Source organism: Plasmodium knowlesi (assembly GCF_000006355.2).
Source record: "Plasmodium knowlesi strain H genome assembly, chromosome: 12".
Lineage (NCBI taxonomy): Eukaryota > Apicomplexa > Aconoidasida > Haemosporida > Plasmodiidae > Plasmodium > Plasmodium knowlesi.
Genome location: NC_011913.2, coordinates 2,616,017 through 2,737,912, shown reverse-complemented (window position 1 = coordinate 2,737,912; position 121,896 = coordinate 2,616,017). Strand labels below are relative to the sequence as shown.

At 37.9% G+C, this 121,896-nt stretch overlaps 29 protein-coding genes and 3 non-coding genes across 32 annotated transcripts in view; 16 read left to right on the top strand and 16 right to left on the bottom strand.

Moving 5' to 3' along the window:
• Positions 1 to 203: 203 nt before the first annotated feature.
• Positions 204 to 1,591, bottom strand: PKNH_1260700 (ras-related protein Rab-11B, putative; the record flags this gene model as incomplete). The annotated part of the gene is made up of 5 exons (XM_002259909.1): positions 204 to 485; positions 647 to 868; positions 1,024 to 1,082; positions 1,281 to 1,346; positions 1,531 to 1,591. 5 exons carry the CDS (start codon positions 1,589 to 1,591, stop codon positions 204 to 206), a joined length of 690 nt encoding a protein of 229 aa, XP_002259945.1.
• Positions 1,592 to 4,192: 2,601 nt separating this feature from the next.
• PKNH_1260600 (mitochondrial pyruvate carrier protein 1, putative) lies at positions 4,193 to 4,691 on the top strand (the record flags this gene model as incomplete). Its single annotated transcript, XM_002259908.1, has 2 exons — positions 4,193 to 4,289; positions 4,471 to 4,691. The coding sequence occupies 2 exons, from the start codon at positions 4,193 to 4,195 to the stop codon at positions 4,689 to 4,691; spliced, it is 318 nt and encodes a 105-aa protein (XP_002259944.1).
• Positions 4,692 to 9,193: 4,502 nt separating this feature from the next.
• PKNH_1260500 (sodium-dependent phosphate transporter, putative) lies at positions 9,194 to 11,282 on the top strand (the record flags this gene model as incomplete). Its single annotated transcript, XM_002259907.1, has 2 exons — positions 9,194 to 11,042; positions 11,200 to 11,282. The coding sequence occupies 2 exons, from the start codon at positions 9,194 to 9,196 to the stop codon at positions 11,280 to 11,282; spliced, it is 1,932 nt and encodes a 643-aa protein (XP_002259943.1).
• Positions 11,283 to 14,271: 2,989 nt separating this feature from the next.
• On the top strand, positions 14,272 to 14,345 carry PKNH_1260400. Its single transcript has one exon. It is a non-coding gene; the product is annotated as a tRNA-Arg (tRNA).
• A 1,064-nt stretch (positions 14,346 to 15,409) lies between these two features.
• Positions 15,410 to 15,517, bottom strand: PKNH_1260300. The gene has a single exon (XR_002461729.2). It is a non-coding gene; the product is annotated as a U6 spliceosomal RNA (small nuclear RNA).
• Positions 15,518 to 16,756: 1,239 nt separating this feature from the next.
• On the bottom strand, positions 16,757 to 17,614 carry PKNH_1260200 (60S ribosomal subunit protein L18, putative; the record flags this gene model as incomplete). Its single annotated transcript, XM_002259906.1, has 2 exons — positions 16,757 to 17,275; positions 17,579 to 17,614. 2 exons carry the CDS (start codon positions 17,612 to 17,614, stop codon positions 16,757 to 16,759), a joined length of 555 nt encoding a protein of 184 aa, XP_002259942.1.
• A 1,947-nt stretch (positions 17,615 to 19,561) lies between these two features.
• Positions 19,562 to 20,940, top strand: PKNH_1260000 (60S ribosomal subunit porotein L18, putative; the record flags this gene model as incomplete). The annotated part of the gene is made up of 3 exons (XM_002259905.1): positions 19,562 to 19,564; positions 19,921 to 20,176; positions 20,636 to 20,940. The coding sequence occupies 3 exons, from the start codon at positions 19,562 to 19,564 to the stop codon at positions 20,938 to 20,940; spliced, it is 564 nt and encodes a 187-aa protein (XP_002259941.1).
• On the top strand, positions 20,302 to 20,381 carry PKNH_1260100. The gene has a single exon (XR_005506388.1). It is a non-coding gene; the product is annotated as a small nucleolar RNA snoR20 (small nucleolar RNA).
• A 1,710-nt stretch (positions 20,941 to 22,650) lies between the features above and the next one.
• PKNH_1259900 (inner membrane complex suture component, putative) lies at positions 22,651 to 24,171 on the top strand (the record flags this gene model as incomplete). The annotated part of the gene is made up of 1 exon (XM_002259904.1): positions 22,651 to 24,171. One exon carries the CDS (start codon positions 22,651 to 22,653, stop codon positions 24,169 to 24,171), a length of 1,521 nt encoding a protein of 506 aa, XP_002259940.1.
• A 1,322-nt stretch (positions 24,172 to 25,493) lies between these two features.
• On the top strand, positions 25,494 to 27,710 carry PKNH_1259800 (GPI mannosyltransferase 3, putative; the record flags this gene model as incomplete). The annotated part of the gene is made up of 1 exon (XM_002259903.1): positions 25,494 to 27,710. One exon carries the CDS (start codon positions 25,494 to 25,496, stop codon positions 27,708 to 27,710), a length of 2,217 nt encoding a protein of 738 aa, XP_002259939.1.
• An 884-nt stretch (positions 27,711 to 28,594) lies between these two features.
• Positions 28,595 to 29,270, top strand: PKNH_1259700 (conserved Plasmodium protein, unknown function; the record flags this gene model as incomplete). The annotated part of the gene is made up of 3 exons (XM_002259902.1): positions 28,595 to 28,671; positions 28,887 to 29,002; positions 29,149 to 29,270. The coding sequence occupies 3 exons, from the start codon at positions 28,595 to 28,597 to the stop codon at positions 29,268 to 29,270; spliced, it is 315 nt and encodes a 104-aa protein (XP_002259938.1).
• An 887-nt stretch (positions 29,271 to 30,157) lies between these two features.
• PKNH_1259600 (inner membrane complex protein 1k, putative) lies at positions 30,158 to 31,504 on the bottom strand (the record flags this gene model as incomplete). Its single annotated transcript, XM_002259901.1, has 1 exon — positions 30,158 to 31,504. The coding sequence occupies one exon, from the start codon at positions 31,502 to 31,504 to the stop codon at positions 30,158 to 30,160; it is 1,347 nt and encodes a 448-aa protein (XP_002259937.1).
• A 1,948-nt stretch (positions 31,505 to 33,452) lies between these two features.
• PKNH_1259500 (V-type proton ATPase subunit D, putative) lies at positions 33,453 to 34,762 on the bottom strand (the record flags this gene model as incomplete). Its single annotated transcript, XM_002259900.1, has 4 exons — positions 33,453 to 33,740; positions 33,897 to 34,196; positions 34,327 to 34,444; positions 34,722 to 34,762. 4 exons carry the CDS (start codon positions 34,760 to 34,762, stop codon positions 33,453 to 33,455), a joined length of 747 nt encoding a protein of 248 aa, XP_002259936.1.
• A 2,935-nt stretch (positions 34,763 to 37,697) lies between these two features.
• On the bottom strand, positions 37,698 to 38,672 carry PKNH_1259400 (40S ribosomal protein S6, putative; the record flags this gene model as incomplete). Its single annotated transcript, XM_002259899.1, has 1 exon — positions 37,698 to 38,672. One exon carries the CDS (start codon positions 38,670 to 38,672, stop codon positions 37,698 to 37,700), a length of 975 nt encoding a protein of 324 aa, XP_002259935.1.
• Positions 38,673 to 42,773: 4,101 nt separating this feature from the next.
• On the top strand, positions 42,774 to 45,500 carry PKNH_1259300 (aconitate hydratase, putative; the record flags this gene model as incomplete). Its single annotated transcript, XM_002259898.1, has 1 exon — positions 42,774 to 45,500. The coding sequence occupies one exon, from the start codon at positions 42,774 to 42,776 to the stop codon at positions 45,498 to 45,500; it is 2,727 nt and encodes a 908-aa protein (XP_002259934.1).
• A 613-nt stretch (positions 45,501 to 46,113) lies between these two features.
• Positions 46,114 to 48,702, bottom strand: PKNH_1259200 (conserved Plasmodium protein, unknown function; the record flags this gene model as incomplete). The annotated part of the gene is made up of 1 exon (XM_002259897.1): positions 46,114 to 48,702. One exon carries the CDS (start codon positions 48,700 to 48,702, stop codon positions 46,114 to 46,116), a length of 2,589 nt encoding a protein of 862 aa, XP_002259933.1.
• An 816-nt stretch (positions 48,703 to 49,518) lies between these two features.
• PKNH_1259100 (tetratricopeptide repeat protein, putative) lies at positions 49,519 to 50,334 on the top strand (the record flags this gene model as incomplete). Its single annotated transcript, XM_002259896.1, has 1 exon — positions 49,519 to 50,334. One exon carries the CDS (start codon positions 49,519 to 49,521, stop codon positions 50,332 to 50,334), a length of 816 nt encoding a protein of 271 aa, XP_002259932.1.
• A 1,153-nt stretch (positions 50,335 to 51,487) lies between these two features.
• PKNH_1259000 (casein kinase II beta chain, putative) lies at positions 51,488 to 52,877 on the bottom strand (the record flags this gene model as incomplete). Its single annotated transcript, XM_039114198.1, has 2 exons — positions 51,488 to 52,177; positions 52,425 to 52,877. 2 exons carry the CDS (start codon positions 52,875 to 52,877, stop codon positions 51,488 to 51,490), a joined length of 1,143 nt encoding a protein of 380 aa, XP_038969845.1.
• Positions 52,878 to 55,657: 2,780 nt separating this feature from the next.
• PKNH_1258900 (sporozoite protein essential for cell traversal, putative) lies at positions 55,658 to 56,968 on the bottom strand (the record flags this gene model as incomplete). The annotated part of the gene is made up of 5 exons (XM_002259894.2): positions 55,658 to 56,028; positions 56,194 to 56,267; positions 56,451 to 56,581; positions 56,675 to 56,757; positions 56,902 to 56,968. The coding sequence occupies 5 exons, from the start codon at positions 56,966 to 56,968 to the stop codon at positions 55,658 to 55,660; spliced, it is 726 nt and encodes a 241-aa protein (XP_002259930.2).
• A 3,006-nt stretch (positions 56,969 to 59,974) lies between these two features.
• On the top strand, positions 59,975 to 62,803 carry PKNH_1258800 (myosin A, putative; the record flags this gene model as incomplete). The annotated part of the gene is made up of 3 exons (XM_002259893.1): positions 59,975 to 60,070; positions 60,183 to 60,320; positions 60,584 to 62,803. 3 exons carry the CDS (start codon positions 59,975 to 59,977, stop codon positions 62,801 to 62,803), a joined length of 2,454 nt encoding a protein of 817 aa, XP_002259929.1.
• An 802-nt stretch (positions 62,804 to 63,605) lies between these two features.
• Positions 63,606 to 64,112, bottom strand: PKNH_1258700 (DNA-directed RNA polymerases I, II, and III subunit RPABC4, putative; the record flags this gene model as incomplete). Its single annotated transcript, XM_002259892.1, has 3 exons — positions 63,606 to 63,628; positions 63,776 to 63,868; positions 64,052 to 64,112. 3 exons carry the CDS (start codon positions 64,110 to 64,112, stop codon positions 63,606 to 63,608), a joined length of 177 nt encoding a protein of 58 aa, XP_002259928.1.
• Positions 64,113 to 66,121: 2,009 nt separating this feature from the next.
• PKNH_1258600 (phosphoenolpyruvate carboxykinase, putative) lies at positions 66,122 to 67,921 on the top strand (the record flags this gene model as incomplete). Its single annotated transcript, XM_002259891.1, has 1 exon — positions 66,122 to 67,921. The coding sequence occupies one exon, from the start codon at positions 66,122 to 66,124 to the stop codon at positions 67,919 to 67,921; it is 1,800 nt and encodes a 599-aa protein (XP_002259927.1).
• A 1,031-nt stretch (positions 67,922 to 68,952) lies between these two features.
• Positions 68,953 to 80,409, bottom strand: PKNH_1258500 (AP2 domain transcription factor, putative; the record flags this gene model as incomplete). Its single annotated transcript, XM_002259890.1, has 1 exon — positions 68,953 to 80,409. One exon carries the CDS (start codon positions 80,407 to 80,409, stop codon positions 68,953 to 68,955), a length of 11,457 nt encoding a protein of 3,818 aa, XP_002259926.1.
• A 3,220-nt stretch (positions 80,410 to 83,629) lies between these two features.
• Positions 83,630 to 84,950, top strand: PKNH_1258400 (phosphoethanolamine N-methyltransferase; the record flags this gene model as incomplete). Its single annotated transcript, XM_002259889.1, has 4 exons — positions 83,630 to 83,687; positions 83,815 to 83,845; positions 84,095 to 84,177; positions 84,328 to 84,950. 4 exons carry the CDS (start codon positions 83,630 to 83,632, stop codon positions 84,948 to 84,950), a joined length of 795 nt encoding a protein of 264 aa, XP_002259925.1.
• Positions 84,951 to 87,579: 2,629 nt separating this feature from the next.
• Positions 87,580 to 88,548, bottom strand: PKNH_1258300 (conserved Plasmodium protein, unknown function; the record flags this gene model as incomplete). The annotated part of the gene is made up of 1 exon (XM_002259888.1): positions 87,580 to 88,548. One exon carries the CDS (start codon positions 88,546 to 88,548, stop codon positions 87,580 to 87,582), a length of 969 nt encoding a protein of 322 aa, XP_002259924.1.
• Positions 88,549 to 93,459: 4,911 nt separating this feature from the next.
• On the top strand, positions 93,460 to 94,923 carry PKNH_1258200 (uncharacterized protein; the record flags this gene model as incomplete). The annotated part of the gene is made up of 1 exon (XM_002259887.1): positions 93,460 to 94,923. One exon carries the CDS (start codon positions 93,460 to 93,462, stop codon positions 94,921 to 94,923), a length of 1,464 nt encoding a protein of 487 aa, XP_002259923.1.
• Positions 94,924 to 97,272: 2,349 nt separating this feature from the next.
• Positions 97,273 to 100,014, bottom strand: PKNH_1258100 (CDT1-like protein, putative; the record flags this gene model as incomplete). The annotated part of the gene is made up of 1 exon (XM_002259886.1): positions 97,273 to 100,014. The coding sequence occupies one exon, from the start codon at positions 100,012 to 100,014 to the stop codon at positions 97,273 to 97,275; it is 2,742 nt and encodes a 913-aa protein (XP_002259922.1).
• Positions 100,015 to 103,435: 3,421 nt separating this feature from the next.
• PKNH_1258000 (DNA repair protein RAD5, putative) lies at positions 103,436 to 108,222 on the top strand (the record flags this gene model as incomplete). The annotated part of the gene is made up of 3 exons (XM_002259885.1): positions 103,436 to 103,649; positions 103,881 to 104,876; positions 105,095 to 108,222. 3 exons carry the CDS (start codon positions 103,436 to 103,438, stop codon positions 108,220 to 108,222), a joined length of 4,338 nt encoding a protein of 1,445 aa, XP_002259921.1.
• Positions 108,223 to 109,302: 1,080 nt separating this feature from the next.
• PKNH_1257900 (conserved protein, unknown function) lies at positions 109,303 to 110,874 on the top strand (the record flags this gene model as incomplete). The annotated part of the gene is made up of 4 exons (XM_002259884.1): positions 109,303 to 110,007; positions 110,253 to 110,330; positions 110,589 to 110,618; positions 110,752 to 110,874. 4 exons carry the CDS (start codon positions 109,303 to 109,305, stop codon positions 110,872 to 110,874), a joined length of 936 nt encoding a protein of 311 aa, XP_002259920.1.
• A 187-nt stretch (positions 110,875 to 111,061) lies between these two features.
• PKNH_1257800 (UDP-N-acetylglucosamine pyrophosphorylase, putative) lies at positions 111,062 to 112,693 on the bottom strand (the record flags this gene model as incomplete). The annotated part of the gene is made up of 1 exon (XM_002259883.1): positions 111,062 to 112,693. The coding sequence occupies one exon, from the start codon at positions 112,691 to 112,693 to the stop codon at positions 111,062 to 111,064; it is 1,632 nt and encodes a 543-aa protein (XP_002259919.1).
• Positions 112,694 to 114,178: 1,485 nt separating this feature from the next.
• On the bottom strand, positions 114,179 to 116,317 carry PKNH_1257700 (kelch protein K13, putative; the record flags this gene model as incomplete). Its single annotated transcript, XM_002259882.1, has 1 exon — positions 114,179 to 116,317. One exon carries the CDS (start codon positions 116,315 to 116,317, stop codon positions 114,179 to 114,181), a length of 2,139 nt encoding a protein of 712 aa, XP_002259918.1.
• A 3,495-nt stretch (positions 116,318 to 119,812) lies between these two features.
• The window catches only part of PKNH_1257600 (conserved Plasmodium protein, unknown function), a gene marked incomplete at both ends in the record, with an annotated part of 21,444 nt that continues 19,360 nt past the window's right edge, over positions 119,813 to 121,896 (bottom strand). The window contains one exon of the mRNA XM_002259881.1: positions 119,813 to 121,896. This exon is cut by the window's right edge and continues 19,360 nt beyond it. Coding sequence (XP_002259917.1) covers positions 119,813 to 121,896 — 2,084 coding nt within the window.

Genomic DNA, 121,896 nt, shown 5'->3' with positions numbered 1-121,896 from the left:
AAAAAAAATCACCATCACTATAACTATCATGTTAAACGTGACTTAAACAAAAATACTATGAACACGTTCATTTTTTTTCCGCCCAAAAGAGGAGACCTCTTTTCTAAGCGGCCGGGGGGGGGGGGGGTAGTTATACAAATATGCTGATTCCTACGGAGGGATCATATCAAATGGTGGCCACACACCGAAGAGGTCTTCCCAATTTAACAGCAGGTGCTCCGAGCTCTATGCTCATCTTCAGTCTCATTTTCATTTAAATCACTTAACTTGATTGTACTTCTGGCTCTGGTTAACTGGATAGCACTTTCGCACGTGGCACTACTTCGCGTGCTCAAACTGCAACTGTTATTCTTCATTCGGTTATTATATATTTCTTGCAACAAATTTTCGAATACGTGTTTTACGTTCAATTTGGAGACAGCAGAAGCCTCTGCAAAGAATAGGTTATTTTCCCTAGCGAAGCTTGCTCCTTGTTCGTACGTCACCTATGTGGTATATGTGGAAGAAAGAATCGTGTCATCCTTTTTTTTTTTTTTTTTTTTTTTTTTTTTGCGCTCTCTATTTGTACTCGGGTGGGGGATATACACGTGTGAAGAAGATCCACACATGTAAAGAAGTTTCACATGAGTAAGAAGCACAGACTCACCTTCCTCTTCATCTCATCATGCTCCACCAGATCAACCTTATTCCCCACCAACATAATTACAATGTCCTTGTCGGCATTTTGTCGAATTTCTTCTAGCCACTTGGAAATACTAAGAAAGGTCTTCTTCTTCGTCACGTCATACACCAATATGGCTCCTGCGCTTCTTCTGTAGTGGGCACTTGTAATACTTCTGTACCGTTCTTGTCCGGCGGTATCCCATATCTGCGCGTTTTTGCGGTCAGGTGTAAGGGGCACACGTGTATATGTATGTGCATGTGTAGGGGCATTTGCCACAGAGCGCAGATTGATGGGTATGCACATATGCAAAAATGTATTGACATGCACCACTGTGTAACTTCCTCCTTGCGTTATATTACCTGTGCCTTAACCGTCCCGCCTATCGCCAACGGAATGGTCCTGGTGGCAAATTCGACGCCTGCGTAATGATATAAAAGGGAAAAATATATATATTATATTTATTCGATATATATATATATATATATATATATATATATATATATATATATATATATATATATATATATATATGTGGCATCCTTTATGAAGGTAAAAGCAACAATAGGTGAAGCAAACATGTTCCCAATTTTTATCTTTCCATTTTTTATCGGCTTACCAATTGTCGCCTTTGCAACGCTAGGCAAGGAGCCTCGTATGTACCTCGACAGGAGGTGGGTTTTGCCTGAACGGTCAGAAAATAATACCTAATTTGTTTGTGCACTAGAAGAGAGAAGAAAGTGGCTCTCATTAATGAGGGAGTGGCGTGACTGCCACGATAGTTAACGTCCTGCATACAATGCACATCGTTTGTGCTACGTAAAAGTCCAAAATTAGTGCGCCACCTTTTTCCCCTTTTTTTAAATTACCCACAGTTGCGTCTCCAACTAAAATTATCTTATAAAGGTGGTCATACTCTTCGCTAGACATTTTTCTGCACACCGGGTTATGTACGAAAAAAAAAAAAAAAAAAAGAAAAGAAAAACGAGAGAAAGAGAAAAATGAAATAAAATGTCTACATTTGTGTGCGTATTGTGTATGTTCCATGTAACAATCGCTCCAATGTGTGCATTTTTTTTTTTTTTTCCTATCTTTTGGGACACACAAAATAGACATTATATGAACAACTCTAGTGGTGATATCAGCTCTGCGAGGAATTGTCGGCAGATGCTCATTTGCTAATGCGAAGTACCTGACGTAGTCAAATGTGCTTCAAAAGATTTGCACGAATTTGAGCAGTCCTCTTTTTAAGAAGGAGGTACACGATGTTAAGATGTCACTGTGGACAAAATCAACAGTGGAATGAGAGAAAAGGCACATACGTATGCACGTGTGAATGTATATGCACCTAGGCATGTAGTTACGCGTTAGCACATCAAGCCCCTATGCGCAAAGTAACCATCGATGAGTTTCCCAATTTTACAATTGGCGTATTGTCGCGTTTTTCGCTGCGCAATCTTTATGGCATTTTTTAATTGTTCCGAATGGGGTTAATTACTGAATAGGGGGGAAAGAGGCGCACGTTTGTAAAAGGTCATGCATATGGGGGAAAAAAAAAAAATAAATAAAATACAAAAAGCGGAAGAATAGGTGAAATAAAGGGAAAATGAAAGCATAACAAAGCGAAGCATTTACATGTATATACTCAAATATGCATTTATTTGTACGCACTTGGCAATGTTTCATTTTAACGACTAAAGACTCTTTGAAGGTTATGTTAGCGCGTTAACACTTACTTGGACGCGGGTGAGGGGGGAAAAAAAAAAGAAAAAAAATATATATACCATAATCACATAGATGGAAAAGAACAAATTGCTATTCCAAAAATTGATGATGTGGAAAATTAAAAAAAGAAAATTATGGAAGAAGAGGCCAAAACGGGAGAGGCACACAAATGTGGGGAAATTAGGAACGTACAAAAATGTTGTAAAATTGGGAAAACGCAAATGGGAAGAAAAAAAAATCTACTATACCTCTGGGCTGAGCAAATGAGAAAATCATATGAACAGTTATAAACGCCAACACGGCTAAGAAGCTAAGGGAAAAAGAAAAAAAGAAAAAATTTGCAATTCTTGTTTTTCTCCATTCCCTTTTTTTATTTCATGTGGCATTTTGTACATTTTTGTGTGCCTGCCGTGTGGTTTTTTTTTTTTTTTTTTTTTTTACCTCGCCTGGGCGGTGAGATTGTTTCACATTTTTGTGTTATTTTGTCAAATCACATATGTGTTTAAAAAATAAATAAAGAGGCAAGCCAAGGGAGCACAATATGTTTACACGTGGGAAGGGAGGTCCCCATTTCGGATTACCTATGTGTTTGCTTGTACACATGTAATTTGTTTCTCATTTTTTCCGCATACATTTGGTTTGCTCCTTCATTACGACATAATTCGATGTCATATTATTCTTCTTTCTGTCGCATGGAGCTACCCCTGATGCGTCTTCCCCATTTGTGGCATTAGGAATATTTGGCCTATTTTTATATGTTAGTTTTTTTTTTCCTTTTTATTTTTTAAGGACGTACACGGTGGCACTAGGGATTAGCACAGTGCGGTGTGCATTTGGCTGTGCACTGTTTGGATTTTTTACGAAGTCAGCCACAAAGGCCAAAACGCAGGCACACATATACGTACTACTTCATACGTTACTGCGTTTTAGCCTTTCTTTTCCCTTTTTCCTGATGTGATGGACCAATTGGTATGCGGCACAAAAACGTTAATTCACGTGGAACACCTAATTGACGAAGCTCTACCTCGGGACCGTCCATCCATTTTGGGGTCACCACAATCACAATCCGTTTTCAATTATAGGTTTTCAAATTCGCCGCACGCTTAAATGGTCATAAAGTACAGCCAAATTGTTAAGGGGAAAAATATGTATGCACAAAAAAGCGCAAATAAAAAAAGGGGGAAACAGAGGGTCGCATTGGGATGTAATTTTCCCCCTGGCGAAGATTATGCAAAATAAAGGCACAATTCGCATTATTCCAAGCGAAAAAAAAAAAAAATATAAAAAAAAAAAAAAAAAACTCACCATCGAGTTACACCTTTGGGAAAAATTACCTGTCAAAAAAAGTGTATGCATATATATATTATATGTATTTTTTTTTTTTTTTTTTTTCATTTTAACGCTGCCTTCTGATTTTGGAAAGCCTGCCAGTTGTTCCTTCCAATGAGTAACTATTTTTTCATTCCCAGTGGAACATTCTATTTGGGGAATTACCGAACATTTGAATTTTTTTTTTTTTTTTTTTTTTTTTTTTTTTGTATGCATGCCAGCGGGTGTACACTTTTTGTTCATAACTGCTGATAGCAATCTGGTCTCTGCAACTCAGTAAACATCCTCCTTCGCTTCTGTTTGGAATGTCCACAACATTTGCGAACTGAGGAACACACCCAAGTGGGACGACGCAAAAAAGTAGAGCGGAAGACCACGTATCCTGAGATATACACACACCCCTGTGCTTGCACACGCGGATGTACACACATTTAGCCAAGCTAGCCATTTGCAACATTTGACAGACATCAGTTCATCATGTCAAAAGCTAAGTCATTTTTTCACAATGTTAAAAGCAATGCATTTAGCATCATGTTCTGGGCCCCTCTAGCAAACTGGGGTTTCGTCCTTGCGGGTAATTTTTTCTAAAGAACTGATGGCGCTGTTTTCTTTATGCACAGCTGTTCGTACGCTATTAAAATGTCTACAGTCGCCATCGCACGTGCTTGAGTGCAATTGCGCGTGATTTCGCGCGGTTTCGCGTGGTTTCGCGCTCATGCTAAAAGTCATTTTTCCTTTTCCTCCCCAAACCAAAGGTTGCAACGATTTGAAGAAATTGCCCATGTTCGTTTCGGAGAAAATGACAGCCGTTTTGGCTGTTTATAGTTTACTATTTATGAGATACTCCCTTGCAATAAAGCCAAAAAATTATTTGCTTTTTTCCTGTCATGCTACAAACACAATTGTGCAAAGCATTCTGCTTTTTCGAAAATTGAAATATGAGGCAGAGAATAAGAAGACCTTGCAACAAGTCTGACGAGGACTTACGGGAGCAGTTGCCCTTTTCCGTAACGTGCGCATCGATAGCCTCCCCTAAATACGTGTTTCGCATGGAAAGGAGAAACTCGAGGCCACTCCGATTGAGCATATAGCCACACTGCCAAACTGTCACACTGCCAAACTGTCACACTGCCAAACTGTCACACTGCGACACTGCGGCTGTTTTCCTTTCCCCTTTTGCATACGCGTATATGCATTTGAATTTGCTCCACAGTAACATTTCGCAACAGGAAAAAAAGAAAAAAAAAAAGCTGCATGCATGCCTTTGCGCTATACTGATAATTCGAGTCAGTTTTGCGTCTTCATTTTATAATGATTTATCGCAGAAAGCTACACGCAGACGACTTTATTGTGGAACGCCTAAACTCCAACTTGATGAATGCCCAGAAGGGCTGGACACGGGTATTTGCACATGTTATCATATGCCAAAACAGAGAAGTGTATGCCCATGCGTACAGTTATATATATACGCACTATGATCTCATAGAATGGTGCTTACCGGACGGGACATGCAAGCTGCCCCCTCGACCATGAAAACTTAAACATGTGGAGAACCAAAAAGTTCGTGGGGAGGGAAGAGAACGGTATGACATTTATGCACAAGATGGATGCGTATGTCCCAGCTGACACATACTTATTTGCGCGAAGGGGGTTGCATATTTAATAAACAGGGGAAAAAACTTATACGCTGATCACCTCTTTTTAGCAATCACAGGGTTGACATGGTTGTTAGTATACAGGGGGTTATCTTTAGGGATAGTGCCCCCTCCCTCCCCACACAGCCCTATAACAGTGGTATGAGGGATTAAATGTGAAAACGGGTGTATTCTTACGCAGTTAATGTATGCTGGACACGCCTTCTCAGCGAGGCACGATCAAGTTTAAGCATTTACTTAATATATTTATAAGACTTTGCAACCTAACGGTCATGTCTGCAGTGTGTAAAGGTAGAGAATGACATTCTGTTGCTTTCCCCACGGGAGTTATTATCTCTGATCGTAAAATGCTTTTAATACTGCTTAGCTTCCGTGGCAAAGTATAACTCCCATTTTGCAGAAAAGGCGTTCTCCATAAAGAGGACATAAAGAAGGTCCATATTACATACCTCTTCCTATACCCTAAGGGGGCATATATTGTGAGCATTTTTTTTTTTTTCCCCCTCGCGTTTCGCAACGTTAATTTAGAGGCTGTGTTGGATGTACACATGGTGAATGTATCAATTGGCTTCCATCAAGGGATCAGGAAAAAGTATATGTATACACGTATACTTGTACCACTCGCACATTTGTAGCACATTTGTTGCACATTTGTAGCACATTTGTAGCACATTTGTAGCACATTCGCAAAATCCTCATGTAAATATAATTTTACACATGGCACAGCATTAAAATGTGAGCTACGGGCATGCGATTCCCCCCCCCCCTTCAAAAACGTGCGTATATATACATATGTATACATAAAATCTCACATGTTGGATGGAAAAATATTTTTTTTCTTTTTACGCTGACATGGCCAGGTGAAAATAACATGTGCGCACATGAGATACATATGGCGCGTACATTATGTGTACTTTACATTTGCTCAGTGCGTGGGTGCCCCACCACTCGAAGGAGTCCCAATATATTTAGCGAGTGTCCCTTTAAAATGAACCTCAAGAAGATGCGGAGTGCGCGAAACTGCGTTGTAGGGCGCGCACAGCTCTGATGTGAAAAAGAGAATTTGCAAAAAAAAAGCAAAAAAAAAGCAAAAGAAAAGCAAAAAAAAAGCAAAAAAAAAGCAAAAAAAAAGCAAAAAAAAAGCAAAAAATAAGCAAAAAATAAGCAAAAAATAAGCAAAAAATAAGCAGAAAGAAAGCAGAAAGAAAGCAGAAAGAAAGCAGAAAGAAAGCAGAAAAAAAGGAAGAAAGGAAGAAAGGAAAAAAGGAAGAAAGGAAGAAAGGAAGAAAGGAAGAAAGGAAAAAAGGAAAAAAGGAAGAAAGAAAAAAAGGAAAAAAGGAAAAAAGGAAGAAAGGAAAAAAGGGAGAAAAAGAAAAGAAAGAAAGGAAGGAAAAAGAAAAAACACATGCTTTGGGTGAGAGCTGCTCGACGCTATGCGGTACACACGCTCTTCCCTACCCGCACATGACGTCGTCGCAGAGTGTATAAATATATATCTACAGTGAGCATGCACAAAACCTATATAAATATAACATATATATATCTATACCATGTTCTTATGTATACATATAAACAATTATGTACGTATAAATGGAAGTATACATTTACTGTTGGTTCATACACTTAAGTAACACATGCCCGGTGCACAGCCTTCCATTTTTTTTTTTTTTTTTTTTTTAACATTCTCTCCAAATGTATATATAGTGTAGTGCAGATTTTTTTTTTTTTTTTTTTTTTTTTTTTTTTCACTTATATATGCACATGTATAAATCCTCACATGTTGGCTTTTTATACCCCCTTCAAAAAAAAAAAAAAAAAAAAAAAAAAAAAAAAAATCATCAAATAGCAAAAATAACAAATTAACAAATTTAAACAACTTCGCCATATTCACCAAAAAAGGCGCTAAAAATATATTAAAAAAAATTGAACAAAAGGCAAGAGCATTTTTTTATTTATACCAATATTATATACATATATGTTAGTACAATACATAAAAAAGCGAAAAGAACACAAGCAAATTTCACCAACAGAAAAAAAAACTCCTTTATTATGTACGAAAAGTTTATATGTAAAAGTAACGATTTACACGTTTTAAAAGATTTTTAAGCAAGTTTGAACAATCCAAGCACTTTTAAGCAACTTTAAAAAAGTTATAAGCCAAAATGTACACCAATTAGTTATATACTCATATTTATACAATTTATACGGAAAAAAAAGTACACGCACTTTTTTATGTACATGTACGTATTACTTTTTTGCGATATATTTTTTACAAATATCTGCCATATCTTCAATCACGAAAAAAAAAAAAAAAAAAAACTCTCTGGCAAATTAAGTAAGTGAAAAAGGAAAAAGGAAAAAGGAAAAAAGAGGAAGCGGCAAAAAAGATTTGTGCCAATTACGTCATTTGTTTCATTTGCCAAACTCGCCCGCGCCATCTATATGTGTGGCACTTGCACATTGCAGGCTTGGCTCTACATCGCGTAGCTACTTGCTATCGGCAAATATATTTTCATTCGTGGAGTTGTGTACACATGTATAAGTCTAGAGAGTATTCCAAGGGAAAGCGTCAAATTACTTGCAGCGCCTATTAAGAACATATATATGTTCTTAATGACCATCCCGGCAATCCACTTTTTATCTCGTGAAAACGGGAGAAAATGCTTATTCAAAGTACCTATATTGCGATTTTTTTTTTTTTTTTTTCCTCTTTATTATGCAAAAAGTTGAGCGCAGTTTATCCATGTGCACCTTCTCCCCATCATTTCCGCGTTGCATTTTTTAATAATATATATATTTTTGCACTCTGCATGGTTACTCGTTCTGATCGTACGAATTGCATTATTGGTTTGTGGAATTCATGTGTTTCTCCCGAATCCTCCCTTTTTTTTCACGTATGTACATACAAGTGATATTATCACTTTTTGAATGCGTGATGTGTATGTATCATGTGTATAGACATATGCGCGCACATCATATGTGTAATGCCTTATTTCACAGATCGTTCCGTTGGCATGTGTATTTAATTTGATGTGTTCCATCTGTGTGTCTGCATGAAGCATCTACCCATTTGGTCCTCTCCCCTTTTAGTACACCTCCATATTTGTGGCCCCTTTATGTTTCTTTTTTTATTTGCAGACTCTGAACTTTGAACCCAAAAGATTAAACACAGCGAGGGAAAAAACAAACCGAATAAATTAAAATATAAAATAAAGTTAAAGCCAACTTTATAAAACTGATTTGCAATTAGAGACCTCTACACACACTTGCGCAAATATCTTCCTTTTAGTGAGGCCCAAAATTTTATCCACACAAGTTTGAGCACGATTAAATTTGGTTCAAACGAGGCAGCTGAGCATTTTGCAAAAGTTCATTCTAAGGACTGAGCAAATCCGAAATAATACAAATAGATAAATTTTAGACACCGCGGAGAAGCACAAAAATAATAAGGCAACGCAGGTGTACAGACGCGCACAACAGCTAAGCCATCACGTGGAGGTGCTCATTTGGAGATATACTCACGCGTAGAGCTTACTTGCACACAGCGCGTGGTAATTTTCCAATACCAACAATCTAATTTTGTTACTTTATGTAAGTGTGAAGAGTATAAAATATATATATATATATATATATATATATATATACATATCGGCGAAATTCGCAGTACCTTTGCCGCTGCTCTGAGAAAATAAGAAATCACATTAAAAAGGTTATTACAACACACGTGTGGCTTTATTTTCCGCACTCTACTTGCTACATTTTCGCTTTTATTTCCCCCCCCTTAGAGTAGGTAATAAAAAAGCCCCAAAGTTCACAAAATCAAATGGTAACAACTCCTGACATGTTATGGTTGGTCATCGCGAGTGGTGTAGCATGTTTTTTTATGGCATTTGTGACAGGAGCAAATGATATAGCGAATACGTTTAGCACATCTATTGGATCCAAAGCATTAACCATTAAGAGAGCTTTAATAATTGCTTTCTTTTTTGAGGCATTAGGAGCTTCCTTACTTGGTGGAACAGTCACAGACTCCATACGGTCAAAAATCATTAACTTTGAAGCTTTTTACGATGCGCCAGAATTTCTGATGTTGGGTATGTTTTGCGCCCTTATGGGTGCAACCATGTGGCTAGCTATAGCCACATGTCTAGGATTGCCTGTATCGACAACGCATAGTATTGTAGGAGCATTATTAGGCTTTGGACTTGCAGCAGGGCATAGTAAGTCCATAAAGTGGGAAAAAATACACAGTATAGTGATATCGTGGTTTGCAGCACCAATTTTAGCAGGAAGTTGTTCTGCCATAGCCTTTAGTATAATACGCCATTTAATATTGAGGAGGAGGAATTCTTTCGAAATAATTAAAAGATGGTACTGGTTCCTCATTTTTCTCATTACGCTACCGTTTAGTGTGTTTTTAGTGTTTCAGAACCCGATAGTGCTAAATGTACCATGTACGATGAAAAAAGGCACAAACTTAGTAATTGAATCTCCATGTTACATTCAAGATTGGACTGCAGCCCATCCTTTTTACTCCACAATAGCTTGTCTGGTACTTTCCAGCATCCTCACATGCATTGGATCCGCCATCATCTACGTAGTATATAACAAGAGGATGAACAACTTCAGTTTTAGGAAAAAACTATTCGGAGATGATATGATAAATGATTTGGAGAAAAACGGAAAAAATGCCAACAACGATACCATTTGCAACATGAATAATAGTAGTCTGAATTCTGTTGCTTCGAATGAGACCCGAGTTACACAACAAAAGGGAGTTGGTGGAACGACATCGCAACCAGGAGGGATTAGCGGAGCAATAACAACAGAAGCAGGAGCAGATTCTGTTGGACGGGGAAATTTTGATACTTCTGGATTACACTGTGAGAAGAGGAAAAACCAAGGTGAACAAAACTACCAAACGGTTATTAGCATGAAAAATATGGACGACAAAAATGAAATTTTGGAGACTAAAAAAAGTGGAAACTTACCTAGGGTTCGTAGCAGCATTGCCAGTGGCACCAACAGTGTTAATAGTAATATATCACAATCGGTGATTGAGAATTTTGACCAAGAGACGGAGATTGTTTTTTCGTCTCTTCAGATTATTAGTGCTATTTTAGGGGTAGTGGCCCAGAGTGCGAACGATACTGCTAATGCTATAGGTCCCTTTGCTGCAGTTTTTAACACTTATAATAACGGCATTAAGGGAAAGCTAAAAGTGCAGTGGTACATTCTCTTGTTTGGAGGTTTGTCCATGTCACTTGGTTTATCCGTTCTAGGTTATCGAGTTATCAGGACGGTTGGAATGAAGTTAATTAGAATTACTCCGTCCAGAGGTTTCACCATTGAACTTATTTCCGGGTTGGTTGTCCTACTTTTTAGTATTTGTGGTATACCGCTCAGTTCCACCCATTGTGCAGTGTCTAGTGTCATTGGTGTGGGTCTTGTAGAGGCAAAAATATCGGAAGAAAATGACGCCAACGTTGGAACGAACAATCAGGAAATGAATCTACTGGGCAAGGATATGTCCCAAGTGGATAAGAATGCAAATATTCCTGTAAAGAAGAAGAACTTTCTTCGCTTCTTGTCGTTTTTGAACACCTCCTGCGTGAACTTGAAGCTATTTAGGACCATTTTTTTTTCTTGGATCATCACGGTGTCTTTTTCGGGTAAGCCATCTAGAGGGATGATATTTGGAACGTTAACTGGAACGCCAATTGGAGCGATATTTGATGCGTTATTTTGACATTCCATTTTTAACCGTAACTTTTTATTTGTTCCTTTATTCATTTTTTTTTTTTTTTTTCTTTCCCCCCCCATCCTTAGCCACCGTAACCGCAGCAATATTCTCCTTTGCAGCGTACAGCCCGTCGTATATTGCAAAGGCACCGGTAGTAGTTCCCGCATAGCCAGATTTCCCTTTTTTTTTTTTTTTCTTTTTATTTTTTTCTTAAGAAGTTCACGCTTCTTGTATGAAAACATCGGACAACTGCATGTGTAGGGCTTTTCCGTGTTGCTTTTATCGTGCGAGTTTATCTTTTGATTTTACCCGTTCAGTTTACCTCCATATTTATATTCCTATGTACTACGTTCCCGATTTATCGCCTCCTTCTATCCCGCGATGATAATTTATACCATTGTATATGTAGCTGTATACCCATTGCGTGCACACACACAGGTGTCTCTTTTGCATACATGCGTATATTAATATATATATATATATATATATAAATGGAACCTTCCTTTTTTTTTTTTTTTGTTAAACCATTTTGAATTAAAAATATACCTTTCTCTTCTTTTTTTTTTTTTTTTTTTTTCATTTTTAATTTCTCCCACACACACTTATGTAGCTTTTATAAATCGACGCGCCATTTTAATTAACGTCAAATATATGTGCCCATCGTACGGGCATGGTGGCAACCATAGGTCTGCCGCCTGTACGTGTACCTATTGTGTGGTGTGTGTTTTTGTGCCGCTTATTTCATTAACGTGTTTTCGGTATAAATATAATGTATGTATATATGTGTATAAATATGTGTGAATTACTTTTAACGTTTTTTTTTACATTATTCATGAAAGTCGAGAGAGACACCTATCATGTATCCATCACATTCACTTTGTGCAGATGTCCTAAATTCCCCGTGCGATGGCCTGCCCAGGAATCTGCACACCTCCACCGTTGCCCGTTCGTCCATCCGTCCATCCTTGCATCCATCCATCCATCCATCCATCCATCCGTCCATCCATCCATCCATCCATCCATCCATCCATCCGTCCATCCATCCGTCCATCCATCCGTCCATCCATCCATCAGTCCATCCTTTTGCATATCCGCCTATTTGCACATGCGCCCATTTCATACTTTCATCTGCATCGTTCTATGTGTTCAGATGCATCATTGCCTCCACCATGCATGCTACACGCATCACAGTTACATGTCACCTTCACACGCATCTCATCATGGTAGCAATATTGTATCCCCACTTTTCTCTTTCTTTAACTTTTCTCATTAGGAACTTTCGAAAAAAATTGTTTATTTATTACACCTTTTAACCGTATTGTGTAACGTGCACATGGATTTGCATGCATGTGTATATACTTCTTTTTTTTTGCACGAGCGTCCCACGAACCAAAGGTGTTCTTACATTACATGGTTTAAATTTGTACCTCTAATTAAATATAATTGTTCATATGTAAGTGCGGGAGAGATATTTCTAAATTTGCGCATGTATATATATATTTTAGGAGGAACATTTTCTCAAATTTACATACTCCTTTTTTTTTAAGAGTTTGGAACATTTATCAATATAGCTGCCGGTGTTTTAGGACATGGCGAAAGTGTTTCATCGCTTTCACCCCTACAATGTTTGCGCATACGTCCGATGTATGCATATCTCTATGTGCAAGTGCTACCGATGTACCAGCTTGTGTGTACTGCGTTTCTTGGTGCCTGTACATATGTGTTTGCCGTTGTACCTTGTTATATATGGTGGAGATAATATCTACACAGCATTGTAATTTTTTTTTTTTTTTTTTTTTTTTTTGATGATACATAACTGTACATACACACCAATAAAAAAAAAAAAAAAAAAAAAAAATTCACATGCACACAGATAGCGAAATTTGGAACTTTTTTTACCTGATTGTGTGTAATATAACTAACGAAGAAGACTTTTTTTTTTTTTTTTTTTTTTACATAACAATAAGAATGGCTAGCTAGCTGTGTAAAGGGACAACAACGCATGCGTACGTACAAACAAATGGGAGGAGTATGTATAGGTACACCTATCTGTGCCTGCTGAAAATGCTTCCACTTAATGTTCATATACTGTTTCGAATCTGCCTTGCGCGCAAACTAATTGGGTTTTTCCAACCTCCTACCGCAATATAATCCTGTACCGTTCAGTGCTTTATCGGGAGGGAGTCATCGCTTATGTGTAAGAGAAGAATCTAACTATGATGAACTCATCCCAGAAGAGTGTCTATAGAACATTCCGTTGTAATGATACACCTGTTCGAACGCTAAATGGAGGGTTAGTTATTTTAGTTGGGTGCCCATTTTTAACCCTTCACCTTTTTACCTTTTCACCTTTTCACCTTTTCATCTTTTCACCTTTTCATCTTTTCACCTTTTTGGTGAGCAATTTCGAGGGAAAGAAAATTACAGTATGTGTGGGGATGAGTTACTTACAATGCAATATGGTCACTACAAGATTCGCAACTTCGCTATCTTGCTACCTCTGTTGCCCTTGAAGGAACTCTAATGGGGAAGCGAAAATGGGCACGCACAGACAAGGAAAAGGCAAATGAACTCTTGAAAAATATGAACTTTGCCATTTGGGTATGACTCTCCATTGGGGGTCCCTGACTATATTCTGCACGGAGGAAAAGTCTTTACCCAAATGACGCAATTTTATTTATGGGACTTAATAAATAATCCCCTGAAAGAGGGCGCACCAACCGGTTTGTTTCATATTTTCGCGCTTACGAAAACCTCATTCATTCTGCCATCCCCACAAAGAAGAACACAATGGAGTCAGGCGCATTAACGAGAGTTGCCTTTTGCGGAGATCTATGTGGCCTCATAAATTGGCAGAATAAATTTATGCGTAAAAAATAAATTAAGAAATAAATAACAGAAAATAGGATATAATTGAGTAAAATAAAATAATATTATGTGCTGCTCAAATGGGGTTTTATTTTACTCAATCTGGGAGGTTATTAAAACCGCGGGTCAATCATTTTGATGAGAAATGGGCGCAATTTCGGTAAATAATAAATGCGCAAGGGAGCACATGCGCGCGTAGGGTTAAATTTTGAGCATTCGAAATTCGGGTTGCCTTCCAAAAGTACTTATCCGTCAGGAATATTATAATGGGGATCACATTTAATTGTGGAGCCTTCGTGGCGCAATTGGATAGCGCGTTGGACTTCTAATCCAAAGGTTGCGGGTTCGAATCCCGCCGGGGGTAATCAAAGAAAAATAATTTTTTTTTTTTTAAATTATTAAGAAAAAAAAAAAAAAGAATTTTTATGTTAAATTACATTAATTTTCTTTATTTTTATGCTCATTTGAACGCGCAAGTACAGTGCTAATGCGAATTTAAAATAAATTCCAAGTAGAAGAAAATGAATTTTCGGCTAAATGCGCTCTTTTCTCTATGGCCGCCTTACCAGGCTGTAAAATGGCTAATGAGAGGAACCAAACAGGGAAGCCTAAAAACAGTTCTTTTAGCTTTTCAGATAAGCACAATGGAGAAATTTATCCAAATAGCAGCATAAGAAGAGCTCTTTTGAGAGAACATAGCGCGGTCATGACAAATGGGACGCAGTAGTCACCTCCTCATTTGTGCTTATGGGTGTGTTTTTATAACGTAAGAGGATTGTCTTCTTCGATACCATAGGAAGGAGAGAAAAGAAGTCCCGCTTAAATTTCTCTCCATTTGATTCCCATTGCAGAGTTTATGTGATTATTTTCCCCTTTGGGAGGGAGGAGAGCACTCTTTAAAGAACCCCACTTTGTATTGCACAAAATGGTGAAGCCATATCTTTACCTCTTCGTGATGTGTTTACTTATGCGTATACAAAGCCTTCTTCACCATGTGTGCCCCGCCTCGAGGCGGGCATCATGCACTCCAACATTGTACCGTTTCCTCTAATGATGGTTCAAATGAGACGTGTACGTGAAGTTCTCCATGTAACAGAGCAAAACAATTTGTAAGGGCTCCATGTTATTTGGATGGGTTGAGCGAACTGCTTACATAATCACACAAAATATGAAACCGCTTTTTTTGCTCGTCTCCATGTGTATAATGAAGGGGAAGATAAATTTCTCGCATTTTTGCTTTTCCCGAGGGGATTACAATTTCGCGTCGTCTATCCAAAGGGGGGTTGGAAAGAAAAAAAAAAAAAAAAAAAAATGTGCCAATTCGGGAAAAGCGTAAATTAATGCTCATACAAGATATGTATATATATAAAAGTAGGACTTTTTATTTAATCACCCGTTGGGATAAAATTTGCATTGGAAAAAGGAAAAAAAAAATTACATTCCTTCTCGAACGTCATGTGTCATCCTTGCGCAGGGGCCATGCTAATCTTCTCTGTATCGTTCCAATTTTAACAAACGGCATCTCCGAAGAGAGCCAATAATATACTGTAACTCAGAATATATGGATATGCTAAAAAAATGGCATTTTGGTTACCCATCTTCACACAACTTGCAAAACAAAGGGGGGAACAATGGCCACATAATAAACCTCCTCGTAGTGCACTTGGCGGAAGTGGGGGAAAAAAAAAAAAGGGAAAAAATATGACTTCCTTCGAGTTAGCACCTTATTTGAAAAATACTCACTTCACATTTGCGTACAAAATGAACAAAAAAGTGGAATAAACGTGACAACAATTTTAGGCAAAAAGAGAGGAAACAACAACAACAAAAAAAAAACAAAAAAAAAACAAAAAAAAAAAAAAACTTTAAAGGGAGATATATAAAACGAACGGCTATATTTATGTAAATATAAAATAATCAAAGGGGAGACGATCTTAGGCATATATGTTCCTCCAAATGGTCAACACCTATTTTCCTTCTTACGAAAATGTTATGAAGTAAAAAGAAAGGCAAAATTTTTGGTAACGTTTAAATTCTGCTATATATCATGTTCTCTTTTCTTTTTTTTTTTTTTTTACCCATTTTCGTGTTAAATGCGCACATACGGTTTTTACCTTTAACAGATAATGGTCCCTTCTCAAAGAGAGATCCATTTCCTTCCCTGTCTGTTTTTCCTTTTCGTGTGTGAGGTGTTTAACGTCAAATTGGATATCCTATTCCTTTTGTGCAACAAAATGGGAGGAAAGTGAAAACGAATTTTTGCCACGACATTTAAATTTGAATAAACCTTAAGGGCAGGAAAAAAATTACGTGCATGTGGCAATTTGAATTTTGCCAATTTTCAAATTATATCCACGTTGGTGACATCCTACGAAATGGGGGATCATACACGTTTTCCATTTGTGCCGCATGGAAGTATGGCAACTGTGGTACAGGAATTTTTTTTTTTTTTTTTTTAAAAAAGCTTCTCAATAGTTAATATCCTTCTTCGGTTTAATTTTATGTGAAAATAAAAAAAATGAAGGGAACATATGAACATTTACATATACACAAGTTTGCAAAAAAAAAAAAAAAAAAAAAAAAAGCTATAAAACAAACTTTTCCCTTGTATTGAAACAGGACATTATATCTTTCCTCATGTTCTTGTCTACATTGTACATAGTCCCACTTGTTCGCTATATGGTGGTCCGATTTGGCAATACAATTGTCAGGCTTGTCCAGAAAATGTATACGGAGTCGAGGACTCTTTCTTCCTCTAACCGTTCTTCCCTGGCCTTACATTCTGTATGTGGAGGGCCTCTTCGCTGCGTATTTCCTTCTGTATTCCTTTTTCAAGGTGGGCAAATGCAGAGCAGGGAATCGTAGCCTCTTTTTAAGCATCTGTTTAATATGTGGCCTTCGCACCAACTTGGGACTTATCTCTGATATCCTGATGATACTGATGGAGGATGCTCTCGCTCTATGCCTTCCTGCCATTTCGGAGTACAGTTGTGAAATGGCTCCTTCCTTTGTGGTGTCCCTGAATTCTTTGTACATATTATGAGTACCCGTTCGGCTATCATAACGTAGTAACACCCCATAGTTCTTTACGCGAAGGGGAAACCTTTCCCTTATTAGCTCACACGCTAGTAATTCTCCATTTGACTTTTTCAGTTTGTTTATTTTTTTCATAAAGTACCAAAATCGCGATTTCGCATTCGTGTCATTCTTGGCAAAAATGCACATTCGGTATACATTTGGATTCTTATCTTTTTCGGTTGGAATGGCTCTGCCAACAATGTGGTACTGGTGGATCTGCAAAGACGGGTAAGATAGCAAAGGTTGCATGGATAATTATATATGTGCGGCGGTAGAAGGGTACACTCGTGGTGCGTTCTACCCCACCTACGTATGCGACAGAATTATTTGTAGCAACAGGGCAGAACATAAAATTATATCCTTCACATTATGTACACTGGGCATATGCGTGTGGAGTATCCCTAAACCCTGACGACACAAACGCATACAACATGAACTCAGTTATGCATCCTCCTTTGCTGGGACGCACCAAACGATGGAGCAAAATTTTCTCCACGAACTCTCTCTCAATAGGCTTACATTTGTTTTCAAAGAATTATCTGCGACGCTAACCATTTTGACGACTGATTTTTGGTTTTAAAAAAAAAAAAAAAAAAAAAAAAGGAAGGAACGAACGAACGTAACGGAACGGAAGTTTGTTCAACTCTGAAAAGTCGGCAGCTGATGTGGCCTTGTCGAGATGGGTACTATCTACTGTGACTGCTGAAGGGAACGAATAGTAAACATACACGTGTATATTTGTTGTTATATCCTTTTGCCAAATCGCTTTTGCAAATGTTTGCCGTCGCTCAGTAGGAGTAAATCAAGCAGAGTTTTCTTTCGCATGCAAGCACGAACGAGTTATCACAAAAAGGTTAAATATGTACGCACGTTTGTATATTTTTTTATCAAGTCATTATCAGTGGAAAAGAAAAAAAGAAAAATAAATAAAAGAATTATTTTTAACTTACGTGTATGTTTATATGCCTGCGCCAAGGGGGGGGAAAATTAAACGATGCTAGGGAATTTGTGCATTTGTTATTTTTTGTACTTGCCTCCAGCCTCTCGCAGATCAGCTGTTCCTTTTTTGTAAAAAAAAAAAAAAAAAAAAAAAATTATTTCTTTGTCGATTCAACAGCTTGCTATTTTTTGGCGAATTTATTTTTACCGTAAAAAAATGAGCAACCGCGATTCTCGTGTTGGCAAGAACGGGGGGTAAAAAAAAAACGCATATACTGTTCGTGCGAATGAAAGCGACCCATCACCATTGGGCTCCAAAAAGTCAACTCGGGCATTCAGGCATAATATCAATGCCTTAAAAAAGGGAAAATGCACGATGGGTGGATGGCACGTATGCACTTAGGCGTAATATAAATAATTCACCTTCAGCTTAGGGAATTTTTAAATCCCAATTTTTGCGAAATGTAGGAAAAGAATATCGACGCGGGGAAAAGGAAGCCGGATTGAGAGAGCACGCAATAAATACCCCGTGCTACTACACAAGGGGAACACGTACGTAGCGGCAGGTCGGGGCATACCACTTTTTTTTTTTTTTTTTTTTTCTTTTTATGCAAGAACCGACAGTCATATTTGCAAAGGGGTCATAATTTCCATTCACGTTAACAACACCCCTCCCCCCTGTGCATAGGCCTCTTCCGTCCGTATCCCCCACAAGGCGTAGCACCAGCTGAAAAAAAATATATTCTACTCTGTTACCATTACATATATATAATATTCATATAACACAGCGTAATTAGCTGCAATGTTTGTGGAGTTGCGGATTTTCCAAAAAAAAAAAAAAAAAAAATTAAGCAACGAACCAAGCAAAACTGAAAAGCACCAAAAATTGAACGTATGCATATAACCTAGCTAATTTTTATAATAAAATGTTGCATATGATAATTACTTTTGTTTTTCCCTTCTGGCATCATCAGCTTTTTTTTTTTTCTTTCTTTTTTTTTTTTTTATTGTTATAAATATATTGTACAAAAAGGGCCCATCACTCAGGGGGGAGGCATATATAAAACGTAACGAATACCGCTTTTCTTATACGTGAGAAGAATACCTCTTTCGAATTTAAAAAAAATATATACATATAGTAAAAAAACCATGTGATGTAAAGCGACATGCGAACGCATTTTTTTCTCATCTTTTTACTCCATGCTTAAATAATCGAAATAAACTCCGGGCAAACAATTTAGCAAAATACATTCTTGCGAAATAAAAAAAAAAAAAAAAAAAAAAAAAAGCATTTCATATTTTTATTTTACATCACACTGGAGTTTACATAACCCTTTGCGCTTTTTTATTTATAAGGAATATCCTTCCTAATTCGTAATTTTTTTCTTTTTTACATCCCATTTCATGTTTTTTTAAGATTGCGTATAATCTGTTGCGCTGTGATTTTATACCTTAACGCCGCGCAAGAGTAATTTATCTTTTCCGAGGAACTTTAGCGTCCGCCCCAACCCCCCAGGGTTTATCACATAAGTATTATTTTCTCTTTTTTACTGACTTAAAAAAATGGTAAGTGAATTTCAGCGTGCTCCCAATTTGTCAATATTTGATCAACATATTGTTGTGTGAGTAGAAAGATTTGTCACGCTTGCCTTCTGCGTTGTTCGATATGCGCACGTGGAGCCAAATCTTCGCGTGGAAGAAGCATATACTCGCCGTGCATATATACTTGGGAAATCCAAAATGGGTCCCCCTCCAGTTGTGTATATCCACATCAACCGAGTTATTTTTTAGCACCAACCCATTCGTATTTGCATTTGTACATATAAATGTTGTAGTAGAGTAGCACCGCCAACTTGGATGTCTTCCCACTACATCGATGTTATCGTCCATCTTTTTTTCTTTTTTTTTTTTTTTTATCCCAGGGTATCGCACTTAAAAATGTTGGTAGAATAAAAAAACATGGAAGGAAGAATTTGGTGTCAAAAAACCCTTACCTGAGGCTGCTCGTGAAGCTATACCGCTTTCTTGCCAGAAGAACAAATGCTAATTTTAACAAAATAATTGCCAAAAGACTTATTATGCCAAAGCGCTTCAGACCTCCCTTGTCGCTCTCCAAGCTGCATCGCCACATGGCCAGCTACCCGGACAACGTAGCAGTCGTCGTTGGATCAATAACGGGTAAGGAGATTTTGTTCTCATTTGTATCAACAAAATGGGTGTGCATGTGCTAATGTGAATGCGTTATCATATGGTACATATAAGTACATTCTTATCCACATGCGTAAGCATTTGTGCGCGGTTGAATCTACATGATGAATAAGTTTCTACGAATCACGACGGTCTTCTGACATAATTAATGGAGATGGTAGAACGTTCTGACCATTCCTTTGTGGAAGTTCAATTAAACCGTTTCAGCTTTGCTCCTTTTTCCATGTGTTCGTGATACATAGCTAATTGGGGCAAGGAAATGTGTGCATGTTGTTTCTCCGACTGTTCGTTCACCTTCGGATGAATGACAAATTGGAGCTGTTTCTTGTGTATACTTGTTTACCCACGCGTGCTTGCGCTATACCACATTATGTTCTCCCCCCAAATAAATGCTTCTTTTTTTTTTTTTTTTCATTTCACCCCGTTTAGATGATAAGAGGCTATATGATTGCAAAAAGTTAAAAGTTTGCGCTCTCAGATTTACTGAAACAGCTAGAAAACGAATTTTGGATGCTGGAGGAGAATGCCTAACCTTTGATCAGCTAGCTTTGAAATACCCCACGGGACAGAAGTGCATACTTTTAAGAGGTCCCACCAAGGCCAGAACGGCTGAGAAGCATTTCGGTAAAGCTCCAGGTAGACCTAAATCGAAGGCAAGACCATACGTCCGTTCCAAGGGAAGAAAATTTGAAAAGGCACGAGGAAGAAGAAAGTCTAGAGCATACAAGAAATGATCCATTCATTAATCCCTTTATGAGTAAAACTGCAAGTAGAGCATTCCATTTTTCTGTGATGTACATATTATGTTTTTATGTGTATGCGTATACATATGCATGCGTTTTTATGTGTGCACATATAATAATGGCCCACATATGTATAAGTATATACACCTTTTTTGAATGCATATTAACCATCCCATTTTCTTACGTTATGTAACTTTTTTATACTTATAACTTCATAATTCAATTGAAAAAGTTATGTATAAGAAAAAAAAAAAGTACTACCGTAGTTGTTCAGTTGCAAAAGGTGGAAGTGTATTTTAAGTCCTTATATGTATAGTTATCCATGTTTTTAAATATATTACGCGTGGATGATGTAGAAATAAGAGGAGGGAGAGAGAGGTATGTGAAATGTGCCGAATCATTCTGGTGCCATGTGACTAATGCTCCCGTTGCAAGGTTACCCAATTTACCATGCGTATGATCAGTTGATTCGTTTTTTCCTATTAACGATGCGAATTCTACGATCAGCCAATATTTGACAGTTACCCATTGATGCAAGGGACGTGGTGGTTGCTTTATGCAGGTAAAGGATCACGATAACGTTTTCGTAAATAACATCTTAATGAGGGAAGAACAGCATAAAAAAGGGAGTATCACTTTAAGGACAAGACTTCTTTTTAATTTAGCAATCGCCCATTTAAGAGAAAGTTTTGTCACAAGGAAAGCTTAATTCGTGCCTTCGTTTGGACAAGCGAATAAAAAAAAAAAAAAAAAAAAAGCTATACTAATGTGTAGATGACGACAGTTTTTTACATACATCGTTTAGGCTTGCATTTGTGTAAGCTGCGTCGCGCTTGTATCTGCGTCGATTAGAAACAGAAGGTGGGCTGTGTGGGGTGAAAACTGGCCGTAAGAGCATTTTATGTATATTTTTTTTAAACCTATTTAATTAGGCTTGGTTTCTTTTCCTTATTTACCGAATTATGCATGTTGTAAGTTTTCCAAAACGGATCACCAAAATGGGAGGAAAAAGAAAGAAAAAAAAAGCTGCAAAAATTATTGCTCGTTCAGGTAAAAACATACATATGTGTGCACATTTTAGTATATTATATATATATATATATTTTTTTTTTTTTTTTTTTTTTTTCCCCATTTTGGCTGTACAATTTACCCCTTGCACACAGGAATTAAAATAACGTTGTAGACTTTTTCTTAAAAAAATAAATAAATATGAACTGTTCAGGCATGTTGTAAATTGTGCATCCTCAATAATGTATATGTACATGCTAATGCGTAGATTTTTTCTTGCGTAAGAAAATTCACTATAACAAAGCGTATTAAATCGCCCAGTAGACAAAACAAAAAAAGTGTTGTGTTGGTGTAGACAACAGTTCATATAAACTTGATTCTACACGTTTTGTATAATTTTTAAAATATACCATTTTAAGGCTCTTTACGAAATGATAAAATGGGGTATGCAAACTTACGTTTTTTTGTGTCCATATGTATTTGCAAAACATGCGCAATATCGCACACGAAACTGTAACAGCCGTTTTTTTTTTTTTTTTTTTTTAATACTCCCCTCCATTATTTGTTCGTTTCGTTCTCTCATTTTTCTGCCCAAGAATTGTGTTTAATTTTTACTATACCGTGTTCAAGTGTCTATTCGTTCTACCTTAAAGCGTTTGTGTGCAGTGCACTCAAGCGGAGGCATTTGAATAGATGAGGAAAAAAAATACACAGAAGAGCACCCTAAAGTTATCAAAAATGAATAAATCAAGCAGCTTGAAGAGCAATTCTTCCACTGCTAAGGGGATTAACAAAAAATCGTCCAGAGATACAATCATCACGGAAGAAGGAATTCCCCTTGGGAAGAATGAAACCGTTGTCAGTACTGCTAGCAGCAATCTGGGGGGGGACGCATCCCGTGATGCCGGTTATGGAAATTCAGTTAAGTTCCTTTTGGAAGACGGGAAAACCTACGGGACCACAAGTATAGATAACGCAATGAGCTCGAAAAATTACGCTTACTCTTGTGACAACTCCTTTGTGAATGTTTCATCTGGGGACAACTTTTCTTACGCTCCTAGTAGGAGCGCAAATGGTCAGCAGAGCCCCTTTCATGCAAAGTTGAATAGCCAGAGCAATTACGGTAGCGGAAGCTATGTTGGAAGCGGAAACTATGTTGGAATCAGTAACTATGGTGGAAGCGGCAACTATGGTGGAAGCGGCAAATATGGTAGTAGTTGCAACAGTAGGATTGCCTACAATGCAGGAAATAGAACCACAAATTTAGAAAATTACGACTATCTAGATGTTGACACAGCCGTACACAACCATCAGAGCGAGAACAATTTCCCATCACAGGATAACTATTCTGGAAGGAACAGGCAGTTGTACTCTGCAGCTAGCACATTATCCCCCATGAACTCAACCCATGCTAACATGAGACAAAATATTTCATATCCAAAAGAATATAACTATAGCAGCTATTCGAGCAGAAGTCCTCAGCTAAGGGAAGGGAGATCTTATTTCCCCTTTAGCCGTAGCAGAGGAGAAGCTCGTTCTTTGTGCAGTTCCCCAACTTTTTCAGGATACGAAAATGAATATTATACCTACCCTCATGGATCTAATTTTAGAGACTTCCCTGCACATTTGTACTATATGGCCAAGGAAGAAGATGGAGACAGCTGTTGTTTTAAGAAAGGAACGAACTGTTCACTATCTGCTTGCAACTCACACATGGACAACCCATATGAGTACATAATTGAGGCACCAAAAATTCCAATGACGATTAAGGCTCCAAATAAAAAAAAGTTCGATATGTTCAAAAAGATAACCTTAACTGTAGGAACCTACTTGGATGATGTTGTAAATGTAGTGATAGGGATGGTAGAGTCTTCCTACAAATGCATCGCGAAGAACAATAAAACTAACCTCTACGACTTGCACCCATTTTATAATCCAGATCCCTTTTATTCGAGAAATGAAAGGCCAACATTAAAAACAGGAAGTAGTTTGTTGGACAAAATAAATTCTGCGCTAGACGGCACGACACTTGAAAAGCACAAAACCTTGCCGAAAGACTTTGGACGAGTTACCATTCCGAAGACACAGAAAACTGGTAGCAAGTTCGTCGATGGGATGAATAACATTCTGGACAGTTTGTTGAACGAGCCTTTGTCTTACCAGAAGTATGATTACTTTAGTGATAGGTGTGAGCAGGGGCTAGGTGATAGGTGAAGATAAAAAAAAAAGGGGGGGGGGAAGGGCCTATCGGTACTTTACGGAGCCATCATTACAGATCCGTACTTGGCGGAAGAACTGTAGTGTACATGTATGCCTTGCGACAAATCAGATGCTCTATCTATAGTAAAAACTTTAAATTACCTTTCGAATGAGTTATTCTTCCTCCTCGTCTACATCAGCATTGTGCATCTATTCCTTATTTCTCACATTTACGTGTATTTGTGGTAACCAGGTGGAGCGGCTCTGAACATGTAAGTGGGTACCTTCCCCCATCAGGTAATGTATGTTGTCTCTACTGGGAGATTACCAAAAAGGGTAGCGAAAGCAAAATTTCGAAAACATATTTTTTTGGGGCGCTTTCCAGTCGAATATTTATACTCTGTTACATGTTAAGCCCCTTGTACTTTCCTTATAAAAACTCACACATTCCTGTGTGTATGATTTTCCAACTTTTGCTAAATTATACCCTCCTCTACTGTGAATTTTTTATGCATCTTTGATGGAAAGGAGTGGAATGCTCGTACATTTGCTCATTTTGATTAACACACATATCGTTATGCGCTTCCTCTCCGAGGTATAATCTTTTCCTTTTCTGTTCACCTGTTCAAAGGGGATCCCTCCTCCATTTGGAAGGAAAAAGCTGAGCGAGTCAGGGCTCACTTGTGGGGGGGAGGTGTAACGGGATGAGTACACACATTGAATTTGTGGATGTACCTTTGCCTGTAAACCCCGTGATATATTTCTGTCCGTCCTTTCCCCAAGAATGAGTTACCTCCGTCGAAAAAAAAAAAAAAAAAAAAAAAAAAAATACGACAATATAGCTCCATGCATATTGATACATTTTACAAAAAAAAAGCACTCTATTATATCTTTTTGAAGAAATAAAAATAACGCAAAAAGGCGGAAGTCAGCCAATATCAACTACGTAAGAGTATAACGGCGAAGAAAGCATGAGGAATAATTTTTTGGTAACCTCCTTAGTGAATACTTATTAATGAAGAAAAGAGAGAAAAAGGCATCCTCGAAGTAGAAAAATATGATTTTGTCTTGTTAGAACATTTCAAGTGGTACACAGAAGTAACTACCCTAAAGGGTGGGTGGGGAGTAAACTATCCAACATGGGGGATATGAGGCATATGTACAGAAAAGAAGAGAAAATTTTCGGGAGAAAAAATTCAAACTGAACGCAGCTACTTTTATTCCTGTACACACTGTACACATGTGTAGGATGAAAAATTGGAGAAAATATAACTGACTTTTTTTCTTTTTTTTTTTTTTTTTTCCTCATTTTGAGGAGGGTGAATGAGAGAGTAAAAATGATATATGGTGACATTCTTAAATATGGACAGGCCATACTAAAGAAGTATACAAAGTCCAAGAGATGCCTGTTGTACTTAATCCTTTTTAGACTGATTAACTGTTTAGTTGTTCGAACATCCTTTTTTCCAGATGAGTATGCTCAGTCTATCGAAATTTCTCATTATTGGGTTTTTGGTTATGGACATAAACCCTGGGAATGGGAATCCTGTATATCTTTGCGCTCTGTTGTTCACCCCTTTACGTATGCCATTTTATTTTATCTTTTGAAAATCACCAAATTGGACACCCCCCTTGCGGTTCTATACGCCCCAAGGATTTTTCAGGGGCTTTGTGCGGCGCTCGGCGATTATGGGATGATCAAGTTGGTTACGCTTTGGTATGCGCAGTTGTACAGAGGGGTAGACGACAGCGATGTGGGTAGTCAAGTGGATAACCGTGTAAGTAGCGCAAGAGGACTGCTGCTCCCAGTGCATGCAATCCTAACCTGCTACTTCCTCTTCTGGTTCCACTTTTACACGATTTGCAGAACATCTTCTCAGTCATTCGAGTGTATACTGAATATATGGGGGGTATATTTCATCTCCAGAAACTACTTCCCCTTTGTTCCCACCAAGGGGGAAATAGCCCTTCTCTGTTTGAGTGAAAGCGTGAAGGATAAACAGAACAACCAATCGAAAGGAGTAACAACTGTTGTGCGTAGAGCCGTTCTTCCCATGGATGAAAGATTAGTGCAAAAGTGCAACCATCCCAGTAGTATCATCCGTAGTGATGCTGTAAGGACATGTTCCCCTTCTGATGAAGAAGAAAATGGAAGGATTCTACACAGCGGAAGAGGGGAAGAGACATATAATCAGGGTGATACTTCCACAACTGGGTATTACCCAATACTTCAATGTGACGATCACAAGATCCCCACATCAGTAGACAAATTCAAAACCGTACAGACACAAAATCTTCTTTTAAGCCTATTGTGCAGCTCCTTCTGTGTTCTAATCAGACCGAACGCCGCCCCATTTTGGCTATGCATATATTTCCTCTACTTGGTGAAATGCGCCAAAGGGCACAAGACATCTCTGCAAATGGAGGAAGTGCTCAAAATTGGAATAGTGTATACGCTGGTATTTTTTCTCCTGGGAATGGTAGCAGATTCGTATTATTACAAGAAAATAACCATCACATTTTTGAATTTTTTTCTATATAATTTTGTAAGTGGTCAAAACAGTTACTTTGGAGAGCACCCTATCCACTTTTACCTGTCCTGTGTCATTCCATCCATATACCTTCTCTTTACCCCATTTACATACTACACTGTTTTCTACTTAATGAGAAATGTAACAAGAGAAAGAAGAAGCCCACTTGATGCAGTCATCAACAGAATAGATTACAGTGTCTATATGGCTACTCTTTTGGAAATCCTATCCTTATCACTTAGTGTTCATAAGGAGCACAAACTTCTCATCGGTTATATGCCCTTCATCACAATATGTACTGGTTTGGGGATACACAAATGTTGGATGTATGTACAGGAGGCGACAAGAAAAAAAAAAAAAAAATTTTTTTTTTTTTTCCTAAATATAGGTTTTCTTCTTCATATGATGTGCACTTTCTTCTTCAGTAGAGTGCATAACAGTTCTGCAGAAAAAGTTGCCACCTACTTTCGAAACCTTAAAACAGTTAATGATAAGGAGGTGACGATTTTGATGACTGACTGCTATGACACCCCACTGTATTCTCACATTCATAGACAATTTAAAATAGGCTTCTTAGACTGTTCACCACATATTAGAAAACAAAATGGGCATATCTTACAAAACTGGAGAAAGAAAATATATGATAATAATTTTGGAAATGTTTTTTATGACCTATTTGATGAGACAAAAAGGACGCCGGAGTCGGTTCAACCATATATAATACCAGACAAGAATTTCCACTGGTTTGGCCACAAAAATTTTAACAGACGAAAGCATTTCAAATGGGTTTACGAGAAAATTAACTTTTCCTGTTTGCATTACCGTTTTTCTGTACCCCTTAATGGAGATCTCCCTCTTTACTTGGTCACCACTTCGGACCGGCTATCCCATTTGGCACCGTTTCTATCCCAGTTTAACTATCACCTTGATGTGGACCCCATTTTTTCCCACTATACAGTGGTACAGGGGGGCATGAAGCTGGGCGTCGTTAACCATTTGATTTTTAAGCGGGGCTCTACGTAGCCACCATCAGTTTTGTGTAGCGTTAATGGTGGTAGTGTTTGTGTGTGTGGTATTCTTACTGAACTACATCTTTTGTGTTGCTTACTTGGATCAATGGAAAATGTACTTCCTTCACCAAGTGCACACCTGGGAAAAGGGAATTACCTTTTCTTTTTCTTTTTTTTTTTTTTTTTTTTTTGTACAATTATTTTGAACTAGGTAGCACTGCTCCACATTTATTCGTATGCTAAATATTTCTTAATGACAAAATGTTCTTCTCGCAAAAGGGAATACATGGGAGGAGCCTCCAAATGCTCGCCGTCCACTTGGCTGATTCATCCCTCTGCCTTTTTGAAAATACCGGTGTGGGTGTATATAATGACAAGGAGGTTGGTTCATATGCGCGTCCTTTTTTTTTTTTTTTTTTTTTTTTTTTTTTTTTTTGTTTAAATACGAGTGGGAAAACAAGCGCAAAAATGTAAATGCACAAATGTACAAATGTACAAATGTACAAATGTACGTACTGTGTACAGGCTCGTGTGCGCCCTGTGGAAGGGCTCCATTTTGACGTACCTTTTTCGCACCACGTCCAAAACGGACAGGCAGACATGGTGCAGTTCGACAAAAGCGATTCATTCATATCGTCAATATTGTCTCCAGAGGAAACACGGAAAAAAGAAAAAAAAAAAAAAAAAGGTCCATTCCCGTAACACAATTTTCTCCATTTTTTTTTTTTTTTTTCCTTTTTTTGCACACATTGTGGGAACGGTTGACGCAGGATTTTAAGGCGCCCCATAAGTGGCTAAAATGACATGCATATAAATTACTTAACATATGCACACATTGAACATATTGGACATCCTATTTATGCGCTTTTTATGTGAGAAAAAAAAAAAAAGGGGAAGATGGACATGTGTTCACTGCACTGCTCCAAGCTGAATGAACGGGCTGTAAACGAGTTGAGCTGCTTCAACAGGAGGAGGTTACAAAAAAAAGAAAAAAGAAATGCATGTATGCATATTCCCGTATTATGCAAAGAATGCATTTCGGAATAAACCCTTTCAGAACTCACATTTTTTAATTTAACTAATGAGTGCATAACGGTAAGAACCTCATATCTATACATGCATTTGAACCATTCTGGCTAATACCTCCGGGTGACCCTTCCCCCCCTTCCACATGCTATTCTGTACACAGAAAGGAAGATAAAAATGAAGAAAACATAAGATACAACAAGGAGTGTAACTACAAACTTTTTTTCTTCATTGTCCAGTTACAGCAAAAGTTGAAGGAATTGGAAAAAGAAAACGAAAGTATAATATCCCCTGGGAAACACACCAAATATTGTTTATAAATAGATACAAAATATGCATAGACTTGTATGGACACAAGAATATTCACCTCATGTGCTATTAATTCATATCTACTCCATGGCGACTCCTCCATTCCCCCTTCTTAGAACTGAAGGCCTTGTTGAAAAAGTACAACAAAGAGACTATCGATCAAGACAACGAAGTGATTAAACGTGCCCTGCTGCTCATAAGCTCCCTCATTTTTATCGTTATTTTTTTTTTGTTCTAGTTCGGCTGTGCTTTGGAGTGAGTCACAGTTGGAGAAGGGGGGGGGGGGAGGTGGATAACCAAAATGGTAGGTCAAAAAAGGCTCACCAAGGGTGTCTGTCAAAACTGCCTATCGAAAGTATGGATGACCGAACCCCTCCCACAATCTTTTGTACAACCTGTTTTCACTAAAACTTATTACTTGCTTCAACAACGGGTGCGAAAATAAAAAATAAGAAAATAGTGCCAAATGGTCCAGTTTGTTAAGGGTAAACCATGTTTTGCTAAAATGGGATAAACACCAGTTCAGTTTGAATGGACAAATGAAGAGGAGGGGGTAGGAGATCGGGTACTGGAACAGCAGGGGTAAGTGGAAAGGACAAATGGACACTAAACAGGCTGACGCGATCCCCTTCCCCTTTGCTTAAAATGAGTTATTAAAAATGACGAAACACTTTTGTGCAGGCGTAGATTACGTTCGCCGCTTGCCTTTGCGTGGACGAAGGCAACAAGAAAAACATACATCCATTCGGAAAGAGATATCGCTCTTGAATTAAGCTACGACTCTGATTCCTTGTCTATAACTGTGCGAAGGCACGCAACGGATTCGCCAAAAAAAAAAAAAAAAAAAAAAAAAAAAAAACACACACACACAAACAAACACAAACATGGAAAATAAAAAAAAGAAAAGACGCCCCCTTTCCTTTGTACGACATGGTCCAAATGGAAGAACATCTTCCGTGGGTAATAATCAAAAGGTTAAAGGTGGCTATCTTATGTGTTACAATGTTTACCTTTAATAATGATTTGGGTAAGTTATACTATCGCGGAAAGTGGTGACTCCACTGGGGCATAGAAACTTGTAGCAGACATGGACCCTACTGATCTTACCAGTGCTCTCCCCCTCTATCATGTCATCACACTTACGCTGGCATTGATGTCCGCGTCAAGGGGGAGCTTTGAACTCCCCTTATTTAAAATCGAATCGACGCTAGTATTGACAAACGGGTTGGAGGAATTACAAATATTTAGTTCATTCTGAATAGACTCTTCAGAACCCCCCATGGCACAATTGCGCGACACATCGTAGTAGGTCTCATCATGATTTTCCCCATTCTTACAGTTGGATTCGCAGCAGTTGGAGAAAATACCCTTCGGGGGTTTCTGCCTAGAAGTATAATAATCGACGTACTCTCTAGGGACAGGCAACGACCCGGAAGGAGAATTGAAATCCGTGTAATCACAATCTGGAAATTTCACATCTTTTCTGATCATCACAGGTGGTATTTGCTTGACCGTTTGTACTGGGTAGGGAACGATTAAAGGTGGAGGGCATTCCAAATTGACATCAAATTTGGGGACCAGCTTTTGTATGTATACAATTTTTTCAATAGGCTTCCAGACATATTTAACTTCATCCACATATTTTGGAACTTCGATAATTTTAGGAACCCTTTTTTGGACGGTATCTACCACTACTTCTCTTTCTACAATTTTATCAATATACTTAATTTCGGGTACTTCTACCTCCACTATTTTTTGCTCTCCTATATATTTAACAACCGGCCTAGGAACTTCGTGGACATCCCACTTGGGGATGAATTTATGTGTATACCCTGTGATGATTGGAATTATTATTTCCTTCTCTACGTACTTGACATTTGGTATTTCAACATTAGAGCACTTCACTTTTAAATCCAACTTGGGTACATCATGTTTTATATTTTGATTGTATATTTTGGGCACAACAAAATCAGTTACTTCTACTTGTGGTATTAAAATAATTTTGTCTCTCCTTAGTATTCCTTGAACAACAGATACTGGGATTATCGGTTGAGAACATAAAAGTTTTAATTTTCCATCATTTGTCCATGACCACAATTTTTTGTCACTCTCTTGTTCATTCGAATTTGTCCGTATTGGTAATCCATTTTCATCATATAATGTTTCCTTCTCTGAGGAGGTATCATCTTGTGGCATGTGGTAAGGGGATACCTGTCCTGGAATTCTCATTTCGTTTACCTCGAAGGGCAAGGCTTGTCTCGGTCTGCCCAACCCATGCAATTCTGGAATGTACTGCGCGCCCGTGAATTCGTTTTCAGACAATTCTGTGATACCCACTCCCTCCGCATTTTGGTCTTGCCCCTCATGAATGTAGTCCCCGCTGGGAATCCCCCTTCCATGTATGTAGTCCCCCACCGAGTTATCACTTCGCTCCGTACTCGGATCGGTGTTTTTCCCCGAATTGTGATTCATTTCGGAGGGAATTCGCTTGTTTTACATGCGCGTATGCACGCGTTTCTCTGTGCCCAGCTGGAGCCACAAATAAAGACACGCAAAATTGGTGCTTTTCGCAGAAATACTACTCAATCCACTTATGGCCGTGATCGTGTGTGGGGGTGAGATTAGCGCGGTGCTGTGTGTGCAAAAAGGAGGGCTGAAAATTGTAGAAGCGGAAATGTGCGGCTTATTTCTGCTTGGAAATGGCAGCAGACAGGTGGCTGGAATGCGAATGTGCGTGATTTTTTCTTTTTAAATTCGTACAAAGGGTGGGGAAAAAAAACATATATATATATATGTATATCGTGGGACTTATCTAGAAAGGAAAATCACACAAATGCCCCTTCGGTTCTTTCTTTACTTCTCCACCAGTTTTACAATTTTGTGTCATGCAACGGAACAGCAAGACACCCATTTTGTCACAAAAAAAAGGAGGAAAACAAAAAACGCTTAACTTAAATAACGCATTTTACATATATATACGTTATTCCTTCTGTTAGTTTAATTTTGTCTGGTTCATTTTTTTTCGCCACGTTGAAAAATGTGCTTTTTATATACACGTGTGCAAGGTCTGCTTCAAATTGGTGTAGAATAGAAAGGTGTAAGCCAAAAGTGGAACGAAAAAAAAAAAAAAAAAAAAAAAAAAAAAAAAACCATTAGTGTGCATTCCAGTGGTACAAAAATATTCCATGTTCATAAAATTAACAACATTTTTGTAGAATTTTATGAACAAGTCAGGCAAAGTTGTGTTGCCAAATAAAATCTGTTTAAGCTGCAAAAATCGGCCAATTGTACATTTTTCGCTTCAGAGGATAACGGGAAGTCCCTCTTCGCCGGTTTGTTATGAACAAAGTGTATTAAAAATAGCTAGCTTGAAAAAAAAAAAAAAATAATAATGAAATGTTATGAACAGTCATAATTTTTGATGTGCTGTGTGTAGGATTTCTTTTTTTTTTTCTTTGCCTTATGTGTGTGCCCTCATTTTGGCGTACTTTTCTTAGAAAAATAGAAAAAAATCTTTGGACAGGCATATCTTATTAAAGCAAGGTTGACCGTGCAAACGTTGCATATGCTACATATGGTTAGGTTATTCGTTCCTTTTTGCTAAGGGGACATTTGGCATATATTACGCTCATTAGGCTTACTGCGCACACTGCGCTTTTTTAGATGGGTAAATAATGAAGTTACTCAAACAATGTTATTCATATAAAAAACATGCTTTTTTTTTTTTTTTGCATGCACACGTAGTTAAACACGGGGGTTGCGTTTGGGTGTTCATTCGGCAGCACATACCATGAACATTGAGCAATTCAACAATGTAATGAATCTTATGCATGATACATATTTCTACGAATTATTTTTGAAAAAGTTTCACGACGTCACCCCGTCTTGCGTTCCCTAGCGGTGGGAAATATATATCAACTTTAGTACAATTTAGGTGGGACAAAAAGGGTCCATTCACTTTTTTTTTTTTTTTTTTCAAATTTGCGTACAAATGGGTTATCAATCGAGGAACTCCTTGTCGCTGAGCTTCCCCGTCGGTGGTTTCTACATTGCGATACTTATCAACACATAACATATGTACAAATGTAGGGGGGACGTGGGGTAAAATTCTTACATACATGCTGCAATCCGCTCAGTGCACCTAGGAGTTCGGACCATGCCAGGGGGTTACACTTATTGGCCAAGCTCGAAGCTGAGAGGCGTTTTGTAAAACCTCTTTATTTTTCAATGGTGTTCACGCGAGGGCAAAATTAAAAAAGTAATCATCTCATCCGTTGGGCCTTCCTGACAGACTTTTGGCTCATACCTTCAAGCAAGCGTTGGGGTCTTGTGTTATCGTACAAATCTACGCATACATATATATAAAGGAACAAAAGCGTAACCATACAAATTATACAGAATGCGTGTGAAATTAAAAAGCTTAAAATATAACGTCCTCATCCTTCTGCGACGTGGCAAAATTGTCATGTCTTTTTGCACTTTCGTGATGATCCTCATCAGGTATGTGTTCTACATTTTCGTCTTTTAACTTATCAATCTTTTTTTCCTTTATTTTTTTCAGTCTGTAGAATTCCTCCCTTTCTATTTCGTCTAGTTCTTTTATAATGTAATTGATTCCTCCATCGAGCCTGGGTAGCACGATGTTATTTAGGGCGTTCACTCTCCTGTTGGTCATTTTGATTTCTTCGTCTAGCGAAAAAAAGGCCACCTGCGACAGGGAGTGCAAAACGACATTTCAAAAATACATACGCGAAAAAGGAAGGCAATTATCAGCGGCGATATCACGCTGGGGAAGCAAAGACGAATCCCAATTCAATGACGAAACGTGCATATTACTCATTCATTTTCCTCCACTTTAACCTACCTGCATAGATGCCAATTTGACTAGCATATTTAGACACTGCAAATAATTTTCTCGCGTATTATTTATCACTTGCCCTCCTGAAGCAATTCCTAAGTTGCCCAAAACGTCAACAGTGGGATCTATGTGCACTTGGAAAATAGGAAGCTTCACGCCCGCCACATTATTGGTAGATAGGGAAAGGGTTACAACGGGTCTTTTTATTCCTTCGATAATTTGTCCCTTAAAATCACCGGCGGCCCATACTGCCTTGGCTAATGAGAAGGAGGCGTTCCCCATTTCCTCGCCTACTTTGGTTTTTGTCTAAAGGGAAATTTTCACACAGTGGGGGGAGAAAAAAAAAAAAATTAAATAACATATTCGGCTGATGGATATTGTGTGGGGCAAAAATAGCCCCATGCGAAAACATTTTTCTTTTCGTCATTTTGTTTACCTTCACAATGTCCTTCAGTACATCTCTGAAGTGAATGAAGAGAGCGTCACTTTTTTTTTTCAACAGGGAGTAGCCTTGAAATGCGCTTTTTTTCTTTTGCTTCATCAGCTGTAGGGTTCTGCGGGGAGTACAGGGCAGAGTAGAAAAATGAAGGGCGTTGAAACCAACTGTTGAGAAGTGTTCTTCTGAGATGAGTCAAGTTACGAAAATTGCCCACCCAAGCGCATGACGAAAATTAACCGTCCACTCGCCTTTTAGGTAGAAGCTGTGTGCTACTCGCACATTCGATAACACATGACAACGCTGCCTCCGCTAAAAGGGTGGCCAAGCCTAACCCATGCGCTAGTGTTCGGTGTGCGTTTTTTTTTTTTTTTTTTTTTTTTTTTTATCATTACATTCTGGAAGGAACAGGCGTAGACTCGTCTAGGGCCCCCATTTTGAAGAGATCTTCTAAATATTCCTTTTTTTAAGCTTTAAATAAATAGTTCCGTGTGGATGGGTTTTTGTTCCTTCCCACCTTTTTTTGTGTTGAAGGAAACGGCGGATGGTTAAAAAAAAAAAAAAAAAAAAGGAGGGGAGCTCACTTAAGGGATAAAGCGTTCGGTGAACATAACTGTATTGAAACAATATTTATAAAAATGGAGATGCCCTCATGGAGTGTGACGACACTGCGTTAAGTAACGTTCACCGGGTTAGTGGAAAGAATTCCCAAAAAGCATTGAAAAAAAAAATATATATGTATATATCCCTCACTTATTAGTGTGCCATAAATAAAAACGCTGTAAAAAAGACTTACTCACTTTTATGCATAATCATAAAATACAAACATAAGGAAATGACACATGCATAGTATGAACTCATATATTTACGTAATTACAAAAAAATGGAGGCACTTTCCATGTGTCACCTGGGAAATGTACATAAATATATGTACACAATTCGTACGTTCCTACGTTCGTACTTCGTACGCTCGCGTGAGAGTATACACAAATGTGCGTGCTGTGAATTTTATATAAGAGGAAGCCCCATGTGGAGTGAGTAAAAACACAAAAAAAAAAAAAAAAAAAAAAATTTTTTAAATAAAAAAAGAATGATTTTCCTATTTCACAAAAAAAAATTATAATCATATCAGCGTAGCCACGGACATGGTCCTGCTAAGCTCATACTTATGTGATTATTTAAAAAAAGGGGGGGGGAAAAAAGAAGGCATATTTGAAAACGTGCATAGTGATGTAAAAATTACATATGTATTGTAATTCCCTTCTGTGCGTGAGAGTGACACCATTAGCAACGAAAGGAGAGAGAAGGGTTAATCGAAACAGGCAAAAAAAAAAAAAAAAAAACGATTAAAAAAAGTATACACTATATATGAGCACTTTTCTAAAACTCATTCATTCGCTTATATCATCCCAGTGTTTTTACGCGTATAAAGGCGTTGGTGTAGCTCCAATAAAGGAATGATCGCATATGTACACAATAAATAATATGCCATATCTACAAAGTGGGGAAGACTTTGTCGTGATTTATTCAAATTTACATATTTTCTGCTCATTCGCTGGGTCACTAATCTTCGATATGTTAAACATTTTTTTTTTTTTTTTTTTTTTTTTTTTTTTTCTGTTTTGAACAGAAATGTAGCTATTTCGTCACGCACATATAATTGCCTTCACCAGCTAGCGAATCCGTCAACGGGTAAAAGATTTTTTTTTTTTTTTTTTTTTTTTTTTTATCACGCTCTCATAAATTTGTAAAAAGGGAAAAATATGAGTGTGGATCAATGTTGCCGTGCGAAACGTATGTGCATGTATAGAGAATATGCTTAACGGGAGTAGGCACGTTCTCAATAGGGAAACCTCATAGGGTGAATGATTTGTGCATATAAACACATATGCAAATAATAGGCGACGCATCTCCACAAGTAGAAAGAGCTTGCCCGATTATACAACTCGGATGTTCACCTCTTCGTAGAACTGCTTTTTAAATGAAAAAAAAAAAAAAAAAAAAAAAAAATTGTCACACTTGAGGGAGTGGAGAGAAAAAAAGAGCCATTTTGACAATTTAAATTGATAAGTAATTTATGTGTAAATATATATAGGTACGCTTAGGACATGTCATTGCTGCCACAGCGATATGCGAACATCACACACGCCTCACACTTTTGTGCATACCAAAATGGAAGCCTCTATACCATTGACTCAAAAATGCACACTTTATACATATGGGGAAATGAAGCAGCGTTTCCTTCGTGGGCAACTTCACCAGAAGGGGAAAGATCTTCTCCAATTCGCTGTCACCACAGCACAGGGTGGTCATTTAAAGGTGTAATGTTGGCACGCATGGGGTAAAGCCAAGTTAAGATCAACATGGATATATTGAACGTTGTACTTTCCATTTTAAGAGAACTCCTTAAAAGCCTAAACCCAAACTGACACGAATAAATTTAACTTATTCTGATGTAATATGATGTGCTCTCATTCTTAGCGCTCTTTTTTTTTCGCCCAACGAAAGGATTACTGGCCAGTACTGTTCGATGGGGCGAGACTAAGTAGAGGAAGTTACATCCTCCCATTACGGCACACTAAATAGCGGCACATAAAAAAAAAAAAAAAAAAAAGACTTTCTGTTGAGCACAACAACAAAGGAGCGTTTTCCGATCCGTGCATGAATACCTCACCGTGTGCTGAGACGCAACAGGAAGAAGACACAACCAAAGTATCCTTCTTCCTCTTGATCTTTTTTTTTTTTTTTTTTTTTTTTATTCATTTTTAAAATTGAAAGGCAAGTTAATACATACTGTAAAGGTATATACGGCACATATATACAACATCTCCAATATGTTGGAAGTTTGCGAAAAGGTTAGAATAAAAATGGTAAGTAAAAATTTAAGTTCGCGTGGAGGGGTTATTACTGCAATTTAGGGGTGGTGGACTGGAGGAAGGTTGCGCTCAGGTGTGTCCAGATATGGCGTACCCATTATGCAATGCAAGCGCAACATACGCATGCTTTGCACTTTTTTACCCATTTTTTTTTTTTTTTTTCCTCGCGGCGCTTGTTCCTAAGGGGGGGGTGGACGTAATGGAACTACACCAAAAGGGGGGTAATCCACATATATATATATATATATATTAAGCCTCGCTGGCCGTTTTCCTCTTTCAACAATTTCGTGCCATTGATCGTGAGTGCTCCTTTGGGAGTGTTATATGGGAGGGGGGATGGCACGACTGTTATAATCCCCCCTCATTCAGCTTGCACTCTATGTGATCCAGTTTGCTTTCAGTTGGTCCCCTTTTCTGTGCTGTCCCCTCTTATAGCAAGATAACCCCCTCCTCCCGTGGGTCCAGCTACATACACACATATTGCGTGTACATCTTTTACTTCTTCTTGCCACCCTTGACTTCCTCCTTCTTGGGCTTGGCGGGGGCCTTCTTCTCCACCTTCACCGCTTTGTTGTCCTGCTTGGATTTCTTCTCTTCTTTAACTTTGGCCGTTGCTGCGGATCCAGATGCTGCTTTCTTTCCTGCGTCTTTCTTGGCTACCTCCTTTTTGGTACCATCCTTTTTAACGGTATCCTTTTTGCCTGCTTCTGCTTTGTCCCCCTTAAGATTTTTTTTATCTTTTTTCTTGGTATCTTTCGCAAGGGTCTTTTTAACTTTTTTCTTTTTTCCGGCATTTTCATCGGTGTTTGTCAGCAGTCCATTTTTGTACTGGTTCAATAGCTTTTTATATTCCTTAATTACTTTTTTCTTTTCCAATCTGTGTTTTTCCTTCTTTGCCATGAGTGATCTCTTACGTAATAGCCTCTTTTCTGTAACAAGTCTTTGTATCTTTGGCTTGATAAATCTGTTCTTTCCATTTTTCGAAATGGCTCTTCCGATGACATACTTTCTAACATCATCCGTTTTGTCAAGGTTGAAAAGCTTTCTAATTTTTGAAGCTCTCTTTGGTCCTAGCTTCTTTCCCACTGCTTTATCGGTCAATCCTGGGATTTCATTTGTACCTTTCTTCACTAGGGTTAGATTTAGTGCTGACAAATCTTGGCCTACTATACATCCTCTTACAGACTTTCGTCTTTTTTCTCCCTTTTTCCTTGGCCTATAACATTTCATGCCTTTTTTAAATAGCAACCTGACCCTGTGGTTCGTTAGCACTCCTTGCATCATTGGAAATCCCTGCTTGTCATTTCCTCCGGTTATCCTAAATACGTATCCTAAAAATTCTTCGCCTATGGAATCCCCGGGGACGACGTTTCCTATGCGCTTCTCCATGAAGGGCAGTAGCTTCTTCTCGTCGTCGATTTCTATGCTTTTCTGAACATTGTTCAGTGGGTTCGAGATGTTCAGCTTCATCTTCGCTGCGGAGAGAAGTGTAGCGGCGAGGTGTCAAGTGGTGATTGGAAAATTCGCTGTGCTTGCGCGGCTACGCGGTGAATGAGCAACGAGCTGTACTGTTCGTGGCTATACTTGCGCGAATGGCAAAATTGGGGCCACTATATACACGGGGGAAGAGAACAAAAATATCACACGCGTTTATTCCTTCCTTTCCGCATATGCCTGTTAACAACTCTGCAGAACGAGTATAGCATTATTACTTACCTTTTATATTCTTTTGGATAAAATTGTCAACAAGGGTTTAATAAAAAAAAAAAAAAAAAGTAAATGGGCTTTCCCTTACTATTTCTTCTAAATGGGAAAAAATAAAATAACTTTTTTTTTTTTTTTTTTATTAGTAAACAACATTGCCTGACTTGTTAATAACTTTTCTTTTTTTTTTTTTTTTTAAATATATATTTTTGCAGATGGGTAAATTTACATATTTTTTATTTTTTCTGTTCGTTTTGCCAATAAGGGGCTGAGTGAAAAAACAAATCTGGAAAAAGCACATGGGTAAGCGGAAGAGTATGCACAACGTGTTAAAATGTTTTTTTTTTTTTTTTTTTTTATTTTGCAAAAATTGTGGCAGTGGGGGTGAAAATGTATGGGAAAATATCCCGTTTAGCATATTAATAATGTGCTCGGGCGGGGCGCTCTCCATGCGACCTTGGGAAGATGCGGCACGAAAAAGTATAACTCCCATCCACGCATGTATCCATCATATGCACATGGGAAAAAGCATAAGTTCAAAGAGAGCTGGGTCACATGGTAATTTTATGCATACGTATTATATATAGATACGTTTCCGCCTGCTTATTTTAAGGTTATATATATACGTCGGCATTCTTCCATGCGCGGTATGCACAGGTTTTTTTTTTTTTCTTTTTTTTTTTGCCGTTGTGAGTTTCCGTGCGGGGCAACAACTGCTTGGGGAAATTGCTTCGGGTGGTCACAGGAAGCGGCGCGTTTTTTCTTTCCTATGTGAACAACAATTTTGCACTGTTCCGTAACGTATATTTATTTTATGCGCCTTCAGCGGGGTTTTGTGCCCTTCCATCCCATGTATTTATATTACTTAATACGGTAAGCCAAGCCCGCATAAATCACTATACCGCTATTTTTTCAAATACTTGCAGGAAGGGCGAAAATTAAAGGGGAGGTGCTAAAAATGGTGACGTTTTTTTTTTTCCGCTATAAATAATGGCCGTCCCTTTTAAAAAGCGTACCCGAGCATAATATATTATGTCGGCCTCCGCGCCAATGCAATGGTGAAGTTTTGTATTTTTTATTTTTTATTTTTTATTTTTTATATTTTATTTATTTATTTTTTTTTTTTTTCGCTCCCTGTGACCCCCCTTTTTTTCTTAACATTTTGCAGCCCACCAATGGGGGAAAAGGGGGCCAACACGAATAGGCAACGATATAGTAATATTAAATGATACGTTTCTGTTTTGTTAGTTTTCCCATTTTGTATGTGATAATTTCGAGCCACTTAAAAAGAGAAAATGTTGCTTCCTACCAGTTCGAAAAAAATTACCTATTTAGCACTTGGCACGTGTTTAAATTGGTAGAGGAAATTAAAAATCGCGGTATTGAAATGATGGTGGGGTTCCTCAAGTCAGGTAAAATATTTTTACGCAGTTAAATGCGACACCCCCTGGAGCAACATGCTATATGACCACGTGGCCAATGCAATTCTATAGTCCCCTTTTAATTTTGCACACCCAAAAGAAGGAACGCAAAGGCAGAATAATGAGAAAAAAAAAAAAAAAAAAATTATAAATTGAAAGGTAAAAATTAAAAATATAAAAATATAAACATATGGCGTTTATTAATTATCATTTATTTGCTTAACCTCTTTTGAGTATTTAAAAGTTGTGCCTTCGTAAATTATGACTAGGGAAGGTTATCAAAAGGAGCAAGGTAAAAGCTATTAACCTTGGCATTAGGAATTCCCATTTTTTTTACTCCGTACATATGTTTGCGTAAATACGGGGAGAACAAAACATATGGGACGAAGAGGTGGGAGTTTGTTTGAAGAGGATAAGGAGCCTTACGCATAACTATACCCATATGTTAATAATTTATTGAGACAGACGAACGGGGTCCCCCATTGGAATTCCCCCGTTATTCGTCTTATACACCTGTGGAGGGGGCAACATAAAGCAGTAGGAAAGCATCACTCCTGCACATGATACGCATATTCACATCCGCGGCTATCCATGTGTAAATTTACGCGGTGTTATTTTTTGGAACAATCTCCTACGTGCAGCTGCACAGGCTTAGGTAAAGAAATGTTCTTATTGGAAAATTATTAGGGGGAACATTCGGATGATACGTAAAAATGTCTTGGATAGTTACGAAATGGGGATGCGCCTTCCTCCCATGTAGCCACTTATTACTCTTTTTCCTTATTTTCCAAGAACAGTTCCCCTTGGTAGGAAAAACGATATAAGGGGCACACACTTTTATTCTTTTCGGCGGTCCCTATTGGTCCATAAGTGACAGAGCCAAAGTGGACGAATAAGCGAACGTCCCTTTTATTTTTAACCCACAGTAATATGCATATTAAAATGGGAACATATGTTACGTATGCTAACGAGCTCAACCCCATGGCGAAATGCCACGTTACGTTATAATGTTGTTCAGAAGGGGTAAATAAAAATTGGAACATGTTGTTCTGTGGGATGAAAAATGCTACGCCATCATTTTCCTATTTTGTTAAACTTCAAAATATGCTCATTTGGGACATTTACCGGAGTGGCGGAATTTTTTTTTTTTTTTTTTTTTTTTTTTTTTAACCCCCGTGTGGGACGAACAAATAATCACAACGTTGCAAAGTTGCAAAGATGCAGTGTTGCTTAGTCATACGGTCGCTTAAGGGAGGGACAATTTTTTGCTCATTAAAGGAGCGGTCAGTCAGGCCTTCCCCTTTGTTGGGGTGAGGAAAGTGGGCCAAATATTAACATGTGGACGTGTGGACGTGTGGACGTGTGGACATGTGCGTATGTACATGTGTACAGCTAAGTTGGGCAGACAATATGTCTCATGAGAAAATCACACCTTAATGAGCCCCGCCAGAATAAAACAAAAAAGTGAACAAAACAATACAGTAAACGAAATAACATAATCAATGATATAACATAATGATTGTCATTGCGCTCATATGAGACAAAGATGACCCTTAATAAAAGGCCCAACACATTTTTTTTTTTTTTTTTTTTTTTTTTTTGTTGTTTTCGCCTCTCCCGACGATAACTAATCATATTAAAAAAGAAAATAAAGTGAAAAGAACTCCATAAAGGGTGACACACATCGCACTTTGGTCCGCGTTTGATCAAACACACGAGTGTAAATGCATACGCATGTAAGTATACAGAGGGGTAACTACATGAATTCATTTTCCTCTTTGGCATTCGCCTCGTTTCCTCAATTCCCACCAATTTGGCCAATTTCACCTCATTTTTTTGCGTTGCCAATTTGTACGCAGTAAGCACAAACACAGCTATTTTTTCCGATGGACCAAATGGAGGAAGCATTTTAAATGTTCGGAAAAACTGCCAAAAAGGTTTTTTTTTTTTTTTTTTTTTTTTTTTTTATTTCCCCTCCCCAATGGTAAAAATATTGCACCTTGAGGAGTCCCCCCACTTCCTGCAGCACAGCTAAGGTGAATCAGCCCACTTAAGGCGCATCAACCCAGTTTTATTTTTCGCCCAATTTTGTTCGTTCCTCCAAAGTTCTGCTACTTCACCCGTTTTTGTGCCAACCCGCTTTAAAAAAAAAAATTCCCCAAATGTGCTGAAATGAACAAACGTACACACGCACACACGGAAAAAAGGAGTGACAAAAATTGAAGTAACGCCACAGGAACACGGAGAATTGTGCAAAAGAGGGGGAAAAAAGTTCCATCCAACGTATCTCTTTTTATAACGTATACCAAGGTGTATGGTCATCCATCCATTAAAGTAACGCGCAAGCAGCGAGACCGCTGACCAGTTCCCAATAGCACCACTAGGACATATTGTCGAGTGGCCCCTTTTAACCGCCTTACTGATTGACTTATCATTATCCCCCTTCATGATGAAGAACCTGAACGTGAACCTCAGCCACTGCGTGCGCAGCTACTGCAGCAAGAGTAACCCCTTCGATAAGGTGCGGAGAAAACTGGGGCAGGGGGACCTCACTTACTATGACCTGAACGAGCTGAACGACAGTAGGATAAAAAGCTTGCCTTACTCCATCCGAATTCTTCTGGAATCTGCTGTACGCAATTGTGATAATTTAAAGGTTACTGAAGAAAATGTCGAAACAATTTTGTCATGGAAAGATAACTGCCGGAAAAAGAAGGAGGTGCCATTTATGCCTGCGAGGGTACTTCTACAGGATCTGACGGGTGTCCCTTGTATTGTGGATTTAGCAACCATGAGAGACACAGCTGCAATGCTCGGTGGAGACGCAGATAAAATCAATCCACTAATTCCAGTGGATTTAGTAATTGATCATTCTGTCCAAGTGGATCATAGTAGGAGTCCCGAAGCAAGGGAATTAAATGAAAAAAAAGAATTTGAAAGAAATTTGGAACGATTTAAATTTCTAAAGTGGGGAATGCACTCATTTAAAAATATGTTAATATTACCACCCGGTTCCGGAATTGTACACCAGATAAATTTAGAATACTTAGCGCACTGTGTTTTTCAGAATAATGGAGTGCTTTATCCAGACAGTTTAGTTGGTACAGATTCTCACACCACCATGATAAACGGGTTAGGTATCTTAGGTTGGGGAGTGGGAGGCATAGAAGCAGAAGCAACCATGCTAGGTTTGCCCATATCAATGACATTACCAGAAGTAGTAGGGATAAATGTGGTGGGGAAGTTATCCGACCATTTGTTAAGTACCGACGTCGTTCTGTACATTACATCCTTCTTAAGAAAGGAAGTCGGAGTAGTAAATAAATATGTGGAATTTTTTGGGCCAAGTTTGAAAGATTTAAAGTTAGGCGATAGAGCAACCATTGCGAATATGGCTCCAGAGTATGGGGCCACTGTGGGTTTCTTTGGCGTAGATGATACAACCTTGGAGTATTTGGTGCAAACTGGTCGAGATAAGGAGAAGGTAAACCTGATCAGGGAATACCTAGTTAAAAACTCTCTATTTAATAATTACACAGACCATATAGAATACACAGATGTGTATACATTAGATTTATCAAAATTGAGTTTGTCAGTATCTGGGCCCAAGAGACCACACGACAACGTGTTGTTGTCTAATTTGCACAAAGATTTTACTGCTTGTTTGGAATCCCCCGTAGGATTCAAAGGGTATAACATTCCACAGAATGATAGAGAAAAAGTAATTTCTTTTACCTATAAGGATGACAAAAAGTACACTCTTACACATGGCAGTGTAGTGCTTGCTGCAATCACCTCATGTACCAACACAAGTAACTCCTCCTCGATGATAGCAGCTGGGTTGTTAGCAAAGAAGGCCGTGGAACATGGAATTGAGCCAATCCCCTATATTAAAAGTTCTCTTTCTCCGGGATCTAAAACGGTGCAGAAATATCTTGAAGCAGGGGGGCTTCTACAGTATTTAGAAAAACTAGGTTTCTATAATGTAGGTTTTGGATGCATGACATGTATAGGAAACAGTGGGCATCTAGACAAGGAAGTGGAGGATGTTATTAATGAAAATGATTTGATATGCTCCTCCGTTTTATCTGGCAATCGAAATTTTGAAGGACGAATACACCCATTGGTAAAGGCAAACTACCTTGCATCACCAGTGTTAGTCGTACTACTAAGTTTGATAGGTAATGTCAATGTAGATGTTGCAACTTATACGTTCACTACAAAAGGGGGACAGAAAATTAAGGCTCTTGATTTGATTCCGAAAAAGGAGGAAATCAATGCCTATGAGGAAGAATACCTTAAAGCACACATGTACACAGATATATATAAAAATATAAAATACGTTAACAAGTACTGGAATGATATAAAGATAAAGGAAGACAAACTGTATGAATGGGATGTAAAGTCAACATATATTCATAAGCCCCCTTTTTTTGATAACATGAAATTGGATCCAGAAAAAATCCACAACATTAATAATGCTCATATGCTGCTGTTCCTAGGGGATAGTATTACCACTGATCATATTTCCCCTGCTGGTATGATCCATAAAAGTTCGGAAGCGTATAAATTTTTGAAATCCAAAAATATAAAAGATGAAGATTTAAATACGTATGGAGCTAGGAGAGGTAATGACCAAGTCATGGTACGAGGCACTTTTGCTAACATCAGATTGATAAACAAGTTGTGCCCAGATAAAGGGCCCAATACAATACATATTCCTTCCAAGAAAATAATGTCCGTGTACGAGGCCGCTATGAAATATAAACAAGACAATGTAGATGTTATTGTCGTCGCAGGGAAGGAGTATGGGTGTGGTAGCTCTAGAGATTGGGCGGCAAAAGGTTCTTACCTCCTTGGAGTGAAAGCCATTTTGGCCGAATCCTTTGAGCGTATCCACAGAAGTAATCTTATCGGCATGAGCGTGCTGCCGTTGCAATTTTTGAACAACGAAAGTGCTGCACATTATAATATGGATGGCACAGAAACCTTTTCCATTGAACTAAATGAGGGGGAGCTCCGACCCCAGCAACACATAAAGGTTCAGATGACCCAAAGGGGAAAGACCATCTCCTTCGACGTGCTCTGCAGAATAGATACAGAAATTGAGGTTAAGTATTTTAAGAATGGAGGAATACTGAAGTACGTTTTGCGGTCCTTAGTGAAGGAGTAACAAAAAGTGGGGAGAGGCTAAGTTAAATAACGTGGCACAGCATGGGAAAAAATTGGATGGGGAAGCGACGCCCTACAGCGGGTATCGCGGTGTGTGTAAAAGGTGCAGAGCAATCACGTGCAGAACAATCACGAGCAGACCATCACGTGCCGATCATCACGTGAACCCCCACCCCCGATTGCTTCTACATGGCCTGTGCCTATTCCGTTTAATCCGCTTGGTTGTTACCTTACCCGTTTGGGCAATGTCCCTCTTTCCTTTTTGCGCAATTTTGAACGGGGCTTCATTTTGAAATACTGTGGAAGTTCACGTGTGTACATGTTTATATATATTCAGATGTGTACATCAATGTGGCTATGCATGGAGCGGGGTGGCTGTACGCGCACCTCATTTCACGCGATAGTACATTTTTAACTTAAAAAAAAAAAAAAAAAAAAAAAAAAAAAAAGACTTACTTTTAATAATGTTTTAATGTGGAAACTATTTACCGCGACGCGGTGGAAAAGTAACAACGAGAAAGTAGCATTACATAGGTGTGGTGATTAATCGGGTAGCCACACACAATTAGCATCGAATACAAGAGAACAAGAGGTATTATTTTGCCACACAAAGATTACTGATATGCGCTACCCCACGCAACGTGGAAGTCGCTCCTTCGCCTGAACAAGACGTCATGCAAGTATTTGAAACTTGTTATGTCCCTATCGTAGCAGTTTATGTGTTTCACAAAATAACCATTGATGTACAAGAAGAAGTTCTTCTTTATACTCTTGTCGTTATAGAAGTAGAAGTGGCTACTTTGGCGGTCCTTCAAGTGCATCACGTTTGCGTTGTTGAAAAAGAAGGGAAATACAAAATTGAAGTCGAACATGTCCCTATGCTTGGCGATGAAGGGGGGGTAACAATTCGAGCCAAACTGGATATCACGAACATCATGACCATCATGACCATCACGACCATCACAACCATCACAACCATCATGACCTCCCTGGTCAGCATTTTTCTGAAAATTGTAGTAAAGGAGAAAATGCTTAGGCCCATCAACCTCGACAATGTTGTTATTAAAATATATGTCGCAGTAGAAGGTTAAAATATTTTTTTCATTAAGCAAGTTGCCCTGACTGATTTTTTTAAAACTGCTACTAACGTAGTAGTGTGTAAGACTCGTTCGAATCTTGTTGTTGCTATTTTTTTTTATGTTCCTAAACATAATGGATTCTGCCTCGCATTTCGAGGGTTTGGTCGTAATTTTATCTTCATCATTTGGGCGAGCGTTAACCACTCCATCTTTAAATGTGCGGTAAATATTCTTCAGAAGGGACGAAAATGGGTTTAATTCTCCGTTTTTTTGTACACAGGGATTTTTCCCATCAATGTGTCCACACCGCGTAAACTGTGCAAACCGCGATTGGGTGCTTCTCCCCAGTTCGTTACACGAAATAAATATGTTTCTCTTATATAACATGGGAATCCCGTCCCGCCTCGTCTGCTGTCTAGTATGTTTCACCCCAACCGTGAAAATCCCTTGCATGAAGGAAAAAAGAAGGGGCAGGCAGTTCTGCACATAATTAGATAGCAGTACAACATTTGACAAAAAATGTTCTGACCAGGTCAGGCAAAATTTGTTATATTTTTTTTCCACAAAAATTTTGGGCATACGTGTAACGTTTTCCTCCTCCGCGGAGTTCATCCCTACAGCTATTTTCCTTCCTTCGACGAATGTAACATTCTGATATAAATATTTGAAAAAGTTCAGTATGGCATTTTCAAAGTATGTAAAATGTTTGGGGTTATTTCTTCTGCATTTGTACTCATCCTCGTGGAGTTCCTTATAAATATATACATTTTCTGCAAATTCCTTGTTATATATCTGGCAGAAAAGTTCGTCTGGGTATTCCCCTGTTGGACTTATGTGTGTCTGTTTTGTTTTGATTTTTCCATGGCCACTTTGCTTAATTCGAAATGTCAAAAGGGAGTCGATATATCTCCCAAGTGAATCAAGCAACACCCCCTTGTTGTACTCATTCAACGTTTTGTAATTCAAAAGAAATAAGTTAAACTTGATAAATAGTATGTTAAATAGGTACGTGTGCTGTAAATTATATTTTTGTAAAATGTAAAAAATGAGAGAAGAAAAGTAAACTGACTTATTAAATATGAAAGAATTAAAATAAAGGTAAAGGATCATGTACACATATTTTTTTATGTTAATAATGTCCAGGTATTTAACACTGTTCAGGTAATTTTTCAGAGCGTTCACATTTAGCAGTTTTTTTTGGTACTTTTTTTTTAAAATGAAATATTCTCGATGTTGTTCCGATGCGCTTTTGTTTAAAAGTTTATTTAAAATTGTCTTACACGTTTTGACATTCGTATGTGTTAGTTCCATGGGTGTTGTGACATCTTCCGCCGAAGTGTTGTTTTTTCTCCCAATGTAAGACTGCGTTTGGGCGATAATGCCCCTCGATATGTGAATGAACAAAAGACATATCTTGTTGTTTGCCTTTGTTTCAACTATGCTCTCCCGTATGGATGAATTATCCTTTGTGATGGTTTTCTCTTGCACACATGCACGCCCCACTTGAGGGGCCTCTTCATCCCCCGAGTGGCCATCCGGGGAGATGCTCACATTTGCATAAATATTTGAAAGAACATTCAACTGCTCAATGTTCAGAAGTTTGCAATTTTTTGACAAATGAAATAAATAAAAGTCGAGCGCGTATAGGAAAAAATCTGTGTGCAAAGTGTAATGCCTATGGACGCTCCTTCCATCTCCTCTTCTCAAGTAGGAAAAATTGGAATGATAATAAAAAAAATCTTCGAAGACATAATTGTGCACATGCACACATGAGTTGTAAAAATAAATTTTTTTATCGTTATACTCTCGTAACTTTTTGTTGTACAGTAGGAGCATTAATTTTAGTGATTTTCCTTTATCACATCCTGAATGTACGTACTGGAAATATTTGTACAAAATCAAGTTTTCGTCTGAGAAATGGGGCACATTGAGAATACGAGTCTCCTCCTGAGCCGGAAGCCTATCCCGTTTCAGCGCAGAAACGATGTCGTAATACACATCGATGTTTATCCTCGACACGTTGTACAGATACAATTTGATTAAGAGCTGCTTTGATGCGTTCGCCCCTTGTTTGGTGACCTGTGTAACCAGTCGTCTGCGGGTGATCAGGTGAGGTAGCCCCATGAGGGCACAAGTGAATGCTCTACATAGGTCCGCCCCCCAAGGGATCCATTCCCATCCGTTCTACGGCCATTTCCGCGATGCGTATTTGTGTGAAGCGTGTTCCTGCGAATCGTCCTTGGTTCCTCTAACTTGGTTCACTCATTTGGCATGGACTTAAAGCGGAGCGAATGACTAACAGTAGCGCGACCACGGTCCCAACGGGTGTGGTGATGTACAAAGTATCATGGAAGAAACGCAACAGTTTTTTTTTTTTTTTTTTTTTTTTTTTTTCGCGCCACCTCCGCTTTGCACATAGTGTTCTTCCTCTTACATAATCCATACTGGGAGAGAAAAAAGTAAAAAAAAAAAAAAAAAAAAAAAAAAAAAAAAAAAATTATTAAAACGGAGAAACACAAGCCAAAAAATATGTAACAGAAAAAATTACCAATTATAGGAGGAGGGAATTCCGTTTTTTTATGCATACAGGGGGAATTTGTCAAAATATAGTATAAAAGAACGACAGAGGAGGGAAGTGGGGATAGGGGGAGGGTTACCAAACGATCAAGCAGGTGGTCACTCTACCGAAACACAGAAATGACAACGTGGTGGGAATTAAGAAGAGGAAGTGTAAACCATCCTAATGGGAGCATTTTCCATCGTCCAAATTTGCGAGTGTAAATATGTCAATGAGCCGTTTAAAAGCAGCTTGAGAAACCTTGTCCAGGTGAATTTCTGCACACGCCGAAGGGAACCCCACCAATAAGCGCCAACCAATAAGTAGCAACTGTGACGACTATCCCCCTTCTTTTAAGAAGCACATAAGGAATTCGAAACAAAATGAGCGCCATTAAAATTTTCCAAAGGCTGGTGACCAAGGGCAGACTTTCTCCCCACAAAGTGCTCCAAAATGCAGCAACGAGGAAATTTACAAGTGAAGGAAAAAAAATTTGGTACAGTGGACCCAAAGATACATACATAAACTCCGGATTCGAGCTGAAAAATGAAGACACAGAAAAACTAATAGAATTATTGAAGGAGAGTCTAAAGTTAAAGTTACTCTCTTGTACATATTGTTCGGAAGAAATTGCTAAACATTATTTAGAGCTAGCCATTATGGAACATAAAAATTTGCTACTAAACGATTCCAAAAATCACTATTTAAAAAGTTTCGAAATATATAAAAAAATTTTTGGAGAATTAAGTATCATGTGTGCAAACATACAGACGTATTTAGGCGTTGTACACAAAGATCTGGGAGACCTAAAAAAGGCAGAAGAGTTTTTGCAATTATCGCTAGCTAATAAAAGGTTAATAATTAAGAAGGATAATTATTTAATTATCGACACACTGAATAATTTGGGCTCTCTGTATCAGCATAAAAAAGAGTTTGAAACGTCTATTGGATATTTTGAGGATTGCATAAGGATACTAATTTCCTCCCCTATAGAACTGAACAAAAATGAACAGATAGCATTGTGCTATTATAACCTCTCCTTTTCTTACTTAGGGTTAAATGATGCTCACTCTGCCATCACCTGTTTAATCCGGTCCTACTCTGTTGCGGAAGAAACATTCGGTCCGGATCACACCTTGACCGTTCGGATTAGGGAGCTGCGAAATAGGTTGGAGCGGGAGCTAGAGGAGGCAAAGTGATTCTCCATCGCATGTATGCTCTGATTGGAGAACACTCACAAAAAAAGGGGTCAACAGAGGAAACCACATCATTAGGATGTTGTCCAGGGTTTAAAGCAGTATCTCCGTCGTGCGTGCAAATGTGCACATTTATGTAATTTTTTTTTTTTTTTTTTTTTTTTTTTTTTTTTTTTTTTCGTTTTAAAAATCCCGCTGGGGTGAATTTACCAGGTTGCTTCATTCAGCGTATGTGTAGGGCCAAGGTGGTGACTTTCTAGCCCTAGTTCATACACCCAAATTGATAAGCTCCGAGGGGAAATGCCCCTCTCATTGCAAGGCACTTTTCTTTTCAAAGGCAAGAACAGATCACATTTCCGCCGTTCTGCGCCTAGACTTTCAACATTTAATAGAAATTTTAAAACCCTTTCAAAGTTGCAAAAGTGTTTTTGTTCACTTTGCACGGAAAAAGGTTTGACATGGAAGAGAGGAGAAAAAGGGAACAGCACACGGGTGGATGAATTACAAAAAATCTTCCCTTCGTCGCTAAGCATATATATGTGTATACATATACACAAGGATGCAGATGCAGACTCGTGCGTGAACACCCTCCCCCATGAGTACGAACAAAACGAAATATGTATAACTACCCTGCCTGCACGCATTCCACAACAGGGACTCAGTGAATGGCAGACAGGTGTGCATAAATGGAACACTTAAAAAGGAATGAGAAAAAAAAAAAAAAAAAAAAATTCCACATATATATATATAATAATAAGTTGGTATAACCCGAGAGGCGTATCATCATGCGCATATAACTGAATCGCACGTAACGATACAAAAATGGGGTCTCACTCATCTAGGTAAGGATGGACCTAGCTATACACAACAAGTAAATTGAAAACTCGATATTATAGACGAGTTACAGGGCCTGGACAAAATGTATATAAAACACAGTAGGGTGACCTCTCGTTATGTTACTTAAAAAATTTTATAATCCGTTAAGCATGGGACGATTTGTGTTGGGGTTCTTTTCCTTTTTTTTTTTTTTTTTTCTGCACACTTGGGATGGTTAGCCCCTTTTTGCTGGTGTATGCAGAGAGGAAGAACTCCTCCTCCACAAAAACTTATTTAGCGCTACTGCTGCGTTCCCATACATGCGAAGGGTAGATACCCATTACGAATACTCCTCGGACGACTCGCTGTTGTCCTTGTTCATGTCCAAGTACAATGTTTCCCGTATGTCTCTATTAATGGTAAAGCCGCATATCTGGGGTGTGTAATAAATCCTCTTCTTGTCTGATTGAATGTTAAAGGAAAGCGCGAAAAAAGAAGCGAAGCTGGTACCGAAATATGCTCCATCCAATTGATTAATCAGAGAATTTTTATGTGGATAAAATGTTTCGCAACAGCGAGGACAATACAAAAGCGGGCTTAAAAATTTGGGTACTTCCGAAATGGCAGTAGGTAACAATTTGGCATTATCGCAATATATACTTGGACACGTACCATAAATGCTTGACTTATATTTTTCCCTCATGAGTGCTAACCCCTTTGACGTTAAAATGAAACGACTGTGTATTAATCCATAGAGGCATGCAGCGTTCTGTTCATATATATCCTTATTTTTGTAAATGTCATCCGAGCCCCTATTTATTTCATCATCTTCTTCATCATAATCGTCCTCGTCATCATCGTCATCTTCATCATCGTCGTCTTCATCAAGTATTATTTTTAGCAACTTTTTAAAATGGGGTACCTTTGTTTGTAGCCCTATCAGGTTGAACTCGTCTCTTATGAAGTCTTCGTCCACCTCCACAAGGAAAATGTTTTGTTTCAGCTGACAGAACCATTCGATCCATGATACCTGTACGTGTGTATTTTATATATATATATATATATATATATATATATATACGGGGGGGGCATACACATATTTTCTCATGCAATTATAGAAACTGGACACCATAATAAAGGCGTCCTCTACATCGACTTTTGTTTTCACTCTCTCTACATGTGTATGCCACTCTACAGGTATTATTTTTCCAACACATGGGTCATTAACATCCCCTCTCCTTTTTTTTTTTTTTTTTTTTTTTTTTTGTGCTAATTACCGTGGCCTCATTAAAGTCATCCTCGTCATACTCATCGTCGTCATAATCATCATCGTCGTCGTCATCGTCATCATCATCGTCATCATCATCGTCTTCCTCCTCTTCTTCCTCCTCCTCTTCTTCTTCCTCTTCTTCTTCTTCTTCTTCGACGACCTCTTCCTCTTCTTCTTCCTCCTCTTCGTTTCCACCTCCCTCGGCATCTTTTTCTTCACTCGGAGCATCCGCTACTTGTACATCAAAACCGGCATAGCCACCATCGTTGCCATCGTTGCCATCGTTGCCATCGTCGCCATCGTCACCATCACCACCATCAGCGCTATCTCCGTGTAGACCACCTTCCTCATCTTCTCGGCGGCCGAAAGAAATATCGGAATGGTCTCTTTCTTCCTCCAAATTTTCTTCATCAACTACATCATTAGAACTTTCGTTGTTGGATATCCCCTCCTCATCCATGGCTCACACACACCTTATACTGTCCACGTAAAACAGGAGCGGGACGTACAAACTCCGTTCTTTGTGATTCGGTTATCTAGGGCGTCTTGTTCGGGATACCCTTCCAGGCTTTATTGTTGAACGTGGGTGGATGCAGGGTGGAATCTGCACACTATGATAATTATGCAATGGTAGGAAGAACAGGTTGTGCTAAAAGAACATGTGCGTGTAAATGAACCGATCGTCCACGTGGCCACGAGGGCACATGTATGTTCAGACTAAACGGAAAGAAATCTCCGTGAATTATTTGCATTATAGTACTTCCCAATTGGGGGATGTTAACGGGGGAAATGTAAAAAAAGAAAAAAAAAAAAAAAATAAAAAAAAGAGAGAGAAAGAGAAAAGAGAAAAGTGAAAAAAAAAAGAAGAGCAGGGGGCGACGAAGAAGGGGTAGATACAGCGAAGGAATCACATTTCAAATTATAAAAAAGTGAACAAACAAATTTGTGTCATGTGCCTTTAAGCGTACATAACAAAACAGTCGTTTTATTTTTTCGACATTAGGCTGCTAGAAAGTAGTACAGGATGGGGGCATTCCTCACCAAAGTGCGCGCGACCCTGCATACGCATATGTACAGGTACATACATACGTACATATTTATCCCCATACGACTAGTAGGTATACCTATGTGCGTGACATAGGTACATAATCAATACGTATTATGAAGAGTACGTGCGCATAATTAGGGTAAGTACCCAGTTTATTATACGGTACACTTTTGCGCAGAATATTAGGTATGCATAATAATATAACCAATGCAAGCACGTATTTCTACAGCGACTTTATTGGGTATTTAATGCGGACGAATTTTTTTTTTTTTTTTTTTCCGTAATGGGCCTAGTGCCATGCAGGATTTTTTTTAGGCGTATTTCCTTTAGTGGGCTAGTGTATTTTTGCTCTCTCTACGCCTTCTGTGGGTGTGGGGGGAGAGCATAATAATATGTAAGCCTCCCTGTGCACGATAAAAATACGTATATGTATGTTTATGTGCATTTAATAAGTAGGTATACTTATTCCATGTACAGCCATTCGAGGAATAAAAGCAAAACGACTCACCGGTGGAAGGGCTCCACAAGCATATATATGCCGATGGCAATGCGCACAGGGTACAGAGTACATGTGACATATATTCAACGCATATGATGCTAGTATGTAACATACGTATGTGTGTTGATATTTATTAAGTGCACACAGCGTATTTTTTTTTTTTTTTTTTTTCCCTCCTTCATCCTTTAACCTAACAGGCGCTCCCTAAAAAAAAAAAAAAATGAGCCATATTTTTCCCCATTTAGCAGCAGCCAAAAGAAAAAGGATTTCCCCGAAAATACAAGGAAAAAAAAGAAAAAAAAGTTCTGTATGCCGGAGATGGCTCTCCTTCGCAATCACTAAATCAAATTGTGTACTTACTGACGTAATGGCCCGTATGTATTATACACTCCACCAGGCAACAACGCGAAAGTGCACCTCCTGCTAAACTCCTTTCCTATCGCATTCGAAATAGCTTTGCATTCATACCATCGTACGTACACACACCTTTTATTTTCACCGTTTTGGGTATTTCGATTTATGGGGGCAAAATTTTGGCGAACAAAGCGTTGGCTTGGAGTTTTTTATTTTTTTTTTAATTCTACACTTTTTTTTTTTTTTTTTTTTTTTTTTTTTTTTTTTTCTTTTGTTTGGGGCGTTCCTTTCCAAATTGCCTCTCTTTTAACAAACACATGTTTTCCTTACCCATCCCAGTGTAAAAAGGCGACAAAATTATTTCCCCCCAAATGAATATAATAGGGTAAGTTATGCAGAAAGGAATTTTAACCTTCTAACCCCTTAGGTGGAGCTTTTAAAAGTATCACCCAGGTGACAAATTTACACACACTTTATTTTGCAAAGTTTCAAAAGGGATAATTGTGAGACATGGGGGAAGTTGAAAAATGCTATGGAAGAAATATAGCAGAATATGAAAACGTGGAACTTTTTTCAAAAAATTAATTCCTTTTTTTTTTTTAAGCGGCAAGATCATCTGCAAGATTACACAATTTACATAAAGCTACACAACTTGCATGTGTTGTTTGTTGCGTTGCTCGTTGAGTTCTTCTTCCAACTGCGTAAGGTGGACCCCCACGGATGTACTTGCCCCCCCATACAGTCCGAACCGTGTACATATACATTTCGAAAGGATGGATGAATGGGCAACAAAGGGGAAGTGTACATCGGTGGTGAGCTAAACAATACGCAGGTAAGGCAAAATTTGCCAAACACAAAAAAAAGCAACGATTAACGGTTGCACAAATATGTAGAATGTTCATATGCATATGTGCAGCGGAGTTCTTTTACGTGTGTAGCAAAGTTCCAAATGTGGAAAATCTCAAAACGGAAAGTGATAAAAATGGAGCCTTCTCAGGCAATCATTCCGTGGGGATTTACGCCAGTGGGACTTTTCCTAAAAAGGAAAAAGCATAACTCATAACGGTGTTTAAAAAAAAAAAAATCCATAGGGGGGGAAGAAGCAATCCCCGATTTTTCTGCAAAATGAAGAGTCATCCTTTTTGTCCAAAGTGTTATCCTTCCACCCCACCATACCATAATCGTTTTTTCAAAAGTTTGAAAATGAGTATGAGCATACCATTTTTTTTTTTTTTTTTTTTTTTTTTTTTTTTTTTTTTTTTGTTCCAGTGAAAATTGCTGCAAAAGGTTCATTTGGCGCGATAAAACGCGGAGGAACACATCACCCTTCCCTTGTCGACTAGATTATTTTTCCCAAATCGGCAGAAAGTTCTCCTATTATTGCATTTATCTTTTGTAAAAAGTTATCATAAATGGGGGATATAAAATTTATCAGACTGGAAACATTTGCATCTTTACCTTCCACTTCTTCATATTTCAATAGCTCCTCCTTCAGCTCATTCGATATGCTGTTATCATTTTTTACTTTATCGAGGATGTCGCTTTTTCTTTCGCCTTTACCAAATTTTAAAATTATTCGATATTTGTCAATAGCGCCGAGTTCCACCAATGTTTTTACCTTCTGTAAGATTAAATCACACATTTTTTTGAATTTGTGTTTTTCCTCTTTTTTTTTTTCTTCGGGTGAGTTGAAGATGACGCCTTTACTGTCTGTAAAAACGGGGATAGGAATGTGTGGCGAAAAGTTGCAAGTAGGTAAGTTGGGACACCTACAAGTATTGCGATCATCTTTCCTTTGTCCTCCTGTCACATACTACCCACATCAGGGGTACTAACACATTTCACTTTAGTGGAAAACACATGCGCATGTCTTACTTTCGACAAATTCAGATAAAAGCCCCTGCAGAATGTTCAACTTTTCTTCCGTATCGTAGCTATATTTTGACACACTAAAAAAAAAAAAAAAAAAAAAAAAAAAAAAAAAAAAAAAGGGAAAAGGAGGGGGGATATGTACATAAATATATGTGTGTATACATATATTTATGTACATATATGTATTAGCGCACGCCTAGGGAAATAATGATAAGTGGGGATGATCAAACAGAGAATGCTACTCAGCTTTTGTAACTCACCTTTTCGCTACATCGTCGGATAAATCCTCAAAAGAAGCCTCTACATCGAGGAACATATTTTGTAAAGCTTCCTTCGTTGCATTTATGTCATCGCTGAAGTCTGCAGCGATTTTTTCAAAGTATTCTGTGGCCTATAAATGGGAAAGGGGACAAATAAGATTGTTCACATTTTTCGCACTTGCACATTTTTCTTTGTGCTATTCTCAATGCGAAGGATGCCCCACCTCGAGTTTCCCATGATCCTTAATATCATCCTTCGGAATATATTCATTCACGGAAAACTTATTCACGTGTGAAAGTATTTCTCCTGAAAAAAAGAAAAAATGAATAAAGCCGTTCAGTCATAAAAATTTACATTTACTATCAAAATGATGCATTTTTTTTTTTTTTTTTTTTTACAAAGTGTGAACAAATCTGTTAATCATTTATTATGCACACGACAGTGTCTTACTTTCTTCGAATGACAGCGCACATTGCAGAGCGATTAAAAGGAACAAAAGGGGAGTGAGGAATTCCATTTTGTTAACAATTGATAATATTTTAACGATAATTGTACTGTATGTCTTCAATTTGGATTTTTTCTTCCTCTTCTGCAGGAATTTTTGTTCTGTGTATACGTAAGGGAAAAATTGTGCACATCATAAGGATATGTTACACATAAATGTGTGTACATGTAGACAGTACAGTGGGACAATTCTTACCAGTTAAAAGGAAGTTAAAGAAAATGAATTATCATCATGGTGAAAATTAAGTTGTACGCTTAACAGGACAAAAATTGCATATTTGCGTACATATTATGAGAGAGCAAAAAAAAGGGGGAAAAAAAAAAAATGGATGTCGTGCATATGGATAAAGCATTTGTCTGGTTTTAATTTTCTCATCTTTTTAACAAACAAGCATTACCTTTTCTGCGGAATTTTCGAGGGATAGGTTCTTAAAGCAACCTCTGAGCTTGCAACAGCTCTGATTATGCATGCATTTTTGAGAAATTTCACTGAGCGTTTTTATAACCAAATGTATGAGCATGCTAAGGAGTTAAAATATATATATATATATTTATATGAATATATATTTACAACTGCTTTAAAAAAAAAAAAAAGAATCCGCAGGAACTCTCCATTAAATACCTATTTCGACGGCTATAAAGAAGCAACTGATCGATTGGACACATGAAAAAGAGAATTAAAAGCAACCCGGATCTGAATATACATTTAAACCCCTCTAAAGGATGAATTCGCAAATTAAGGAACAATACGTATCAGAAGGAAAGTTTCACCCGCATGCAAATTTTTCACCCATGCGCAAAAAAAGAAGGAAAAAAAAATTATATTTTCTTTAAAGAGTCTACACCTCCCTTCTCAAAGAAAAAAAAAAAAAAAAAAAAAAAAAAAAACGACGTTCATCGAATTAAGTCGCCCCATCCTTTCAGAATTGTTCGACAATTTTTTTCACAAGACAGTAATTTGAAGACAAAAAAGAATAAAATGAGATTCTTCTTAACAATTTTTTTGTTTTTTTTTCCTTTTCCCAATTCAAATTTTTTATTTTTTCCCATTTTCCCTTTAAAATAGCCTTACTCACTATTTCAAGGGTGAAAATCGTCACATCCAAGAGGAATGAAACCACCAATAAAGCAGAATTTTGTGAAAAAGTAAAAAAATATATCTTTTTAAATTATACGTTCACCTTTCACTAGGAGGTAGTTTCATTTTGAAAATATTTGAAAAATAGAGCCACTTATGTATGGAGTGCTCTTAGGCCTTTGGGAAGTCCATTTTAAGAAAAACGCGATCTTCGTTCTATAAACAATCGAAATTAAGGTACAAATACGCATAAGCATAAATGTTTGTACAAATATGAGTGCCCATTTAAAGGCAACGCTTTTTCTCTACCCCGATTGTGTTGCGCACTGCAAATTACAAACCCGATTCCGGGGGGTCCACTTTTGCGTGTTCATATGCGCAAATAGAAATGTTGTTATAAGAGTACTTCATACGGAAGGAAAGGCTTATGCATTCGTGATGTTCAAGCGGTAGATATCTAATTATAAGTAAAAAAAAATAATACGTGGTGGTAAAATCGTGGAATTTTTAGTGGAACACGTTAGCCTCTAATACAGAGCATTTACTTAAGTTAGAACGTGCCAGTTTATTTCTCTATCCTATCGTGTGCTCAGTTTGTGGGTTGCGTAAATAAATTTGGTGGTTGGTTTTTGCTTTCCCGTTTTTTCTTTTGCTATTTTTTTATACGCGCGCAAGCGTACACATGTACTTCTATATATACACACATAATACATGCGTCAGAATATATACGTTTCTTAAAGTGTAAATAATTTCTAGTGTCATGGGAGCGCTCTATCCACCGGTGAGGAAAAAATAAAATCACATACACCTATTCGGATGTGCAAATATTCAGATGTTTGCATATGTACCTGTAGAACATGCGCAATCTAACCATTTGAAAAAAAGGAGCCAGTAGGGGGTTGGGAAGCACGCCGCAAATAAATAAAGGCCAATTCTCTTACGGAGCTAAGAGTCCATAAAACGTGGTGAAACGTTACTTCTCATTCCTCAAATTATTCAACCTTCTTGGCGTAAATTATCTTATATCCGTTTCTGTACCAACATAATTATAGTTATGTTTTCACGCATATATACATGTGCCACATTGGGGTCGTTACACGTTCTGCATGTACATGTTGTTCTTCTACTTTATTTTTTTGTGGCACACTTTTCATTCTACTATATACAGCTTTTTTTTTTTTTTTTTTTTTTTTTTTTTTAAAAAACCAAAAAGTGTGCAAAAAAAAAAAAAAAAAAAAAAAAAAAAAAAAAAAACTTCCAAGTTTAATATATATATATATATAAAGTTAAATTTTACCTGACCCGTACATATATTTTTAATTAAATTTATTTTACCGTTCAGGTTGTTTTATATTATTTTATCTTTACCTATCAATTTCTCTTTTTTTTTTTCTTTTTCCTTTTTCGTTTAATATTTACATGTGAAAACAAAAGGTTTGGCTTTTATTATTATTATTATTATTTTTTTTTTCTGTTCAATTTTATTTGTTTATTCGTTTATTTATTTGTTTGTGTGCTCCGCTTTCCTGCTACCCGATTATCTGCTTGCGTTTGGCAAAAGCGTTGTTGTTTAGAGCCGTTCGTGCAAAAATATTATTTTGCAACTTTTGTTCTTGTTCTTTTTTTGTTCTTCCTTTTTTTTTTGTTCTTCCTTTTTTTTGTTCTTCCTTTTTTTTGTTCTTCCTTTTTTTTTGTTCTTCCTTTTTTTTTGTTCTTCCTTTTTTTTTGTTCTTCCTTTTTTTTTGTTCTTCCTTTTTTTTTGTTCTTCCTTTTTTTTTGTTGTTCCCTTTTTGTGTTCGTAGTAAAGATTTACCGAAAAATATTTGCTTCAAAAATAGAGTACCTACCAGAAGCAGTACTTTGCTCCATTTGACGCATTTTTACCCTTTTACATTTACCTTGATTTTATGTTCACGTTTTCTTCCGAGTTACGCATACAAAATGGCAATCACAAATGAGGAGATAAAAACGGCGGGCAAAATTGTAAGGCGAGCTTCAAATATAGAGGCTTTTGACAAGTCCGGAGCTGTGTTTAAGGTAAAAAAAAATCTCCCAAGGAATGAAAAGATTGTCAACGTTCGAAATATAACCCCCTGTAAATATTTCCAATTTCGGAATTGCCTCAAAAATTACTTCCTTTTCCCCGCAGGGATATCAAATATGGACCGATATATCTCCGACAATAGAGGAAAATCCAAATATCATGTTTGTGAAATGTGTTGTGCAACAGGGATCTAAGAAAGAGAAATTAACCGTTGTGCAGATTGACCCCCCTGGTTCAGGAACTGTAAATAATAAAAAAAAAAAATAGAACGAAGCAGAAGCGATGCACATTCTAATGAGGAATGAGCTGCTTCGTGTAGCTGCGTGTGTGAGGGCACATGCGAGTGCGTACACCCCTATATTAATGTGTACATTCTGTATGAATGAATACGCACATACATGCATGCATGTACAAATGCACACATATTTTGCGTATACACATTTGTTTCTCCCCCTCCTCCTTTTTTCCTCATATTCCCCACTTCGCGTTGTTGTCACCCCGTCCAGCCATACGAAATCGACATCAGTCATGCCTGGAATTGCAACTCACAAGTGGACCCAATGTCGTTTGGAGATATCGGATTGCTGAACCATACTAACATCCCGTGTGTGTTGGACTTTCTCAAACACAGATATTTCAAGAACCAGATATACACCACTGCTGTCCCCCTTATCGTTGCTATCAATCCGTACAAAGATTTAGGAAATACCACTGCTGAATGGATTCGAAAGTATCGTGACACTGTTGATCATACGAGGCTACCACCACATATATTTTCCTGTGCAAGGGAAGCTCTTTCGAATCTCCATGGTGTGAACAAAAGCCAAACCATCATCGTTTCGGGTGAATCAGGTGCAGGAAAGACAGAAGCGACGAAGCAAATTATGAGATATTTTGCATCTTCCAAAAGTGGAAACATGGACCTAAGTATCCAGACAGCGATCATGGCAGCAAATCCAGTTCTCGAAGCGTTTGGTAATGCGAAGACAATTAGAAATAACAACTCTTCGCGTTTTGGTCGTTTCATGCAGTTAGTTATATCTCATGAAGGAGGTATCAGAAATGGTTCGGTGGTTGCTTTTCTTCTAGAGAAGTCGAGAATTATAACTCAGGACGATAACGAGAGGTCTTATCATATATTTTATCAGTTCCTTCGTGGAGCGAGCAAAAGTATGAAGGAGAAATTTGGGCTTCGAGATGTAAAGAGTTATAGATTGTTGAACCCAAATTCAACTGAAGTACCTTCTGTAGATGATGAAAAAGATTTTGAAGAAGTGATGGAATCTCTAAAAAATATGCAGTTAACAAATGATCAGATAGAATATATATTTTCCATTGTAGCTGGTATTTTAACCTTAGGAAATGTGCGAATGATAGAAAAAGCAGAAACAGGGTTAAGTGACGCAGCGGCTATTCATGATGAAGACATGGAGTTGTTTAAGAGAGCTTGTGACTTAATGTTCTTAAATCATGAGTTGGTTAAGCGAGAGTTATTAATCAAGGTTACCAACGCTGGAGGAAATAAGATCGAAGGTAGATGGAATAAGAGCGATGCAGAAGTGTTGCAGTTATCCCTTTGCAAAGCTATGTATGAAAAATTATTTCTTTGGATCATCAAAAATTTGAATACTAGAATTGAACCAGAAGGTGGATTCAAAGTATTCATGGGTATGTTGGACATTTTCGGTTTTGAGGTGTTTAAGAACAATTCGCTGGAACAGCTATTTATTAACATCACGAATGAAATGCTACAGAAGAACTTTATCGATATTGTATTCGAAAGAGAATCTAAATTGTACATGGACGAAGGAATATCTACTGCTGAATTGAAGTATACTAGTAACAAGCCAGTAATTGATCTGCTCTGTGAGAGGGGAAAATCAGTTCTATCATATTTGGAAGATCAATGTCTTGCGCCAGGAGGATCAGATGAAAAATTCGTCAGTGCTTGTATTACAAATTTGAAAAATAATGAAAAATTTACTCCAGCCAAAGTTGCTTCGAATAAGAATTTCGTGATTCAGCACACCATTGGTCCGATACAATACTGTTCCGATAACTTTTTACTAAAGAACAAAGATGTTTTGAGAGGGGAATTGGTTGAGGTAATCAAAAGTTCAGACAACGAAATTGTGAGGGACTTGTTTGAAGGTCAAGTTATAGAAAAGGGAAAAATCGCTAAGGGATCACTCATAGGATCTCAGTTCTTGAACCAACTAACTGCACTGATGACATTGATTAACAGTACAGAACCACATTTCATTCGTTGTATCAAGCCAAATGAAAATAAGAAACCGTTGGAATGGTGTGAACCGAAGATTTTGATCCAACTTCATGCCCTTTCCATTTTGGAAGCCCTTGTCCTGCGTCAGTTAGGTTACTCATACAGAAGAACATTTGAAGATTTTCTATACCAGTTCAAGTTTATCAACATTGCCATTGCTGAGGACTCTTCCCTTGATAGCAGATCCAGGTGTGAGAAGTTACTGCAGTCATCGGGCCTCTCTGAAAATATGCTAAAAATTGGAAAGACCATGGTGTTTCTGAAACAGGAGGGAGCCAAGTTACTGACGACCATCCAGAGGGAAAAGCTCGTAGAGTGGGAGAATTGTGTGAGCGTGATCGAGGCCGCTATTATCAAGCACAAGTACAAGAACAAGGTCAACGAAAATTTGCCTTCCCTAATCAGGGTCCAGGCCCACATAAGGAAGAGACTCACCGTGTGATGCAGCAACGATGCGCCTTCGCACGGATGGTCATTAAGGGGGTAAAAAGGGGGGGGGGGCAGTTCAACTGACAGTGGTGGTGGCGCATGTCTACTTCACACATGCACATGTACATCCATCCATACATACATACACTTACATGTGTACATATACATACACTTACATGTATACATATACATGCACTTACATGTATACATATACATACATGTATATATACGGATTGCCTGAATAAGAAAGCACCTGCATTGCCCGCCCCACCTCCTTTGATGTAGATTCGACTGAACATTTTGTCCACCTATATTACACCTTAACATTTTTTTCCATGTTTTTCTGTTTTCCGGCAAGGGACATACTTCGCCGCGTTATTTTGCACCGTGTCACCCTTTCGGTGCTACCTTTCCGTTGCTACAGTTGCCCATTTCCCGAATGAACGCACCATGCTATGCGTGCGCTTTCGTACTTATAATTTTTACCCCATCACATGGGGCCGAAAATATGTTAACCGATTTTTTTCCATTCGTGTGTATCTCTACATATGCATATATATGTCTCGTTTGAAAGAAAAAAAAAAAAAAAAAAAAAAAAAGAATGTTGAAAAAACAAAAAAAAAAGTTGCTTGAGAACGTACCTTTTGAAAATCAAAATTTATCCAACTGATTGTTTACACAAATGTAAACACAACTGGGGACTGTACTTTCACAGGGTAATATGTTACAAATTGGAGGGGAAAGAGAAAACACAAAAAAAATAATAATAAAAATATCAATGTATCCCAGGATGGCGATAAAATGGTTCTCAGGGTTTAGCGGGCTTCATACTGCATGACTACAAAAGGAGGGAGATGAAAAAAAAAAAAAAAAAAAAAAAAAAAAATTTGTAAATGTATACATACCGAGTCTTTCCATCCGGGTGGTAGGATTGGCAAAAAGGGTGGAAAGCACTGGAATACTTTTTCCTAGTAAACGTCTTTACCTCTTCTGCTCCTTTTTTTGAAAAAAATTTTCGACCCACAGTTTTTGCATCGCAGGGATGCGTTGGGCGCTATCACTGTGTCTATTCCGCATTCTGTTGTGAGAAAAGAAAGTGAGTAAAAAGGATTACAGTAAAATGAATAAAATAAACTGAATGGATGCACTCTGTCGTCATAGACACACGAATTTATACAACGAGAAGGTCCGCGTGGTGAGTTACCCTCAAAAAAAAAAAAAAAAAAAAAAAAAAAAAAAAAAAATCATAGGGAAAACGTACCTCCGCATATGTAAACGACCGGTTCGGCAGATATATCATCGTCCTGTTCTCTTATGTACATTTTGCTTAAACCACTTGATGTGTATAAGACTTTCTCCTTTAATGGGGGGTCCCCACTGGAATGGTAGCAATTCGTATGAAACGGCTAATTCCCAATTTAGGAGCTGTCAATTTGTGGATAAAGTCCTATTGCGAAGGGAAATAATTTTCGCCCTTTTTTCTGGCTATATATACATATATATATATGTATCACGTATTATGTATTATGTGTTATGCGTATTTTTGCTGGCACTGGGTAGTTTAATTCTCAATTACGCCGCTGCAATTTTTTTTTTTTTTCTCTTCCTTGGTTATGAAAAAGTTAAGTTATAAGTTAACAACTTTGGTTCAGTTCCAGTTTCATGATTTTAAAAAAATTATTTATAGCTCCCCAGTATCAGAAGCTGACAAGCCATAAATCTTTTAAATTTGCCATGCGAATTGTATGCCTTTTTTTTTTTTTTTTTTTTTTTTTTTTTTCCTTCGAGCGCTATCGCATATAAAAAATTATGCAGCCCCAGGTGAGCGATTTGTATTTTTTTTTTTTTTTTTTTCTTCTGCTAAAAAGGGCATTTTTTTTTACGATAAAAATGGTACGCTCTATAAATGGGTCCCAAAATATCTTTGCGCTTATGTAAAAATATAACGACGCTTCCGTTCGTCATTTCATATATTTTTATTATGGTTGCGGTATGCGGATGAAAATACGTGCTTTGCCCGTTGCCACGAGGAGTGCATAGTATTTTGGGCTACGCCCCGTGAGAAAGAGAGACGGCTATATACATTTGAAAAGAGGAGGGGCAAACAGAAAAATCTAGAGAACCCAGTAAAGGGTTTATATTCCATGTAACAGCGGGCATGCAGTTGTAAAGTACTTGAAGGGAAATATATGTGTGGATAAGCACATAATACCCCCCTATTAGGGGGGGGGAATGTTCGAAAAAAAATATAGGCGCTCTTTTTTTTCGCACCTATACTTGCGTGTTCAAAGCAAATCCAAACTTTTCACGATTTACTCATGGTGTTGTTGTTGTGCTACTGCTATGGTAGTATGCACAATTATTGCAACGCGCTTCTTGATTGAGGAGGGACCGAAGGAGTGCCAAAATGCTACAGCGAAGGTCGAGAATAAGGAAAGTTGCACTGTCAACGGTGAACGGTGAACGGTGAACGGCCAAGAGTCACCTGGCCCATCCCCTTTGCGTACGGGTGGGTGTACCCTTTTAAGAGCGCGCCCCTCCGTTGTGGTAGAAAAAACAACACGAGCGTGCACAATTTCGTTCGCAGGTAATTCTTCCGAAAGGAAATTCAACAAAAATTTATATAAATGTGGTGGGAATTTTTGCGGCTTTACGGTTTGCTTTTTACTTTTTCTGTTTTTTCCCTTTTGGCACTTTTTTACCTTGTTGCCATTTTTAACATTTTTAATTTTTTTACGTCGTGACGCTGTTTGATCCCTCTTGCTTTTTTTTGTAGTCGCGTGTTTTCCCAAGGTTTATAATAGAGGTGGTGGTAATGACTCTACAGTAGGCGAAATACTTGCAAGCATGCGTTTGTTTATATATATGTATATTTTTTTTTTTTTTTTTAAAATATCGAACAATTGAACAATTAGGCGTTTTGATAACGTTACCTTTTAGTAAATTTTTTGAGCTTACTTTTGGCATATATTAATGTGGTCTTCGGTAGTATTGTGAACTGTTTTTTTTTTTTTTTTTTAAATAACTTCCTTTTGAATATCACAACAAGTGATAAACCATCATGCATTTTTTTTCCATTTAAGGAACATCCCTGTGTTGTGTGGTAAGTCTTGCAACGTGACAATTCCCCCGTGTGGATACATATTCGTGTAGGTACATATATAGCAACGTATATTTACGTAAGCGTCTGTATATACATGCGCACGTAAGAGGAGTTTTCCCCTCCACACACACACACACACGAGTTACATTCTCCAGTTGAAAAAAAAAAAAAAATAAATAAAATAAAAAAAAAAGAAAAGGATTTAGGATAGACAAAGGAGCTGCAAAAATGATTGATAACATGGTATCAACGACTGTGGAAAGAACACTGAGGAAGTCGATAGACAAGTCATCAGATTACGATTTGGCAGAAAAAATGGAGGACATGAAGAAGGTAATAATTGAGGAGGTACGGAGAAATCTGGTGTACAGTAAACCGGTGGGACCCATAATGAGTTCGAAGGATATCCTAACCTTGAGTCAAGAACAGGAAAGTAAATTTAATGAAGAGGTTCATGAGTTGGGATTGCATGTAAATAGAATCCACCACAATTCAACTCCAGCTTTCCTCTACGAAATGGCATTGAAATATGAATCCAATTCGTTTATAACAAGCACAGGAGCTCTGTGTTGCATTTCTGGAGAAAAAACAGGGAGGTCTCCATCTGACAAAAGAATTGTGAAGGAAAGTACTTCGGAGGATAACATTTGGTGGGGAAATGTAAACATTCCATTGAAGGAAAAATCCTACGAAATAAATAAAGGGAGAGCGATAGATTACCTAAACTTACAGCCAAACTTATATGTAATAGATGCTTATGCAGGCTGGGATGAAAAATGTAGAATAAAAATTAGAGTTATCACCTCCAGAGCATACCATGCACTTTACATGCTAAATATGCTTATACCTCCAAAAAATGTAGAAGAAATACAGAATTTTATTCCAGATTTTATTATATACAATGCTGGAGATTTCCCTTCGAATAGATTAACTGACGGAATGTCTAGCCAAACATCTGTCATCTTAAATTTCGGTGCAATGAATATGATTATATTAGGAACACAATATGCTGGTGAAATGAAAAAAGGTATTCTAACCCTATTTATGTATAAAATGCCTTTGGAAGGGAAATTACCTTTACACTCCTCATGCAACATTGGGAAGGATAACGACGTTACTTTATTCTTTGGGTTGTCAGGCACGGGAAAGACAACCCTATCTGCAGATGCCAATAGATATCTCTTAGGAGATGATGAACATGTATGGACAGACGATGGAATATTCAACATAGAAGGTGGGTGTTATGCAAAATGTAAAGGACTTTCAAAGAAACAAGAACCCGAAATATATAAAGCCATCAAATTTGGTGCTATTCTAGAAAATGTTGTTATGGATCCGGTAACAAGAGAAGTCGATTATAATAATTGTACAATAACGGAAAATACTCGATGTGCTTATCCACTTTCCTACATTGAAAATGCAAAGATTCCAGCCTATATTAATGCACATCCTCAGAATATTATTCTCCTCACTTGTGATGCTTTTGGAGTTATCCCTCCACTTTCCAAATTGGATGTATACCAAATGATGTACCATTTCGTTAGTGGATATACAAGCAAAATGGCTGGTACAGAAAGCGATGTTTTGAAACCAACCGCTACCTTCTCCTCATGTTATGCCGCCCCTTTCTTGGTACACCACCCCATGGTTTACGCTAAAATGTTAGCGGAGAAATATCAGAAACATAAGGCTAATGTCTGGCTCTTAAATACTGGATGGATTTATGGCTCTTACGGTTCCAATAATGGACAGCGCATTCCCTTAAAGTACACGCGCATGTTGGTAGACTACATACACGAGAATAAGCTTAATGATGTTGAGTATAAGAAGACACCCATTTTTAATTTCAATATTCCTGTCCACGTGGATGGCATTCCACAGGAAGTTCTTGATCCCCTCGTTGGATGGAAGGATAAGGAGGATTACATGAAAAACCTTAAGAACTTGGCTACGGAGTTTATCAGCAATTTTAAGTTATTCACAGACAAGGCGGGCCCGGACATCCTTTCCGGAGGACCAACTCTCTAGGCATGGAAATAATATAGCAGGGAACGAACTCCACGTTCGAGTTGTTACATGTGCGCTGATATTTTTATGGAGCTGGCGGGTGCTTCTCTAAGAAGCTTACACGTGAAAATACATACTCAGAATTTGGAAGGGTTTTATCCTAAGCGCAGCGTTGCCAACGTGTAGCAGCACTATCATATTTTTTTTTTTTCTCACTTTGGAATGTATGACATTTTTTTTTTTTTTTTTTTTTTTTTTTTTATATTTTCTACCATTTTTTATGCCCATGTTGGGTACTTTTTTATCTACATAGCGATGTCCCTATACGGAGTTACATCCCCAGAGGATGACAAACAGGAAAACATTTGTACACCTGCGCGCTGTTCTTATTTGCCATCGCGCTAAGAATGAAGTTTCTCTTCCACACGGCATATCACATCATTTCCTTATTATTACCATCTTAACAATAACTAAGCTAAAGAAGCAAATAGGCGCACTGAAATAATGCGACCATTGAAATATAAGAACAAAAGGCATTCTAACTTAACGGTTGTGGAGGTTATCAATGTTGAAGGCTCCACGCCGCTTCGTGGCAGTTGGACCTGTCCATCGTTCGTTGACAAAGTCGATGGGTAAAAAAGGAATTATTGTAATTAAAAGAGGTGCCCTGAAAATTAGTGGGGCGTCATGTAAACTGCGCAAGGGGGAATCAAAAACATAAGCGGTTCGTTAACAACTGCTCTATAAAAGGAGGCACGCATGAGAACATATATATACATACATATATGCATACATATATACATACATATATGCATACATATATACATACATATATACATATATACATACATATATATACATATACATATATATACATACATATATATACACGTGAATTGTACAACGGGTGAAATAATTTCTCTTTTAAAAAACAAACAAGAAACTACATAGTGAAGGAACGAAGATGGCGCGCGCTTTTCCTCTTGCACAATGTTTGTAAGTGCATATGCAAAAGGGTGGATATTGCCAGAATAATCGTTGCTCAGTTGATCCTACTCGTCATTTGTTTCCACTTGATCCGTCTGCATGTGAAATACTCTCTTCCCATTGACGTTTTTCTCTCGGTAGAGGGCTCGCTGCTGTTGCCATTTCTCCCTGTGTGCAATGGCCATCTTCCTGGCTTGTAAGAAGCCAAAGGTTTTCACCAAAAATTTTTTATCCCGTCTCTTCCCATTAGAGGTACGGTTGACAACCCAGGCATGCGCATGCGTATCATAATGCACGCCAATAACACGAGGACATTTTTTGGAAATATCAGAACAGTCTTTAATAAAATTTTTTTCACATTTCCAATTTAAAACCTCTTCACGTGTATTCAGATAATTTTCAAAAGAATAAATATCGGCGTACTTGCTTTCTATCTGATGTATGTTATGTACGAAGGAGTCTGAAAGCCACTGACAATTAACCATTATAAAAATTCCCAGATGTTCTTCCTTTTCGCTAATTTTTTTAAACAGCACATTTTTTTCCTCTTGATTATTAAAAAGGGAATCATAATTCCTTTTTAAATATTCGTCCTGTATGTTGTTATCGAAGAAGTGAAAAATTGTTTTATTGGAAAGTTCCCTGTAGTATTCTTCGTTGCTTGTAAATTTTCTTTGTGTACTTTGTTCATGGTTACTGTTATCCCTTGTGTGTATGTTTTGCCCAATCATCCCTCCATTCCTCTGTTCCTTTTTTCCCAAATGGTAATCACTTTCCTCTTCGTTACACATGTCGACGGTATCCGAATTGACTTGTCCGTTTGGTCTCCTTCGATTTTCAGCATTCAGTGTGGGATGGTTGTACCACCTTTGATGGTTCTCTTCGATGTTCTGCACCACAGGGAGATTTTTCACATTTGAATTTCCACACGGAATGTTCATCCCCCAAGTGGTCATTCCTTCTCTCTCACTTGGATACATTGTGAAGTCTCCGTTATGTTGACTACTTGGCTGATATGTTCCATGAGTTTTCTTCTTCTCTTCCCCCCCTTGTTCTGAACGCGCTTCTTCATCGCCAACGGTACTACCGCAACTTCCATCCTCGTGATTGCCAAGATGGTAGTACTCTGGTGAGCCCCCCAAATTTGTGTAATTCTCCCTTTGGAAACTTCCTCCCAGGTAACTATCCCTCCTTTTCAGTCGTTTCAATTTTCCATTTTCGTCGTCTGTAAAGTAGAGGGGGATATCCTTCTTCTCCTGCGCCATATCGTGATAAGGAATCAAGTCGTCCACTGAGCGATGATGTTTTTCGACTGGGTATTCATTACCTTCGTTATGTTCTATTGGATGGAACGGGTAGCAGTTTGGTTGGTGTTGGGGTAGCGATGGAAACTCAAACGAGGAGTACTTCCTCTGTGCACCTGCTTCTGCATCGTTGAGTAGGTTCATCTGGATAGCCGCATCTGCCTCACTATCCATGTACCCGTTCTGTGGAACATGCATCGATGCGTTGGTCCCCAAATCTCCATGGTCCTCATTCAGTGTCATGGAATAGTCGTCCTCAATCTCGTATGTCTGGAAAATTCCCAACGAGACATACTCACTTGGGAACAGGGAGTCGTATTCCTGTCTGCACAGGTACTCCTCCTTGGGGTGGTTCTGATTATGAAGAAGCCTTTTATAAATAACTCCATTTTGAAGAACATAATTTGAAGGGGCAAAAAAATGGAATAAACAATCTAGAGGCATAATTTTCTCCGCTTCGTAATCCAACAAGTTGTAATTTTTACACTCCAAATCGCTCTCCAAAATAAGATCTATAACGCCTGATATATTAATGGGGCGGAACTTATACTTATAGAGTAAGAAGTAGTAACATTCGAAGCATCTATTCTTGGCTACTTCGAATGAGTACTTCCTAGCCGAAAAAGAGATAACTACTTCTTTATTATTATGATTCAGAAATAATAGAACCCATAGGAAGTAGCCAGACAGATACACTACCCCCTTGGGGAACTTTATCATTTGTGATTTTTTGGAAAAATAATTTCTCGTTATGGTTATTAAATTTAAGGGCTCTATTTCTCCAGATATTTTATATCTGATTTCCGAAGGTACATAATTTAGCGCATCCCTCTTGTTCTTTGTCGTTAGAAATATATTTCTGCTTTCATTGAAGTATATAATCTTGCCATAGCAAATGAGGAACTCTTCGTACTTTTTGTAATAATCGATAAAGTGATTTATTGACTTTGGGTTAATGAGTTTACTTATGTTTCTCCCAGATTCTAATTTATTTCTTGATAAAACATTTCTCAGAAAGGTATACATTTTAGTTAAATGTAGAACAAAGTTTTTTCTGTACAAGATGGATAGAGTTTTTGCTTCAATAAAGCCGTAATGATTAATAGGAAATACTTTTTCTTTTTTTTTATCATCCAAGTCAAGATACGTAAAACACCATGCGTTTTTGTACTTGATGAAGCTCACTCCTTTCAACATACACTGCAAGTGTTTGTCCTTCTCTTGCTTGACACTCTTAACTTTTTTTTTATTCAAGATTTTTAAAGTTCTTAAAATTTTGTAGTTTAAGATGTAGAGGAAGTCTATGGGGAAAATCATACATGTCCAGGGGGTACTCAACTTTTTATCAAAAATGAGTTGAAGTTCTCTAATATATTCGCTGCGTCTTGGTGGAATGCCACTGCTTGAACGACAGGACCCTTCCTCTGGTACTTCCCCCAAGGTACTACCGTTTTTACTGCTTATCTTAACTAAGTAGGATTTATAAAATGATTCAATTTTATTCCTGAAATAGCTATGGTATTTTTCTTCCAATTCGTCTAATTCTAGCAGAACCCACTCCGGGGTTAATCTCAAAAACTGGAGAAAAACACTTTTTTCTTCTTCTCCCGTGCACATACACTCGTTCATGTACCTCAGTAGGGTATCCTTGTAAAGGAAACAGTTCTTGTCATTCGCGTGTTTATTGTCCAGGAAGAGTTCTCTCTCATGTTGCGCTGCGCACCCTTCAGAGATACCATTTGGAGTCCACTGTTGTGCCACATTGAGGGTCTCATTTTCATGCACACCCGTGCAGGAATCACCTCTCATGGTATAATCCACCTCATTTGGGGATCTTCCCTCCGTTTCTTCACTTGGAAATACAGCCTGATTCTCCACTTCGTGGCTAACTTCAACCAAATGGGTTATATCACCCAAGCGCAAATTATTATCCTTCTCTCCACCCATGTGTTCTGATTTTCCTCCATTAACAATCCCATCGATCAGTTGCTCCTCGGGAATGCTCCTACATTCTACCGGATACAATTTCTTTGTAACGCTCTCTTGGTTAGCGGGGGGTAAAAGGTTTTGAAGTGGTTGTCCATTGGGTGGACAATTCCCATATTGATAGCATCCTCCGTTATTATAAGGCGTATCCATTTTGTCATGATCGTTCCCTCCGTTGTCACAATTAAGATGCTCCAAAGGTACATTTTCTGATATGCACTCTTTTACGTACTGAGGAATCTCCTTTGAATTGTCGTCCTTGACTTTGCCATTTTTGCATGTCGTACTCTTTTCTTCCTCAAAGGATGGGTGCTTTCCTTCCATCGAATGAATTAGGCCACTATCCATCCAGCTTTTGAACTTCTCCTTGGCCCTGTCGCCATGGGGTCCATCATAACGTCGATCATCGCTTCGACCATCACCACTGTGGGTATCACTTCCGTACATGTCACTGCAACAGCTATCACCGCAGCCACTCGCTGAATCATCACGAGTGCCATACGCACTACTGAACTGTTCGCCCGTTTCTGTAACGTTCGGTTCGCCTTCCCCTATAGCGTTTTTCTTTTCACCTTTTACGATGTTCCTTTTTCTCCTTTTCCTATTTCCACATCGAGTAACTGCGTAATTATCTCCAATGGGCACGACCGGGTCTATTCCCTCCTTTGGAAGTTCGACACAATGTGTAGGGGACACATCATTTGAATGCGGAAAAATATTCACTTCCTCGTTTTGTCCATTTTCAATTTCGAAATGCACTCTCTCATTTGGCAATTCTCCTCTCGTCCCTTTCCCTTCCTCCACCGGATCGCCATTTAAATTGTCTATTTTTCCATCTTCCTTATTTATCCAACTGGGTGCATTTTTACAGATGGGGCCATTTCCTGCGTCCCTTCCATTTGGTTCATTTCTCGACGATTCCTTGTCATTTAGTAGTATCGAACAACACTTTTCATAAACGGATAAATCATCATTCGGGGGTACGCAGCCATTTACCTGATCGTAGAAATGGCTAGCCAGATTGGTGACATGTGTCATAGAATTATTTTCCTCGTAATTTTGTTTTTTACGTTCTTTTTTTTCTTTTGTTACGCAGGGGATTTCCCTATCGATATTGCTCGCAGTGTGATTATCGCACCCATTCAATGGGACACCACTCCTTTCAACATTGCTCTCATCATTAAATCCACTATTAATTCCATTACTACATCCAACATTATAATTCGCCTGACCGAGCGGCTGGGCGACTTCACTACTGTTTTGTCCATTTCCATCTTGTGTGCCTTTTCTAGTAGGCTCCTCCGCACATTCTTCATTCGGCTCATTCGGTTTACCCGGTTCACCCGGCTCATTCGATTTACCCGGCTCATTCGGTTCACTCGATTCATTCGGTTCATCGGGTTCATCTTTGTTCCTCCCTGCGGAACTATTAAAAAGGTTGATAAAAGCATTCACATAGAGTATATCCCTATTGTTGGAGTTGTCGCCGTTGTTTTTCCCATCCCTGTTCTCACAGTTAACACTGTTAATATCTGCATAGCCATCATTCAAAATGGAATTAAATTCTTCTTTCGCTTTTAGAGAAAATACATAAGCATGAGAATCTGGACTTAAGTTTTTCAGTCTCCATTCTATGGACTTTTTTTTAGCTAATAGGTTTCCATATTTATAAGAAGAAAAAAACTTTTTCCTTCTAACCCCATTTTTATATACAAAAGTGGACCATCCATTTCTGGTTGGGTCGTAAGATATTCCTCTGTACTTTTTTCCGATTAACTTATCAGTAATTTCAAGCATTTTTTTTAGCTTGATTTTATTAGCATCATTCGTTAAATTGCGATCTCCACTTTCGTTTGTCACGTTTGGGTAATCCTTTAAAGATTCGGAGGGTATACCACCACTGAGTGGATTATTATTCTTCATCATTCCTTCTCCTTCTATGTTCGATATGTTCATGTCTTCTCCATAATAAGATTCGCTCTTCACTCCGTTTAGGTTGTTTGAATAATTTGAAGCGATCTTCCAATGGTCAGACATGTTATTCGTGATAATACCATTTTTGGAAAAGTATGATGAACCCTCATTAAAGGTATTTTGATTATCTCTAAATTTCTCATTCCCTCCTCCACTGTTCACTTCATTATCTGATACATCTTCTGTAGTGTCTCTCAATTCTACATTATTAAGGTACTTGCCATTATGGTTGTACATTTTTTCTGTGACATTATTCCCTTCGTTTAGGGAATCATTAAATGTGTTTCTCTCTTCTGTCATTCGGTACGTGGAGGTACAATGTGGCACATTATCTACACGATGCATATTCATCGTCTGTTCTCCATTAAAGGGAAATTGGTTAATCATCCCTGTATCACTGGAACTGGTGAAATGATTTGTTGTTCTATTAGTTCCAAATTCATCACTTCTCATTTCGTCCTTAGCGGTGTTGTTTTGAAAACTATTTTCCTTCCTTTGGTAATTAATCATACTGGGTAGTGCACTTCCATCGGTGTAGTAACCTACATTTCTGTTTATTCCGTTATGGTTTACTAAATTCGTATCTCCTGGCGCGAATCCATTCGTACCAACACAATTGAACATACCAAACGGTTGATTTCTGTCGTATTGGGAGTGGGGTCCTTGGAGGCAATTATCCATTACATCCCCTCCAACGTAGTTCCCATCAGCATTTAAGCACCTGGTCATTGCGGTACTGAACCTTTGGTGGCCATCACCATTTCTCATATTACCACTCCTCTCAACATCATATGCGTTGGACACACTCGCTTCATACTTCGCACAATCGTTATGCATTATCCCTTCAGTGTTCTTTACGCCTATTGGCAAATTCTCCTGATTTAGACAGTACACATTCTGAGCATTGCTTAAAAGGTAACTACAATTTTTAGCTTTCCCTACATCGTTTTGCATGTAGGAATTGTTCATATATTTTCCTTGTTTTGTTAAATCTTCCGTATTTTTTACCTGTAAATATGGATGATCTAGACTACCACCAATCCCCTCAGACACATGTCGACTCTGTACATATGGGTGTTCCGAATTGACATGGGAGGTATGCCTAAAAAATGAACTACTTATGTCGTTGTAACCATGATCATTATGCTCCTCATTAGGGTAACTATATTGAAGTCCGTTTTGTGTGGTACTATAGAGCGTTTCTGGCGGTGCATGTACAGCACCACTGTTCGTGCCACTGTCTGTGCTACTCTCCACGCCATTATTCTGGCCATTATTCTCGTCATTATTCTGGCCACTATTCTGGCCACTATTCTGGCCACTATTCGCGCCATTATTCGCGACGCTACGGAAGCCTACTTCCGTTTGTGAATAATCCCCATTAGTGGCTTCTGCAAAAAAAGGCCTATAGAGTACATCTCCGCTTCTACCCGTGTTCTGATAAGTTGAGTAGTTGTCCATTCTGCCCATCCTCAAAATGACACTTTGGGGGGTCTCTGCATACGGTTCCATCAATCCATCTTGGCCATCCAATTTGGAAAGAAAAGAATCCACGTTTTGTGCACCTTCTTTATCTTCTTTTTTCTCCATGGGTAGTTCATCCCAGGGGGAATTCTTTCCACAGAAACCTTGCTGACTTTTTGTGGTGGAACATTCCGATGCATCATACATGGAGACACCTCCCAAATTTGTGTACCCCGCGTATTTTGCGTAGTTTGTGCAGTTCCTTGATCCAATTTGGTCGTCACTGAGAAGAGTTTCGTTTCCGGAATTGTTAACGTCATCCTCCCCATCACCGTTACCTATAACTGGTGCAACATTCAAAGTGTCATCTTCTGCTTTGGCGGGATGGCTATTAACTTGTTCAATACAGTGCGGATCAATGTCGTGATTTTCGTTCCACGTACGGGTGTGGTCAGTCGCCTCCAGTTGGTACATTCCCTCTGGCAAATCCTCTTGGGGTAGCAATTCCCCCCCACTAGGGAGAAGTGGTCTCAAGGGAAAGAGTGCCTGATTGTCCATGTACCCTAAACTGTTGACTTGTCCAAAATTAGTTAAGCCGACTTCATTTTTGTTAAACGACTCCAAAGCACTGTAGTCATTCAATTCCGATAAATTTGTGTAAAAATTTCTACATAAGAAAAGAATTTTCTTAAAAATATCATCCGTGTACTTCAAATCATAGATAATGTCTTTATTAATTTGTTCGTTAGAACAAATGGTGCTATTTATGAGACTATTAAGTAGTTCGTTTTGCTTCTTTAGCTTTATCCTTTTCCCATTTTTCTTACTCGTACATGGGTAGTAATCCCGTGTGTGTGCATTTATCAACGGGTTGGAATTTTCACATTGGCTGTATAAATAATTCTTTAAGAGATACTTTTCTTCCGTCGATTTTATTCTCATATTCGAAACAGCATTGTCATCTGGCGGAACGGTATAATCGTCCTCGAAGTCATCATTAGGGTTCACTAATTCTAAGGAACTTCCCGCTTCTCCTTTATCTTCTCCACGGGACAGGTAGTAACTGCGATGCCTCTTTAATGATCGTATTTCGTTGTATACATTTCTTAGTTCGTACTTAAGTTCGTTTAGTAACTTTACAGGATTGTCCTTTTGTAAGGAGTTATTATAATCCAACTTGGTCTCCTTCTCAAGGAGGGGGTCATCACTACCTTTCACCTCATCGTACGCAACTATTTGGCCATCCTTAGGGTTAATCCTAATGTCGGGGGATTGACACTCACTTGGGGAGATGCCTTCACTTTCACATTGTACATGTTTAACCATGTTGCCTTCTTTTTCAAGGTCATTTTTTTTTTCATTCTCCTGTATATTATCCTCGTCTTCGCCCACAGGCACTGGTTTGTTTTCTTCATCGACGGTATCTACTGAGGGGTCCTTACTGTTATTGCTTCTTTCCCTTTTTGTTGTCAACCTGATCATTTTGCTTATGTTATCTATTGAGGCCATCATAATGGCTAATTTCTGATCAATTCGGAATAGGCATTTTCTGGGGATATCTCCTTCATGGGGATTCGACTCGTCTTCCTTGGTTTGGAGAGGACGCCTGTTGTAGCTCGTCCCCTGTTGGGGTTCCATGGAGATACACATCGCGTCAACTGCATCAACTGCGTCAACTGCATCAACTGCGTCAACTGCATCAACTGCGTCAACTGCATCAACTGCGTCAACTTCGTTAACATGATCTGCCTGATCAACCTGATCAATCGCGTCAGTTTTTTCCATCAAATAATCTACATCCTCCACGTGGGAAGTCTCTTCTTCCCTTCCTTGGACACCCGTCTTCGCCACATATTCACTACTATCGAGTCCCCCCAAGGGAGATTCGTCCTTTGTAGAACTCAGAAAGGGACAATAATCAGTTTTCTTCAATCCGTCCCCCCCATTGTCATTCACATAATCATTAAGAGAATCAGTCCCATTGCGTTTGCTAAATTTATTCTTACTTCCATAACTCACCATGTCGTTGTTAATTTTTAAAAGTATGTTAGATATGTTGCAAATAATCTTCTGATATATTATGTATATTGTTAGGTGCAGTTTGTGTAATTGACTGGCATTTTTTTTTCCCATGTAGATCCATATTTCTAATGGGGGAAAGATAGGTGGTTGTGGTAGGAGAGCTGTTAACAATTCCTGTACATATGAATGCTTACTCTCAAATGTTGATGCATTATCATCACTGTACTTTTTTTTCTCTCTTTTTTTTTTTGGTGCAAATACTTCCTTCGCCAAGATAAATATCAAACTTCTGTTACTCAGTAGTTTGTTGTAAAGCAAACGTAGGGAGGCGATGTAATGGTCTAAGTAGGACAAATAATTGTTGGGGATTTGGGAGGCCTTCCCAGTAATTTTGTTTCGCATGTTTTTTAAATTGAATAATATTAACTGCTCGTTCCTTTCTCCCAGATGCGCACTCGGGTTACTTACCCCGTTAGGACTAATCACTCCACCCGGGTTTACCATTCCACTAGCCCCATTCAACAGCGACTGCACATACAAGTCGTACATGCTTTGTCGTTGCAAAGTTTCTTCCTGCTCATTATTCATTCCGTTCGGCGCATCCAACAGGCTCAGTTGACCTGAGCAACTACTTATGCCTCGATGCGCCACGCCATACGCACCGACAGAACTACACATATTCGGCTGAGGGTCAGGGGAGGTGTCTCCGTCCCCATTACTACGTATTATACTGCCTTGAATCCCTTTAGTATTGCTCAGGGCATTGTTAAAGACATCCTTTGAGGGATAACTTCCTCCTCTTGACCATGCTGACACCTCACTATCGTCAGCAGAAGTATTAACATTATTATACAATTTGACAAAGCTCTTTGGATCTTCAATCTGGTTACCATCGAATTGGTATGCATTTTCTATGTTGTTCATGGAGTAGTTGCCATTGATGGAGGGGAAGTATTTCCCCTGCACCAATTGTTGGCAATTCTGCCCTTGATTATTTAGAAAGGGGGCATACGAATTGCCCATCATATTTTCTGATATTACTGGATTGGAGTTATTTGCATGTACAATTCTATTTAACGTTAATGGGTTCTCCATTCTTCTGTACGTGTTATCCATTTGTGCATCTGCACCGTTATCTATTTGATTCTCGAATTGGATTGTCCCCTGCTGAGGGTTTACTGTTTTGCTATCCCGACTGTTACCAATATGTGCCCTAAAATTTTCGTCTTCCAGAATTGCATTTCTAGAGGCGAAACTACCACAGGTGTTTATGCGTGGGACTCCATTTCCATTTAACTTCATCTGGACCTGGAATCCATTAGGATACATACACCCTTCACTACTGGCATAATTGGGTTGCCCCTGGGGCATAAGGCACTTCACATTAGGTTGATACTCACTGCTAAGCATTTCGCATGATTCATCGTTATATGGACTACTACTCACCTTCCTTCTAATCCTATAGTTAGACGTGTTCGCCTGCTTGTTGAAAAGTTCTTCATTACTCCATTGATTTGTCAACACTACATTTGTACGGTTCAGGTGATTCATCTGATTTGTCCCCTCATCACTAACGTGGTAGTTACCAGTGCTAGTTGTACAAATATTTGAGGGAATTACATGTGAGTCTTCACTCGCTGCGGTTTTTATCATATCCCTGTTCAGGTAGATTGAGTTAGTCCCATTGCCAATGTCGTACCCATCCGGATGGTACACTAAACTGCTAGTTGGGTGGTTGTTCAAATGTACATCACTGAAAAGGTCACCCTCCTTGATACTGCCATTTTTGTCAAACTGGAAATTAGGATAAGCACAAAGATTATGCGGCACAGAAGTGTTACTGTTGTTTATGTGGGAAATGCCGTTATCCGTTCGTGCGTTTTTGTTGTTTCCACTTGGGGAGACACCCTGTGTTTGGCTCTCACCCCATTCGTTGCTGCAAGTCCACTCCATTTCGTACTTGCTTGGGGCATTTTGAATGTACCCCTCCGGGACGTTACTACTAGGCATAGATCTTAAACAATCACTGCTATTGTTATTTACGGGAAGGAGAGTACACGTTTCAGCTTTGTCTGGAACCAAGCCATCCCGCTGAACATGGTTTATGCGACTTTGGGGGATTATTAAATTGTCTGCCTTATCATAGTGCGCATTCTTATTTGATGTAAACAGCCCCCCCGATGAGGCATTTATTATTCCACCATTGTGCATGTTATTCCGGTAAGAAATTACATTAGTGAAATTTCTTCTTGTGGGGGTCAGAGATCCTTCTTTACTGCTTCGGTTTTTGCCTTCATCCACATATCCTTTTTGGCTCTCCTTCTTTCGGGGTATTTCTCCATTGTATATAGGAACGTAGAAGTTGCCATCGTTTGGGTTCAACTCCCCTTGGTTTGCCATTCCCATGTTGGATCTATTTATAGGAGTATTATTCATGGAGATATTCATGCAAGACTCTCCGTTACCTTGGAGTATTTGACTTTGCTCTTCTCCACTGAGGTGGACTACGCCAGGCCCCGTGGTGGAGTCACACGCACTTGCTAAATTTACATAAGGAGCATTTTGCAAATTCCATTCGCGCATGCCTCCTATATCACTAGTGTGTGATAAAAAGGGATAATTTGCGTACTCCATTTGGTTGTTAAAATTTACGGATTTTTTGTCAGAACTTGTGGGTTTGTAAATGTCTTCTTCCTCTCTGCTCACAGTTCGATGTACCTCTTCCCCGGTGTGCGTAAAAATTTCCTCCGCTTCCTTTATGCTTTCCTCCATTTTTTTTTTTTTTTTTTTAATTGTTATTATACATTTGGGGATGCATATAACTATTACGTGTGGAAGGGAAGAAAACGTTCAGAAGGGAGAGGGGTTTTGTTTCTCGCCTTTTGCTTATACAACTGCACACATGATGTACTCTTGTAGACATACGTGCGAATATGCGAATACACGGGGTGGTGTATGTGTTCAGTTATAACTGTTTAATGCTTTGTCTATGCACTGTTCGTTGGATAATGTCCGATTCTTTTATTCTGTTTTTTTCTTCCCCTTTGCGATGAATAAAATGGGAAGGTGGCACTTCCTGAACGGGCAAGCGACGTGATGGGGATCCAAATTTGGTTTGCTCTGTTGACTTAAGTTCAACCAATTAAATAGCTTTATTTTTTTTTTTTTTTTTCTTCTTTTTCCTTTTATTTATTTTTAACTGTCCACAGTTTTTACAAATATGTTGTAGAGTTTCTCGCTGTAAACTGTCTCTGCGAGTAGGTCCCAGTTTTCCTTTTTATCAAAATGACCCATTCGCTCTCGTATCCTTCTGTTACTGAACGACAAAGCATATGTACGTGGGTATATGCATATAAACATACATGCATATACAAGGTAGGTCGCTTTTATCTTTAACTGAACAGTGGAGGCTGAACCATGGTACAAGCGAGTACCGGTGTCTCTCCTCGGTTTTTATTACAGGTAAAAAGAAAAAATTTTAACAAAAAAAAAGAAAGGAAAAAAATGATAGAGGTTTTTTTGGAAACGAATACGCAGTTAATTTGAAATTGGTGATGTAATATATCCTGTTGTCATTACGAACAAAATGACTTTTTTTTTTTTTTTTTTTTTTTTTTTTTTTCCTCCTTTGTCATCAAAATTGCAGCTTATAATTTGAGGGGGAAAAAAGGAAATTTTACATAAAAATAACCATTCGACTGTTAAATCGAAAAGGAACAAAAAAAAAAAAAAAAGAAGAAGAAAAAAAAAAAGGAAGAAAAAAAAAGAATAAATAAAATAAAATATATCATAGAGTAAAAGAAAAAAACCTTTTTGAAAAAAAAAAAATAAGGACAGGGAATTTTTATACAGCTTGCAGAACTGCAAGTCCTTTTTTTTTTTTTTTTTTTTTTTTTTTTTTTTTTGCCGTAAAGTCGTCAAAGAATTCAAGGCGAAAAAAGGAAGTACGTAATTTACGCCGCAGCTTGTAATAGGTGGGAGGTAGGATGCTTTGCTTAGCCTATGGTTACTTGTGTAAAAACATTTTTATTTTTCTCCAAAACTGCGTTGAAGCAGTAATGTAAAACCCCATTGGTTGTTCTCGCTTATAAAATGTTTATACGCGTTTTTATGGAAATTTTATTTTCTCTTTTCCTTTTTTTCCGCGCTTTTTTTCATCTTTCGACAATTTGTTTTAAAGAGAAAGTGGAGAGTTTTTCAGAACAGGGGAAAAAATTCCCTTACCGTGGGGGTACGCGAGGAAAAAAACAGATGCCCCAGAAATGTTTTTTTCTCTTTATATATAGGTATGTGTACGCAGTTTGCCGATTCATACCGCGTTCGCTCTTGTGTGGGGTTTTATTCCATTGTGAAATGACCTTCTTGCGTTGCATGTTGTTGGGAGGGGGGCGTCCTCGTACTCCTTCCTACTTTTACAATTTAGCCGCGGAGACCTAGTTATTCTAAAGTGTCTGCGAGCGAGTACATGTTCGCATATGTATTTACGCATATAATATACATATGCATACTCACACGCACAGCCGAGTACGAGTACTGGGGTCCCCAATACGCTGCCCCCCTCCCCTCAACCCTACAAAGCGCGCCTTATCTAGGAAAAAACATTTATGCGCTGCAATATGTGCCAACGGAGGAGGGACGCATAAAAAGTAAAGTTTTCTGTTCAGCCATGAAAATTTTAATTTTTTAAAAATAATCCAGGAAAAATGGAAAAAAAAAAAAAAAAAAAAAAAATGTTTTATTTTCCGAAATGTACCTCTCTCCACATGACAAAAGGGGGGACCGCGCACGAGGCTTTTTTTTTTTTTTTTTTTTTTTCCATTTTACGTGAATTATTTCGTCACGTAAAAAATTCCTTTATCGCCACGCTTCAGCGTTGGAGCAATAGCTTTCCCTTTTTAACTATAGGCTTATCTCCCTGTGCATGCGAAAGATCTACAGGAAAAAAGGTGTAAAGGTTGATGTGCACTTTTGCCTATTCTTTTGAGGAACGAGGGGGCATTCGTTGAGGCGCGCGGGATGTACGCCCAGAAAGCATGCACAATATATGTATATGCAAATATATATATCTTCACATATGTATAACCCCAATTGGGCATACGAATTATATGTATATATATGCGTTCCGTCAATCTTTCATGTGAGTCTTTTGCTGGGCGCCACGTCGCTAAAGAGTAGCCACGGTGGAAGAGTAGTGGTGCAGTGTAAACATAGTGAGATTCTCCTGCATGTATCCCCTTCATTGAAATTCCGCACAGATTAATACATTTGGGTGTTTACCAAAAGGAGGGAAGAGGTGTAGGGGTATGTCTCTCTAAGGAGCACGAATAAGTGGCCACATGTATATGTACGTATGTAGACGTTCTCCGCTTACGCACAATATATGTACATATAAAAACGTGGCCACCACATATATGAATCTCCCCCGCCTCTTCGTGCATGCATATGTGATACTCGGCATACGTAGTGGGCCAGTACACAAGGTGTGAACATGCCCGACACCACATTATTTCTCTCATTCTACTCCATGTAAATATATGAGCCCTTTGGAAGGGGCTCACAAGGAAGCGAAAAAAGAAATTAAATTAAAAAGCCTACATAAAAAAAAAAAAAAAAAAAAAAAAAAAGTTGAAAAATAAAATTAAATTAAAAAAAATTCCAAATTAAAAAAATAATTTAAATTCAAATTCTTCATAAGTACACCTCGCCCAACAAAAAGCAATTTTTTTTTCCACTTTTTCGAAACTTATTTTTACACAATTAGCAAATTACAAGCATCTTTATCGGAAACGCAAAAGTGACACTTTTTCACGAGAACATAAAGCTGTTCAACTGACGTTCTTCCATTTTATCGTTTTCTTTTTTTCGCAATTTTTTTTTTCCTGTGTAAATATATTCTCAGTAGTCAGTTTCATTTGGCCCCTCAGTCCGAAGTATTCGTATATTAAAACAAACAGAAAAGCCCATTTTATATTCACTCGTTTGATTGAACAAAATGGTTAGCGAATCAGTAGATATCGAATACCTGGAGAATAACCAATACTCTGATGAAGGTATTATCGAATGGTTCTATTGTGTGAACCGTACACATATATGCATGCGCACGCATGAAATTTCCAATTTTTGAACCATGTAAATATTAATTTTCCTTTCCTTTTTTTTCTCTGATAAAATATGTAGGAATAAAGGCCTATGAATTTATATTTGGAGAGTAAGAAAAAAAAAAAAAAAAAAAAAAAAAAAAAAAAAAAAAACACAAAAAGGTTTATGATACGAAAGCGTATAATATTATAAGCCTGCTCACTCACCTTAGCACGGCCTATGCGTACCTTCATTTACCCCCCTGTAGTGCTCCATGTGGACGTGCCGTCATTTATCTATGTGTGCACGTGTACATCGCGACTGTATCACCTCTTCACCTTCATAATGTCACGCTTGCATTTCCCATTCCACCCAACAGGGATTACATTTCCTCTGGAGGAATAGTCGCAACAACGAAAATTCTGAGCGACATATATTTGGAACCAAATTCGAAAGTACTAGGTAAGGGAACCGTTCGTCGTATATAGACCTATGTGCGTTGAATGTGGGGCGATTTTTGATTGTCCTATTTTTCAACAACTCCTTTCCCCATTTTTTGCCATTTCTGCCATTTTTTTCTCTCTTTTCACGCATTGTTCTACCCACCTGCAGACATTGGCTCCGGGCTGGGTGGCGGCTGCAAATACATAAATGAGAAGTACGATGCCCACGTTTACGGAGTGGATATATGCGAAAAGATGATCGCCATTGCCAAGCTAAGAAACAAAGATAAATCGAAGGTCGAATTTGAAGCAATGGATATTTTAAAGAAAGACTTTCCAGAATGCACGTTCGACATGATATACAGCAGAGACGCCATTTTGCATTTGCCTTATGCGGACAAGAAAAAATTATTTGAAAAATGTTACAAGTGGCTAAAGCCAAATGGAATTCTTTTGATAACTGATTACTGTGCTGATAAAATAGAAAACTGGGACGAAGAATTCAAGGCCTACATTAACAAGAGAAAGTATACCCTCATTCCTATCCAAGATTATGGAGACCTCATTAAATCATGTAATTTCCAAAATGTGCAGGCAAAAGATATAAGCGATTACTGGCTGGAGTTACTACAGATGGAACTGAACAAATTAGAGGAAAAAAAAGACGAGTTCTTGAAGTTGTATCCCACTGATGAGTATAACTCCTTGAAGGATGGATGGACCAGAAAGATTAAAGACACCAAGAGACATCTCCAAAAGTGGGGCTACTTCAAGGCGCAGAAGATGGTCTGATTTGTAATCACGGGATGAAGAAAAAGAAGAAAAAATATATATACACATATATATAGAGAGGGAAACCCGAATCGGGAACCCCCAAATATTGCAATTTTTCATAATGTTCGAAAAGGTTAATGAATAAAAAAAAAAAAAAAAAAAATTAATCAACAGATCAACCGATCATCAACCAACCCTTTAATGAAAAAATAAAACGGGAAGCAACACCATGTGGGGAAGAAGAAACAAACCCCGTTCGCAGCAATATGCTGCTCGATGAAGGGAGAAACCATTTCTCCACATTTGTGATGGAAGAAGAGAAGAAGAAAAAAAGGAAAATCGATTTTTCTCCGCTTTGTTTTTTTCACTTCTTTCCATTTTTCCCGTTTGTTTATACACACACCTTTCATTTATCCACCTCGCATGCGAGAGTCTTAAAATGTGTCTGCGTGTAAATAAAGGCACATACATATATGAAGAAACATATATGTGCCCATATTTATATGGGCCACTTCCCCCCGCACGTGCGTTTTTGTGTGTAATGTCATAAGTAACACGCGCAACGCGCGCGCTTTGTTTTATATATGTATATGTTTTTGTACGTATCATTATTAAGAGCACATTTTAGGGCTCACAATATTACGAGCACTATTGCAGACGCGCGCAACACAGCAGAGCAATGCGCGAGGTCTGTGACGAAGTGTTATTTTGAGTAGATAGAGAAAAAAAAAAAAAAAAAAAAAAAAAAAAAAAGAGTTCAGCGGTTGATTTAACTGCGGACTGATTTTTTTTATGTGGCTTATCGCAATTGGGCACCCAGTGAGAATCCCTTAGAAGGCCATGGGGATTCAGTGCCAATCTAGCGCGGGTCCGGTGGGAATCTCACTGACCTAACCCTCTTACCCAATTGATGCTTAATTCCCTTTGCGTATTGTCGTGGCATCGTCACATTGTGCAGTTATTTTTGTGTGTGTCCATTTGGCTCATTTGAATGGCCACACCTCTTTTGCGTACCTCAGGGGGAGGGTGTATATTCATCTCCTCATTTTGCGCAATAAAGTTGCATAGAATTATTTTCCCCTTTTATGTGGTGCCGCCGCAGTGCGCGCAGTTAAGCTACATAATCAGTTTGTGCAGTTATGTTACATAACTTACCTAATCATTAATCTTTTACCACGCCGATGGCGTACCAAAAGGAAAAGCTGTTATTTCAGCGAAGCATATTTGTGGAAGAATGAAAGAAAGAAGGAAAAAAAGAAATGGTAAAAAGGATGAAGGATGACCAGCTTGCACACTCGATTCAAAAATACCCACGACGTGCTGCCAAACTGAATCACCCACTTCGCTTAATAAATTAAGCTGTTCCCGAAAATTGATCGCAGAAGGGGAACCCCCTCCCGTGTTCGTGTGCTTGTGGAGCGTAAATATATGTTGGGCTGAATCCCCCTACGTATCCTTGAAACAGATATAATCTGTTTATATTGTTAAAGGAACGGCAAAAAAAAAAAAAAAAAAAAATGGATCAACAGGAACTGTCCATAGTTAACATAACAATGGGGATTATTATACTAGACCGTCCCACTATTAACGTGGACCAAAACCATTTTCCTTCCACTTCCCAGCGCTGTCTGCACACACATAAAAATTATAAATAATTGAGGCTTTTTTCTTCTTTAAAAGTCAGATTTAAAAAAAAAAAAAAAAGAAAAGGTAAACATATATAGCGATATATATGTATGTATTTGTTCATTTTTTCTATATACATATATGCTTACATGCATATAACTAAATTATTCTTTGGTTCTTGTTGAGACAGCATATAAATGGAAAAAAAGAATTATGAATTTTTTTTTTCTTTTCCTTTGAGAAAGTGATGGCGATTTGCACATAAATAATAAAAAAAAAAAAAAAAAAAAAAGGGGGAGGGGAAGGTAACAAATGATTTTATATCCTAATTTACTAAAAGAAATGGCAAAAAAAAAAAAAAAAAAAAAAAAAAAAGAAGGGAAGGAAAATACATATATCATATATACGTTATAAATTATGACATACAAAGTTTGTAATTTAATTTTTTTAACATTTATATATGCCCATATATAAATTGTTAACGTAAAAAAAAATAGGAAAAAAAAGGGAAGCCAAAGGGGGGAGGGGACCCCTAAAGGGGAGAGGCGTACGGACATCACACACAAATATATGTTGTGTTATATGTGTGCATACCGCGTACGCCCATGAGGGTGTCCCCCCTCACTGGCCCAAATTAACAGCAACACGTTTGGACTTGAATACAATTATTTAGCGATAAAATAAAAACAATTAATTGTTGCAAATCTGAGTCGTGTTTGGACGTACACATATATATATATATATTTTTTTTTTTCTCTCTCTCCGTCTGGAATAGCGCGCATGGTTTGCTTTCGTGTGTTCCCTTCTCCATACTGGTTTTTATCTTTTCGTCGCTTATTGCGTCGCCTTTACTTTTATATTTACACCTCCACCTGGAGCATTCCATTGTGCGATTCCATTGCCATGAAAAAGAAAAAAAAAAAATTCAAATGATGCAGCAGACGGGCGCTACAAAATACTGCCAAGGGATATTGTTGCTATTGTACGATTGGCACTGTTGCCACAACTGATGGTCTCCCCGTCACAACATAGTAAAATGCGGGTGATCCTTTGAAATATTTATGACATTCCCGACGACCTTATATTCCAATCGCTGACCAAGGAAGTTCACTTCACTCTGCTTCTTGTTAGAGCACCTAGAGGAGTCATCGTCATCCACATATTCAGAAGATGTCAAGTAATCATTGTCGGAGTTGTAATGGAGATCGTTAAAATCCTCCGTTTTATTGGAAAAATTAATGGTCCTCTTAGTTTCACTGTTATTAGATGAGGCATTTTCCTGCGAGGAACTTTCCTTGGTTGTGTTTGTAGTACTATTATCTTTTTTATTTTTATAATCATAGGATTTTTTTTTGGAGCTGAGGATTTTAATTGGTGTCTCAAATTCGTAATTATTAAAAAAATCACTTGTGCTTTCACTTCCATAACTTGGCTTTGTAAATTCTTTTAATTTTATAAGTGGAGAAGAGCTTACAAAATTCCCACAGATGGGCATATCATTGTAATTATTTTCTGTACAAATATTTTCTCTTTTCATTTTTTTAATGGACATACGTTTCTTTTCCTCCTTCAATTGTAACTTGGGTCTATCAGCCATGCTTCCTCCCACTGGAGTTTTATCCAACGAGGAAAAATATTTTACGTCACTGTCATCGCATGACGGATACATACTATTGTGGTAATAATTCGGGTATTCTTCATTACATGAATGGTTATTATTTTCAGGCTTTATTTCATTACTATAAAATAAACTGTAGGCTTTTCTTTTCTTCTTCTTTTGGGTTACATCCAATGAATGCTCAGACATAATTGTGTTTATAAGGTTGCTATTGAAATTGTTAAAGTCAACAACCTTCACAAGTTCGTTTGGGTAACTCTGTTCGTCTATGTCATTCCAGTTCTTATAGAGTTCAGGATTTTCCGACTGCTTAATCCATGCCTTAATATAATTGTCTTCTTTGAAATTTTCATTTTGAAAATTATTATTCATTTTATTCCCTTCTTATTTATTCACCTCCACGGATGTGGACAGCAGAACGGCGGGGGGGGGGAGGACAGCGAGACGGAGATGCAGACAGGCACTTCTAATATGCTCAGTGGGACAATCAAGCGCAGTAACTTGAGAAGATAGTCCAGCAAGTCTATCAAGTTCAGACGCGTCCGACCGGACCTAGTGACGTACGAAGCAAGCAAAGCGGTAATAACAGAATGGTGCAAAAAAAAAAAAAAAAAAAAAAAAAAAAAAAAAAAAAAAAAACGATATATATGCAGTGTGCACGTGTCGACCAATTCATTTATACAAATGAAAAGTTACAGTGAGTCACAATGAACGAGTACTATCGCCAACGCTGATTTGTTTCTCCAATGAAAGCACATGTAAATGTTGTTACTCTACAGTTTGGTACAAAAAAGGAATAGGAAGTAAGCGCAATCGTGTGTTGTCACATCACACGGGAAAAGGAAATTTATGAAAATGGGGGTCACTCACACATTATATTTTTTCTATTCTTTTACTTTTTTTTTTTATTGTTTTCCTTTTTAATGGCGTTTTCTCCTTAATTTAAAAATTACACATACAGGCAAAAGGAAAATACGCGTGTGTGAGCATGTATAGGTGGATACACTACCTGGCGCATCACTTGACTTGCCACTTGGCCTAACTCTTGGTGTACACTTGGGCACACACGGTCGCACTCGCTCACGTATGTACGAATGAACGCATTTGTGCTTACCCCCCGTGCGCAGATTCAGATTCCCGTGGATGCCCTCTCAAAGAATACAACATTCACATATAATCCTCTGAGAGCAGAGAAACGTAAGCTTCAATTGTTGAAAATGAAATCAAGTATACGCTGAGGAAATAAACGATATGGCATTTGAAAAAAAAATGCCTTACGGCTTCTTAGCGCGCGGTGACATAAATTAAAAGGGGATGAATGGGCAAAACAATGGAACTTCAAATTTAAAAATGAAAAATGGGTGAATGGCAAGCACAAGGAGGATGCAAACTGGATGCAAAACGTACGGAAGGGGGTGGTGACGGTTGATAAATGTACGAATGGAATAGGAGAGGCACACGTCATGTGTACAAAAAAATAAGGGAAGGAAGCAACATCCAGTCGTTTGGACAAAAAGAAGGAATCACAATTTAAAACAACAAATATGATAACATTTTCAATTCGTGCGTGTACACATTTCTGATTAGTGGAAAGAATATATCTTTAAAAAAAAAAAAAAAAAAAAAAAAGGAAAGAGAGAGACAGGGGAACATAATTCATTCATACATAAATATATACAAATATGCACAGTATATTAAGTGCATACATATGTATATGTTAAGAGGGTGCAAATTTAAATAAATGTCATGTGATGTATAATTTTTTTCATATCCTTATTTGAAGCAAAAGAAGAAAAAAAAAAAAGAAAAAAGAGCACAAATGATATGCAATCGTTTTGTTGGCCTGATTACTTTTTTTTTTGGGCCTCTTCGATTTTTCAGTTTTTTTTTTTTTTTTTTTTTTTTATGGCCTCTGCTTTTTCGCTCTGGGTGCTCACTTTTTCCCTTTCGTGCTTAGCATGACAATAAAATTATAAGTGCATACATACAGCCTTCAACATGGTGCAGGCATTTTCGGCACTTAACCTGTTGGAGGGGGGGGGCACACATGAACAGCATATTATTTCCCTACGCATATGAATGCATTTGAATATGCATACACACACAGGTGGATACTTTCACATACACTTAAAGGTACACATTCGGCAGAGAAGTGCCCGGCCGTATGCTCGCACATAAGCAGAGGAGTGCTATATTCTTTCCCGTAAAAAAACACGACTTGCAAAGTATGCACTGGCATACACATACGTATTCGAATGAACAGGGATGCTCACGAATTCGTGTAATCACTGGAATCACGCAAGTGACATTTGCATCAGGATGCGCCTCCAGAATGTACATATGTATGTTTGTATGCACGTATGTATGTATTCACGTATGTATATATGTATGTATTCACGTATATATGTTATCGAGTAAACACATTGGGGGATGCATTTGCACGGGCATACACAAATGTGCACAGGTGTGGGTGGGGGGGGAGGGTGTATTTGTATGCAAAATGGTACTTACTGACGTGTGTAAGGGTATACGAGCGAAGGAACGTGAGTGTACTTACACATATGCGCACTTAGTTGTGCTCGCGATAGTACATGTTCGCGACTGATGTTTATGGGAACACACCGTGCATACACTTAAATGCCTCCAGGAATGTTGACAAAAATATATACGGCAAACTGTGCATGGGCGCACTAATGTACACATGAAGGTGGTGATGGTGATGGAGGGGAAGAATGCTTTCGAAATGCCAAGTGCATACGCGCATACGTATGACACTTCGCTCGATGCAGAATTAGCATAATTACGCTGGACTACCCAAGTTCAAAAAAAAAAAAAAAAAATGTGGTTTCAAATATGCCAAGTTGCAAAATACGACAGGTGAACAAAAAAAAATAAATATAAAAAAAAAAAAAGGACGAAAGGAAAGTGAAGGTGTGGGCCAGAGAATGAGTGGAAAAGTGTACATAAAAATTAAACAGTGTACTTAAAAACAGCACATTACTTGACATTACAATATTTCATGGGGAGGTGAGGTCCCTAAACATAAATATTTTTAAAATGAAAAAAAAAAAAAATGTTAATTATGTAAGTGTACATAAACAATGGCTAAATTTTATTATATCATCATTGGACAAACAAAAAAAAAAAAAAAAAAAAAAAGTAGTTGTAAAGAAAAAAAAAAGAAAAAGTGGGCGGGGGTTGTTATGCCACAATATATAAGAAGCATTGGAAGGGAAATGTAAACATGTGTGTGTATGTACTCGTATATAGCATGTAGTTATGTACAATTGCTTTCAATCGAGACATGTTGGTGGCATCATTTGCTCCACCAACATTACACAGTAACCTCTTTAGCGGGACATATATAACAACGCGCCTTATATATTTACTACAATGAAATGCAAATGTTGCTACAAATGCCCACTTGTTCATGGAACCACGTGTACATAAATTATTTCCTTTCTCATGGTGGCCTCACAGTGGTATGGATGGGAGGCAGGACATTCGTGAAGTTGGCTTGGTGTGTACTCGATGGGAAATTTTCAAGAGGTGTAAATCAGACTATGAGTTGCGTCTTTAAGAAAGTGGCTACTCGCTCAGTTGCGCGTTCACGTGTTGACTCATTCAAGTGTTAACCATTTGTGTGGTTAACCATATGTGGACTTACGCATTTGTTTATGTACACGCAAAAACGAGTAAGGGGTTAAGCTTCATTCACAAGCATTGTTTTTTTTTTTTTTTTTTTTTTTTTTTTGTGTCATCCTCATGCGCTCTCTCGTTATTGGGCATTTAATTCAATGTAACAGTGACACATGAATTTTATTCGTCCGTAAAAAAAATAATCAAAATTTATTTTTGCGCTTATCGAGTTCCAATGTGCTAAGCGTGTTTAAGGCGTGAAGGCAAAAATATATTTCTTGGTGCGCGTTTACGGATAGAGATACTTGTATGTACACGTAACTACTAGGGTGTACATTTGGGGGTAAAATAATCACACTAGCATAATGCCATAACAGGCAGGTGAATACAATCGGCGTAACGAGCAGGCATACATGAAGGGCACGCGCTCTTGCTCCGTCATGGTTGCCAGAAACAAGCATGGGGCTTCTGCCTCCCCCACCCCATTCACACAAGAATTTCACATTACATTTTGAACTATGTCATTTACTCATGCTTTTTCTTAATTTTTTTAATCAAAATGCATGTGTGCATTATTATATCGCATCCTGTGGATTAACAACAAAAAAGGGAACGAAAAATGTTAAAAAACCGAAAAAGAAGCAACACAAAAAAGGAAGAAGAAATAAAATTTTATTTAAAAAAAAAAAAAAAAAAAAAAAAAAAAAGGCTAACGAGAAATAATACGCAAGTGCTTAAGCGGCACATGATATTATGTGCGAAATAAAAAATTGCCACCATGTCCAGAGACTTCTCTTCATATGCACATGGGCAGAGTAAGAGGCACCGTACATTGGGCGTGTACACATGCCACGTGCACTCGTCGTTTTTACAAGGGGCATGCACGCGCTTGAATGCGCTTAAGCCTGTACACTGGAGCGCAAGAAAGCAGGGGGGCTAATATATATATATATATATTTACATACATACGTATAGGCATACATGTAGCTCTAAATTCCTTATCTCCTATTAACACTTTTGATATCTCCAGTAGAAGGAAAGTTTTGCACTGTGGAAATTTTTTTTTTTTTTTTTTTTTTTTTTCACCCAGTGGAATGCAAAAAATTACGCAGGAATACATTCAAAATTTTAGAGCATTGACAACTCGCTCTGCGCGCAAGGGTAAGACCAGCACATTGCGTTCGCCGGCGCAGCTTATGCAACGGATTGTTTTTGCTCGTTCCTGTGTTCCCTGTTCTTGTTTCTTCCCTCTTTCTTTGAAACCCTTCCTTGAGAAGTACGCTTTCATCGCAATGATTCAGAGCATGCGTGATTGATTCCAAACGTATGTGCTCATCTCCCGCCTTGCAACCGCTCCTTTTGCAATAATTAATTAGCTGCCCTTTTTTCTTTTTTTTTTTTTTTCTTTTTTTTTATTACCTTACTTTGGTTAATTAAAATCTGTTTGACAGTTCAGTTGTACAGTTCTCCTGTGCGCAGATTGGTTTTTGTTTGTTTGTTGGCTTGCTTGCGGTTCGCCGTGCCCCCCCCGCGTCAATTACAATTCTGCCGCTTCACCGGGCGAAAAGGGCGGAACATGATTTGCATGTACCAGCCGTGTATCGCGTCACCCCTAAACAAAACTCCCCTTCGATAGAGTTCACCATGTTGCATCTCTTATGGTTCAGTAGCCACAACAAATATGATGAATGCAAAATCACGGAATTAAAATCTCTGTTACATATATTCGGATACAAGGATGAGGGAGAAGCACTGTTGAATGATAAGAACAAGCACAAGGGTGAAGTGTTTGTTAAGGTGGACCTCCCAGAAGATATAGATTGGAAGAGTGTAATTTCCAGAAGCGTCTTAATAAAAGGTATTATACAAATTTGGAGTGAAGGGACAACATACGATGACTTGTTAAGTGACTTGCTAAAGAAAGAGTATTTATTTTCTGAGAATTTGGGGGATAAAAAATGGCGTTTCCATTTTAATTCATTTGGGAAAATAGTCAGCCAAAATGATAAAGTAAAGAAAATGGAACATTTTAAAGTTATACTTGACAAATATCCAAAAGTTGATTTGTCGTGCCCGGAAGTAGAGTTAGGGCTTCTAGAAGAGTATGATAAAAACAACCTCGGGATTTTAAAGAAAATATATTTTGGCAAGTGTATGGCCTTACGAAAGAACAACAAAACTTTAGTGTATAGAAGAAACGACCAAGGTCACATGGTAAATGATGTAAGAACCAAAAAGACGCAATTAGCATGGTGGATACATTACTCTCTTAATAAGAGACCCGTTTTAGGCCCCACAACAACTGACAACGAATTAGCATTCCTAATGTGTAATATTGCAAAAGTGAAGGCAGGACATATTGTATTGGATCCCTTCGTTGGGTCTGGGGGGCTACTAATAACATCGTCCATTTTTAACGCAATATGTGTAGGTAATGACATAGACATAAGGCTATTGAAGGGATATAAAATAGCATACTTGAATCCTCATATGCAACATAAAAGTAGGAATAAAAATATTTTTGAAAATTTTTTACATTACAATTTGAGCCTTCCCGAGATTCTTGTATCTGATAATTCCAAGCCCGTTTGGAATGCCTTTCACAAACCCTGGGTTGATGCCATTGTTACCGATCCACCATATGGAAACAGGGCCACTGTCCGCATATGCCTGAGGAATGCCAATGCAGGGGATTCTATCGAGGGAAGCACACCCGCAAATGAAGTTACCCTCCCCGGAGGGGATAACACCGATAACGCACATAACCACGACAGGTGGGACTTTACAGATAAGGACGGAGACGGTTGTCCTCCCCACTGTGACAATGTCGATAGCAAAAGAGTAAAATCTTTAATGAATACTAAAACGGTCACATACAGCTGCACCGAAGCCGTGAAAGACTTGTTAAACATTGCTTCCATTACGCTAGTGGATAACGGCATGTTGGTATTTCTCCTACCAGTGCAGTTGGATAATTTTGAAGAAGAAATTGCCATACTAAAGCATGATGATTTTTTTCTCATTTCATACGACTTGCAAACGTTTACACCATGTTCTGGAAGGCTTATCGTCTCGATGCAGAGGAAGTGTAGGAACCCTTCAAATTAGATACCCCTTCCCAACTTTGTCATTTTTCCCACTGTAGGAAGGAACCAAAGTCGGAGCAGGGTGGAAAAAAAAAAAAAAAAAAAAAAAAAAAAAATACACCTAATGGTTTCATATTTTTGCCCCATTTGTAATACTCCTTTGGCTTCCTGCGACTTTCTGGGTGTACCACATAAAAATTAATTAATCTCTGCGAGTGCATCCTTTATTCGTACGGGGTGTACTTGCCGCATTTGCATGTTTATTCAAAATTTTGCTAAAAGGTGCATACAATCTGTACACAAGCATATACCCTCACCTGTACACTTACCGTTGTACCCCCGCACACATGTACTCACTTGTTTGTTTTCAAATCATCATAGTTTCTCCCATGATAGCGCGCCCCATTGGCCGCTTCTATTGCTCTTGTTTGTGTTATAATTTTAAAATATTTTAAATTCATGCTTTTAAGAAAATGCGCTCCATTTTTCCAACACATTTGCATATTCTGAATTTTTTTTTTTTTTTAAAAGTTAGACAGATCTGAATTTTGTAAAAAATTACATTTTGCTTATTCTTATTGGGTCAACAGGGAAGGAATAAAAAAGGGTTCGAAAGAATTGGCCACATGTTTGTCCCGTAGACATTTTCGCTGTACACACATTTTTGTGCAGCGCAGTTTTAATTGTTTTCTCCATTCTCGCACTTTAAATTGTAAGCAAAAAAAATATATATATAAAAATAAAGGACTACTATATAGAAGGTACTTTTGAACCAGTTCGCCATAACTAAAAGTTATGTCTCATTCGGGAAAACCACATTTTTGATAGTCATAGGGGAAAAAAAAAAATAAAGCATTTCTCGGAAAAACAGACGGGAAGAAAACAGATCAGGTCAAATATTTTTCTTTTCGATTGCACCTCCACATGTGCATATGTAAATATATATTTCTGTATATTTATACTTATAAAAATGTACATTTTGCTTTATGTTTGCACAACAAAAAAAGGAAAAAATATTTCTTGAATTGCATTTTACGCAATGAAATATAAAAGGAAAAGAAGAAGGACGTAAGGAGTGAGGAGGAAGGAAAAAGAATAAAAATTAATAATGTTGAACATAGAGGTTAATCATGCAGACACTTGGCAAATGATGATTATGGAAAAGCACTTCTACGTATATAGGTGTGTGGATATGTGAGTATACGATCGAATATGCACATGTGACACAGCATAACCTCCCACCTTGCGGATGTCTGAAACGGGGGGCGCATTTACATGAAACATAAATGTTCACTAAAAAGATTGGAAAGACACGCATACTACACAAATTTGCCGTAGAAGCGCTTCCATGTGCAGATGCATATATATATATTTGCACCTACATACATGCAGACACGTCCCTACTCACATTATTTGGATTCGTCTGTATCGTTCGCTATCCCCTCAACGTGTTACGCTCGCCAAAAGCAAAATGATATTTGCACGTAACGTGGTAATAACCGAACGGGGGGGGCATACGTAGATGCATCGCTTACGCAAGGTGTATCTGCGGTTTAAAGGAGTTTCCTTTAAACGGATGTGCCCGAAGGACATGTGGGGGAAAACACAAGGAAAAGAGTAAAATGAGAAAATTAAGAGATTCGCAAAAGCACAAGACAGTATATGATGGGGTGAATCGCGAGAAGGATCTCTTCCAAAAAAATTGTCCGCTCGAATACACACATTACGTACACATGAATGGGTAGGTGTGAAACGATGGCGTATGCCCTGGCGCGCGGCAGGCACGTAAACAAACAGCTGTGATGTAACATATAAGATGCGCACAAATATTGCTTCATTTTGCGTTATGAAGATAATACGTGGAGCATATTGCAAAAAAAGTAAAAAAAAAGGGAAAAAAAAAAAAAAAAAAAAAAAAAGGAAGAAAAAGCAAAAAAAAGAAGGGAACAAAAAAAGTAAAAAAAAAATTTACAGGGCATCACTACTTGTGGATACATTTGAGTATGCTACACGAATGAAACATACATTAGGGGGCGTTAACCATGGATGGGGCGCTGGGAACACTCCTAAGTACACTCCCGGCGTAGAAAAACGAGCGTCTTTGCATGAGTGCATACAATATATAAATATATGTATGTACCTTGGCACGCACGCGTGCAGATATAATCCGCGTGGGTGTTACAAAAAATTGGACAGTAGGAAGGGGCGTCCAGAGTGAGGAACACACAACGATAATGACGAAGGGGACAGAGAAGAAGGTGCATGCAGATGACGCCGATGGCGCCGATGGCGCAAATGGCGCAAATGGCGCAGATGGAGCAGATGGAGCAGATGGTGCAAGTGACACAGGTGAGAACACCGAGGCAGCATCTTAAATATCCGAGAAGCACACCGAACTGGGGCTTAAAAAAAACTTCTTAATATTCTCGGTGAGCTCAAAACCAACGTTGTGCTGTTTCCATAATTCGTTTAATCTCTTTTCTTTATTCTTTTTCAATTCTTGATATTTCCGAGAAAGGTCGTTAATTTTGTTGGTAAGTGGCTCCAGGAAGGTACCGAGATTTTTCTTACATTTGACTGATAGAGTCATTTTATTTCTATCCATCATACTAGGCTTTAAACTAATGTCGGAAACATATTGTGGGAGCATTTCTATTAGACGTGCTATTTTACCCTCATCCATCTGGAAACCCTTATTTGTTTTATACTTGTCTGCAATTCTTTTAGAGAAGGTATTTATTTCTATGACTGTTTGTGTTCCTTCGACTATAAATGTGTCGTGGATAATTTCTGCAATCCATGTTGCATCTTCAAATTTTTTTTTCTCACTCAATACTGTTTCGTGTTCTTTATCAAATTTTGTTTTAATTTCTTTTATGATATTTTTCTTGTTGGCTTCTTCCCTTATCTGTTTCATGTTACTTGTTTCTTTTTTCCTTGGGGATTCCCCCATGCTGTTATTATGGTTGAAGGAACTAGCGAATGGACTACTCCCACCACCAAGCATGTTTGATTTTCTTCTGTTCCTTCCTAAGGGAGTCCTCGTTTTCTCCTTCTGCATATCTTTTAGGAAAGTACCATTTTTCCTGAAATCGTTGGTCGCACATTTTATGGGGCTATCTTGGATAACAATAAAATCATCTGCATTGCTCTCTTGAGGAGTCTGTGCTAATTGAGCTAAAATTTTATTTTCCTCCAAAGTAACACATGGAAAAAGGATATCCTTAAAATTAAATTTGGAATGCCATTTTTTAAGTTCAGAATATTTGGGCAAATAAAAATCCGGATTAATTTCTTTTAACAATTCGTTATGCTTCACATTAACCCAATTAATGATAATCCTCTTTAACATTTCCAGTTTATCAGAATGGCTATATTTATATATATTTTCGCACAAATCTGTATGCTCTCTTATTTGTATATCTTCTACTTTCCTTCCTGTGACAAACTCCGGGTAGGCTTCTTGATTCGTTTCAAAAATTTCCTTCGTTATGACTACCTTATTTAGCTGTATCAAATTGGGTGCTATCCATGCAAGTTGTTTCAATGCATCTATGGTAAAGGAATGGCAGTTACTTAACCTGATGACTTCCTGTTTCACTAGTTGATAAAAGGCGGGTACATTCATTTGGTGTCTTCTGGATACGGACACTATCAAACCTTGGTATATGCCTAGGAGAATGGCTGGGGTTTGTACCTGACTTATATCAAACAAGCTGTCTAGATCTTTTGAATATGGCTCATAAATTGGTGTCAATGGGTTCTGTTTTTGTTTAGACATTTGATCCATAGATGCAGCGTGACTTTCAGTTTTATTGCTACCTTTTATAATAACGGGGTTGACTTCGTAGTCGATCCATATGGTTTGGGTGTTCTCGTCTTCTCCCCCTTCGCGGTGTTGACCCCTACTACTCTTTTGCGAGCTCTTGCCAAAGCTAATGGTGCCGGTGCTATTGGTACTCGTGCTGTTGGTGCTATTTGGACTCTGTCCACTAAACTCTCCCTTACCACTAAACTCGCTCTTGCCACTAAACTCGCTCTTACCACTAAACTCGCTCTTACCACTAAACTCGCTCTTACCACTAGGATCACTTTTACCGCTATATCCGCTTCTACCGCTGTTGGCACTGGTGCCACTGTTAACTCCATTTTCCTTATCGCCCTTATTCTTACCATACTCGTCCAAAATGTTGAGCATCCTCTTGGTGCTCACCTTCATCCCATTTGACATCTTCCTCTTCCCACTCCTGGGGGATTCCTTACTAATGTTTAACATTTTCGTGTTGGATCTTCTCAAAGACGGAGATACCTCCTTCTTATTTGGCCACGAGTTGTTTTCATAGTTGGACGTGAAACACTCTATGTATTTATTTTCGTAATTGTCAATTTGATTGGAATTTTTCTTGCTGTTAAATTCGTGCTCACTTATAATGCACGCTTTGTGTTTGAAAAGGCAACGGAAATCATCATATGTCATTTGTGGGTTATTTTCCCCTGATAAGGGAAATTTACTAGGGGTTACAACAGGGGCTACATATTTTGGAGGGTTCACATAATTATTTATAGTAATGCACTTATTACCTATTAAGCTTTCATCAGGATTTATCATATCCATTTCACATGGTGTTTTGTATTTTTTCAATGTTGATGGATTATCAATACCGGAATAGTACATTCCTACGTTACTTTTTTTTGGTGTTTGCCATCCGTTATTCATAAAAGAGGATTCACTTTTTTCCATCGTATTGGTTGTGAAGCGACCATTCGTGTCTGCGTTGTCTACATTATCTATTTTCTCCCTTCCCCCATCTGTCATTTCGTTTGTGTACATTCCTTCCATCTTCTGCATATTCGTGTAATCGTATCCTGTTTTGGTAATGTCCTTTTTGACTCTCTTGATTTTGCTAATCGATCTGTTATCACCTTCTTCCATGTTAAAATTTCTCGACTTTTTTCTATTTGTTTGTTTTTTAGTTGGGCTATTCTCCATCTCATTGTTCTTCATGTTGAAGTTCTTCATGCTGAAGTTCTTCATGCCCATGCTTTTTTTCGTTCGATCAAAGACCCTAGGGGTCATGCTATCCTCATCAATAATGTCTCCTTGGTAATCCATTTTCAAAATTGGCTTTAACTGTGTGGCGATAAAATGCGTTTTTCTGTTATGATTATACAGTTGCACACTTGCAAAGTGGGCGAGCGTTTTCTGCAATGGGCCAATGAACGATGATCGCGCGAAGAGACACACAGGAAAAAGGTGAACAGAGTGAAGGTTCACCCCTGGACGCCCGTATTATATTCCCCCTCCCCTTTGTGCAATTCTCTGCGGTGCCTTTTGCGTTACTTGTTCGGAAAACGAACGCTGTGCACAGCTCTTGTGAAATTTCTTGAGCGCATTTTTTTCCGTGTAAGCCCACCGCGAGAAAAATACGCGCTAACTGGTAAGAAACTACACCGTGTGCCACTGTATAATGCTGCGTTCGCGGCTCGAAAAAATTATACACTCACAAGGCGTGCTCACATGCCAAATATATTTGACAAGAATGCGAAAAAAAAATGTAATTAACATACCGTGCGCATTTTTTATTTTATTATTTTTTTTTAAAGATGATTTAAAAAATATATATATTCATATTCATATTTTTTTTTTTTTTTTTTTTTTTTTGTTAAAATATGTGAACAAGCAAGCGCGGAAAAATATTAAACATTTTAACGATCGTATTGTATTTTATTTTTATTTTACTTTTTTTTTTTTTTTTTTTCCAACTTGGCAACTTGCTACTAAGGAAGTATGCGTGAAGGTTAAAGCTTCCGCGTAATCTTCCACGATTTACATTTCGCAGTTTGGAGCCAGAAAAAATGTGCTTATTTTTTGTGTACTTGTCCGTACCTATGTGCAAGGTGCGTGTACTTAGTTAAACCAAAAATGTGAGCGCGAAGGGCTTTTTATTTTGTTACTTCTCCCCCACACCCCCCAAAAAAAAAAAAAAAAAATATATATACATATATATCTGCGCATTGTGTAGTATTTTTTTTTTTTTTAAATCCTAGCGTGTGAACGCAAAAAAAAAAAAAAAAAAAAAAAAAAAAAAAGGTACACCTCAAACGTGCGCAATTTAACATGCAATAAACACTACACATATGCGAATGAGCATGCGTGTGCCTTTCAGCGTTATGTGCAGTAAAAGAGGCCTTAAATTAGTGCTATTGTGTAAACATAGAAGATACGCTTAGCAGTACTTATCATTTATAAATTGTGCTTATGTGTTTAAGCCCGCTAGGAATGGCATACCAAATGGGCGTTAGTTATTTTTCAAAGTATGTGGGGGACGGTTTATTTTATTTTATTTTTTTTTTTTTTCCCGTTTGCACGCTTGCTCCTATTTGCTTCAGTTAAAGAATGTTAAGCGGAAGAGAAATGGAGAGGTTTAAAGGAAGTCCTTTCTGTTGAAGGGAAATGGACTTTCCGCGCAGGGTGTTTAAAAAATGTGTTGGCACTTTTTCGCGTTTTATTTTATTTTATTTTTTTTTTTTTTTGCGCGCCAAATTTTACATAAATGGCAGGGGGGAATATTTTGGAACATTTTCTCAAGCAATAAGGAGATAGGCAAAGATACGCGAGGTAGGAATGCGGATGATGGGCCCCCCCGGAAAACATTTCATATCATCGCCCTTGGCAAAATAAATCGTTCCTTTTTGCCGCCTTTTTTTGATATCCTCCTACCCGCGCTATTGCCCACATGCATACATTTATTTTTGCAATGACACATATGTCATATGGCGAATTTACACATTTGGCAAATTTGCGAATGACAGGTTTACCGTTGACAAGTGACAAATTGGACGCGTTATCTCCACGTCGGAAATGCCTTAACCGTTCTCGTATACACCACAGTTTTACTACTTTTTTTTTTTTTTTTTTTTCCCATAAGAACACGACACAAAAAGAGTATCGCACAAAATTGCAAAAATGAAAAGTCATAGCTTGTATGAACCACTGAAAGGAAGTTTTCTTTGTTGCCTGCTTCGTGTAACATCATTCACCATGGCCCATTTAAAGATGAGAAATTTCACATTAAATAGTTATAGTGTTTTCCTTTATAAGTATAAAAACACATACCGGCGGTCCAAATTAGGTTTTGATTTCTCTGTTTCTCGTGTACTTATCATTTTCCCGCTCTCTCATTTTGTTTTCCCGTTTCCCCTTGTTAACCTTCTCCTTTTATTTTACTCTATCCCGTTTTGTTCTCCTTTTTTTTTTTTTTTTTTTAAACGTTCCAAATGGTGAATAGCCCAACTTACACGAAAAAAATATACAATCAATGAGAAAAAAAAAAAAAAAAAAAAAAAAATCATAACAATATTGTTATCATTAGCAATGTTATAATTACGCCAATCCTAAGTATAAATAATTCACATAAATTCGAAACTCCCCAAGCAGTTGTAATGTTTTTTAACACCTTAAATTTATTGTGTGCACTTTACAAAACTCTCTCCTTTTTTAATGGAGTTAAATAATCACGGGGAATGAGTTATTTATCATCATAAGATATATTTCGATGGCAAGTAAAAGCTCGTACACGAATGTGCATAAGGTAGAACTGTAAGCCTTTTTCTACCTCTGATCATTCATCACAAAGTCAAAAGGCCATTGATGCGATGGTACATGCAATTACGTATGTGCAAATGTGTACCTAGGCCACTGCTTTGTTCCTTCGTATGTCCTTCCTTTCATCAGTGTGCGCACCTGCGCCTTTGTTTCAGTTTTTATTTTTATAAGCATTTGAGTTGATGATTTTTGTCTTCACCTTGTCTTCTCTTTTCTCAATTTTTCACCCCTTTTCCTTCTCATTTTCGCATTTTTTTTTTTTTTTTTTTTTTTTTTTATACTGCGAAACCATTTGTATAGTGTTCTTCAACACACATTCACTGGACGAACGTACATTTTATCTCCTCTTGGGAAGTAAAAAAAAAAGAGGCATGTAATGTTCGACACCCTTAAGACTTTTCGCGCGTTGATTCCACCGCGGATAAGGCGTTCCCCATGAGAAGGAGCACTCCACATGTCTACATGCCCACACGCGCTAACTGCCTGTGTATATATTTCCCTAGTCATGCAAAGTAGCAAATAAGGATAGACCTCATAGCACGTCTTGAGGCACGCGCGTTTTGATGAATGGGCATGTAGGTGTGCTCCGTGGAGGTGTAAACCTTAAAGGTGAAAAGACAGAGAGGTGAAAGTACGCACAGATGAAATGTGGAGATACTAAAGAGCTCCCATCTCAGTGCGCAGCTTTTCATTGGACGACATTTCTTTTAAATACGATTTTGTATCGTCGAAAAAGTATGTGATTCATTTATTTTAAGTATACCTTGTTATAATTAGACCCTTATTCGTTTAATTCTTTTTTTTTTTTTTTTTTTTTAACATTACACGTTTGATAATTTTTTGTATTTATTTCTTTATTTTATTTTATATTTTTTTTTTTTTTCTTGTTTCTCATCTGTAAAACCATAAATGAATATTTTTATCTTAAATGACAAGCTCAAATTATTTAAAAAATGAAGAGAATAATTATGGAAAATCAGTTGGCCGTTTGGGGGAGGAGAGCTATGATAGCGACGTGATAGAAATTATAAGCTTAAATGAGAACCAACCTCCGTGCAACACAGTGTCAAAATTTGGTAACTTTGGGAGAGTACATCATGGAAGGTGTAACTACGGCATGTCTATGGAAGGATTCAGTGACAGTAAGTGATTCAACTGAGGTGAAAGAGGAACCTATATTTTTTTTTTCCTCTTTTCCCATTCGCGAGATTGAAGTGTTTTTTTTTTTTTTTTTTTTTTTTTTTTTTTTTTTTTGGCATTGTTTGATGCATATTGGTTCTCCTTTATTATGCCCTCCATCCCCCCCGTACATACACACATGCATATGCTCTCAAATGATTATTCAAACAAATCGCTCCCTTTCTCCCACGCAGTCGAAATTATAGAGGACATAAGCATGTACAACTATGAGCAGATAAAGTTAGCCAGGATGAAAGAATTCGAGGCGTCGAAAAAGAGAGCTGAGTTGATAAGAGACAAGGGAGTCTTCTTTGAATACTATTTAGGGTGCATAGAAACAGATTCCATCATTTTGTCCAGTGAAATATGCGACGTAAAGAGTGACAAGGATATTGAGATATGTTATGAGATAACACCGAAATCGACCAAGCGGTCATACTCCCCAATGTATATGCTAAAGGTGAATAAAAATTATGTTATATCCAATGATTATATTAAAGTGATAGGTAGGAACATTCCCACAGATAATAAAAAAGTAAAAAAAAAGAAAGTGTTAACAAAGAAAGGTAACAATTCTCCATTACGAAATGAAGAGTATTCAGAAGTTCATTTGGACTCGAATAAAATTTTATCAGCAGATAAAAAGTTCATGGAATTTGATAAGTGCAAAAGTGAAATTTTAAAAGATATAAACGAGGGTTATTCATGTATAAGAATTAAGCATAATAATAATAGAGACATCTCCAAGATTAAGAGCAGTTTGTCCAAAACATTATGTGTACTACTTGTTTTGAATGCTATCAGAATCGAAATAATGTTAGAAAAGGTTTCCTTATGTGATTTAAAATTTGGGGGCAGCTTAAGAACTTTTATTCATGTTATTTTATACCCTGATTCTTTTAAAATTGATTCTCATAAATTTCATGAATATAATTCTTTAATTAAAAACAGTGTTGATAATTTATTTAAGGAGCTTAGAATCACGCCACTGCGACTAGCCAAAAATGTCGATACGGATTCCTTTGAAAGTTCTCATATTAGAATAAATAAGGGTAATTTCTTGTCCCCTTCTAATAGTATTCTTAAGAGCGATTCATCTGTCCATGGGAACAGGGACCGGGCGGGGGACACCTCCCTTGGTTTCAGCACCCCTTACAAGGCACTGTGCGCTCCGAGGCGCTCCGTCCTAGGTATGGTTCCATTAATATGATAATATGTGAAAGAAGGATCCCTTTCTAGTGGCTCCCTCGGGGATGCGCAATTTACCTCGCACAGTGCTCTGCATGTGTGAGGAGTGGTATTCGTTGCAAAACATTTGATGGACAGCGCCGTCATCGTAACGATGTTGACATCTTCACCCCACTGAGAGCTTTACCAATTCTTATCACTCCCCACACCCCCACATTAGACCCAGCAACCCTCAGCGTAACCAAGGAAGAAGAGGAAATCGTGGACTCCCTCAGCGAGAATGACATGGAGGAAAACAACGAAGAAGCAACGAACATGGTTTTTGTGGAAGAGAAATATCGCGGGGGTTATTTGCTCGAAGAGTTCGAGGAAATTCACCCGGACAAGTTTTACTTCAAGCCTACGCTGAAAACGTACCAGGCCGAAGGTGTGTGGTGGATGTACACCAAGGAAAACCCCCCTGAATATTTCAAAGAGAAAAACAGAAAAAAAGAGGACATAAAAGAAATCGTAATTGATGAAGTCGTCAAGGATAACTCTCTTTTGAAAAGCATGGCAAGGAACAGGACGCAAATACATTCCATAATAAATGAAAAGTTCACCCCCAATTTGGATCTCACGCAAGGCGTGCTGTCCGGGTGTAAGGTCGAGCAGAGTGTAAGTATCCCTCAGTGCAAGGTCGAAACGATGGCCACGATTCCTCAGCCCGAGGCGAAACGGATTGACTTAGTCATCAAGCGAGAGAAAAACGAATCATACGACGACACGGACGACGGCGAAAACGACGGCGATGACATTCGGAACAAGCAACCACTTAATCCCCTGTGGGAGGAACATGCCTTTATCCCAAACATAAAAATCTACGAGGAGGATAACCTGGTGTGCGTGCTAAAATATTTCTATGTAAACAAATTAACAGGGTGCTTTTCGCTGACCTTCCCACAGTATGTACCCCAATTTAGGGGTGGTATTTTATCGGATGAAATGGGTTTAGGAAAAACGATACAAAGCATCGGCTTAATAGTGCATGATGCTTGTCAGAACAAATTGCATTTACAAAATAGGAATAATAAAAATAAGAACAACATTATTCACTTGGTAGAAAATACTATAAAGGGATTGAATTTTAAAAACGGAGGGACATTAATTATTGCCCCTTTAGCTCTGATCTATCAGTGGAAACAAGAAATCGAGAAGCACACCAGGGAGGGTTTCCTTACATCCTACATTTATTACGGAACCTCCAAAGATATAAATACCGAAGACTTATGCATGTACTCTGTGGTGCTTACTACATATTCAACTCTAGTCTCTGAGTATAAAAATACGTTAAATAAGAAAAGGAATAATGGTGAATATAAGAACTCTGAGGGAATGAACAATGATATTGGAAATAAGAAGAGCGAACAGGGGGACTTTGGTTACATAAAGGGGAGCCCAGAAGAAGAGAAAGTGAAGGGTGAGTTTCCTAACCGTGGAGAAAAAGGTATAAGAGTGAAAAGGAGTCCAGAAAGCGGAAAAAATAATGAGAGCCCCAGAATAAACAACTTTTTCAAAAAAACCATTTTGGGCACAAAAATGGAGATGATGAGTAATAGCACCCTAAAAACATATGATGATAACAAGAACACAAAACAGGGGAACCCGAAGAAAGAGTGCCCCTTGTATAGAATAACATGGAGAAGAATTATAATAGATGAAGCACATGTGATAAAAAATAAGAACTCCATTCAATCAATTGCAGTGTGGAAATTGCGAGGAGAAAGAAACTGGTGCTTGACGGGAACGCCTATACAAAATTCAATATTTGATATTTTTCCACTTTTCAGATTCTTAGGGATCAAACCCTATGGAACTATTGAATGGTGGAACAAAGAAATTATAGATTATGTAAACAGGAATAAATTGAACATAGCCTTGGATGTAGTAAGGAAAATATCATCTCCCATTTTGTTGAGAAGAACAAAAAAATCCAAGACAAAAAATGGAGACTATATTATATCTCTACCGAAAAAAAATGTGCACCTCTTGAAACTTAAGTTTTCCATGGAGGAAGAAGATTTTTACAGGGCTATATTTTACAGAAGCAAAACCAAATTTGACACATACATGCATGATGGAAATGTGTTAAGTCATTACTCCCACGTTCTGCAGTTACTGCTTAGGCTAAGACAGTGTTGCTCGCATCCCCTGCTTCTGTTCTCTAAGCCATTCTTCGAGGAATGGAATCAAGAAGATATAAACAACTGTCTAGAGAAGAAAGACGACGATGATTGGAAAGGGGAGAACGAAGAAGGAGACAGTGATTCTTTCTCCCCAAATGGTAGCACTGGGAGAGAAACTCCACTTAGCAGTTCCTACTGTAATGACATAACAGATGAGCCAAGAAAGCGGGGAGATGATCTCATATACAACTTCATGCTAGGCGCCACTCATTCAAATAAGCTAGATGATGATTACATCCAAATGATAGACCAACTAAAAGGAGGAAATGCAATTCAGTGTGTAATCTGTTTGGAAGATGCTGTATACCCACTAATTAGCAAATGCATGCATATCATGTGCAAAAAATGTGCAGACAATTATTTTCACCTTACCCAAATAGCAGATAAGAAGTGTCCAGGGTGCAATCAGTACATAAGCTTAAAGTCGCTGAAAACGCTACAAGAGAATAAGTCGCCTCTAGATGATCTGCTAAAAAAAATGAAAAAGGAAAACTTCGTCTACTCTACCAAATTGAAGCAATTATTTGATCATATACAAGATGACATGAAAAACGAATTGCACATTGTTGTATTTTCGCAATGGATTGGATTCCTTAAAATTATACAAAAATTATTAACCCTACATAATATACCAAATAAAATATATGATGGATCTTTAACATATGAAGAGAGAAAAACTACTCTCCTTTGGTTCAATATACAAAAGGGGAAAGTATACCAACCAGGAATTGGATTTACTAAACCTTCTTCACCAATACCTGTAGAAAATGTTTCTGGAAAAGTTCTCCTATGCTCGCTGAAAGCAGGTGGAGTCGGTCTGAACCTGACCGTTTCGTCCAAAGTGTACTTGATGGACTTGTGGTGGAACCCTGCCATCGAAGACCAGGCCTTCGAACGTGTCCACAGAATTGGACAACTAAAGGATGTCAGCATATACAAATTTGTTTTGGAAAAAACAGTGGAGGAAAGAATTCTACAAATCCATCAGAGCAAGCAGTACACGGCGAACCAAATTTTAACTCAAGAGGGTAACAAAATTAACACGGAGATGAAATTCGCTCCGCAGAAATTGGGCATGGACGATTTCATCCTCATGTTCAAGGATTGGAATGCGGAGGAGTAGGTTGCCTGATAAAGGGAAGGGGGGGGAAAGTGGAACCAAGGAACCAAAAGTGCATGCCAATGTTTGGACCATTTTACAAAGCGGGTGGTACTCCTCGTTGCACCATGGTGTGCATGTGGCTACAAATAACGCGCCAACGGAAACATCGCAAAAGAAAAAAAAAAAAAAAAAAAAAAAAAAAAAGAAAAGTTTTTATCATCACTTCGTTGAACGTACGCTCTACCTGTGGGCTGGTATGATGGCATGCGCTCCTTGATATGACTCCCCCCATTTAGCTATCAGCAGACAAATATGGCCATTTGATTAATTCCGTCCCTTGTGTATTGAAAAAGCCCACCTTTTTTCGCGTTTTAAAAATGACCATCCGTCCCCAATTGTGAAATATGTATTTTTTTTTTTTTTTTTTTTTTTTTTTTTACAGTCGAACCCGCAGGGCTACTGAGGGGGATGAGTGTGCATGTACATTTTTTAATTTTGAATTTTTAAATTTGGAAACCTTTTTGTGTCATCCCTATTTTTATGGGGTTCCCAATTACCCAATTGATAACTCTCGTTTGTGCAACAGCCATTATTCGGCGTGTTCCCGTTTGTAAGTGTATATAATATGAAGACTTAAGGCACCGCGGGAAATAGCGGCCGAATAGCACGCAGGGGTTTTTACATCGCTCTCGCATCTACGCGAATTCTCTGAAAAAAAATACACAACTAAGAGAGAACTTCACGAATGGGAGAAAAAATGAACAAAAATGCAAAATTGCGGAATATCTCTCCCATGACAAGTGAATTGGGATATCATCTCAGCTTGTGCAGAAGGGGTAAATAGGAAAACATATCCCTCTAATTCTCGCATTATAAGAGAAGAAGAAAAAAAGGAACTATGTTGCGCTTCTCCCCAAAAGGGGAACGTATTTTTTGTTTTTTTTTACCGAGAGAGGAAAAAAACCCTATCTCAGATTCCCTTATTTAATGTGTTCTCTTTTTTTTTTTTTTTTTTTTTTTTTTGTAACAGTGCTTTTGTTCCTCAGTATTTCGTGCCACATGTGATATGTGTGCGTGATGTTCCTACCCCTGCTCGCGTAAATGTACAGGCTGGCGAACGGGAGAGTCCTACTTCGTGTGATTCTTCTCCTGGTCTGTAGACATATAATCATTCTGGTAAGTTCCCAGGGATGCTACAGAAAAAGCAACTGCCTCGCCGCGCAGGTAACTGAAGCCGCCTTGCAGAATGGAGTGAACATATGGAAAAGACCATACTACTTTGTAACACAAAAGAGATGTCCAAAAAATCGCATAAGAAAGATAAGCAACAAATTGTACGAGGCAAACACAGAGAGACCAGAAAGGAAGTTAGATTGTTACGAATTAAACATAAGAAATGACAAGAAATTTGAAAAATATGCAAAGAAGCCAGTCAGTCCAATGTCAAACATGTTTTATTTTTCTCCTTTTAAAAATATCATAAGCAGTTTTGAACCTGTCGAAATGGACATCAAAAGGAAGTTAAGAGAAGAAGGGTTCCAATATGAAAATGAAAAATCGGACTCGAATATTTTTCCATCCCTAGATGAAATAATAAGGGACGGAGATCCCAGCACCAACATGCATTTCTACAGAAGGAAAAGGTTAAAGAGCTTACTTTATAGGGACCCTAACAGATTTGTTAACGCTAGAAAGTTCATTGAGAATTACAATAAAAGGGCTCCACCAGATAAGCAGATAAATTACGACTTATTCAGGTGCGACATTTTCTATGTGCACTCTGATGGAACCATAATGAATATCGAGGTAGGCTAAGCGAGTTCTGAAATAAGGACAGGATAAGGGGAAACAGAACAAAAAAAAAAAAAAAAAAAAAAAAAAAAAAAAAAAAAAAGGTGAAACACACCAGTGTACACCATTTACATACGATTACGTGCACATATATACGTGTGCTGAGGAAGACACACTGGAGTAATCGGCCTCCACCCCCCATGTAACGCTTCTCGTCAAGTACAACTTAAACGCCAACTTGACATTCCCCTTCCTCGCAGGAGAACAGACCTCCTTACGACAAGAAGCTGGAAGAAAGCGATCGGGATAAGGAGCCCAGATTCGTCATACAAGCAGCGGTGAGCGGGAAGAAATACGAACATATGCACGATTGTGCAAAAGTGTTATGTTATAAAACTGAACTTGTCATATTTCACACTTGGTCCTAGTTAGCCCCTTTTTCTATGCTGCATCTTGCTATGTTTTTATTTATTTATTTATTTCATTTCATTTTATTTTTTTTTTTTTTGGAATGTGTTTAAAATGCATTATGTGTTCCACTGATTGATTAAGCCCATCCACATACACTCCTTTCCCGAACCGAACATGACTTGCAGCCCGGACATGCCAAGGAACGTAACTTAAAGGTACAGCTGGGAGAAGCCGCGTCGATGGTGGACACCTTGTACAATTGTGCACCATTTCTGTTACCCCCTCACCATCGCTACATCACCGTTACGTCAACACTACATCGTCGCTACGTCAACGCCGCACCCCCAGGTTGGAGACAAATTCCCGGTGATCAACGAAGAGCAGAAGAAGATTCTATTCGACAACCACTTCGCGAAGCCCAAAAAAATTAGGGACCCCCTGGTCCTACCGGATGGACGAAAAATTCCTTGAGCTCAAGAACCACATCAGTATATCCCGTTGAAGGAACTACATATATGAGTATCTATGTGTGCTTAGAGAAGTGGTACTTCTTGGCCAAGTGTTACATTTTCCCTTACTCTCTTTTTTTCCACTGTAGAATCCGCATGAATGTGTATTTTTTTTTTTTTTTTTTAAAGGGTTGCTTTCGAATGAGCAGTTAGGAGGATGAAGTCGAATCCAATACAAAGGGAAGGTGCACATTTTTCTGTGAAGGCAAATTAAAAAAAAAAGTTCCATCGTAAGACACCAGAGGAGAAATTTCGCACCAGTTGAGATTCTCCAAAGGGTTAGGAAATATGGTAAACTTCATCCTTTCAAGCCACGCTCTATGCATGTGACTTAATTTTTTTTGTGCATTCAGGATAGTCATTCCATTGTCGTTATTTTTTATTGGATAAAATTCATCTTCTATGGAAACTTCTAAAGATAAAATCCTTTTGGCATATTTAAAAACATCGAAAATGAAATATTCGTAGCAATACAGGGGGGAAGAGGTTACCAAGGGGCTGTCCCCATTCTTATCCTCCTCATAATTGTAGTAATCCCTCTTCCGCACTATTCTATGCATCTTCATATGGTTGTAAAGTTTACCCTTTACAATATGGTGCAAAAAAGGTAATGAAAAAATGTGGTGACAAATATTGCCATATATAAAGAGCTCTGGGTTATTCAAAATGTATTCGTTCACTTCTGTGTATTCACACACGGAGAATTCGTTCATCATAGCGTTATCGTGTGCCTCTTTTTTTGTTGCCCTCTTTAGGCAAAAAATGCCCATTGATCCTACATCTTCCATTTTAACCGCCTTATTAGCAACATCGCAATGGAAAAAGGAACAAAAACCAATTAACACAGGATCACATATTTTATTTAACACATTATCAATACTTACAACTTGAATATACTTTATCTTCTTTCGAATCATGTCTTCAATTATTTGGTTTTTGTCGAGGGCACGGAAGACATCTCCATTTCCTCCAGGGAATGTCAGCAAGGTATTCTGATTGGACAGTACAATATTGTAATTAAAATCGGTGGCATAATTATTGCTCTGCTTAAAAAATTTTACATTTTCTTTTTTTAATCCGAAAAAATTTTTTTCTTCCAAAAAGTTAATCGTTTCGTCATGCGTGTACTCGGATGTCATTACGTAGACGTATATGGTCGTTCCATTGGAGGGGATATTTTTTTTGGGGGAATCATCCCCTCTTTCACTTGAGCGGTTAACGCATCCCATGCTATTTTCCCCATTGGCATGATCATGGCTTCTCGGAACCGTGTCAACTGCAACGGTGTACTCTTCCAAGAACTTCACTTGCTCAAAATAGAATTGGAAAAATGTCTTCTTCAGAACAGGAGTAATTTCTAGTAACCCCTTTGGTTTATTGAATCCAAGTCGGGATCCCATACCACCAGCTAAGATCAAAACGGCTACTTCACTCTGTTTAATAATTTCCAGACCCATCTGTTTTAATTCATTCCTTAATTTTGCTTTTTTATATGTGTCGATAAATATACTCCCATTCGGTGGCTCTTCATTGCACTCTTGGATGCTACTGATGTTGATGAGTGGAGGCGCCTCCAACACATATTCTTCCACCATAGCATCTTCCCCCTCATTTTTTTCATCTTTTCCACTTGGTGCATTCCGTATATCGTTCAATTTGTTTAGAAAATCATTCAAATATGTTGGGTCAAGATTCTTGAAATTGCCTAGACCGATACGCTTCACATATTCGCACAGCGATAACTGTTTTTGTTGCGTAAGTACCTTAAGAATGTTATCCATCTGGGATTAGGAAGTGGCCAAATGGGGGGAGGCAACACTTTTTTCACATGCCACAAGGGACATAGGCACAGGCAAAGATGCACCTTTAACAGGGGAGGGGGGCTCATCAAATATGGATATCGAAAAATCACATTTGGAGCCTCCTCATTCGCTATACCTACGATGGTTATAATAGCTCTTTTCATTTATTCAAAAATTCTTCGCTACAGATAGCCATGACACAACGGTCAGCTGGACTCCTTCACCAGAGCAGCCGACAAAATTTGTGCGTCCAAACAAATCCAAGGCTTCTTCCCCTACAAAATGGTGAACCATCAGTAGACTCTAAACAGGGGCTTCTTAACTGAATATTAGGTAAAAAAAAAAAAAAAAAAAAGTGGAGCACTTCCTTTCGCATTCTATACAACGCTAAATGTAGCAATAAGAAGGATCCTTTTTTTTTTTTTTTCCCTCTCTTGGATGCGCTTTTCCCACTCCCAGGGATTGTGCTGCTCCAAAAGCGGGTAAAATTGAATCCCCCAAGAAAAAAAAAAAAAAATTATATATATCTATACATATTTGTACATATTTGTGCGCACATGCGACATGCACATGTTTACTCTTGGTGGGTTCAAATTCGGGAAAAGGCTTTTCTAAAAAAATTATGTATTCTTGGCAGAATAAAAAAAAAAGTCTGAGAGGGTCACAAAATGGGTAGGGGCCAAGGCGGCAAAAAAAAAAAAAAAAAAAAGAAAAGTTGTCTGCATATAGTTCATATGCTATGTATGTACACATCCAGGACACACACTATTGTGTCGGCACGCACATGTTTTCACATACGTGTGGTTGTACACGACATGTGCCATCTTAAAAAACGAATGGGTTCATAAAACAGGGGACTGATGATACGAATAAAATGGGGTGGGGGGAGTGTGGACGAGAGAAGTGTAATTAAAAAAAAAAAAAAAATTAATTAATTAATAACAACAAAAGGTGGGAAATGCAGAGGTGGAAAAGGGACAAACACATTTAAAACATGTGCACAAGGTCAGTGCGTAAATATTCATACAATCCATATAGTGTATCTTTGAGAACGCGTAGAAAAAGAGGAAATCACTTTTTCATCACTGCGCGCATCAAATTATATCTATTTATGGTACATGCAAATAGAAGTGTGCGATCGACGCGGCTAGATCCATACGGTGTGGCCACCTTTTCCAAATAGCAGAAAAGCTATTCACTTGCGCGTTCCCACCTTCGAATCGGATACCACCAAATCTCACTCATCACACCTCCTCAATCATTTTCTATACCAACATATGCACAACTACGTCACTAGGAAAAAACAAACCAGAGAATGTTATAGCAAAAAAAAAAAAAAAAAAAAAAGTAAAAAAAGGGGAGTGTCTGCTATAGATCTCCCCTACATAACTCCCCCTGTCTCTCCCATATCCACAACCCCAGCTTCTCTTCTTCCCCCCTTTTATATATATCCCCCCTTGACATTCATATATTCGCAATTAAAACGGAATGTCCAAATCTGGGGACGAGAAGGGAGGGCCCTATTTGCCATTCATTCGTATCTGGAGAGAAAAAGTGACAGGAGTTTAAAACATCGCCATTTTCACCACCCGTGATGATGTACGAATCGGAAAGTGTCGCTGCACCAAAATTCATCTTCTTCTCTGGAACTCCATTCAGAAATTGCCATCTTTTATTAAAAGGTTGATACTGTTCAACGGAGTCCAAAATGTTGTGTTCGTTGTCAATACCCCCAACAACATATATCTGATTTAGGTAGTTAAAAGCTGCACCTGAACTTCTGGCTTCTAACAAAGCGTACGGAAATTGCTCCCATTTGTTCATCTTTTCATCATACACTTCAATCGAATTTAATCTTTCTCCATTCGTTCCACCGATGACATAAATTTTGTTTTCAAAGGCTACACACATGGACGAAGATCTTGGAGTATTCAATGGGGCAATTTCTACCCAAGCCTTCATTCTATGATCATATGCTTCCACATTGGGGATTATACACGATCCATCATATCCACCAATGCAGTAGATTCTTCCGTTGGACGTAACTCCACAATTGTTTCTTCGAGGGATATTCAAATTGCTAGAAACAAACCAAGTGTCTCTCAACCGATCATATACCTCAGTTTCAAAAAGAGCTTTATAATCATAATTATTTCCTCCAAAAACGTATAGGAAATTGTTCAACACAGCACTTCCGAAATATGCCTTCTTCGTGGACATGGGTGTACACATGCGCCAACACTGCTGGCTAATATCCAACAGCTCCATAGAGTTTAGATACTCTACCCCATCAAAACCACCCATGCAGAAAACTAAGGGGAAAGGCAAAAATTTAATACCATAAAATTCTGCTTCTTTTAACAGCGCTTCACTTTCGCTTAAATCTTTCGGAATGGGAACAGTCAGTGGATTTCTTAAAAAGTTTAATATGATTCTGAATAGCTCACTATCCCGATCTAAAAATATCCTGCCTTGCTTATCCCTCGTTACGTGGTATCTACCACTTAGTAATTTTTCTATAAAGGAGTCCTTCTGCTGTGTTAGGGTGTGCCTAGAAGTTTCGAATATGGCCCCCCCAACATTTATATCAATCATAGTTTCTGTTGCGATATTAGCATCGACAATTTTTTTTTTATCATTTTCAAAATTTTTATACTCTTGGAAATACTTTTCTTTTTCTAAATAGAGGACTAACTTTATTTTATCTATTTCTTGTAGAAATCGTAACCTTTCCTCATCGAACCTTTTTCTGTGTTCTTCCTTTTCTTTCTTAATTTGTTTATACCCATTTGATATATCAATATCCAGTTTTTTCCTTTCATCGTGCAGTTTCTGTTCTTCTATTGACTTTCTATTTTCTATTTCTTTGTAGAGTCTTATTCTTTCCATTTCTAGTTCCTTTTTGTCTTTAAATAGCTTGTCCTTTTCTCTGATGAAATTCATTTGTGTTTTTTTTAGCCAATTTATAAACGTGATTCTGAGATCCCCCACCATGTTTTCAAAGTCACTTGAATCACTCAACTCCGTTTCGATTATTTTCTTCTCATACGTATCATTAATATTATTAGTATTACTATATTTTTTAAGGTTATTCATTGCGTTATCTTCATTAGCATTTATTGGAGTGGATGAATCCATGAAGCCTTCCTTCCTATTGCTGCTCTTTACTGGGAGGTTGTTACTGCCCATGTTGTTGTCCATTAAATTCATGTCTTTATTTTTTGACATAAATAAAGAGTCACTTTTATTCAATAATTTATTTAAATATTTATTCCCAAGATTTTCTTTCGACAAATTGTTAAAATTTTTTGATAAATTACTTGGTAAAAAATCCTTCTTCGAATCAAAGTTAGAGTCTAAAATGCTCAAGTCGATGGATTCCAAAAAGCTATCCTTCATATTTGCAAAACTGCTATTGTTTAAAATGAAACTGTTATTTTCTGTCTTCTCATTTTTGTCACTTGTCAAATTCATGAACGAGTTGGACTCATTTTCGCTACTGCTGACACTTTTATCGTCGCTGTTGCTATTGGCCCCAGATTCCCTTTCGTACGTGACAGAGAAGTTGGAAATACTATTGGATTTTATTTTTTCGTCCTCCATTGTTTATTCACCTCGGTAGTTTTCATGCGTGAAGATTCATCTGTTCCTTGGATGGAGGTATATTTCTTGCAGCGTTCACTTTTGTGGAGGGGTCGCCAAGCAGGTGCAGCCAATATTGGCATAAACGAGTGGGTTCACAAAAAAGGGTTCGCAAAAAGGAACACTAATTGACGAACAAATTGCAATACACAAAATAAAAGGTTACAGAGTAATCGCTTTGCTTTGACATCAACTAATAACATCACACAATTCTTCTAATCCCGCTTCGATAATCACGTAGACACGTGCGGGAAAGCACCTAACATACGCTCCTTGGGAAAAATCAAAAACGCAACAGATGGAATGTCAAATTGATGGGCACGCCGTGGGCATATTATGTACAGTAGGCACATCAAAATGGTATAATACAATCGATGGAAGAAGCACTAACATGTATATATAAACAGCGAAAGAAAATGAAGATTTTAACCGACACGCTTTATTCATCAAATAGGTAACTTTCGGAGATTACAAAGAATCTACAATAAATTCGCTACTACAAAACATATTCCTGTTTTTACGTATTTATAAAAAACTAAGCAAAAAGTTGCCAACGAAAAAGGCAAAATATATGAAATGGGATATATATATATTTACGTATGTATATTCATCCCACTTAACAATATCTTTTTAAAACAAAAAGGGGATGAAAAAAAAGAAGGCTCTTCAAAACATTATCTGTCATGCAGCATTAATTAACGTTCTTTTTTTTTTCTTTTATGTAATTTTTTCGTAAATATTGATATTTTGTAGAGATTATCTTTTCATCATAGAATTATTTTATAAAAAATTTACTTAAATGCAAAAATGGAAAGTACATATATGTACGGCCTTCTTCTGCAAGAAAAAATTATCTTGTGGCGACGGGGTTATTTTCATATTTATTTAAACGTCAATTGGGATATATAGACAAAAAAAAGGAATGAAAAAAATTGGGCACGTTACAAATTACGTATATAAATATGCATATTGGGCATATAACGATCACTGCGCAAACGTGAAGGACATTCTGCATTTTTTTACGCCGAACAAAAAATTTGTTCAACGTAGAATGTAATTGCCACTTGACCTAATAAATCATGTCAAATTTGTTGAAAAACAAAACTCTAAAAAAATATCGCCATTTATGAAAAATAGCGATGAATTGGCACAAATGATGTTTTATGCCAAATGTTTTCGCAGGCCCCCCTATTAAATTTTAATTGCGTTTTTTCCTTCTTTACGCTGAAAAAAAGGAAGTAATATATATATATATATATATATATATATGGTGGGAAAGTACGTTTTTTAAGAATTTACATATAATAAAATAACAGTTTTTCTGCATTCGCTTCGACCACTTCGCTTTGCCTCTTCGTCTTCGCCTTATTCTTTTTTTTCCATTTCGAATTTTTTTGGTTTTCAATTTTTTGACATTTCTTCCCTTTTTTACCTTTACCTTGGAATAATTTTTAGCCAAAACTGTTCTTCCAGTTAGCTATTTTGAAATTCATGTGGCTAAGAAATTATGAATTGTTCAGGCAATTTGGGGTAGTACGAAAAAAAAAAAAAAAAAAAAAAAATGGTTGAAAATGAGGTAGCAAAGTAATATATACTAATTATGTATTAGTGTATGCATAAACGCAAGTATAATTGTGCGAATAAACATATGGCCGCATGTGCGCATATAAAGGCTATATATATACGGTCTGCGTTATGTACATTGGGGCAGGCGCCATTGACCGTTCCATAAATTTTCCGATTTTATTCACCACTAATATGCAATACACTCAGAAGGCATACGCGCCAAACTTTTACTCCTAACGAAAAACATATACATGGTTGCGCAACTTCCTAAAGGAGGAAAAACATCCTTCATCTGTAATGTTAGTGAAATATCCAGCGAAACAAAAGGGCAAATACTCTGTACGTATCATTTGTTGCCCCAGCGGAAAACTGGGTAATGGTAATAATTATAGCCATTACACGAAGGCAGTACAGTGCAGAAATATGCACGCAAGTGACACAAGGGTTGGGCAGCGTGTATATATATTACGTACACACGCAATATAAAAAAAAAAAAAAATGCACACACATTTACAGGTGGAAGTATTACTTTTTAAAAAATTTACAATACCCTAAAAAGTCCTTTTCAAATTGTTCTATTTTTTCCCCCTGTTCTTTCTCAAAGGCGAACGTTTTCATGAAATTTGTTTATTTCAAATTTGCCACACATTGAAAAAAAAAAAAAAAAAAAAAAAGACAACTTCTTTAAGGATGAAATTGTTCTGGGTGGGGGGAAAAAGGTAAAGCGCGTTACATTAAACGTTCGCAAAGCTGAAGGAGGGACGACTTGTTTAGTGGTATTTTTCTATAACGTGCGACAAATCGGGAGAACAAACCGTGCACATGTTGACCGTTGTAGGTTGGTCATGCTTCCTAAGAAGTACAGCAAAAGGTAGGAGGAAAAAATAACTTATTTGTCTAGGAAGTTATCTCTAAATGGTTGAAGCATTCCTCATCATGTAAGCATTACAAAAAAAAAAAAACTGTTAATGATTTTTTAGAACTGAAGTGTGTGCTCACATAGTGTAGTCCTCTTAAACTTTGCGTAGCTCGAAAAAAAAAAAAAAATGGGAAAGTACACGAACAGGGTTTGTACAGCCTTATGCAAAGCCGGTGACCAACAGAGTTCATGTAGATATGCTATGCCTTCCCGCTATTTCGTTTTACGCGACAAAACTATGCGACATAACATTGGATAATGATATGTATGTAAGGCATTCAAAAAGATGGGAATTACAAATAATACACTCTACTTCTGCAAAGAAAGACAGGCGAAGCATACCTGTTAAAATATTTGTCGAAATTTTAACCGAACATTTGGACGACTCTGTAGCAGCACACAAGCTTATTCTGTGCACATTTAACTTTTAAGATAATGTAATACTTAATTTTATTTTGCAAAATGCACAAATAGTTTTAACAAGAAGAAAAAAAAAAAAAAAAAAAAAAAAAAAAAATGTTTTTTAAAAAAGATCATCACACAAATTAACAAACTGGGTAACCTAGAGAAACGGCTGCATGGCTAGGTGAAAAACATTTGCTAAATGAACATATATTTAGTGACAAAAGGGTGTAGGGAATGGACGTACGGGATGGTGAAATAAAAACAAACAAACAAAAGAAAAAAGGAAAAAGCAAATAAGCAAAAAATATAGGGTTAAAATTCAGCATAGAAAAATAACGAGCAATAAGATGTAAAAAGGGTGATCACGCACGCTAACCTCCAGAAGTGGCAACATTAATGCCGTCCCCAATTTTGTACAATTTGGTTCATACCTATAGTCCATATTTTACGCTTAAGGGAAACTCGTAAATATCCTGACCGTATAGCTTCTCTGCTCTCTATGCGTTTGTACAACAATTTGATGAGCCTCTAAGAGCGCAACAAACTGTGCAATTTTGTTCGTGCGTCTAATTCGCAGTTTTTAAGTAGTACGGAGATTTATGCACCAAAAAGGATAGAAGGAGAGAAAAGGCGTGCAGAGCAACTTCCTTCGATTCGCATTTTACCAATTTTGAAATATATAAAAATTTCTTTCTTTTATGTGTATGATGTTTCCTTCCGTGTTTTTTCTTATGTTTCAATTTGTTGATGCTTCTGGATTCTTCATTAATGTGCACATCATTTTGTTGGTATGAATAGATATCTCTTTTTTTTTTTAATCTGCTCTTTTTTTCACTCTTTCGGAGGGTGTGATCACCCATCTTCTGTCCTTCTCCCACACGACTACTTGGGCGACTACTAGGGTAGTTCCTTTCTCTCTCTCGGTGATTATTTCCACCGTGTAATGGGTTTTCCTCTCCATCATTTCGTCTATGGGCCTTGTTTTGTGAGGGCCCTTGCGTGTGATTTATGGTATAGTAGTTGCTCCCCTTGTAATGTGTCTTGCACAGCTTTGTGGGCGAGGCCTGTTTGTCATGGCCACAGTGATTATCGTCGCGATGGTGATTGTTTGCGTGGTGATCTCTGTGGTGGCCATTACGTCGGTCATGATGGGCTCCCTTGTCCCCCTCGCTCGGGTTGTCGCTGTGGTCCGCGTCCTGGTAGGCCTGCTGCTCCTTCATGAACTGCTTGTCAAAGTACCTTTCGTATGTGTTCTTTCGCATAATTTGCTTGAGTCTGCGGTTGGAGTCGTCCTTTTTCCTAAGGGAGAAATTTCTGAACTTGGGCTTGCGATGGGATCTTTTTATCTTATACACAGATCGGTAGAGTATCCTAATGTAATAAGATGGCTTGAAGTCCCCCAATTGTCTGTACTTTTGGGGGTAGAAAAATGTATGAAAGTTCCAATTGGTTTTAACTGGCTGATCATCCTCTTTACCGCCTGTACTGAAATTGGACCGTCTGCTTTTTATTTTGCTTTTACTTCGACTTAACATGGAAAGCTTTTTCTTCCCATGACCATGATCCACCTGGATTAGAAGAATGTCAACTTTGATAATGCAGTTGGTGAACAAGGACCACAATAATTTATCCCTCTGGCAATAACCCACTTCTTTGTTGCTAACCCAGAGGAAGCTCTTTATGCTGCTAGCGTTGTTGTCTTTGAAGGAATATAACGGAATTACAGCTACAATGTTCTTCTTTAGAAATTCTTTTTTTTTTTTTTTTTCATTAATAATATGATTAGAAAAGGAGAGTGGGTACTCGTAGTTAACAAATTTGGCGTACTCCTTAATGACACTCATTTTTTTTGGTCTGACGACCGATTTCATTGTTACGGTTTGTATTTGATTTAATGTGCCAATGAACAAAAAGGTGAAAAAGGAGAGGATGCTATTGAATAATCCAAAGAATAAGCTGCTAAATGCGCTGAACAAACCATAGAACATAAGTTTAGCCACTGAAAGGAATATCTTGAATTTGTCTTTTTCCTTTTTTCTAAAACCCTTAATTTTTTTTATTGCCATGAATGGTTTATAAATCGTATTAACGCAGCTGATTGTGAGGATGTTTACAAATGACTGGCACCCGTAGCATATTCCTTCTGCACAATTGGATGGTTGGTCTAGAATTTCATTTTGCAGAACATTGCTATTTGTAACGATGCTGAAATTATCTGCATTTCTAGAAAATCTTTCGAAACAAGTACTCCAACTACCACACAGTCTACTCACTCCTTCCAGGATTCCCGATAGTAAGCTCTTTCCAAATCTACCAAGTATGTTCAGAAGTAGGATACAAAATAAGAAAGGAAAAGAACAAGAATCCAAACTTTTCTTTAAATCCTTAATGAAGGTGTTGTAACCCTTTTTCCAATGCTTATAAATTATTAAAGGATTTCCAATAAAATCTACAGCCCCAAGAACATTGAACATTTGGTTCATACCAGGGTTTATATAATCATTCATAATTTCATTAAATATTAATACATATAACGAACCACACATATTTTTCTTAACCTCCTTTTCAAAGTGTAAGTGTGCATCACTTATGTTTGGAATGTTCATTATAAGTACAACCAAAGCGTTCATCACGTTAGACTCCATTATTT